The 144,179-nt window shown below is 42.4% G+C and overlaps 6 protein-coding genes across 12 annotated transcripts in view; 3 read left to right on the plus strand and 3 right to left on the minus strand.

Annotated features, from left to right (window-relative positions):
• Positions 1-2,122: 2,122 nt before the first annotated feature.
• LOC117830544 (trichohyalin-like) lies at positions 2,123-4,306 on the plus strand. 3 transcript variants are annotated; one of them, XM_034708701.1, is made up of 3 exons: positions 2,123-3,203; positions 3,408-3,537; positions 4,068-4,306. In XM_034708701.1, exons 1-3 carry the CDS (start codon positions 2,253-2,255, stop codon positions 4,091-4,093), a joined length of 1,107 nt encoding a protein of 368 aa, XP_034564592.1. In that variant the 5' UTR covers positions 2,123-2,252; the 3' UTR covers positions 4,094-4,306. The 3 variants fall into 3 exon arrangements, with proteins under 3 accessions (XP_034564592.1, XP_034564591.1, XP_034564593.1); XM_034708702.1 differs by having other exon boundaries at positions 2,126-2,432; positions 2,673-3,537; XM_034708700.1 differs by having other exon boundaries at positions 2,123-3,537.
• A 10,864-nt stretch (positions 4,307-15,170) lies between these two features.
• LOC117830545 (NHL repeat-containing protein 3-like) lies at positions 15,171-24,006 on the minus strand. Of its 2 annotated transcripts, XM_034708704.1 has the most exons (4): positions 23,869-24,003; positions 23,353-23,776; positions 16,150-16,352; positions 15,171-15,993 (listed from the first exon to the last, which is right to left on the minus strand). In XM_034708704.1, the coding sequence occupies exons 2-4, from the start codon at positions 23,609-23,611 to the stop codon at positions 15,394-15,396; spliced, it is 1,062 nt and encodes a 353-aa protein (XP_034564595.1). In that variant the 5' UTR covers positions 23,612-23,776; positions 23,869-24,003; the 3' UTR covers positions 15,171-15,393. The 2 variants fall into 2 exon arrangements, with proteins under 2 accessions (XP_034564595.1, XP_034564596.1); XM_034708705.1 differs by having other exon boundaries at positions 23,353-24,006.
• A 4,419-nt stretch (positions 24,007-28,425) lies between these two features.
• nrbf2b (nuclear receptor binding factor 2b) lies at positions 28,426-39,065 on the plus strand. The gene is made up of 4 exons (XM_034708706.1): positions 28,426-28,662; positions 32,471-32,555; positions 34,692-34,732; positions 37,435-39,065. Exons 1-4 carry the CDS (start codon positions 28,570-28,572, stop codon positions 38,146-38,148), a joined length of 933 nt encoding a protein of 310 aa, XP_034564597.1. The 5' UTR covers positions 28,426-28,569; the 3' UTR covers positions 38,149-39,065.
• A 7,041-nt stretch (positions 39,066-46,106) lies between these two features.
• anapc11 (APC11 anaphase promoting complex subunit 11 homolog (yeast)) lies at positions 46,107-47,900 on the minus strand. 2 transcript variants are annotated; one of them, XM_034708710.1, is made up of 3 exons: positions 47,725-47,900; positions 47,452-47,644; positions 46,107-46,416 (listed from the first exon to the last, which is right to left on the minus strand). In XM_034708710.1, the coding sequence occupies exons 2-3, from the start codon at positions 47,558-47,560 to the stop codon at positions 46,271-46,273; spliced, it is 255 nt and encodes an 84-aa protein (XP_034564601.1). In that variant the 5' UTR covers positions 47,561-47,644; positions 47,725-47,900; the 3' UTR covers positions 46,107-46,270. The 2 variants fall into 2 exon arrangements, with proteins under 2 accessions (XP_034564601.1, XP_034564600.1); XM_034708709.1 differs by having other exon boundaries at positions 47,452-47,628; positions 47,725-47,898.
• A 2,126-nt stretch (positions 47,901-50,026) lies between these two features.
• On the minus strand, positions 50,027-100,682 carry reep3b (receptor accessory protein 3b). The gene is made up of 8 exons (XM_034708708.1): positions 100,348-100,682; positions 78,069-78,141; positions 70,879-70,955; positions 70,380-70,500; positions 70,179-70,292; positions 60,092-60,257; positions 54,923-55,056; positions 50,027-53,339 (listed from the first exon to the last, which is right to left on the minus strand). Exons 1-8 carry the CDS (start codon positions 100,377-100,379, stop codon positions 53,268-53,270), a joined length of 789 nt encoding a protein of 262 aa, XP_034564599.1. The 5' UTR covers positions 100,380-100,682; the 3' UTR covers positions 50,027-53,267.
• Positions 100,683-109,143: 8,461 nt separating this feature from the next.
• The window catches only part of jmjd1cb (jumonji domain containing 1Cb), a 142,639-nt gene continuing 107,603 nt past the window's right edge, over positions 109,144-144,179 (plus strand). For 2 of the 3 annotated variants that reach the window (XM_034708692.1, XM_034708693.1), the window contains exon 1: positions 109,165-109,555. In XM_034708692.1, coding sequence (XP_034564583.1) covers positions 109,400-109,555 — 156 coding nt within the window. In that variant the 5' untranslated portion in view covers positions 109,165-109,399. Of the gene's footprint in view, positions 109,556-144,179 lie in introns of all 3 variants that reach the window. The other variant, XM_034708694.1, reaches the window with a different exon arrangement.

Here is a 144,179-nt window from a genome sequence, read left to right on the forward strand (position 1 = left end):
TCAAAGCCCTCTGCGGAAGGCATGGCGCATCACCCTCCACAATAACAAAAGTCTACCTCGCATACATCCGTCCACTGTTTGAATACTCTGTCCCAGCATGGATCACCCTCTCAGACCACCAACTTCACCGTTTACAGTTAATACAGAACAAAGCACTCAAACTGGCCTACAGAATCCCACCCTTCATCAGCAACCACTACATCCACTCCATATCAGGCATTCAGACCATCAAACAACGACACCAAGCAATAGCCCTGAGATTCCTATCATCTGCAACCAACAACCCTGCCCTCCAGAAAAACATCAAGGAAGCACACGCCACAATCAACACCCCCCTGTCATTCATCATTCAACTCAAAAAAAGACCTCCACCAACTGAACCCTCCATGACCCAGAAACATCTGCCCGTCCACTGCTGCCTGAGCCCATACCACTACCACACATCATGTACACACACACACATATACACAGTACACTTAAAACATGAAACACACATACATTAACAAACACACACACTCTTTAACTCTTTTATTCCACTACCTTAGTTTATTTTATTTTCCTTATTCTTTGTTTTTCTTTCTCTTTTTCATTACTTTACGCTATCTTTATTTATGTACCTCTTTAATTCTTTATTTCTCTACTTTTCTCTACTTTCTCTTCTTCCTTATTTTTTTATGTATTTATTTTGGTGCCTTGGTCCACAGTATCCTGTAACCTCTTGAGTCCTTTGCCTCCCTCCTCCTCCCGCCACCACAGATAACCATGGACAGAAAAGGGTTACAACACCCTGAGCTGTCCCACCAGGCTCAAGAATCACCTTAGCCTTGCACACGCAGATCTGTGTTGGGGGGCTAAGAGGAAATCAGCAGCTTCAATGTTTCAGCACTGGCAGACAGGTGACGGTTTTGAACTTGTCATAGTTTGACAGAAGACAGAAATGGCCTTTCAGACATGGAAAAATCATCATTAAAGTGGTACATAGTTTTTTGAAAAAGCACTCAAGCTAAAACTTTAAGAAGTCAAACTTAAGGTTTTGTCCCCGGATGCACAGAAGCCTGAAAGGGACATATGCATTTTGTTTTCTCCATCATCTTGAGAAAACAAAGCTTGTTATCTCAAGATCTCAACTTATTTTTCTGGTGCTAATGGGATAATTTATAATAAATATAACAACAACAAATGTTATTTATGTAGCACCTTTCAAAACACAGTTACAAAGTGCTTTACACCAAGGGTACAAATGCACAGGCAGATTAAAATAGCATTAAAAGCATGGAAAAACATGAGGTGTAGGACCTGAGCTGTTAAAAGTGTGCGAAAAATACAGTGAGGTTGTGCTGAAATTACAGTGAGTAAAACAATTGAGACAATAAAACTTTAAAACAGGATTCACAAAAAAAAACAAAAAAAAACAATGCAATTAAAATAGGCACTCAGCAAATGTACTCTAAAAATGCCTTTCTTTAAAAGTAAGTTTTGAGGAGTGATTTAAAGCAAGGTATTGATTGAGCCTCCTTTCAAACACCTGGGGCTCACAGTTTAAATCTAATGTACTGATGCAGCGGTAACAAGAGGGGGGTCAGGGGTTTTCTGTTGAGTGAGTAATGTGGGAGGACAACAGCTATGTCTCAATTCAGTCCAATTGTCCCTCTTGTTTTGTTTGAATTTAGCTCCCTGACTCTTTTTAAAAATGGAAAAAGTTTCTTTAAGATATTAGAAGACTAGTGGAAACACTCTGATGTTTAATGAAATACATGCATCTTTTTCCTGCTATAATTCACTTGTTTACAAAAACATTTTTATATAGGTTAATTTTATTAGTATTGAGTCCTCATGTCAGATAATGAATTTAATTTGGGGTAGCAGTAACTCAGTCCATAGGGACTTGGCTTGGGAACAGGAGGGTGGCCGGTTCAAGTCCTGGTATGGAACAAGTTTGGACTAGTGGCAGGAGAGGTGCTGATTCGTTGGATTGGGCACTGTCACGGTGCCCTTCAGCAAGGCACCAAACCAGCAACTGCTCGAGTGGTGCTGCTTGATGACAGCCTCACTCTGACATCTCTCAATCGGTGCGTGTCCATAGCAACGTGTGTGTGTGTGTTCCAAAAACATGGACTCTGACATCATAACATCAAAGGACTGATTCAAGCAGGGAGAGTATAAACCACAGCAGCTCTCTCCATCAGAAGGATCATTTTGAATCTGTTGTAGGCGAGTATCAGAGAGACATCCACACTCAACAATCATTCAAAATGCCCAAAAAAACGCAGAAAGTGGCCAAGGCTGACAAAAGCAGAAGCAAATGTCAGGAGGACCCGATCGATTTTTCCAAACTTCCTCAGGACTTAAAAACACTTGATGAAGTCTGGAAAAAAGAGAGGGGAAACACTCGTAAAAAGAATAAATCCAGCCGCTTGCAAGAGAAGAGAGAAATGGAGTTGGCTGAACAAAAGTCACAGGAGCAAGAAGATCAGAAGGAGCTGATTAATCCCACTGCTGAGAAAACTCCTGCCGAAGAAGCTGGGTTCATTGAGACCATCAAGAACCTGCCACAAGAGCAACTTCTAGACTCAAGTCCTGAGGACTTAAAAACACCTGATGAAGTCTGGAATAAAGAGAGGAGAAACACTCAGAAAAAGAATAGATTCAGATGCTTGCAAGAGGAGACAGAAATGGAGTTGGCTGAACAAAAGTCAGAGGACCAAGAAGATCAGGAGGAGCTGCAAAATCCCACTGCTGATAAAACTCCTGCCCTACTAGAAGCTGAGTACATGGAGACCATCAAGAAGCTGTCAAAAAAGGACCTTATAGAGGAGTGTCTGCAGCTGAGGAAGGACTATGTAACCACCGAACAGAAGCTGAAGAAAAAACTTCAGAAGGAGAAGACTCAGAGGAAACTTCTCCGAGAAGAGCTGGAGATGAAGAAAGCTTCAAACACTGACGTCCAGGAGAGTGAGTCCGAGGTCCCTGCTCAACAACAGCAAGCTGGTCTCCTAAACCCTGAAACTGAGGAGAAATTAAAGTCTCTGGAAGACAGGGTGCTGAACGACCAGCGAGATATCACCAACCTGACAGCTGAACGGGACACCCTGACGGCTGAACGCGACACCCTGACGGCTGAACGGGACACCCTCACACAAGAGATGGCAGAGATCAACATACTGAAGGAAGAGGCCATCAAGAAGCAGGAGGATCTCTTGGAGGAGAACGAGGAGCTGAAACATGAACTCAGCCTCAAGAAATGTCTTCACCAGGAGAATGAGGAGCTGAAACATGAACTCAGCCTCAAGACATGTCTTCACCAGGAGAACGAGGAGCTGAAACATGAACTCAGCCTCAAGAAATGTCTTGACCAGGAGAACGAGGAGCTGAAACATGAACTCAGCCTCAAGACATGTCTTCACCAGGAGAACGAGGAGCTGAAACATGAACTCAGCCTCAAGAAATGTCTTGAACAGGAGAATGAGGAGCTGAAAGAGAGGATCAAAACCAGCCAGGAAGAGTTCAACGCTGAGCTCCAGCTTGCAAAACAGAACAACATCCTCCTCCAACAGCACTATCAGGCTCTAGGAGTTGCATACCAGAAGCTCGGTGAGGCGTACCAAACACAGGTCGTCACTGTCAGAAATCAGGCTGTAAACCTTCAAAACCAGCTGAAGACGCAAGTCCAGTCAAATGCAAACAGGAAGAGGGAAGACCAGTGGCTTATCAGGAAGTTAAAAACTGACCTGAAAGCCCTCCGAGGAAAAACGTCAGCGACCATCATCTCCCAGAAAAAATACTTCTTGAAGATTATAGAGGGGCTGAGCAATCAGCTCAACTCTCTGAGAGACATTCGAGAAAAATACGACGACCTGAAAGAAGAATACGATATCAGACAGGAGGAGTTCAACGCTGAGCTTCAGCCGGAAAAACAAAAACATTTGCTTCTCCAAGAGGATCATGAGAGCCTCAGAGAGTCCTACATAGAGCTCAGTAAAAAATATGAAGCCGTGATCATTACTCTCCAACAGTGGGCTGAAGAGGCCACTCAGCAGGGACTAGCCATCCAAGTCCAGGAGGAGCCTGAGGACACAGAGATCAACAGTATTGAGACCGCAACGACCGTAACACCCCAGGAAGAGCCTGAAGCATTGACTCCAGTCAGTGAGACAGTGACTCCAGTCAGTGAGACAGCAACTCCAGTCAGTGAGACAGCGACTCCAGACACTGAGACAGAGACTCCAGCCGCTGAGACAGAGACTCCAGCTGCTGAGACAGAGACTCCAGCCACTGAGACAGAGACTCCAGACACTGAGACAGAGACTCCAGCCGCTGAGACAGAGACTCCAGCCGCTGAGACAGAGACTCCAGACACTGAGACAGAGACTCCAGACACTGAGACAGAGACTCCAGACACTGAGACAGAGACTCCAGACACTGAGACAGAGACTCCAGCCAAACCGTTCTGGAAAAGGGTCAGACATTTTCTGTGTTTGAGGAAGCCAAAGTCCTGGAAGAAGAAGAAGGAGGAGGGGACTACATCAACTCCTCACCCCCATCGCCCCCCATAACCCTTCCCTCCCTGTGTGGGTTTCCCCCGGGTAACTCCGGTTCCCACACATAAATGCAATTACTAAAACTAAAAAAATTAAAATAAAACCAAAAAAACAAATGAGGTTTTTCAAAGAGTCACTTTCATTACAGTGTTTTATCATTTAAAAGTAAAATAGAACAAAATGTCTGTTGTCTGCATATTAATGTCTGCTGCTCCAGACTTTTATCATCAGTCTTAAGAGTATTATTTGAGTTTGCACTTTAACATGTTGTCTTGTAAAGCAGAAATATCATCTTCACCAGTTTTTACCCGACAATTCTTGATTCTGATTGGTCGAGAGACCCCGGGGTCAACCTGATTATACTCATCAAACCAATCAGCAGAGAGGAGTCCAGCACATTTTACCTCTGCCTGTTGACACTGTGGTAAAAACAGTGGCATACTCAGGTTGTTTGAGGCACAGGGGTGAAAAATAAAAAGGGTATCTCCTTTTTCAGGGTCAGGGGTCGTCCCCCAGAACATTTTGAGCAGCTAACACTTGATTCCTGCATCATGGTGAATATTTATCTGACCAATTGTGGTGGAAATTGAATTATGAAAAAGGGAAAAAATTAACTATTTCTATATTTCTACATTATTGATTATAGTACATCATTTAAATACCATAACATAATGGACTACATGGGCATCCAGAGGGCACTTTTTCATGCATTTTCCTCTGAAAGGGCTCCAGAGAAGACCACATACATTCAGTGCATGGATAATCCACCAGGTGTGAGTAATTCATGCACCAGAAGGACGTCACTTGAGACATCCAAAATGTCAGCTGTGGATCAGAGACCCACTTATGGTTTTTCAGGGATATTTTTAACAAGTTTGAAAAAGTTTGGATGAAAAAAACTTTCAAATTGTTTCTGAAACTTCAAGAAGAATAGTTGCTGGATGATGCAATGTAAAACTATTAATATGTCATAACTTAATTTATAGTCAAACCATGTTGAAAATGTGTGTATCAAAATTGATACAGCAGGTACATAAGGTCATTTATTATCAGAATTTTATTACATTTCAAACATTATGAATTCCATAAAGCAACATACAGTCTTTGTATTATGGTGAATGTTGCCATGGCTCCCTAGTAAATAATTGTCTTTTGCTCATTGATTTCCACTAAAAACTGAACAATTCAGAGGAGAACTATACAATAAAGTCGTTTTTTTTGCTATAAAATATGTATGATGTTGTCGTGCAACATGGAAAAAATTATTTCTAGGTTTGACATTAGTTAGGGATGAAATTTGAAGGAAAATCAAAGTTTAACAGGCTAAAAATGTTGTTTTTATATGCTTTAGTTTGTTTAAAAAATAAGACACTTTGTGCAATAAATTTGCACCAAAATGCTTGATGTATCGAATATGATACAAGTTAAAACTCATATATGAACATTTCTATTTAATTGTTATTTTTTTAATTTGTCAGAAGGTCCAATAAACACCCCATTATCAAATAATTAGACTTTTCTGACAATGATTTGATGGTTCAGGCTTTACAGGGTGAACTAATCTCATTATCTTACCTAAAAGAACTAGTCCTATATTAAAGTGGTCTCATTGTACCCTTCGGGACATTATAGGGGGGTATTCTCGAGGCTGGAGTCAAAATGCACACAGAATATGATGACATCGGGGGAACTGGCGATTAAATGTACATACGTCAGGTCAGTCCTGCAGCTTCACGGTGACTGTGCAGGATTGACCTGGAACCAAAACAGCTTGTTCAAACTTTAGTGGAAGTTTAACCTTTGAGGCAGCCTCGTCAGTGTGTCCCTTACAACCATTTCCCCATTCTGCATTCTGCTGTAAGTTCCCTCAGTCACCATCTTCTCTAAATGAAGACGTTTTTCCATCCTTAATGACAGCACATCAAATCTGAAACTGGCTATTGTTTAATATAAATCTGTTCTGAGTTATTGAATAATGCAGTTTAATGTTGCTTCTAACATGAATATCAGTCATGTTTTGAACTCTGTAGCATAAGGTATTTTTCTAATCCATGAATTAAAGATCTAAAACATGCTGCTGGCTAAGATAACTGTGTATAAAAGATTTCAATGTGCGTGGAATAACAGATGTTGTTATTTGTTAGTTGTGTTTTATACAAATAAATGTCATGATCTCTGCATGATACACCAGCTCACTGATCATCCGCATCAGTCTCTGAAAAACTGATATCTGTCGTCCACTAACAATAGGCGGCGCCCCTGTAATAGTCACAGCACCCTCACAGCACCCTCACAGCACCCTCACAGCACCCCCAATAGATTTCTGAAGTTTCCTTCTTTAATATAGTTCTCTTTACATGGGAGTCCTATATTATATTTAAATTTAAGTCAAGTGAAATAAATACATATTGTTTCCTTCTGAAAAAATATAATGAAAAGCTGAGTCAGATGATTCCTTTCAGCCGATTACACAGCATGCCTTAACCTTTGACCTTACGTACACTTACTTTGTGTTTGAGTTTTATCTTGTTTAGTAACAGTTTGTATCACAATGGATTGTTTCATATTTCATAAATATCATAAAACAGCAAATGGTGTTGTTGTCTTTTTGATGGTGATCCAAGTAAAGCTTACTCAGGTACTCTTTTATGGGCTGAGGGAGATTTGGTAGCGTCAGTCATGAACCAGGACTAAGAAAAGTCTGAGGACAGGGATGAGGAAGGGGCATTGCCAAAATCACTACCGATAATCCCTGTGACATGAGTTCTTCACAGTTCTTCAAAAATACCCATGTACTCACGATCAACCAACAACAGACTGTTTTATCATGAAGACATGAATTGGTTAATGCGTATTCTCCTGGCTGTGGTGCTTAAATTCAATCTATTTGGTGGTTGAAGCGTATGTTTTGAATTCCTGAAGGCCGACTTACTCCTGTTTGTTCCTCATTGATCTCATGATGAAGAATGGGATACTGCTGATATTGTTTGATCTTTGTACCTCAGCAAAATGAGATGTATAACTTGTTGCGTGTGTGCAGGCCCTGTCTGTCACTGGATCAGCTGCACAGCGTGTTATTCTATATTCATAAGTTTGTTTGTCTGCAGGCTTGTTTTTTCATCTTCAGCTGAAACTTCAACTTTTGTTTTACAAGAAGACATCATGAATGTCACAGGACATGTGTTTATGCTCATAGGTGTGTTTGTGCATGTGAAGTGTTGGCAGCACATTGATTTAAATGTCTTGTGTTTAGGAGCACTATCGCTGTTAAGATGAGCACCAGCAAAAAATAAGTCCTGCGCTGCCACTGCCACTAACTGCATGTTACATCACTGTGACTGTGTTTGATATGATTACTAGTCTGCAGAAACTGAGCTGATTAAATAAATGTATATGACGTTCTGCGTTTCCATCTTGTTGTGTTTTTGAAAGAAGTCACACGCTGAGCTTCCTGCTGTAGAGGTGTTAACAGCTTTCCTCAGCTCTGCGGCTCAATGTCCGAAACTTTCACAGCTCAACTGGTGGGAACTTCTCAAACCTGTGAATCATGCTCAGAGTGTACTAACCATATGACTGAGAGGTGAGAAAGAGGATCAATAAATAGATAGACTATCAAAACACTTTTCAGAAGTGGTGTAAAAGTTTCCACACACCAGATTGAAAGATGGACAGATAATATAAGAACTATTTTAAGAGTATTTTAAGAGGACTGTTTATGGTTAGCTTTGTGTCTTCATATTTATAACTGTGTTACATTCAACTAAAGGACTCTGAGATTAGAGCCCCCAGTCTGTAAATCTCTCTGCCACACACAATAAGAAAGGGCATCTCAAACTTCTTTAAAGTCCTCTTTTAAAACCTCCTGTAATAGAAACTCTCTCTGCTGGAAGCTGAACTTTCTGAAAACTGATTGGCTGAAAAAATTTAGTTGTTAAACTTCAGTGGAGGAAACCTCGAGAAGAATTATCTTCTTAGAATTATATTCCTCAACCAGCAAGCCAGAGAGCCAAAGTGGAGGCTCCACTACTCTACTGGTAAGAAATCTTTTAATATGATGTGGTTTTTTTGTGTTAATCATGTATTGAGGTCATTAAAACATGGTCCATTACAAAACAAAGGCTGGCTTTCTGTCTAAGACTGAAAGTTCATTAAAACGTGATGACAATAAGGGATTTAACAGATGACCTTTGTGGTGATAAAAATATGAAATTTAACATTGTAATATTTACATATGAATATTAATCGATTGTCCCCCCTGCTGCTTAAAGTCTAAAGTAAAGAAACTGAGTGAGTCCACGGTGTCTTTGTTTGGGATCTTTGGATGAGTTCTGACGTCTGTTAATCAATCAATCAGACTTTATTTTTGAAGCACTTTTCATACAAGGATATTGTAACACAAAGTGCTGTACATAAAAACAATAATAGGAGTAATTAAATCAAATAAATACAAAATAATTATTAAAAAAAATATCCAGATCCAAGGTTAAGAATAAGATATTAAAAAATATGCTGACAAACTGAGGAAATGCTGACAAGACATTTTAATGAGGAAACACTGGAGGTAAAATAAGATGTTAAAACTAAAGATGGGAAATTAAATTCACCAAAACAAAATAAACTAATAATATGATGAAACATTCTGAGAAACATTTCCTTATTGCTGCTTCCTGATTGTCTTGCTCCATGTATTTTATGTCCATGGACACTTTGTTATGTCTTGATCTTTTTAGGGAGCCGTTTTAACATCTGGCAAGGGACTACTGATGTAAACTAGCCTTTCAGCTAATTCTGGCATATTTACAAAATTGTTACCTAATATGCATGGTCCTTTTAAATGAAAATGAATAAAATAAAATGAAATCAATCAAATTAATGTCATAAATAATGACATAAATTAATTAATAAATCCAAATTAAAAAATAAAATGAATTAGTAATAAATATGTGTCTATAATAATGTAACCCTCCTATTATCCTTGGGGTCAACTGGACCCCATTCAATGTTTAACGTCTCTAAATTATTTGTTGTTCTTTTGTATTTATAGCTAATGTTATTATTACATTTTTATTTAATTTTTTATTTGTAGGTCTTATTCTTATTCTTTTGCCTTGTACAAAGAGAGCACAGTTTACTAAAGTCAAATTCATTGTGTGTTCAAGCTTACTTGGCCAATAAAGCTGATTCTGATTAACATCATTTTTTTGGCTTCATATTTCATGACTTTACCTAATTTAATGGGGACAACTGGGAATGTAAATGTTGATATGTTCCAATTTCCTGCAACAAAAACATACGCATCAGTGTTCCTTGGGGTCAATTTGACCCCAGGCTGTTTTAGCTGTATATAACATAAGAAATATTTAAACATTAAACATTTTACACACATTTGTTTTGGTTGTTTTGGATGATATTGAGGTCACTGTAAAACACCATGTCTCTAAAGACATTCAATGATGAGTCCTGTGTTATACGTTTTGATAACATAGAAACAAGGCAGGGCTGACGAGAGCATGACAAACTCACAGCAGTTTGATGTTCTCTTTTACAAATAAAGTCCTTCTAAATGCTTTAAATTGTGTTTATGCTTGAAATATATTTTATTTAAAGGCTATTTAGGTAGTCAACATAAACATAAATGACCTGACACATACACACCTGGGTAACAATCAGTTTCTGGAGGTTTAAATTGCTGGGGTCAAATTACCCCAAGGACAAAAGATGTTAGTAAATTTGAGGGTAACAGGAGGGTTAAAATAAGACTTTTAAAATTGACTAGAATTTTAAGTAGATAATAAATAAATAAATAAAGTAAGTAAGATGGAATAAGACTCTGTTAAAAGCGAGAGTTCAAAAGGTCAGTCTTGAGTTTGCTTTTTAAAATAATTATGCATTATGCATGCACACAGTCACAAGCACAGAAGAAAAAGGTTTTCTTTCTTTTCTTTTGCTGCAAGAATAAATTGCATTAATATTTGACAGTTTGTGACAAACATGACACAAACCAGAAATATATATGCAGACAAGAGAAAAAAAAATAAAAAAATAAAAAATAAAAAATAAAAATAAAATAAAATTAAATTAAATAATTATGCTCCATGCAGCCCTCAGGTCTCCCTCAGCTGTGATGATGAAAAGCTGCTTCATTGAGTCTTTTGTTCTAGCTTTTGGTATAATTAGAAGACCCAAACACACATGCATACTTGTTAGAAGCACTATGTATTTATTTATTTTTGTTATATTTTTGGGCTTTTACACCTTTATTTATAGAGGAGAGGACAGTGGATAGAGTAGGAAGCTGGGGGAGAGTGAGGGAAAGACATGCAGGAAAGAGGCCAGATTTGAACCCGGGCTGCCTGCCATATGGGCACGCAACTTACCCATTAGGCCAAATCCACGCCTCACAATGTATTTTTAGCTAGCCTCTAATATGTTTAAGTATATTGAACTTTTCTTTAAGTTATTCATAAAGTCAGAAAGTACAGACAGCAGAAAAGAAAAGAAAAGAAAGCCATCAGTCTGATCCTTCATGGTGTGGGTGTTAAACTCATGAAGACGAGACACTGGTGTGATAAAACGATTTTATTTCCATTGATCCATCTTCAAGTTCAAAGCCAGCATGGACACAAAAAGAAGAACATTTGAAATGACTTCAAATTAAAATAAAAATGTATCCATCTACAAATCAACATCAAATCCCCAAAAACACACACACACACACACACACACACACACACACACACACACACACACACACACACACACACACACACACACACACACACACACACACACACACACACACACACACACACACATTTATTCAGGCTGTTACTTTAGTTCTAAAGAATAATGTGCAATAAAAAGCATGTATTCATGTCCACAGGGATAAATAAACCAAACTGGTAGACTCTTCAGATTCTTCAAACTCTTGTCCCACAGATACATTAAATGATTTCAGATACACTGGATGCAAAGCTACAAATCGGAAGCCTAGATTTCCCGGAATGCGAGCGCTTCAAATCCCTCGTGCTTGTTTGAGTTTGTCCACACCTGGCAGAGCTCCTGCAGGGTCCTTAATACATCATTTAACAGGGTTCTGTCCTCAGGATGAGGACCTTAGTGTGCCAAACTGGATCATGGAACAATCCAGATTTACACTGTAATCACGAACAAGCAGAGCTCTGAGAACACAAGTCTGAAGAATAACAAACAGAGTGATTGTTAGAGTTTAGTGCTGAGCCAACAATAGTGTGAGTCTAAACTTTGTGATTCTCCTTGTTTGCACTCATCATAGAGGCACAGCCAAAGGCATTTCGACCACAGGAACTTTACCCCAGACCTACGTGGGTTTCAACCGGTGGACCCAGGGTCTAAATTTAGTTCAGGGGTAGATGATCTCCCCCCTGAAAAGCCCCTGCTAGGGGGGTAGTACTTTTCAAAGGTCCCGGGACTTTCGGGGTGCAGGGCCTGCATTGCTGAACGTGTCTAATTGGTAGATTAACCTCAGTGTTTTTATTCTGCCTGCTGTCCACAATAACATCACACACATCTGTGATTCACTTGATTTCTCTTTCTTTCATTAGTTTTTATTTGTTCTATCTTTTTTGTATGTGTGTGTACTTTTCAAAGGAAGAAGCTGTGATTCTCTTGATTTAGCAGCTTGTAACAGTAGTCTTCTCTCAGCCCACCGTGAATGCATCTCTCCTGGTGTTATGGTTTTAAAAGTGACCCTGTAAACTGGAGACCTTCAGCTGAACGTGTCAGTGTTTGTGGAGTTTACACAGCTGTTGAAACACAGAGGGAGTTCCTGGGAATGCAAACTAGTTTAGTTTTTATTAAGATTTCAAAATATCCTCATCAGATATTTAATGATCGTCTAAAGACGTTTATGAGGGATGCATCCGGCTGAAGGTCTCCAGTTAACAGGGTCACTGTTTAAACCAAAACACCGGCCGATCTCTGCCACGGCTTTTTGAGTTCAAAAGGATTTTAAAGTCGTGTTGAAACGTCTTTGCTACTTGTGCTTATCTCCTCTCACGTGTTGATTCAGTGAATCCATCTGTGATGAAATATAGCACCATCTAAAACAGACCAGCTGAGTCTCTTCATGCTAACAGGCTAACTGTTGTGTTGCTCATAAAAATAAAACTGGATCATGAATGATATTAAACTCAAGATTACAGAGAAGAAACCAAAGATCTGCACTTTAGAAAGAATAAATCACACATCAGTTTTATCCACAGTCACAGAAAACAATGTGCAATGAAACTCCTCACTCAGAGATGTTCATGTGGATTCACATTTAGGATGTAATCTGTCAAAAAGAGAAACACTCTGAGTGCCCGGCCTCAGAGCTGCTGGCACATCTTAAGTGCAACGAGGTGTCCACAATTCTTTTCAAACAGTGCGGAGTAAAGAAATACAAACAGGTACTGATACACTACAGTGTATGAATCAAGCAGCAACCTGTGGTCTCAAAATATGAAGCCCATGCGGAAGTGTTATAAACTGCAGTTCATTGAGCGTCCACTTGAGGCTGGCTGCAGAAGCACCAGAAATCACATACACACCCATTCAAAGAAGACGATCTTTACAGCAGAAATAAACATGTTTACAGCCTGGTTCAAAAAACAGCTTGGCTCTACTTAGCTAATTTCTCTCTCTGAATTTTTTTCTACCGCGATGGTTCAGAAGATATTAAGATTACGAGGTTTTTCCCAAATAAGGACATGACTGATTTGACTGACAGGCGGGAACACATAGCTGTTGGCTAGGATGCTGAAACTCCGCCTCTTCACCTCACAATAAGTTAGGTTGAGTTCAACATTTTCAATATGGCTCCCGCCGACGATTGGCTTCAAAACAGCGCTCAGGAACAGAGGGGTGACGTCATGGATACTACGTCCATTATTTACAGTCTATGGTATGTATAAGAAAGAACCCCAACCTGCTGTAAAGAAACAAGGATTCAACCACAAAGTGTTTCAATGTGATGTCCAATAAATCCCTCAGACATACCACTCTGTCACACCACTCATCTTCCTTTGTTGAATTTTATTTTAGTATCAAAATCTTGTTTATTGTCATAACAGCGCATGCTCAGTCAGGAAGCACTATCGCAACTAAGTGCATTCTCATATTCATAACGGGGAATAGATAAGTATTGTTCTTCTACGACGACTAACAGGATGTCATTAACATCAATCTGAAGACGTACTTATATAAAACCAACTGATTGCTGCATGTGCGTTCAATAGATATGATGGTAATTGACGGCAACCGCTGAGAATTGTCCAAATCTGACCTACTCAAACCTTTGTCCTCTTCTTCCTCCCCTCAGTGTAGTTTAGTCTCGTCAGGAAACATGAAAACATGGATATAGCACAGCTCATTACGATCACCACTAAACTATTACTCATGTTCCTGCCTTGGCAAAGATTTTCAAGCAATTATTTGATACAATCAATATATATTACATTATGCTCAGCAGGCCAGTGTGTACTTACAAAAATCATTTCTTTAAAAAAAACACAATAGAGAGAGTATTTGCTTTGGGGATGGCAGGTGCTCAACAATGCACGTGTCGGGAACTGGGTTAGCTGCATGCCGTGCCAAACAGGGATTAGGACTGTGCAAAACTGTGGCTGGATGCAGGTTTTGGCCAAATTATTAAAAAAGGAAAGAAAAAGTGCTGCTACAGGCTCCAGTTTCTGTCGCCTTTCTGTGTACAAATACAATCAGCTTTCCTCTGACCTAAAACTAAATTAATCAATTGACCTCTTTCTCATATATGGTGGCAAATGTCTTGTGAAACAGTTAAACCTTGACACTTCCCAATAAGGGGAAACTTAGACTGCACTCTCAAACATCTGCTGTGTTATGGACCAGAATAGGCGTAAAGAAAGAAAGGGATAGAGAGAGAGAGAGAGAGAGAGAGAGAGAGAGAGAGAGAGAGAGAGCGCAGACACTCTGAGTGAAGATCTTTTCATATTCCTGTTTTGATCACACGGTTTATCTGACCTTTCTCCTTTGGAATGCACCTTGCTGTTATAGGCTCTGATTGCCGAACCTGGCACATCAAGCTCCGGTCTCGGTCTACGCCACATCACTGCATGTCACTGACTCTAAATCTGAATAGTCGTTTAATATCAAACACAACGTGTCTTCTTTGGAGTGTTTAAGCTCCTTTGTCTCGTAGTCTGCTGTCACTACCCTGCCTGACTTCAACAACTACAACTCTCACTTTTATCCCCATGATCATTCCTACTCTGAGTCTTATACCCCTTTTCCACCGAGGCAGTTTCAGGGTTGGTTCGGAGCCGGTGCTCAATTAAGAACCAGTTTTTTGTGTTTCGACTGCAAAAGAACCGGCATCCTGGCCAGGAAAACAGGTTCCAGAGCAGCACCAACTCTTTGCTGGTCTACGACTGGGAACCGCTTACGTCAGGGACCAGGTTTTCAGGGTAGACCTTTGAAATGATTAACTTTAATTACTTCTCATTATAATTTCATAGATACTCTTTTAAATAAGTTATCCTGATTAATCACTTCTCCTTCCCCGACGGCTAATTTATGAAATCAATATTATCTGACTGCCGGTCTTTAAACATGCTTCATATTTACAAGACGAGATAAGATTTATGGAGTATTAAACTTTAATTTCTGTGAGTTTCTTTGAAATAGTCCTTCATAAGCTGATACCTTGTTATACGTCACATTCATGACAAAAAAAGCACTACAACAAGATCTGATCTGCAGGAAACTTCTGATCAAACATTGCATGACAGACATGGACACTTTCGATCAATAGATAAAATGTTTGTGATCACTCATCTCATTCAGACAGAGTGTGGCTCTACAGGTAACTCCCACCCAGACTGAAGGGGGTGAACTTCTGGGCCTGCTGAGCTCCAATCTCAGCCACAAACAGGGCACCTGTCTTCAGGTCCAGGTCCACCAGGTGTGGCTTCACTTCATCGGCCAGCTGGATCACACTCACCACCTTGCACTGACCAATCAGACCCACCGGCGGGGCTTCTAGCAGCGAGATCTGGTTGGTGTTCAGCTGCACGACAATAAAGTACTTCTTGTCTGGGGTCAGGCGGACCGAGTAGGGAGCATCTTCTGTGAAACAGCTTCCCCACGTCCCCAGCCAGTCTCCAGTGATGGAGTTAAAGACCTGGATCCTCTTGTTCCCTCTGTCAGCCACCCACACCCTCTGGGCACTGTCCACCGTCACGCTGTGGGGGATGTAGAACTGAGCCGGGTTTTGTCCCTTCTCCCCGTGCAGCCACAGCACGTCCTGGTCTTTGGACAGCTTCATGAGGCGGTTGTTCAACCCACCATCACCATCCACAATATACATCTCCCCGGAGTCGTGCACAAAGATCTCAGCCGGCTGGTCGAACTGCAGAGGGTTCATCCCGGAGCCGGCCTTCCCTGGTGTACCAAGCACCTGACAAGAACAGGAACAGTCAACAACCAGGAAGTGTTTACTCTTTTTGACCTGTTTGTGTTTAATATCCAAAAATGTCACGTGTTGTTGTTTTCTTTGAAGTGTTTGCTGAATGAGTTTGAAATATCAGAAGCATTATTAAGTCTGGAAAATCACCTGCAGGAGGTTCCCTGACGGGGAGTACTGTTTGACGCAGTGACCGTATGGGCCGTCCCCCACATCTGTGATCCACACAGTCGGGTTTGAGGAGGCGGCGTCCGCGAGAAATATCCCATGAGGCATCTCCAGCGTGGTCGTGTTCCAGGCCATGAGGAACTCGCCATCTGTGGTGAACACGAGCACCTTGGGGATGTTGTCACCTGTTGGAGAAATTCAAAGAAAGAAGTCAGCGGCTTTGATTTTTCTGTTGAGTTCAGCAGTCAGCCCCCGTGGACTGAGCCGTGTGTTCATCTCTCTAAAGGAAACTCTTCCTGCCTCTTTTCTTTTTAATGTCTACCTGAACACTCAGAGTGACATCTGCTCTAAGAATCTGTCAGAAGAAACATGTCAGACAATAATAACAGCAGGTTAGATGACGCTCATCTGGTTTGACGGACACAAAGAGGAGTTTGGATTGAAACTGAGGCTGTGTCAGCAGTAAACACTCCACAGTGACGCTGAAGTGTGAGTAGGGCTGGGCGATAAAATGATAATTATCATGATACTATTTTTCTCAATATAAATATAAGTACAATAAAACGTTGATATATTTAAACCTGTAATTACATCCCCCAATCACTGGAAAGGGAGGGGGCGCTAGTGTGTCTTAAACGCTAGTTCCCACCCAACATTAAACAGGGGAAGAAGTCGGCATGGAACAGAATATAAACCGAGCATCAACCTCCGGTCTAAAAATATGAGTCCAATGCTGAAGTGCTAAAAGCTGCAGTTCATCGAGAATCCGCTTGAGGCTGGCACCGGAAGTACCGGAAGTCACATACACATGAATGGGAAAAAGCCGATCTTTACAGCAGAAATAAACATGTTTACAGCCTGGTACAGAAAACAAGAGTAGTCTGGATAGCTAATTCCTAGATCGGCACACACTGTACGGGGGTGAATTTTTTTTCTAACGCGGCAATTTCGAAGATATTGAGATTATGAGTCTTCCAATGAGAGGCACAGCTGACTGCAACACTGCAGCTGTTGGCTAGGAGGCTCAAACTCCACCTCTTTTTGTCACAGTCGCTCGACAGCAGCAGCAGCATCCGATTTGCCTGAAAACAGCGCTTCAGAAACAGATGGGTGACGTCACGGATACTAAGTCCATATTTTTACAGTCTATGATATAAACACAGAAAACTCAAAACCAACCAGCTCAAAGCAGAGTGAAAACATGCTCAACAAGAAAGGTCACTAAACTAAATTAGTTAAGATGTTTTGGTTATTTACTAGACGTCTAAATCCAGATACAAGCTAACAAACCGTCTGGTTTCTTCAACTTTCATTCAGAAGAAAATAATCTGCCTTTAAAATGATATGAAAGAATGATTTGATATTTATTGTGAAAATGAACAATATCGACTGATATGAAAAATGTTATCGTGATAACATCTTTGTCAATATTGCCCAGCTCTAGGTGTGAGCTCGTTTAGACTATTTAAAGAAAACTAAAGGGGGTCACCTCTTTCTCCTCATGATGTAAAGGGGGACGCACAGAACTCTGGAGGTTTAGGACGCATAGAGGCAGAGGAGGCATAGAGCTACGAGGAGGAGAGCTGGTATAAGGAGACAGAGGTTTATGGAGAGGAGATAGAAGCCTGTGTCTCCTCTCTCATCATGGGCAACGTGAGATCTCTGGATAATAATCTGGAAGAGCTAACAGGACTAGCCAGGAGTCAGACAGAGTTTCAGGAATGTAGCATGGTGTGCTTCACGGAAACGTGGCTGCATCAGGATATTCCCGACCACAACGTCTCCATGGACGGATTCCAGACTGTCTGGGCAGACCGGGATAGCACCGAGAGCGCTGTGGGCCTCCGACCATATTATCTGCACAGGGAGATCTCACATGTTATACTGGTAGCGGTTTACATCTCCCCTCTGCCAACCAGACTACGGCGTCCAACGTTCTCAACGCTGCCATAGCCAGACTCCAGACAGACCACCAGAGTGCCCTCTTCCTGATCTCCAGACAGACCACCAGAGTGCCCTCTTCCTGATCTCCAGACAGACCACCAGAGTGCCCTCTTCCTGATCTCTGGGGACTTCACCATGTATTTATTTCTACAGAGCTTATTAGTGTATTTGTATAACTTATCGTATAAAGCAACTGTAATGACTGAATTTCCCTACCTGGGATTAATTTAAGTATTTCTGATTCTGGAACCACGAGGTGCTTTTTTATACAATAACATCACCTTTAATGAACCCTGTCTGTACACCTTTAAAAGCAAAGCTCTCTTGTGAACACCTGAGCACGTCCTCTCTGCAGCCCTGCGTGGTGGAATGAGTAACTTAACTAAATGTCATCCACAGAGTTCTACCTTTGAGAGTGACAGACAGACCCACCTCTACACTTAATGATAGTGCTTATGTTGCTAAGGATGTTACTGACATTAAACAGGATCTTCATGACGATGTTGCATACAGGGTGTGGCACTCACTCATGTTGTTCCCTTCTGTCTACATCCTTGCTTGTGTTGTACTTCCTCTCAGGTGTACGTCTAAAGGATCTGCTACATGACATCACAACACTGTGACACTGTTTTGTAAATCTACAACAGCAGATTATTCAATTTTCATTTGGACCAAAATGTTGATATCACATCTTCCACTACTGCAAGATCAGCTGTTCCATCTGTGTTCCTCAAAGCAGCACAGGAAGGATCCACCTGATCCAGATTCAAAGATATCAAAGTAACCAAGACCAGATTAGCAGCGCTCTATAAGGGACAACAAATTACAATGCAGGTTCATAGATATGTTATAAGGACGATGTAGGAAGTGAGTGTTGAGGTGTGTGTGGGGTCACCTCAGTGTTTTAACTTGACAGGACAGAAAACATTTTTGTTCACTGTTTTCTTTGTTATACTTTACCGCCACCGTCCAGGAGGCAGACACCCTCTCCACTTTTAAGAGTAGGCTTCAAACTTTCCTTTTTGATTAAGCTTATAGTTAGAGCTGGATCAGGCTTGGACCAGCTCTTAGTCTGCTATATGCTTAAACTGGCACACTGGGATCCCGTCTTTCCCTCTCTCTCCTCTGTCTGTCTGTCTCTTACTTTAACTCTACCTGTCCCATTAAAGTTACTAACCATAGACCTTTCTGGAGTCCCTGAGCTCCCTTGTCTCGTAGGTTCCTCTGGATCTCTGCTGATGTGGACGTGCCAGACTCCAGCTGCTACAACTACTACTATCCGTCCCATCTCTATCATCTCTCTCTCTCTCTCTCTCTCTCTCTCTCTCTCTCTCTCTCTCTCTCTCTCTCTCTCTCTCTCTCTCTCTCTCTCTCTCTCTCTCTCTCTCTCTCTCTCTCTCTCTCTCTCTCTCTCTCTCTCTCTCCTCTCTCTCTCTCTCTCTCTCTCTCTCTCTCTCTCTCTCTCTCTCTCTCTCTCTCTCTCTCTCTCTCTCAGCAGATGTGTGTCTAACATGAGTCTGGTCCTGCTGGAGGTTTCTGCCTGTTAAAGGAAGTTTGTCCTTGCCACTGTAACTTGCTAAATGCTGCAAAGTGCTCTGCTCATGGTGGATTAAGATGAGATCAGACTGAGTCCTGTCTGTAAGACGGGACTGGATCTTATCCTGTCTTGATGTTGGGTCTTTGTTAATAATAGAGCATACAGTACGGTCTAGACCTGCTCTGTTTGGAAAGAGTCTGAGGATTACATCTGTTGTGATTTGGAGATATATAAATAAAGATTGATTGATTGAAATGTGTAGTCCATTATGAAAACAGAGCCATGTTTAAAATAACATTTGCATCTCTTCTTCATGTGTTTTTCAAATGACTCGTGAGATTTGATGGTCCTGGTCCTTCCTTTAAAATCCCTCAAAACTGTCACCAGAACAAGTCTGACAAACTGCATGAAGCTGGTCTTTCCAAAAGACATTGCAACTCTCCCACACCATGAAAAAACATCAGTCTGTCCAGCATGTGACTTCTTCTACTCAATAAAAGCTCAGCAGTTAGGTGCCAGCATTAATAAGCTTCTACCACTGGTTCATGGCACATTGGTCCGATATCTGTCAACAGGATGAGTATTAGGTGACACTGATATTCATCCTTCATGGAAAACCTCCCTTACGATTCCCTGTGAACATTAAGCCTGTCTTTTACCAAATCAAAACACATGTACAAACATGTGATACACACAACCAGAAGAAAGGATCCAACCTGGACCTGATAGTTTGAAACACACTGACCCATGCAGGTCCCTGTGCAGGTTTCAGGTCCTTTGGTACAGGCAGATACATGATATATGATCACTGAAACAGTTCAGCTATGTAACAAATAGATGTATGCATTAACACTCTACATGATACATGTGTGGTATTGTTTGAGCCTGAAACCCAGCCCGAATCACCCATCTGCAGGGATCAGTCTAATCCTGATTATCTGAATCAAAGAAATTCCAATCCTCCTGTTTTGAACAACACATACTGAAGGTTTGATCCAGATAAACCTATTTCTAAGATTTGGGCCAAACAGATCAGATTACATGTCTACGAATGACCCAGGATTCAGAAACGTTCAGGAATTAATCGTGTTTTTAAACAAATGTAGCCTAAAGGTTTAAAGGTACAGTGTGTAGAAATGGGAATATTTAGCGATAGCGTTCAGATTGGAGATAAAACGCTCCCTTGCTCACCCCTCCTGTCGGTGAAGAGATGGTGGCCTTGGAGGACAAGACGCTACAGTGATGCAGGCAAAAAACACTCCTCCATTTATCAAGTTTTTCCTATCAAAAACTAGGAGGTAAATTTCAAGTATTTTCCATGATCGATCTTTGGAAATGTTACCGATCAATTATTGATTAATCATTAAAAAAAACGTTAAAGTTTTCAATGCCAAATGCGTTTTTTCCCCTGAATCAAATTTTCCTTTACGACACAATGTGTGTAACTGACAGTATTAAATATTTACAGATCGTATTGAGGTGTTCAAAATGTTAAACATGCTGAATATCAACATGTGGAGCAGGCTCATAATCTCTGCAGACATACAGTCATAAAAGTGAAGGCTCAGACTTCAACAAGGGAACTGAAGAGAAAAATATTTCAGACTCTCAGTGTCCAGTTTTCTGTCTACTAGTTCTTATTGAGAAAAATAATCAAGTGAACGTGGACAGGTGTCAGCTGAGAGCGTAACCGGGTCAGAATCAGTCCGGCGCTGGAGAAAAAAAGCGCTCGTGGAGACCTGTCACTCAGCCGCAGCCCCCAGCTGAGCGTCTCAGCTGTGAGCAACACCTTCAGTCAGCTGATTCACATCTAAACATGCTTTAAACTTAAAAACACCTCCCTGATAGCTGAGCGAAATATGAGACCACATGATGTTTGTTCCACGTGATAGAAAATCAAATAAAAGATAGGCCAGAGTTCTAAGAGGGATGGTGATGGTTGCATGCACACAGTCACAAGCACAGAAGAAAAAGGTTTTCTTTCTTTTCTTTTGCTGCAAGAATAAATTGCATTAATATTTGACAGTTTGTGACAAACATGACACAAACCAGAAATATATATGCAGACAAGAGAGAAAAAAGAAAGAGAAAAAAAGAAAGGGAAAAAAAAAAAAAGGAAAAAAAAAAAAAAAAAAAAGTTTCTGAATAAGTTCTAAACAATCAATTAATCCATACCAGATTAATTGTTGAGATCCCTCTCAAAAACACATGTCAACACAAATTATTTTTGCACAGCAATAACCACTCTCTTCGTCTTTGTGCTGTCTTTACTAAATACAAAAATACGCATGTGAGCAGTTTGTCCGTTCTATGATACTGTAGAAACATGGTAGTGCAAGATGGTGGCCTGCAAGGGAGCTGACCAGCTCCTGTCTAGATATAAAGCCTCATTCTAAGTTGATATAAAACAATGATAACTGTATATTCAGGTGGTTATACCAAGCGGCCATCTCCGGTCTGAAAATATGAAGCCAATGCAGAAGGGTTATAAACTGCAGTTCATCAAGCGTCCACTAGAGCCTGGCTGCTGAAACACCAGAAACCACATACACCATCCAAAGAAGACGATCTTTACAGCAAAAATAAACATGTTTACAGCCTGGTTCAAAAAACGGTTTAGGTCTCAGTAGCTTATTTCTCTATCAGCACACACTGTACGGGGGTGAATTTTTTCTAGCAAGACGGTTCAGAAGATATTAAGATTATGAGCTTTTGCCCAAATAAGGACATGACTGACTTGACCAGGTGGGAAGACATAGCTGTTGGCTAGGATGCTCAAATCCCGCCTCTTTACCTCTGTTGCCAAATTAGCGACTTTGACGCTATATCTAGCGAGTTTTCAGACCCCTCGTGCGACTCTTTTTCAAAAAAGCGACTAGTGACAAATGTCTAGTGACTTCTTCTGGTGTTAATGGAGACTTTTAGAGACTGACATTAAAGCATGTATCGTTCTTACTCTACTCAACGAGCAGTGGATGCTGCTGTGAGTCCCTCCTAGCTGCATTCAGAGCAGGAGGTGTTCACCCCTCAGCATCCAGACTGTTAATGTATCACGCATGTATGAAGACACCGCTGGCTGATCCCGTCTACTGTCTCTTTTTGGTCCTTTAGATAGTTAATGTAGATTGTATACAATAAACATGTAGAAAATGTTATGGCTGAAAATTGATTTGTTGTAGACTCCTAAGTGTATTTATAAACATATTTAGGGTGTTTTTGAACCTCTTTTTGTCTCTCCCTGAATGTTACACGTCTCTCCTGCAGCGTCCATTATAATTAATATTATGCAAATTAAACGATGATGTCATTTAGCGACTTTTAGAACAGCCAATAGCTACTTTCCTCACTGAGAAGTTGGCAACCCTGCTCTTCACCTCACACTAGCTCAACAGAAGTTAGGTTGAGTTCAACATTTCCAATATGGCACCCGCTGATGATGGGCCTCAAAACAGCACTTCAGAAACAGATGGGTGACGTCACGGATACTACATCCATTATTTAAACAGTCTATAGTTTATACACAAATTTCAACATACTCATGATTATCACATTCCATTCCTACCAAGTCTGTTCTTTTAAATGCTACTAAATATTACACACTGCACCTTTAATACAAAAGAATAAAAGGAGAAAGAGACTTTTTTGGGAGGACAGAAACCCAGAAAAGAAACATGCAGACTTGAGATTGAGAGAATCGTGTGTACCTCTCTGTGCCACATACACCACATCAGCATACTGGTTCACAGCCACTCCAAACACCTCTCCCGTGAACAGCTCCGGGTTCCTGGGCCAGCTCAGGTCCAGCTTGTAGAGGGGTCTGTCCAGCTGGTAGTCCGCCCTGAGGCCGAGGATACCTGGATGCTCCTGGGTGCCGATTGTGCTGTACAGCACCATCATGAGCAGGACTAAAGAAACCATACTGGACGCAATCAGACACGTTTGGCTTTTCTTCTTCATAAACATCAGGGTTCAGCTGCTGGTTTGATGTCCCGGGTCAGGTGACGGATCAGACCTCAATTAGACAGGAACAAAGTCTGGTCTCAGGTGGTGTCTTGGTAAAAACACGGTGGAATATGTGAAAGTAAAGCCCAGACCATCAACGTAGATTCACTTCCTGATCTGAGGAGCCTTAAACGTCAACACAAGAGAGCGGCATGTGAGATAAACCAGCATGACGCATTTCTGTTCGCAATACTGCATTAAAACCAGCACGGAGTTACCAAGACACATAATATAAGTCCAGGCCAAGGCTGTGCTGGTCAGGGTTTGTTATAGATGTGTTCATCAGAATCAGCTGGCTCTTCCGTCAGTGCGTCCTGTCCTCCCAGCTCCTCCCCTTCTCTTCTTCTTCTTCGTGGGTTTTTAATGGCGGTTCGTAAACAACGTCTAGGTGCATTACTGCCACCTACTGGTATTGAGTGTGACGCTGGAACTATAATCTACCTTTTCTAAGAATAAATAAATACATTTATTAAAACAAAAAACAACAATATGTATAATAAAAATCTAATAATAATAATAATAATAATAATAATAATATAATAATGATAATACAATTAGATACATAAAATTAAATAAAAAAATAAAGCGATAATATCCAAACTAAATCCTCTTTAACAAATGTGTTCTATTCAAAACCTTTAATAAAAATATTAAGCAGCCATCCATTGAATTTCTTCGTAAAATGTCACATACGCCCAGTCCATAGCCCGTATAAATAATGGACGTGGTAACCGTGACGTCACTCATCTGTTTCTGCGCCAATCGTGGGGAGCCATATTGCTCCTGTCGAGCGATTGTGACGTAAAGAGACGGGCTTTGAGCCTTCTAGCCAACAGCTACAGTGTTCCCGCCTGTCAATCAAGTCAGCTGTGCCTCTCATTGGAAGACTTGTGAACTGAATATCTTCAAAACTGCTGCGATAGAAAAAAATTCACCACCGTACAGTGTGCGTCGATACAGAAATGAGCTATCCAGACTACCCTGGTCTGTTGTACCAGGCTGTAAACATGTTTATTTCTGCTGTAAAGATCGTCTTATTTGAATGGGTGTGTATGTGATTTCCGGTACTTCCAGAGCCAGCCTCAAGTGGGTCCTCGATGAACTTCAGTTTTTAGCACTTCCACATTGGACTCATATTTTTAGACCGGAGGTTGCCGCTTGGTCCAGTTTCATCTTGTTTTCTCTCAGCCTCATTATCATTTCTCTTCTTTCCCTATCATTCCATTGACAGTAAATGATTATGTGTTCAACTGTTTCTTCATCTGCACAAATCTCCCTACTCTGACTGCAATACTGTTTAATCTTTCATGCCCACAATGTCGTCTAGACATTGTATTTTCTTCTCTTTGGGATCTGAAATTACTCCTCATTTTACCAGTTTTTCTTTGAATTCTGTAAAACCACCTTCCTGCTCTCCTCTTCCCACCTCTTTTGCCATTTTCCCCTGATCTCATTTTTAATAATGGCCTTAATTTCAGCGTTACTGTATGGCACAGTTATTTGTACATTATTTCCTTTTGTTGCATCCTTTGCATATTTGCCTGCAGCTTCATTTCCTTTAATTCCTGTATGAGATGGTACCCACATAAATATTGCTATCAGTCTGATCATTTGAATTATGTAAATTAATTGTTGGATTTCTTCTAAAATCCTCCTCTTTCTTCTTCTTCTTTGTGGGTTTTTAATGGCGGTTGGCAAACAAAGTCAAAGCACATTACTGCAACCTACTGGTATGGAGCGTGGATTGGGGACTATAATCTACCTTCTCCAAGAAAAAAAAAATAAACAAATTAAAATACAATTTAAAAAAAACCAAAAAGATGTTTATAATTATAATAACTTTAAATAAAAGAAAAAGCTAAATTAACTAATAATATCAAAACTAAATCTTCTTACACAAATTTGTTCTGTTCAAAAATGTAAACAAAAATCTTTAGCAGCCATCCATTTAATATCTTTGTAAAATATCACATTTGTCCAGTTTCATCTTGTTTCTTCTCAGTCTCATCATCATTTCTCTTCTCCCTGTGTCAGACCTTCGACAGTAAATGATTGTGTGTTCTACTGTTTCTTCATCTGCACAACATTCACACATTCCTGTTGGTCGTTTCCATATTCTGACTGCAATACTGTTCAATCTTGCATGCCCAAAATGTAGTCCAGATATCATTACTTCTTCTCTCCGGGGTCTGAAAGTCTCCTCATTTTACCAGTTTTCCCTTGAATTCTGTAAAACCACCTTCCTACTCTCCTCTTCCCACCTCTTTTGCCATTTGCCCCTGACCTTATCCCTCCTCCTTCTTCTTCTTCTTCTTCTTCTTCTTCTTCTTCTTCCTCTTCTTCTTGGTGGTTTTTACCTGCAGTTGTGGTGCGTCCCCAAAATGTTGCACTACCGCCCACCACTGGTAAGAAGCAAATCTACAATCTCATCTCTTAAAATTCTAACATAATGCTTCTCAACACCTCATCTAACGCTACAATAATGTGTATATACTCATCGAGGCTCTGAGAAGGCCTGAAGGCACTTCTCCTCAGTATCTAACTAGTATGCAGCTTCAACAACAATTTCAGCACAGTGTAACACAATTGCCAAAGAGGCTAAGAACTTAATCTGATGCAAAAACAGTTTCCTCATGCTTTCTGTCTGCCAGGGTTCACTCTTATTTTGGTCCCTCTCTTTCCTTACAGCCTGCCTGGGTTATGATGACCTTATCTTTCCATTTTTTTCCCTCTCCCTGCACACCTCATGACAATATGTATTTTTTACACATATTGCAGGATGTTGATGCACCGTTATGACTGATTGTCGGGATATTTTTTTCCCTTTCCCATGTTTTCCTTTCTCTTCCAATCAAACTTACCTTTTAAAAACACTTCCTGTTCTTTCGTATGTCCTCTACTGTTACCATCCGTCTTCAAACTTTCACCTAATCATAGTCCTCATTTCCAAATTAATATAGGGAACTGCGATATGAGTGTTACTTCTTTTTGTGGATTATTTTGTGGTTTATTGGCAACTGGCAGACCAGCTGAAGGATGCATTACTACCACCAGCTGGACTGGTGTGTGGAGCAGGAGATAAGGATGTGAATAAAAGGTGCCTTGAGAGGCCTTATATTCTCTTGACTAAACCAGAAGGACTGTCTTTTAAAAGCTTAAAATTTTCATTGTATATCTTTCCAGCTGTGTCCCCTGACAATATGTTCGTATATACCCTTCAGTAGAGCAGTTCATGTTCCTGTTTGCATTTTCTGGTTTGGTGGCTGCCTGTTCTATATGTAGTGTGCAGCCAATGCTTGTCTGACCTGTTGTCATAGACGGACTCCCCTTATTTCAATCCCACCGCTCACCTGGCACCAACATGACTTTGCATGTTATACATGTCTCCCAGTGTCAGTATTATCCCAGTACTCCTGCCATACCATTCGTGTTGTGATTCATGTTTTGGCTTCAGCTTTAAGTCACAGAACTTGGAGATGTGTTTGTATAATCAGAATGTGCTCATGACCCCCCAGCCCAGCGTGAGCACGAAGCCAAAGTCGACTCCAAACGATGCCAAATTCAGCAACATGACTTTAAGCACAATCTAAGAAAATAGAGCATTTGGGCTATTTTATTATGTCTCAGAGTTTCGTTCTTATAAAATTGCATACAATATTTTTGGGCTTTTGTACTTTGTAATGCAGCCAATATATTTTGTTTAGTGCATTAAGATATTCTAGACTTGTAATGTTGCATTTATAATATCTCTCCTGCATAATGAGGGCCATCCATATGCTTGTTAGTGCCGAGAGGCTGTCAGATGCATTAAAGCTGTTGAGTACTTTTTTTCTCCTCAGGGTTAGCAATATTGCATTAAGGTCTCTGTGGTAAGTTTTTAACTCGTTGTGAAACAAATTGAAAGTAAATCTGAGGCATCTTTAGGCATTCTCTCAACTTCTTTATTCAAATTTTTCATGCCTGCATTGACCTGCTGCAGGGGGGCAGGTTTCAGTAGATGATTGACACTGACAGCCTTTCTGTTCACTCTCAACCGCACATATCAAAGCTGGGGTTGGTAGTCAGATTTAGATACACTTTTTGTTATACTAGTTAAAATGATCTTTCTGTCCCGATGGCAATCAATACATAATGTGTTCTTAAAAAAGAGTGAAAAAAAAGCCTCTATCTACAGCTGGAGTAAACCTGGGAAAACACCAACCAATCCCTGCCATCAGGAGCCAAATGATGAAACCAATCAAATCCTGCCCTGCCGTTCTGCCCGCCACTTAGACCTGCCCTGAGGAAATGCTACATTCAAATTCATGCTAGTTTTCCGTGACTACCAACCCTAGCTTTAAGCTGGGCGGGTCAAATGACTGTGAGATTTTTCATCAGAAAATAAAACCTTGGCTTGTATGACAATGGTCATGGGTGGTAAAAATGTGTATCTCTGCCAATAGTTGAATTCTGATCAATTGTCTGATAACTGTTTTAAATGTACATCTCACTGTATAATATAAATACAGCTACACAACACTGCAATATAAATATCTTGTTCTTCTTCTTTGTAGTTTATTGGCGGTTGGCAATGCCACCAACTGGACTGGTGTGTGGAACAGAAGATTTTAGGAAGTAGAAATATTTAAATAATTAAATCAAATCAAATCAAACAGACAACCAAAAAAACAAAATAAACAAACTAAATAAATACATAGTAATATGCCGTAATATATTTTTTTTCCTGCAATAGATATATTGCAAAAGGCACATCTTTATTTCCGGGTTTCCTGACGCAGCAGGTCATGTGATCAGAACGTAGCGTCAGCCGCTCCGACGTCATGACGCGCTGTTGACGCCGCTGTGGCAGTGGACTGTGCTTCCCTGACTGTAATTTCCTCCAGATTGTTTTTGCCAGGAGAGTTTTTCTCTTAGTGCGGATGACAGTCCGTGAAGGACAAAGGCCCCTTACATGTAGTGTTAGCCGTCGAAGAATCGACTCCATGGAGGTCGTGGACAGCCCGCTGAATCTGGTGAGTTCCGCTCTGGATGTTGCAATAACAGGCTAACGTTACCGCAGCTACAGGAGCTAGCCTCAGATAGCCGCTCTGTTGTCTGTGTTCCAGTATCTGTGGACCTGCTACACATGATCCATACATGCGGGTTCTGTTCTCCACAGGACGGGCAAGAGGTCTAACGTACTGTCACATTGTTATATGTTAGTACTGCTTCATATTATATCAATAAGCAGGCCAATGTGTTACATTAAAGGCCATTTGAGCAGAACTAGCATGTGCAGGTTCATGTGAAATGTCACACACAAGGAAACAGTGAGAGAAAACGCCACCTCAGTGTTATTCAAGAGCCTCGAGGTGTCCATGTTGTGGCTGCAGGTCAGTGTCAGAAGACAAGCTGCTGGATTTGATCTGGAGTATTTTTAACAGCTCATATTAAAGAGGAGGACAGCAGGGGGTCAAGCTGTATGCAGGAGTGTGAGTTAAACCTGGACATACAACAACCCAGAACAAAGGAGACAGGCCTGAGTGTGTCCCCAGGGTGTGCACATGTATTGTTACGACATACTACCTGCTCTGTTCTGAAGGTGTGTGTGGACACCAGGACTCAGTGTGTAGTGGTTGGTTGATCAGGCTCCATACTAATAACATTAATTAATTGATTGACTCAACCAGGGTAAGTATCTCCCCCTCTAATGTAATGTTCCATCTGAACTGATACTTCAACTCTCCAGATCTGTGAGCTGACAGTGTGACAGACTATTTTAAGCCTTTGCCAGCACAAAGATCTTAGTCCCTCGAGTCAGCGTGGATGTTCAAATACTCCTGCAGCTCTCAGAGCAGGTGTTGGAGACTTAAAGAGGCAGTGAGCGCTGTGTCTTCTTGTTCCTGATTCTTCTGGTCCACATGAGTATTTGCATTTCCTTTTACAGTTTCATTGATTTAAATGTGACAGAGATAGAGCGGTGTAAGCTGTACATCACATCTGAGCAGACTGTGGTTTGCACTTAGACTTCATGACAGTGCAGAATAATGCTTAATGCCTTTTTCACTCCGGCTCATAAGGTGCATTTCAACCAAGAGTTCCGGGGTCTTTTAGCACCCAGAACTACTTTACCCTGAACTAAAAGATTCCTGTGCCTTCATTGTTGTCTGTGTTTGACTGTGGGCTGAAGTCCTGGGTAGATTGTGCAAATCAGGCCAGTGACGTATGGAGAAAAAAAAGTAAATGCACTACACCACCAGACCAGTAGAGGGCAGTAAAACAAAGAGGAATGCCATTCATCACAGATGACACCATAGAAGCAGACGGACAGGCAGGTATCAGACTCAGCTGGCGCTGTTTTACATGGTGCTATATTTCATTACAGATGGGTCACTTTTAAAACCGAAACACCCGGAGAGACGCATTCATGGTGGGCTGAGAGAAGACTACTGTACTCTACATGTATCCACATTAGTCATCCATTATTATTTATAAAACCTCTGACTCAGGCTCTGTCTGTGGTTTTAATGTCATGTCACACCAATCAATAAATCAATTCACCTTTTTTTTTTTACTATAACCGTGATGTCACTTATATCATAAACACTACCAGTCAAAAGTTTGGAAACACCTTCTCATTCAAGGGTTTGTATTTATTGTAATTATTGTAAACACTGTAGATTAATACTGAAGACATCAAAACTATGAAAGAACATATATGGAATTATTGAATGAACAACAAAGTGTTAAACAAAGCAGAATATGTTTTATATTTTAGATTCTGTAAAGTAGCCCCCTTTTTCCTTCATGACAGCTTTGCACACTCTTGGTATTCTCTCAGTCTGCTTCATGAAGTGGTCTCCTGGAATGGTTTCTAATGAACATGAGCCTTGTCAAGAGTTCATTTGTAGAATGACTTTCCTTCTTAATGTGTTTGAGACCATCAGTTGTGTTGTTCAGAGGTAGGGTTAGTACACAATGGACAGCCCTATTTGACTACTGTTGTAATCCAGATTATTGTGAAACCAGATTATTTCATAGTTTTGATGTCTTCAGTATTAATCTACAATGTTTACAATAATTAAAATAAATAAAAAACATTGAATGAGAAGGTGTGTCCAAACTTTTGACTGGTAGTGTACATTTAATCATTGAATAAAAAACATGCAGACATCCTCTGTTAATATTTCTCTCCTCTTAGTTACTCATTTTTTATTTTGATGAGTCAGCTGTAAGGGACTTTCTGAGCCCTCTGTGGATGAAGCAGCCTCTGCTGATTTTGTCCTTTACACCAGTTGTTCCCAAAGCTGGGGTCGTGAGATTCTTTCTAAAAATAACCCAATAATTTATCTAGAATTGCATATTTTAATCTATTAGTGTAAAAAAAGATTCAAAAAATGTGGCCACATTTGAGATAAAACCATGTTAAAACATCAAATTATCTTCTTTACTTTGTTCCCACACGACCCCTGAGGACATCATGCTGCTTGTAGCCTTTTTTAAATGACATTAAAATATGCAGGTGTTTTGATTGGCCTGTTAGTTCTTGCATGCAGCTGGGGTCTCCAGTCCCTCGTGCTTTCAATCAATCTTTATTTATAAAGCACCAAATCCCAACAGATGTTCTCCTCAGACTCTTTCCAAACAGAGCAGGTCTAGACCGTACTCTATGTTCTATTATTAACAAAGACCCAACATCAAGACAGGATCAGATCCAGTCCCATCTTACAGACAGGACTCAGTCTGATCTCATCTTAATCCACCATGAGCAGAGCACTTTGCAGCATTTAACAAGTTACAGTGGCAAGGACAAACTTCCTTTAACAGGCAGAAACCTCCTGCAGGACCAGACTCATGTTAGACACACATCTGCTGAGACTGTGTTGGAGAGAGGGATAGAGGGAGAAGAAGAGAGAGAAAGATGATAGTGGTGAGACGGATAGTAGTAGTTGTAGCAGCTGGAGTCTGGCACATCCACAGCAGCAGAGATCCAGAGGAACCTACGAGACAAGGGAGCTCAGGGACTCCAGAAAGGTCTCTGGTTAGTAACTTTAATGGGACAGGAAGAGTTAAAGTAAGAGACAGACAGACAGAGGAGAGAGAGGGAAAGACATGATCCCAGTGTGTCAGTCTAAGCCTATAGCAGCATAACTAAGAGCTGGTCCAAGTCTGATCCAGCTCTAACTATAAGCTTTATCAAAAAGGAAAGTTTGAAGCCTACTCTTAAAAGTAGAGAGGGTGTCTGCCTCCTGGTTGTTGTTGGGAAAGTTTAACAAATAAAACAGAATGAACTGTTAAGAAGCGGGATGGAGAAAGCTTAGGACAAGGCTTTCAAAAGAGCTACAGTGTAAAGCTAGAATTAAAAATGGCTGCCACTCCACCACCTCAGCCAGTGTCTGGAGGGATATGAGCATTAAGGTGACTGGGAGGAGGAGCTTCATTTAAGCTATAATTAATTCTCATACGTGTGTTTCTTGACAGAGTCTCATCCTGATCGCTCTAAACAGTCAAGTCTGACACCTACCCCCCCACCTGCCTGTGGTTTCAGACATTATAAATAACTTCAGAGAGTTAGTCTCTCTTCCTCCTGATGGTCTTGTTTGTTTTTTACACCATGAGAGACTTCAGTTTTAATTGAAGTTATCAGCTTTGGCTGTCTCTGTGTGTAAACAACAAACACAGGTTCCTTGTGTTTTTATATCTGAACTCCTGATATAGATGTTGTTGGTACACTTTACCGCCTCTCACAGCACTCTGCCGCTCACTGACTGTTGTGATTTTGTTCCTCATGTTCTTGCCTCTCTGTATCTGACCCTCTCTGTGCTCTACGTGTGTTCTCAGGCTCATCAGCAGTGTAGGAAGGCAGACCGTTTGCTGGCGGCTGGAAAGTATGAAGAGGCCATCTCGTGCCACGGAAAAGCAGCTGGTGAGTTCATTGATACAGACATCTGCCCTCGTTTGTCCATCTGGTGCAGAAATCGCTGTACAACAGGGTTCACATGTGATCTACAAACCTTCATCTTTGAGCCAATCACAGCGTACACATGATCAGGTGTTGATAAATGTGGCCAATCGTCATTTAGATATCACGTCCCTGAATATTCACAGTTAATCCGGGATCACAGACAGACTTGACAACATGGAGGGACACTTTAAGACAAAAAGAGGAACTCCTCCAAGCTGGAGATCGACACTAAAGCAACAAAGTTACAGAGACATGATCTGTGTTGTTTAGCAGCCTGAAAAGAGGCATTAAAGGGAGTCAGATATAACCCGTCTAGACACCTCAAAACAGCTCTTCAGAAACAGATGGGTGATGTCACGGATACTACGTCCATATTTTATACAGTCTATGGTCTAGAAGGAAATCAATGCAGGGGACAACAGCAAGGGTTTGGAAAACCTTAATTTAATCATCCTTTCTATGTAACTTATAGAGGCCTTAATATATTAAATTCTGATGCTGGTTAAAAAAATAAAAAGTGGTCAGACCTTAAGATCATTACTGGCTCTCAAAAGAAGCTTGACTCAGCCTGAGACTGTCACAAACTGAGACGTGACAGCAGCACTTACCAGGTCTGCATCAGTTTAGAGCAGGGGTTCCCAAAGTTTGGTTCAGGACCCCCTGGGTGGCCGTGAGACACAAATGGGGGGTCGTGAGGTGTATTCCAGAACGTTTTTTTTTTAACTTATCTAAAAAAAAAAAAGTATTTTATTATTCATATTTTTTTATTTACCTTGTTTTCTTATGTTTATCTTCCTTTTTGTTTGAAATTCTAATAAATATTATTATTATTCTTATATTTTTTTGTATTTATTATTTTTTTCTTCTCTTTGTTGGTTTTGTATTACTTATATATAATTTGTTAACTTGTGGTGAACAAAGAAATAAAAAAAATGCAATAAAAAAAGTTTAATGACAACAGTTATCTAAAATTAGTTCATTTTACACATTATAGTAAAAAATATCGACAAACATAGAAGCTAAACTTAAAATAAAACCTTGAAAATATCAAATGTAATGAGTTTTCTGTCTTTCTTTGTTGTCAGATGACTCCTAAGTTTAGGGTTAGTGAACAGTGAATTATCAAAAGCATCAGTAGCAGTAGGTTAATTCATAAAGGCACAGGAAACACAGACACATGCTCATATAGGTAGGGTCATTTTCTGCAGACGAGCTAAATGAAGACACATTAAATCACTCTGAGGGACAGTGGGGGTCCCAAAAATAAAGATAAAAATAAAATAAAATTTGAACTAGATAATAAAATAAATGAATAAAGTAAGGTGAAGTAAAACTGTTCTAAGAATAAAACCCAGTGAAAAGAGAGACTAAAAAGGTTGGTCTTGAGTTTCCTTTTCAAAGTGTTTATGCTCTGTGCTTCCATTAGATCTTCAGGTAGGCTGTTCCACATGTGGGGGCACAAAGACGATCCTTCCCCATGTCCGATACAGATGATTGTTAATATTCAGTATCCTAAGCTGCAGACTGGTTAACCTAACTGTGGGTCATTTTGTCACATGTAGCCTGGAAGAGCTTCCCTTCCACGCAATTCTGCACATGGTGAGTGTTTATAATGACTGAAAGCAGCCTCTATAATCTTTAAAGTCAATCCAGAGAGAAAACATTTCAGAAATCATCTGACCGCTCACGCTACTCAACACATTTCAAATGTGATGTATTTTACAGGGAGGTACAGCGAAATGTACAATTCCTTTTTTGGTGTCTTATGTAATTGAACTCTCTAAATATTAACCTGTGGGCCTGATTGTCTGTCTGAAAGGACGCTGCTCTAACATGATCTAACACTCTGACACAGACACATTAACTTTGCTTGGCCAAAGTGCTTTGCAAGGTAAAAAGTAAAGTACATGAAGACAACAATCAATAACACAACATATTTATATAAATACATCTGTCGGGTTATTAAAGTTCTCATCAAGAGGAGAAGGCCAGAAAGAAGGGATGGGAGTATCATTTCTTACTGTGTTGTGTTAAAGTCTGATATTTTTAATTCTCTAATATTCATACGTATGTTTTGATTCTCTGTTTCTCTCTCAGATCATTTGACAGAGGCTATGAAGAAAACTGAGTGTGAGCAGGTGAGACAGACACACTTTTTAACCTCCATTATCACTGCAGCTTTCAGCCAATCACATTCAGCCTGAAGGAGGAAGTTAATCAAAAGTATCAACTAATATCCAAACCAGAAAGTATTCATGTTGTCTCACGTTGTCTCACGTTGTCTCACGCTGTCTCACGTTGTCTCACGTTGTCTCATGTTGTCTCATGTTGTCTCATGTTGTCTCACGTTGTCTCACGGTGTCTCACGGTGTCTCACGTTGTCTCACGTTGTCTCACGTTGTCTCACGTTGTCTCATGTTGTCTCACGCTATCTCACGGTGTCTCACGTTGTCTCACGTTGTCTCACGTTGTCTCACGTTGTCTCACGCTATCTCACGGTGTCTCACGTTGTCTAATGCTGTCTCACGTTGTCTCACGTTGTCTCACGTTGTCTCACGTTGTCTCACGGTGTCTCACGGTGTCTCACGGTGTCTCACGTTGTCCCACGGTGTCTCACGGTGTCTCACGGTGTCTCACGGTGTCTCACGTTGTCTCACGCTATCTCACGGTGTCTCACGCTGTCTCACGGTGTCTCACGTTGTCTCATGGTGTCTCACGGTGTCTCACGGTGTCTCACGGTGTCTCACGTTGTCTCACGCTATCTCACGGTGTCTCACGGTGTCTCACGTAGTCTAATGCTGTCTCACGTTGTCTCACGTTGTCTCACGCTGTCTCACGTTGTCTCACGGTGTCTCACGGTGTCTCACGTTGTCTCACGGTGTCTCAAGGTGTCTAACGGTGTCTCACAGTGTCTCAAGGTGTCTAACGTTGTCTCACGGTGTCTCACGGTGTCTCACGGTGTCTCACGTTGTCTCACGTTATCTCACAGTGTCTCAAGTTGTCTCACGTTGTCTCACGGTGTCTCACGTTGTCTCATGGTGTCTCACGTTGTCTACAGGTGTCTACAGGTGTCTCACGTTGTCTAACTGTGTCTCACGGTGTCTTACGGTGTCTCACGGTGTCTCATGGTGCTCAGGGTGTCTCAGGGTGTCTCAGGGTGTCTCACTGTGTCTCACTGTGTCTCAGTGTGCTCAGGGTGTCTCAGGGTGTCTCAGGGTGTCTCAGGGTGCTCAGGGTGCTCAGGGTGCTCAGGGTGCTCAGGGTGCTCACGGTGCTCACGGTGCTCAGGGTGCTCACGGTGCTCAGGGTGCTCAGGGTGCTCAGGGTGCTCACGGTGCTCACGGTGCTCACGGTGCTCAGGGTGCTCACGGTGCTCAGGGTGCTCAGGGTGCTCAGGGTGCTCACGGTGCTCAGGGTGCAGAGTATCACAGCTGTTCATGTAGCTCTCAGTAAAGACCTGAAGATGAGAACAGCTCTGTTCTTGTATGTTAACATGTGTTCAGAAAAGCAGCAGCTCTTTATTTGATGGAGAGGAAAGCCCAAAAATCCAGTGGAAGAATTATTTTTAAAAATTAGTACTTAAAGGTGCAGTGCGTGGAAATCTAGCAGTCAGATTCTACATTGAGGGTGCATCTCAAAGCTCTTAACTTCAGTCTCCTCTCTCCTCGCTCCGCCGTCGAACCGGACGTAGTTACTGACCCGCCATATTAAGTGGCGTCCCAAAGCTCTTAACCCTGCTGGAGGACAGAGGAGACTGATCGAAGGAGCGATGAGAGAGGAAACACGAGAACAGCCTTCGCGGAAGGGAGTTCCATAGTTCCATGTTCTAAAACACAAATCCACTCAAATTCAAGCCAAAGTACTTTCTATTAAAGCAACACTAACAAGAAAGAGAACGTGAACCTTGACACATCAGGGGGTGAACCTTTTCAGGTTTTTGAAAAGCAAGAGGAGTCAGAGTTCAATTTTCTGACCCTGAGCTTTTTGCTGCTTCACTTTTTAACAATTCAGCTTCATGTGAGGAGAGAGTTCCTCAACAACCGGACTCCTTAACAGGCTGATACTAAGCATCAGATTCAACTTTAAGTTTACAACACTGTTCATTATGATGATAATAATAACATTCATAACAGTAATCATCCCCCCACTGTGCTGATGTGGTTCACGTCTCACTGATGACAGCCTCTCAGTCAGCTCTTCTTTGAGGTTAGTCATAACAGTGAGTGTTAGCCTGAAGACTAGCTGTGACTTTTGAAGACCTTGAACAGGAACACCTTCACTGTTTTGGTGACACTGTGGTTTGACACGTCCGTCTCATGAAGGTTTTACCACGCTCACCAGAGTTCAGTCAATTCACAAACACTGCCTCTGTGTTGTGTGTGGTCAGCTCTGTGGTAGTTAACCAACGAGCCCACAGTTCACAGCCCAGGAGGAGTATTGTTGAAGTAATGATAGAAATAGAGAGAGGAGGTCTCCGTGATTGAACTGTAAAGGCCTCTCTGATCTCTTTATGTCTCTGTAACAGGCCTACCATCCACTCTAAACTCACTCTCTGATAACTTTATTAAACACACAAGTAGAGTCTGGGCACTTCACATTCTACAGTTGAGTTTTGGCGAGCCTTCCCACCTTAGTCCTGCTGCTTCAGACTCAGAGCTGCTCCCTGACCGCCTGTATGAGTGTTAGTGATGTCAGAGCTGCTCCCTGACCGCCTGTATGAGTGTTAGTGATGTCAGAGCTGCTCCCTGACCGCCTGTATGAGTGTTAGTGATGTCAGAGCTGCTCCCTGACCGCCTGTATGAGTGTTAGTGATGTCAGAGCTGCTCCTGTGTGTCTGCAGGCCCGTCTCTCCATGGAGCTGCAGAGGGACAGCCACATCAAACAGCAGCGACTCATCCAGGAGCGCTGGAAGAGAGAGGCCCGTCGTGAGGCAACAAAGGCCCGACCCGGCCAGGTGCAGCCCTCCGGCGGCCCTCACCTCCACACCCAGGCCACTCCCGCAGGCCAGTCCCAGTCCCACGGCATCCCGGGGCTCTCAGCCGCAGAGCGCAGTGGAGTCAGGGAGAGAGAGTACGACACTTTACTCTACCAGCTCCAGACACGGCAGACTGGAGGCTGCCAGCCTGCCACTCCGCCGTGCCCGGGATCTAAGACCACCAAAGACGACAAAACTCGCCTGGAAGAACAACAGACCACCATAGAGGACCTGCGGCGCCTGGTCGATCACCTGATGGACGAAAACCAGCGACTGGTGGCTGACAACGAGCGACTTCAATCTGAAAACGCCCGGCTCCGCTCAGAGGCGGCTGACGCTGCAGACTTTGTGGAGCGGTCGGAGCTCTGGGTGCTCCCGCAGGCAGGGGGGGCGATGGGAACCGGGGGAGGGCAGGAGAGGAAAAGCACAGGGAAGGGGAAGGAGATCGCAATCCCTCAGCTTCCCCCGCTCGAGATGCCGGCTCAGGAGGATCTGTGTCTGGATGACCTGCCCCCGTTGGAGCTTCCTGAGGACATCCAGAATGAACTACAGGAGCTACTGGACAGGGATAAACTGTGATAAGAGACATGTCTCACACACACACACACACACACACACACACACACACACACACACACACACACACACACACACACACACACACACACACACACACACACACACACACACAGTTTGACATGAAACCCACAGGATCTGTCAGATTAGACTTCCACTCAGCTTCAGGTCTGACACAGTCGTGAGTAGAGGTCTTATCAGGCAGATAAAGGGTTAACATCTAGACCCCTAATAGGACCTGACATGAAGGTCCAGTTCAGCCACAGATCCTGAGAGGTGCAGCCTCAGTGCAGAGTTCCGTGTGTCAGCACGTAGTGAACAAAGCAGCTCTACACACGTTAAATAAAGTGGTGCAGGAGCTCCTGTAGTGTCCTCATCTCACCGCCTCTCTCTGTTTGACCAATGAGAGCCTGAGTCCAGGTCATTCAAGGACAGCTGAGCTATTTCCATGGCAACAGAGTGAAGGCCATGAGATGCAGCTGATGCAGGCGTCAGGAGGCGGACTTTAATCTATAGGAGCAGCTCAGGCAGCAGAGTGTCCGTGTGCTGAAGCTGAGCAGAGATTCTTTACATCATTTAGAGCTTTCTGGAAACAAACAGCTGAACTGGAGATGATCCAGGAGTGAACGGGGGATTTAAAGACATACTGGGGATTTGATCAAGTGAAAGTAGACTTTGTTTTTGGGTTGTGCATCAATTCTGCTCTGATCTGACTGTGAAAATGACCGTAGGAAGCTTCTGTGTTAGGAGAATAATCAGCACAAGCTTTGCTTTGTTAATTTTTTAACGTCTCGCCTTGTTTAATTTTTGATGGATTTTTATTCATGTTTGTAAACCTTCATTCATCTCTCCTTAAAGGGTTAAGTTAAACATCAATGTGAAGCATTAAATCCTCAATAAAAGAAAGCAAGTGAACTTCAGATGTTCTTTTTATAATTCCCTGACATGATTGGTGAAAACTCTTCATCCCTTCATCACTCAGGTTCAGAGCCTGTCTCTGCTCCCTGAGATCTTTGGTCCTCTATGACAGGGGTTCCCAAAGTGGGGGGGTTGACCCCCTGGGGGGTGGCAAGACACAAATGGGTGCTCAAAATGTAATGAGTTTTCTGACATTCTTTTTGCCAGATGACTCTATGACAGTCACCTGACAGGGGTTCCCAAAGTGTGGGTCGGAACCATAGACTGTATATATAATGGACAGCATCGCTCCGCCTTTTCCCATTGTACGGTTTTGAAGCCAAAAGATCCCGTTCCAGAACGCTGTCATCTTTTACATTTTCTGCAGCCAGAGTCTGCACAGTAGGGAATTTGTGTGTTTCCATGGTAACAAGCTCTGCCCTACAGCGTAAGGTCCCGAGGTCCTACAGAGTTTCTCTCTACAGCAGCTGTCAATCAAAGTGAACCAGGATGTAAAACCCTGTTTTTAAACCTCTAATAACGAAAAAGAAACTTTTCAGAAAAAAGAGGCCTTGAACACAAAACAGTCAAATACTAACTACATATCACCACAGCATATGGATGAGAGAAACATTCGTACCACGTGTATTTATCTTTTAAAGTTTGACCACAGCCCCATTCAAATGAAGGAGACAGAGTTTTTGACCTAAACTGCAGCCAGCCACCAGGGGGAGCAGTTTTTGTGGCAGACTCACTTCAAGCCCAGCGAGGTGATGTCCATTTTATATACAGTCTATGGTCGGGACCGCGAGACAGAAATGGGGGGTGGTGAGATGTCTTCCAGAATGTTGTTTTTTTTTAATTATCTAAAAATAGTACATTTAATTCATTATAGTACAAATATAGACAGAAATAGTAGCTAAACTTGAAATAAAACCTTGAAAATAGAAAATGTAAAGAGTTTTCTGCCTTTCTTTGTTGTCAGATGACTCCTAAGTTTAGGGTTAGTGAACAGTTCATTATCAAAAGCATCAGTAGCAGCAGGTTAATTCATAACAGCACAAGAAACACAGACACATGCTCATATAGGTAGGGTCATTTTCTGCTTTTCTAAATGAAGCCACATTAAGTCACTTTGAGGGACAGTGGGGGTCACGAGTCTTTGGCAACGCTGTCGCGGGCTGAAAAGTTTGGGAACCCCTGCTCTATGAGAACATGTTGATCAGCTGCTCCACAGGAAGACAAACTGAAGCTACACGACTTCTCTGTGATGTAAACACAGACTGTTTCATGTGACATGAGGAGGGCTGAGGTATCTGTGGGTGAACTGCTCCTTTATGGCCTCATTAGAGGTGCAAGGCACTAACTTGAACGCCTTTTATCTGTGTCAAACACACACACACACACACACACACACACACACACACACACACACACACACGTGCAGTGCGACTCAGTTACAGCTCAGATTGCTGTTGTTGAAGAAAAAACACATTGCTGCATTTTTTAATTTTCTTATTAAGCAAACTGAAATTAAAGGCTTCATCGATCATCTGTGTGTGCATCAATTCTTTCTGATCAGATGACAAACCAGGCTGCAGGAGGAGAAACCATCTCTGATGCTCCTGCAGGACAGTGTTTTTGTGCAACAACAGCAACAGCAACACACACACACACACACACACACACACACTGATATGAACTTGAAGCTGAGGGCTATGTGGATGAGAGATAAAGCACAAACAGGTAATGTAGCTGTGCCAACACATCAGCTGATCAGATGTTGTCCTCTCAGAGATGTCAGGCAAACCAGACCATCAGCACAAGTTCTATAGTGTGATCTTTAATGTCTGGACCTGATCAAGAGGTCAGAGCAGAGGACTGACAGGATGCTGAAGAAACAGCATATATTACCAGTGAGGGACTCACCAGTTTATGACAGAAAAGAACTTCCTTGGTATGTTTAGGACAAGATCAGCAGAGTGGGTGCATGTACACCTGTGTCCACAGGGGGCGCCAAAGTCAACTACACTGAAAAGATCCTCACAGCAGATATGACTGGTTACAGATGTGTTATCCTTTTAGGTATTTTAAAAACTAATATCAAGTTTAAATGTGGGCAGAGAGGGACAGAAGACTCAATCTTCCTAGAAAAGCGTAACAAATGTAAAAGAAATGTCCTGCTTCTTTGTTTGAGGGGATTTTCTTGTTTCTCTGCCAACCTTTCCAGACAGATTTGGGGTCAGAAACATGACACATGGCAACAGTGCAGAAGGCTTCTAGAGAGCTGGATCTGGGGTTCTAGGGGGTCTTAAAAACACAGTAGCTGAAATGAAGCGTTATAGACGGAATTAAAAGTTTGAGTTACAAAGCTATCAGAAGGACCATTTAAAGACGTGATGAGGACACGTGATTGGCTGTCAGAAGCACAGAGGGAAGAAAAGACTGACAGACTTGTTAACTGTGTTGCTAGCAGTCTGAATATGTGTGACATGCATACACACTTACACACTATGAGGCATTTTTACAGACCAATGGAGTCACTGTAAGGACAGGGTCTTACCTTATTCCTACGGTCTATGGGTCTTTGACAGTGCTGCACCCTGACTCTGACTCTTTAAATAAAGCTAGAAGAGTTAGGGTGTGTCCTTCATCTTATAGGATCAGCTGACGGAGGGCCATGCCTTGTGTTTGATTTATCTTGGTATGACAGGGTTTGATTTACTGTAGAATATTGAGCATGCTCATTGCATGCATGTGAAATGTTGAAATGTCACAGAGGAGCTAGATGAATCCATATTTATGCACTCTTTGATTTAGTACTCTGTGTAATTTGATTGTCCCTTCCATAGATTGTGAATGCAGCATCTCCCTGATCACATACAGCTCATACAGCTGAAGGGAGTCACTCCTCACGTGTCTTTGATGGAGGTATAACATTAAAGCTTAATCTAAGTGGCCAAGGAAGCATCAGCATCCTACCAGGTGCCTTTGACGGTCTTCTATTTGTATCATCATGGACAGACAAATTGATCAAACTGTCCAGCAAGTCACAGCGGTCTATTTCTTCTGCGACTTACAACATGTCAGAATACATATCTAATGCTGTTTCACCACCGCCCAGTCACAGGGCTGCTGAAACCACTCTGTGCCAAGTCAGGACCCTCTGCTCTCACCATAGACTGACCCAGAGACAGACTTCTGGTTTATGGGCTGCCATTTATGTAGTCTCCAGATTGTCATTTTGGGTTTCATCATCTTTGTTTGACAACTGTGATTTCAAGAAGCCATGAAGCGCATTAGTTGGAGAAGGTGATAAAGGTTTAAATTGTTGCATCTTACTGAAGTACGAACCAGAATAAAGAGAACACTGAATGGAAACACAGAGGCACTTCTCAGCAGATTTACTTTGACATTGTTTGTCAGTTTGCTGGAGGAAAAACACTGAGGTGAAAATGGGAATCATTGGATCCGTTGAATGTGTCTCAGGTTTGGCGTTCACTTTCTTTCAACTTTGAGGAGATCAAAAGTGACCGAGCAGATCTGAAAATACAGCTGTTTCTATTTCTACATTTTATTTATCCTCATCAACCTGGTGCCTACATTTCCCATGAATCAACCTGACAGCTGTTCAGAGACCAGGTGTGCCAAGCCTGTAGTTGTTCATGTAGCCTTTAGACTCTAGCTTGAGATTGAGATTCTTCAGATGAGACGAGTAGTAGTAGTTGTTGCCGCTGGAATCCAGCACGGCTGTATCAGCTGGAGTCTGGAACGTCCACAGAAGGAGGACGTCTACAGCAGCTCAGAGGAACCTACGAGACAAGGGAGCTCAGGGACTCCAGAAAGGTCTATGGTTAGTAACTTTAATGGGACAAGGAGAGTTAAAGTAAGTGATGAGGGGGCTTGGGGGGAAGGGGGTGAGATAGGATCCCAGTGTGTCAGTTCCCCCTGCAGTCTAAGCCTATGGCAGTATAACTAAACACTGAACCTCAGGAAAGTTCATCTGCAAATCTATTTCTTATCAATTCACTCAAGAGGTCACATCTGTCATGTGTTAAACTTGGTGTGAAAAGAAACTGTACATGATCTACCATCCAGTTAGTTTAATGCTGGGGTGTTCATGGATGCACAATGCTCCACATCAGCTGCAGCCGTCTTGGTTGAAGGCCAGAGAGCCTAAATGGTGCTTTTCTATCAGTGTCAAAGAAAAGGAATCCTCTTGGTTCCTGGTCTAGTTCTCGCAGGGGTCGCTCTATTTAAACAATGAATCAGGATTAGATTCCCCCTCTTGTGTAGCACATGTACAGCTCTGTGTGCTCACTAATGGGTCTATGTGACAAAGAGTATGAATCATTGTGAAATCTAAATTAAGGTCTGAGGATGTATGAGTAACATTTTGTTACTTATCAACTGACAATGCACATATACAAATATATCATCCTCAATCTGTCCTTCAAATGCAGGAAACACCACCAATACAGGCCAGATCTGCGTTCATAAACTGTGGACACTACAAGAATGAAATAAAGTGGAGGTAGCAGCATTTGCTTTGCTGGACGTGATGAAGAAGAACTGGTGTTTGATAGGTAATCATCTCAAAACAAACATAAACTCGTCAGGGATTGTGTTCAGGTGAAATAAAAGGAGAAAGGCAACAAGAAAAAGTCTTCACATTGAGACGTCATGCATCACTTTATAAAGCCCACGGAGAGTTAGAGATGTGGTCTGTATTGTCTCTGGTATCCTTGTGCACCGTGAAGAGTATTCCTTGACTTGGTCTGTTGCTCTAATATGACTAAACACAAACTTATCTGCATTACATATACACACTGTTAGATGAACTGATAAAGGACTTGAAATCAAACATGAATAAAGGACCCAAAAACCAAATGAAACAGGAGCTAAGCCCCATCAATGATGTCACACAGGTTGGGTTAATGATATAATGAAAATGTGTTTCATTAAAAATACAAACATTGTGCCAGTTCACATCTGAGTCCATCAAGGAGCCAGACCTGTCTTTGTTTTATATCGGATTTATTCAGTGTTCAAATGTATTGACTTCTTTGTTTGTTTGTTTGTTTGTTTGTTTGTTTGTTTGTTTGTCAGTGTGACGTTGATATTAAAATGTTGAATCTGAATTGAGAAAACAGTCTGTATTCTCTGATGATGAGGCATGGATGATCATAATAAGAAATGATAAAACATTAAACTTTCTGTGAGCAACATTTATGAACGTTCCCTCATCAAGCTTTCATTATATACTCATAAAACATTTTATCACACTTGTTTTATCATTCACATTGAATTTACAGCAGGCAGAATAATGCAGCTTTGAGTCTGAAGACGACCTTTTATTTGTAAGGTGAGAGGATTGGCTGCTGCTCACCAAGATCCATTCTGAGGCAGTTTTTTCTGACCAAACAGCTCATCTAGCTTTCTTCAAATGTGTCCCTCATTCTGAATATTTGTTGTTGAAAATGTCAAGACAGACTTTTTCTTTACAGTGATATTAATCATGTGGTCTGACACTCACCCCCTGCAGAGGTTTCAGCAAATACACTTACAATTTAAGAAATTGCCTTATCACTGATAGTCTAGTCTACTTTACTAGGACACAAGGAGGCATACACTACCAGTCAAAAGTTTGGACACACCTTCTCATTCAGTAGTTTTTATTTATTGTAATTATTTTCAACATTGTAGATTAATACTGAAGACATCAAAACTATGAAATAATCTGGTTTGGCCATAATCTGGATTACAACAGTAGTCAAATAGAGCTATCCATTGTGTACTAACCCTACCTCTGAACAACACAACTGATGGTCTCAAACACATTAAGAAGGCAAGTCATTCTACAAATGAACTCTTGACAAGGCTCATGTTCATTAGAAACCATTCCAGGAGACCACTTCATGAAGCAGACTGAGAGAATACCAAGAGTGTGCAAAGCTGTCATGAAGGAAAAAGGGGGCTACTTTACAGAATCTGAAATATAAAACATATTCTGATTTGTTTAACACTTTTTGGTTCATTCAATAATTCCATATATGTTCTTTCATAGTTTTGATGTCTTCAGTATTAATCTACAGTGTTTACAATAATTAAAATAAATACAAACTCTTGAATGAGAAGGTGTTTCCAAACTTTTGACTGTGTTTGTATCGGCTTCAATCTGTTTCAAAACCATTTTAAAACTCCTCACAGGGGCTTTAAAGAAGAGTGAAGTCTGGATTTCCATTCATTAAATCCTTGCAATGAATTTGGCTGTTTATCATATGGATATATGAATAACTAGAATTCTATCTTTTGTGTTATCTTGTCCCACTTTGCCTGGTGTGTCCAAAAAGTCTACAACTGCAACTTTAAAAGATACAATCTCTGAGTCAGTACAGAAGCCAAAATGATAAAGGACATAATCCTACACTCAATTTCAGTGAGTTTAAACTGCTGGTATTAAGGACATCTTGAGAAAACTGGTAACACTCATAGACTGTATAAATAATGGACGTAGTATCCGTGACAGCACCCATCTGTTTCTGAAGCACTGTTTTGAAGCCAATCGTCGGCAGGAGCAATATTGGAAATATTGAACTCCACCTAACTTCTGTTGGGCTAGTGTGAGGTAAAGAGGCGGGCTTTGAGCCTCCTCACCAACAGCTACAGTGTCCCCGCCTATCAATCAAGTCAGCTGTGCCTCTCATAACGGAAAACTCGTAATCTAAATATCTTTGAAATTGCTGTGTTATGAAAAAATTCACCCCCCGTACAGTGTGTGCCGATCTAGAAATGAGCTATCCAGACTACACTTGTCTTTTGAACCAGGCTGTAAACATGTTTATTTCTGCTGTAAAGATCGGCTTCTTTGAATTGGTGTGTATGTGGTTTCCGGTACTTCCAGAGCCAGCGAACTGCAGTTTTTAACACTTCTGCATTGGCTTCAACCCTCTCGGCCGGAGGTTGCCGCTTGATCCAAATTCACGTCAAATTCTGCCAAATCACTGCCTGCGGCCTCTGGAGAAATCAACCATACTGATGAAACAACATGTCACTCTGAGGCATACAGTGCATGTGATGTTTTTTATTTATCACCACATACTGAATCTGTCAACAGAAAACAACAGGGTCCAAACGTCCTTCAGAAGGAGAATACAAAAACAGGTTTATTTACAGCTGGTATAAAAATGGCCTCCATCAACATCCACAGGTCACTCAGCACTCGTCGTCATTCTTTAAACTTCCACTCTTGTCTGCACATGGGGCACTGCTGCTGGACCTGCTGTGAGTTCAGCCACTTTAAGATGCAGTGCATGTGGAAACAATGGGAGCACTGACCCCAGACCAGCGGGCAGTCGTCTCCAGGAACTTTACCTGCAAAATAGGATTCATAATGATTCATTATACATGCAGAAAGAGGAGGATTCATTTACAGTTTGTCTGCATTAGTTAAAAAAATACAGTTAGCTACAAAAACAGACGAGTTAATGACAGCTATGTGTTCCCGCCTGTCAGTCATGTCCTTATTTGGGCAAAACTCGTAATCTTAATATCTTCTGAACCATTCCGTTATAAAAAATCACCCCCATACAGTGTGTAACGATAAGGAAATTAGCTATATAAACCAAAGCTGTTTTTTGAACCAGGCTGTAAACATGTCTTTTTTATTATTATTTTATTATACAGTATTATAGATGAATGGATCATTAAATGTCCCATGTTCTGATGACATCTCAGACACAGTTTGAAGTTTCAGCTTGTTTTAAAAAATGAAAGTGAGTGCATTAGTTTGAGAACAGTGCAGCTCCTCTTTCTTTAATGTTTGAAGGTAAACCATACCTAACAACATTCATTTTGGCCTCTTCCTGGTTAAGTCACTTTATTAATGGTGGTGTGCTCTTCACATTGTTATTAGCTTTTTCAATACAATACAATTTTATATATGGTGCAATAACTAGTTGAGTAGTTTTTTCCTGAGGTTCTTATTTACTCTTACTCAAGTACTTATTTCTATCAGTGCCCAAACTCCTACTTGAGTCATCATCATTGTAAAGTAACAATACTTTTACTTGAGTACTGTTTCAGTTTACTCTACCCACCACTGGCAAGGAGTACATACAGCTCCAACAATGTAAGAGACCAATACAAACATGTTAATCACAGATTCTACTGGGTTTGAATAAAGATGCAGTCTTTTTCAGAACACATACAAGGAAAAGAAAATGTCCTTGATTCTGAACCATAAATATTAATCAGAAAAGCACAGAAATCAACATCTGGCATATCTAACTTCTTATTACAGCGGTAGTGCATCTTTTGAGTGTGGTGTTTAATCCTTCATTACACTGATCAGCCTGGAAAGTGTCCCAGTGGTCAGCTTAGTAAGTGTAGCCTCGTTATGTTACTCACAGTCCGGGCAGCAGCCATTGAAAGGCATCCTGCAGATCCCACAGTTCTCATCATTGGCGACCCACAGCCAGGAGGCCACCCCGTTCCACTGCCGGATCTTCACCTTCATCCCACCTGTCCTGGACCTGTCCTGTACCTGTCCTGATCTTGGACCTGGACCTGTCTGACCAGAACCACCTGAGAACCAGAGAAGCTAACGTTATCTGGTGAGGTAGTGTTGACAAGCTATCTGCTGTTAGAAACATGTTATAGAGGAGACATCAGGTAACTTACAGGGAAGCGTGTCCTGCAGCTGTGATTCACGAGTCCAGCTCAGGTTCTTTGAAACACAGAGACAGGCATGTTATTGACACTTTGACACTCTGAGCTAAATGTGGCTAATGTTGTTAGCAGCCCGGGGAAAATGTTCCGTCTTCTTCTACGGCTGTAATTCCGGCAGCATGTGAGCTCAGAGGGAGATGTGCTGCCCCCTGCAGGCAGTTTACTGAAAGAACACATTTACTGTTGTTTCCAGCTCCTTGTTTAACACGAGAGGAGAGGGTCTCTGTCTTTCAAGAGTCTATCAACTTATTAATATAAATGTAGTTTTTGGATTTACATATTTTAATTATTTGTCACATTTAAAGGTGCAGTTGGTAGGAATGGGGTAAAAAAACTGTCCTTTTTTTTGGGCTGGGTTTGGAAAAAAAGTCATATTACCAATCAGTATTCTTCAGCAAGTGAAGTAATTTGAGATTATAGCGAAATCTCTGTGTTTCCAATGCCTTTGTATCAAGCAATGTTATTATTCCCCTCGTTCCCGTTATCACAGACCAATCAGAGCTACTGTCCGACCCTTCGTCCTGATGGTTGAGGGGCGGTCCCTGCTACGCCGTCCTGATTGGTTGCGAAGCGGCACTACTTCTTCATAGAACGTGCACAAGAAGTAAACAACGGCTGTTTTCAAACCTCCTACTATACTAGCAGTACGTACTGATTTGACCAAATTCAGTATGTAGTATGTGAACAAGAGCAACATCTGCAGTATGCCAAAACTCCCCGGACGTCTACTGATTCAGGAACATTTCACAGCATGCATCGGACCAGTCTCCCTATTGGACTGTTTCCCACCATGCACAGCGCTAACGTTACGCTTTTTCTTTTCTCTTCTTTTTTTGACGGGGGAACTCAGTTTTTAGGTGCTGTGAAAGTTGTTACATTTTTAACCTTAAATTTGGAATCCCAATACAGCATTTCCTGTAGATTTTGTGTCTTGTGTATTCTTCTTCAGTTTTTGTCAAAGTTTATCCCTGTGTTAATATATTCCCCTTTCTCTTGAAAAATAAATATTCGTATTACAATGGACCAGCAGGGAAAGGTTGTCACCCATGCAGGCCAAAAAAAAAAGGGACAACCTAAAAAAAATACAAGGTATGCACATGTGATTTTAAATGATTATTCTTATTCTTATTCTTATTCTTGTTATTTTTCTTAACTATGCACTTGTGCTGGAAATGTGTTTGTGTTGTTCATGACCATGATTAACTATATCCTGGGATTTAGGAATGCAAGTGTCAAGGGACCGGTCAGGGTGTAAGTGGGAAGCCCACTATTTTCCGTCTCACCACTATCATCATAAATTCATCCTCTGTGGAGGATCTGAAGCCTCTCACCTTTTAAGCTAAATGTCCTTGAACTGATCTGAGTGGGCAGGGATGCGATGATAATGAGGCACTCTGCTGACAGGCTGCCTGAATGTTGCCCAAGGGGGGGGGAGTAGTGCTGACCAATGCAGAGGCTGAAAAACACCAAAAACACCACTGATCCAGAATGTGACCCTGAACAGGAGGAGGGAAATGTTGAAGCTTGTCTCAGAGTGATACGTTAAAATTTTAGGGTTTCAAGTCAACTAATTCAGCTACAAAACCAGAGACCTTTCTGGAGTCCCTGAGCTCCCTTGTCTCGTAGGTTCCTCTGGATATCTGCTGCTGTGGACGTGCCAGACTCCAGCTGCTACAACTACTACTATCCATCTCACCACTATCATCTCTATCTCTCTCTTCATCTCCCTCTATCCCTCTCTCCAACACAGTCTCAGCAGATGTGTGTCTAACATGAGTCTGGTCCTGCTGGAGGTTTCTGCCTGTTAAAGGAAGTTTGTCCTTGCCACTGTAACTTGCTAAATGCTGCAAAGTGCTCTGCTCATGGTGGATTAAGATGAGATCAGACTGAGTCCTGTCTGTAAGATGGGACTGGATCTGATCCTGTCTTGATGTTGGGTCTTTGTTAATAATAGAACATAGAGTACGGTCTAGACCTGCTCTGTTTGGAAAGAGTCTGAGGAGAACATTTGTTAGGATTTGGTGCTTTATAAATAAAGATTAAATGATATTGTTTCCAACCTAAACAGTATATTGTTTCGGAAATTGAACTTATTTTTTCTATATTAAAATGTCATAAGTTCAATAGTGTTGTGTTTAATATAAATGTTATTGAATCACTTAATGGGTGTGTGTAAACCTATTCAGTGTGCTCCAGGGATGTCAGATCCAGCAGCCTCTCCGCCGTGACAAAAGGAGAATCAGAAATGCATCAGTCCTCATACATACTATGTTTATTGTCCTTGCAACAAACAGCCTTCACTGTATTGCATCAACAAACCACACACAGTCCAGACATTTCCCAACATACATCAAAAAACCCAGCAGCCACACAGCCCCTCGTGAGTACATCAAGCTTTGGTATCATTAGTCAGTTATGAGCATTAAATGGACGTCATGACATGAGGAGGTTTGGCTTGTTACTGCGCCTCAGTGAAGGTCCAACAGGGTTAGACACCTGCAGTATCACCTGTGACACTGCTGTCCACCTGTATGTGTGGGGAAACTCTTTATTCTAACATTAGGCTCAAAATAAACATCACTAAAGACACTAAATGATTTTCAGTGACTGTTTTAGCTGCAAAACTTTCCATAACAGCATCTATAGAAGCATCTATCAAACGTGCAGTACCTTGTGTTTAGCACTGAGGACAGAAAACAAGCCAAAACTCTAAATGTCATGAGAGTCTGTTGGTATTAGCCGTGTGCTGCATCCTCCCAAAGCAAAAGTACATAAAAAAAATGAGATGACACGCAGCGTCAGCATCCATAAAAAGGTCTGGGAGGAGGTATATGTGCAAAAAAAGGTGGTTACAATATAAAAGACTCCTTTTGATCTAAAATACACACAAACACACCAAAGTACAACATCGTAAAATCTAATCTTCATAAAAATGTACAACCCGAGCTGTGATCTTATAAAAACACAGGAGGAGAAAGCAGGAAAAATGAAAAGAGCATGAACGGTGAGTGAGAGCTCGGCCTCTGGAAGGCTGGAGGAATCTTCATTGATTTCTCAACCCTTCTGTCTCTTTGCTGGTGTCTCCCTCCTCCTCCTCTTCCTCCTTCACTGTGACAGGCTGAGCTCCACACTTGAGACAAAAACTCCACTCTGTCCAAAAGTTCAGGTGTGATTGTGGGTCGTGGGTGTCCTGCTTGGCTCTCATACTGTCACCTGTGACAGGGAATGTTGCGCAGCATAAAAATAACCTCCATTAGTTCAGTGAGCTGTATGGAAGTGAAATGGACTCCTACCATAGTGTTGGAGGTTCTACTGAGAATGAGCCTCTCTTTAAGAAATACCTGAAGGCAGCACAAACCAAACGTGGACTAGGTTTAATGAGCTTCTCTTCATACGTGTTTTTAAGATGGTACAAAGCTCAGCTTTAAGAAGGCTGCCACTTAGAAGCATTAATAAAAAGTCTGTGATGCAAAGTGATTCAACTTCTCAGAAATAATCCTAAACTTCATCAGCTTTCACGTATGAGGTGCCGTTTGTAAAGTTGTGCACACTGAAAATAACAGCTACATTTCTCCACATTGAGCTCTAAAATGCCATAAAAATGTGGAATGAATTTTTAAAAGTCACTTTTTTATCACATTTAGAGGAATTTTTGTGATCTTCTTCACATTTAATTTTGTTGTGAAAAATATATTAAGTTAAATCACTGTTAAATCCAAATGTTAAATAGAAATCTAAATGTTGATTGTTAGATCTAAATGTTGAATCTAAATATTAAATCCTAATGTTAAATCCATAGACTGTATAAAATATGGGCGTAGTATCTGTGACGTCACCCATCTGTTCCTGAGAGCTGTTTTGAAGCAAATCGACGGCAGCAGCCATATTGGTAATGCAGAACTCAACTAGGCAGAGTGTGACGTAGTGTGAGCCCCTTAGCCAATGGCTGTGTGTTCCCGACCGGCAGTCACGTCAGTCATGTCCTTATTTGGGCAAAACTTGTAATCTTAATATCTTCTTAACCGTCATGTTAGAAAAAAATTCACCCCCCGTACAGTGTGTGCCATTAGAGAGATTAGCGTTGTAGGGCCAAGCCGTTTTTTGAACCAGGCTGTAAACATGTTTATTAATGCTGCAAAGATCGTCTTTTTCCCATTCATGTCTATGTGGTTTCTGGTGTTTCTGCAGCCAGCCTCAAGCAGATTTTCTATGTATTGCAGTTTATAGCACTTCCGCATGGGCTTCATCATTTGAGACCGGAGTTTGCCGCTTGGTTAAATCTTAATGTTAAATCTAAATGTTAAATCTAAATGTTTAATGTTGCTCTGTGATCCTAAATATTTAGCTGATATGTAAATTCATACTCAGCGGAAATACCAAAATAAAAGCTTCATAAAGAGATACAGACTTAGCAATAGCAACTTAGCTTGTCCGTACCATAGACCGGGTCAGTTCTGACTCTGAGTGTTGTGAAATCTCTAAACGACCTCCAAAACTGTCTTTAAAACATTTTAGGGCGGTCAGTCCGGCTTTAACCTGTAGGAGTCAGTACTGACAGACTATGGCTGGGATGTCTGAATCGCTTTATGAGGCTTTTATTTTGGTACTTCCGTTCTGCTGCAGTGTGAATTTCTATTGGGTGTCATTAGTACCAAAAAGTGACTTTAAAGAATTCAGCTAAATGTGGAGAATTGTAGATGTTATTTTCAGTTATTTTCATCTTTACAAACGGAGCCCCATTTACAGGTGCTCAGCAGGCGTGGAGCAAAAAGCCTCGCACTATGAGGACGTTGAAGCTTTCAATCAACTCTGAGCTGAAGCGAAATGCAAAGCTGGTGATAAGCCCTGAGTTTGTTTAACCAAGCTCAGGTGTGTTTCATCATTGACGGCTTAGAACAGTCTCATAAAAAGGACTCCATGATTTCACTACAAGTGAAGCCTTTGGTTTTTAGTTCATGAATTCTTTATAAAGAATTCTTCTTTAAAAAGTGGTACAAAAAAAAAGTCTATATGAAATAAAGCAAGAGGACTCAAACAGACGGACCCAACAACTAAAAGACTACATGAGACACACATCACGCCTGAAAACTACAATTAAACTACAATGAAAGAACATCAGAAACTTAGTTTCATCCACAAAACATTATTTATGCCTCAAACCCAGAGTCACGTGTTATCTGCTCTCCTAAAGTGACTCCTCTCTGAGAGGTCCAGGTCCCTCAGAGGTCAGCAGGTCTCTCAGACTTTCTGCCTCTCTTCTCTTTGTTTGTAATAAATATGTGACGAGGAGAACGCTCGTCAGGAAAAGGATAAAAGAGTTCAGGAGATTTAAAGTCAGACCGAGAACAGCTGGAATACAGGCTGACAAACCCATGCACCAATCAGAAGACTGCTCTGCTGTTTGTCTGTGTGTGTGTAACTGTGTGTGTACGTGTGTGTAACTGTGTGTGTGTGTGGGTGTGTGTGAACGTGTGAGTGTGTCAGCAGTAGTCTCTTCACTGTCCATAGTTGATGGAGCTCAGGGTTGGTCTCTTCTTGGATTTAATCTTCAGAGATCCATAACGAGCCTGAGGAACAAAACACAGTCAGTGATGAGTTCATACTCAGCTGCACGATGTGAGACATGACATCAACAACATGCAACAAAATTATTCAATATGACAACAGTTTGATAATCAACATGAGAGAGAGCATGTTGACACAGTTTCTTTGTTTGTCTGCTGTTCCTCATGTTTCGTATGTGTCCCTCATAAATCCAAAAAGCTTTTTTTTCCAACACTAAGGCGTTTATCGATCGGAGGAACTTACCCCTGAACTACGTGCATTTCAACCGGTGGACCCAGGGTCTAAATTTAGTTCAGGGGTAGGTAATCTCCCCCCTAAAAAGCCCCTGCTAGGGGGGTAGTACTTTTCAAAAGTCCCGGGACTTTCAGGGGGCAGGGTCTGCAATGCTGAACGTGTCTGATTGGTAGATTAACCACAGTGTTTTTATTCTGCCCTCCGTCCACAATAACATCACACACATCTGTGATTCACTTGATTTCTCTTTCTTTCATTAGTTTTTATTTGTTCTATCTTTTTTGTATGTGTGTGTACTTTTCAAAAGAAGAAGCTGTGATTCTCTTGATTTAGCAGCTTGTAACAGTAGTCTTCTCTCAGCCCACCGTGAATGCGTCTCTCCTCCCGGTGTTACAGTTTTAAAAGTGACCCTGTAAACTGGAGACCTTCAGCTGAACGTGTCAGTGTTTGTGGAGTTTACACAGCTGTTGAAACACAGAGGGAGTTCCTGGGAATGCAAACTAGTTTAGTTTTTATTAAGATTTCTAAATATCCTCATCAGATATTTAATGATCGTCTAAAGATGTTTATGAGGGATGCATCCGGCTGAAAGTCTCCAGTTAACAGGGTGGCTGTTTAAACCAAAACACCGGTCGATCTCTGCCACGGCTTTTTGAGTTATAAAGGATTTTAAAGCCGTGTTGAAACGTCTTTGCTACTCGCGCTTATCTCCTCTCACGTGTTGATTCAGTGAATCCATCTGTGATGAAATATAGCACCATCTAAAACAGCGCCAGCTGAGTCTCTTCATGCTAACAGGCTAACTGTTGTGTTGCTCATAATGATACCTGCCTGTCCGTCTGCTTCTATGGTGTCATCTGTGATGAATGGCATTCCTCTTTGTTTTACTGCCCTCTACTGGTCTGGTGGTGTAGTGCATTTACTTTTTTTCTCTCCATACGTCACTGGCCTGATTTGCACAATCTACCCGGGACTTCAGCCCGTGGTCGAAAACGCAGACAACAATGGGGGAACAGGAACCTTTTAGTTCAGGGTAAAGTAGTAAAAGACCCCGGAACTCTTGGTCCAAATGCACCAGTTACTTGAAGTAATCTGAGGGCAGCTGACAGCCTGTGAGAGCTTTTTCTGATAGCATGGCCATCACATCCGTCCAACGGGTCAAATATATGTATGTATGCTGAGTCTGAAAGCGTGGCTTGACTTTGACGATGACTTCACTATGAATGCTTGTGTCAGTCCTCACTTTGACTTCCTCTATCCCAGATTTCATATGTAAATGTTGATAAATGATTATTTTCTGTAGCCAATAAAAATAAGACTGATGAGTAGCAGCCTCCACATCTGTACTCACATCTTTGCGGACTCTGGATCGTGTGATTTTGACGCTCTGTGATCGTCTCAGTCCTTTCTGGGTGACGGCCTCGTCTTCAGAGAAGGTTGGCTCCGCCTCTTCATCCGTCCTCTCCTCCTGGTCATAAAAGTACTCTGCAGACAGACACAGACATCATGAAACACTGAAGCATGAAGCAGACAGTAGATAATACACTATTCACTATGCTCCCATGTTTACACTGCTCTCTACAGGAGTTAAAAACAGTGATCACAACATTTAGACACCTCTGAGCCGACTCTGTCTTAAAGATTGTGTTGAGATTTCATTGGCAGCTTCCTTATAAATAATTTAGCTCCAAAATCTCACATCAGGGCCTAAACTGAAGGTCACTTTTAGGGAAAAGACTATATTGATTTCCTTCTTCACACATCTTCAGAAGCAGAAGCAGCTTCTTTTACCTGTATTCTCTCTAATGTCCAGCAGAGGGGGCTCTACTGAAGTCTAATCGTTTTAAAGCAGCTGAGAAAATGATGCTCCTTCTTTCATGGCATGTATTGTTTGCACCCTTATCTTTGGACAGAGCATCATACTGTAGTTAACTGAAGGCTTCAAACTGTGAGTGCAGGGCACTCTGTCCAGCAGAGGTCAGCAGACACACTGCAAACCCACATCGATCCCTCTGCTGGTCTCTCCTTATAGAAACACGAGTTAGAGGATTCATCAGTGGTCAAGCTCACACCACAGCTCAGAGACTTTACCACATCAGCAAGAGACTTCTCCCAGTGAGGCCAAAACCATCAGCTGCACCCAGAAAGCAGTGAAACCAGCTTCTTGCAGCACTGACCATGTCACAGGCCTCCATTATATACGTCTATATATATATACGTCTTATAAAGACAAAGCGATGTGTTTTCTATTTGTTCTGATTCTAGCTCCTCCTCTTCCTCCTCCTCCTCCTCCTCCTCCTGCTGCTGCTGCTATTGTTGTCACATCTGGAGTCTATAAGAGAAAACCTCCCACCCTCCAGAGTTGGACGCAACCTTTCCCCTCCCAAAGGAAGCAGGGTGGGATGAGATCGAGGCCAGCTTCACATGAGATTTCACATTCCAGCTCCACATCAGAAATACCATCTGAGTTCTGCACGTGTTGGATTCAAACAGAGAGAGAGAAGAAGAAGGAGAAGGAGAAGGAGAAGAAGAAGAGCTGTAGTTTTCATGTCAGAAGTGAGAGGAAAATTCAGTCCTGCTACTGAAACCGTCTCTGGTCTGGATGCAGGCGGTTCAGAGTCCCAGCCTGCTGGCACTCAGTCTGTGCTGGTCAAAGTAAAAGGAAAGAACATGCTGCAGAGACGTTCCAGGGAGGGATCTCATTCTTTCAGTGAGCCAAATTCTCTGTCTGGACTGTGGAGAACTTATTCAAGTCATTCCAGTCATTCCAGCTCTCACCGGCCGATTCTGCGGTGTAACTCTCCAATTTCCTGTCATGTAGGGAGCTGAGGGCCCGGCCAAGAGCACAGACCCGAGGCAGCTTGTCCAACCAGGCTTTTTACACTCCTGGAATGTTCCTCCAGAGAGGACGCTCACTTTGGAGCAGTCATGTCCTGAATCGTCTGAACCTGCTGCTGGGCTCGACTCTCAGTCTGACTGTGTGTGTGACTGCATGAAATCACACAGACTGATGCTGATTATTTTACCAAAAAGTCTAACAGAGAAAATGTTATATCATGGGATGCTTTGATGTTTATTTACAGGCTGATGACACCTTCAGACTGGTAGGCCAACAGGTGGTCATAATTTAGGATTTTAAGCCTTTGGTGCTTCTTCAGTAGAAGTTTAGCACATTCATGGACTGTGTGTGTGATGTCCAGGTGAACAGCTGTGTTCATCTCTAAAGCTCAGAGAGAAAGACAGACTTCTAGTGGAGAGTTTGATTTCTACTTGTTGTTTGAATTATTTCATTGCCTTGTGAGGCACTTTGAGATATCATTCTGTTAAAGATAAAATACAAAATAAACTACCTTCTAACCTACATACCAGACAAAGTTATACAGTATCTATCATTTATCAAGCAGTAGAACTTTCAGCATTGTGCATTCCCAAACAATATTTGTCTCCTTTGTTGTGCAAACAGAACTCAGATTCACGTGTCAGAACCAAGCGGCAACCTCCGTCCTCAAAATATGAAGCCCATGCGGATAAACTGCAGTGCATGGAGCGTCCACTAAAGGCTGGCTGCAGAAACACCAGAAACCCCATACACACCCATTCAAAGAAGACGATCTTTACAGCAGAAATAAACATGTTTACAGCCTGGTTCAAAAAACAGCTTCGGTCTACGTAGCTCATTTCTCTATCGGCACACACTGTACGGGGAGGGGAATTTTTTTTTCTGACTTGATTGACAGGTGGGAACACATAGCTGTTGGCTAGGAGGCTCAAACCCCGCCTCTTCACCTCACACTAAGTTTGGATGAGTTCAACGTTTCCAATATGGCACCCACTGACGATTGGCTTCAAAACAGCACTCAGGAACAGACGGGTGACGTCACAGATACTACGTCCATATTTTATACAGACTATGGTCAGAACCAAGCGGCAACCTTCGGTCTTAAAATATGAAGCTAAAAACTGCAGTTCATTGAGTGTCCACTCGAGACCGCAACAGGCAGATAAGAATCCATCACCATGGAACGATCACTCACAAGGAATCACTGGGACTATCTTGAACTGAATATAAAACATCTCTGACATTGTTTGATCAGATTAAAGCAGCATGTTTACAGACGGCTGCAGACTCACAGAGAGCGAGAGATGTCATGAGAATCACATGTTCTCCTCCTCACCAGTCTGTCTCTCTGCTGGCTGTCTGAGCTGAATACATAACAGTCTCTACTCTCTCAGTATGCTAATGTGGTCCACCAGCTCTCCGTCAACCATCCATTATTCCATCCGTCCATCCGTCCATCCGTCCGTCCATCCATCCATCCATCCATCTCTTACATCTCTGCTCTGCTACCGTAAATTCATTGCTGTCCTCTCCTCCACTCCACCCCCTACTATATTGCTCTCCATGCCTCACTGACTGGCTGTGTGTGTGTGTGTGTGTGTGTGTGTGTGTGTGTGTGTGTGTGTGTGTGTGTGTGTGTGTGTGTGTGTGTGTGTGTGTGTTTGACATTCTAGTAGCATCCCATCCAACCTCATCTCATCCCCTTTGTCTGCTGGAAAGTCATCTCCTTCTCACACACTCTCCTGCTCTCTCAATCCCCCCTTCACACTCACACACACACACACACACACACACACACACACACACACACACACACACACACACACACACACACACACACACACACACACACACACACACACACACACACACACACACACACACACACACACACACACACACACACACACACACACAGAGCCTTCATTGACAGGTCAGACAGCCTGCGGTTCTCATCAGGCAGACGAGGAAACAAAGAAAAGAAACATGAAGCAGAAGTGGAGGATGTTGTGGTTGATGTTGTGATCTGACACGAGCATCATGATGTCCAGGTGACTGACGGCCTGTTTTTCTGCTCGTGGTGAAGACTCTGAGGTTTTTCTATTTTCACAGAGACAGCTAGTGCAAAAACAAAAAAAGTGTTCGTCTATTCTTTAGTAATCTCCCCATTTCTGCATTTTACTAAACTTAAACCGGATCATCATAAACCTGAACGAGGGATCATGTGTGATGTGGTGTTTGTGGTGAGTGTGGTGATGTAGAGTCATGATCCTGTGCTTCCTGTGTGACTGTGTTTTGTTCTGATAGTGTGTCTCTTGTGTGGTTTGGTCTTATTGTGGAGCTGGTTTTGAACCATCTCTTGTGCACTTATGGTTCATGTATCAAAAAAGCATCACTTTATTTGCTTCATAGAATACAAATAAACATTCAACGGATTCATCTGTTTAATGCAGGGTCGCTTTCATCAGTTTTACCCAAGCAGCAACCTCCGGCCGTGAGGTGAAGCCAATGCGGAGGTGTTATAAACTGCAGTTCCTTAAGTGTCCACTTGAAGCGGACGGCAGAAACACCGGAAACCACATACACACCCATTCAAAGAAGATGATCTTTACAGCAGAAATAAACATGTTTACAGTCTGGTACAAAAGACGAGTGTAGTCTGGATAGCTCATTTCTCTATTGGCACACACTGTACAGGCTGAATTATTTCATAATGAGGCAGTTTCGAAGATACTAAGATTATGAGTTTTGCAAAATTAGAGGCACAGCTAACAGTGTTCCCGCCTGTCAGTCAAGTCAGCTGTGCCTCTCATAATGGAAAACTCGTAATCTAAATATCTTCTGAACCGTCGCATTAGAAAAAAAAAATCACAACCCCGTACAGTGTGTGCTGATCGAGTAATGAGCTATCAAGACTACACTCATTTTTTTAACCAGGCTGTAAACATGTTTATTTCTACTGTAAAGATTGTCTTCTTTGAATGGGTGTGTATGTGGTTTCTGGTGTTTCTGCAGTCAGCCTCAAGTGGACACTCCATGAACTGCAGTTTTTAACACTTCAGCATTGGCTTCAATTCTCACAGCCGGAGGTTGCCGCTTGGTTTTATCGAGGGATTTGCAGTCCTTTGTGGCTGCACAGTCTGGTTCTGGACATTGGTAAGCTGTGTCTAATATACCCTATTCAATGTTCTCTGAGTGCTGCATCACCTTCAGACGAGTCAGCTGGTTGGAATTTAAATTTCTGACTGAAGAAACTAAAGTCCAGCTGAAGAAGCTGGTTACTGATTGTGTGTATGATGCTTGTGAAGTAGGAGGCGAGTTCTCAACACAACCTCCTGCAGTCCGCTCTAAAGGCTTCAATGCTTCTGGCTCTGCTGCTCATGGCTGCAAGTTCATCGCTGATCTTGCACTGGTTAGAGTTTAAACTGGACCCACACACAGAACTAATATTCCCTCTAAAAGTTAAGATAACTGTTTTCAGGCGTTTGCCATCATCAGGTTTTCTTGTCGTGTGTGTAACATGTTTTATTCCCTAGAAGAAAGCAGACTTTTCCTCAAGTGTCTTAAAATTAATGTGATAACTTCATAGACAACATCAAATGAGGAAGTCCAAGGTCTGAGACTGAGTTCAAAGCTGTCTAATATTTCTGTGTGTGTGTGTGTGTGTTTGTTTTTCCGTACCAGCTTCGTCTGCGGCGTCGCTGCTCTGAGATCTCCTGATGGCCGGGTTGGCCTGGCGGGAGCTGTACTGGTAGAGCTGGTTTCCTCCTCGGTCGTCCTGCTGGCCGATCTGTGTGAGGTCGTGCATGCTCAGGCTGCGCAGCTTCTCTGTGATGGCGCCCTGACCCTGTGACACACACACACACACACACACACGTTAATATCACCAGAAAACAGCACTTGAGAGAGTGAATCCATCACACAGATGAAGTGAGTGAGTGTCGACAGACTGTTGGAAACAAATAACTCCCTCCAGGCTCTAACACTAATGTCTGTGTGGGCTTCAGCGCTGTCTGAAGGCATTATTGATCTTTTCAAATCTTCCCTCTCATAACGTCGGTCTTCAAAGACCGGCTTCAACATGCTCCAATCACACTCAGTGTCCAGGTTATTAAAGGAGCTTCTGCTGTCCTGCCATGGTTTTAATATCAAATAGAAAACTCTGTGGTCAGATGTCATGAAATCAAGCATCCAGCCTTCATTACATAACTGGAGAGCGATTATTATGTAACCACTTCAACTAGTTGTGTTAGCTTACTTAAGCTGCAGCTTTGCAGACTCTAGCCTGAGGGAAACTTTCCAAAGCCAGCACTTTGGATGGTGCCCCTCAGATCTGTGTTAGTGGTCTTTAAAGTGCTGAGACACACTAATGTTCCTCAAACACTCTATGCGCTTCAATGAGAAGAAGAAAGCTGGATAACAGAGGATGAAGGTTTCTATTCTTTATAGTTCTGAGCTGTTTGAAGCACTCGCTCCTGCCTCTCTAATTTGTTCCATGACCGCTAACACACATGTCCCGTTACAGACAGGAAGTGCTGCTTTATCACAGAGCGACTGTGGAGAAGCAGACGGATTTGTAGTGACAAGGGCAACTGTTCATCTCCGAGCTGGCTGTTGATCAGATGTGTCAGTTTTGTAAAACTGTGGAGATGCTCTGTCATCACTCAGACACAGGGGGAGGAGACGAAGGCCTGTCAGACACTAGACAACATTATTACATGAAGAAAAAGACTTCTGTTAAATAACACCCAGGACTACTCAAACATGAGCCAAGACTTAAGCTCTTACAATAAATCATCTAATCTGAAAATCTGTAGTAAGTATCATAATCATGTTTCACCTCAAAGGCTGACAGGACTGCTGCCTTAATGTTCCAGACATGAAGGTTAGACTAAAACATAATGTGTAATATTATAAACACCAGGGCGCATAAAATGACACTTACAAGGAGCAAAAATCCACATTGATGAAGACACCATCATGGAAACAAAATGAGCATCAGGGTGAAAGGAGAAGGTAAAAAAGAAAGTAAAGAAATGAGAAAGAAAGAGATCAAAAGTGTTACAGTGGAAGGAAAGTTTGATAAACCTCATTCAAACAGAAGGATGTGAATGTTGAGTTAAATGTCTGTGTAAATACTGCTGATTTATTTTACTCTAAAAACAGAATGAATGAAAGAATAGAATTAAAAAGATGAACACGTTCTGGTTAAAGATCCTTGGGTGTCGTGTCCACTGCTGCCAATTTTGTTGCGGTGGCAGCTCCTATTTTCTACTCAAACTTGATAGTTGTTTACTACATACTACATACTACCTGCTGCATTTGAATTTAGTCTGTAGTCTGACTGTTCTGTTGGATCTGTTCTGCAGGATGCTGGGTCAGGCTTCACTGTTTTTTTGGTTTCAGAAAGAGGACTGCGGCTGTTTTTCAAACCGCCTGCTATACTAGCAGTACGTACTGATTTGGCGAAAATTCAGTAAGTAGTATGTGAACAAGAGAAAGATCTGCAGTATGCCAAAACTACCTGGATGTTGTACTGATTAAAGGGGACATATCACGCTTTTTTCATCAATATATATTGGTCTAAGAGGTCCCCAAAACATGTCTTTAAAGTTTATGCTCAAAAAAACACTTTGAAATCAGATTTTGGCATGCCTGAAAAGTCCTCTTCTTCAGTCCTCCTCAGAACACTCTGTTTTCTCTCTGACCACGCCCCCTCAGGAAGTGGATGTGCCTCGGCTCTCCAGCACGTTGATCTAATGTTTACATGTTGGCTGAATATACACGGCTGCTCAGAGATCGCGTTACTTCAACCCTCTGAATCTGATCCAGAATCTGATCCTGACGGAGAGGCGCCTGTAGCAGGACCTTTCTGAAGGATTGGTCACAGATTTAGTGTTTCTTGTTGTTTTATTTATCAGTATGTAGACGTGTGTCTTGGTACACAGCTACGAACATGTAGCTATGTGGCTATGCTAACTAGCGCTAGCACTTATCCATGATAAATAAAAATCATCCACTAGATCTTCAAATCTGCAGACGTGGGGAGTAAAACCGACCTCTGCCAGAAAGGCAGCAGGACCTTTTATGAAGGATTGGTCACAGATTTAGTGTTTCTTGTTGTTTTATTTGTCAGTGTGTAGACGTGTGTCTTGGTACACAGCTACAGCTACGACATGTAGCTATGTGGCTATGCTAACTAGCGCTAGCACTTATCCATGGTAAATAAAAATCATCCACTAGATCTTCAAATCTACAGACGTGGGGAGTAAAACCAACCTTTGTGTTTATTAAGACAGCCTACAACTAGCATGCCTCCCTCCTAAGCTCCTTGTTACCACACATTTGTGCAGGTAATGAAAAACGGAGAGGGGATTCAGTATTATTTTATACAGTCTATGGGCTGAACAAGCTCCGAGCTCTGACTCCATGACAGACCGGATATTGTTGTTACGTAACAAAAACACGGAAGTCTGAAACGGCTCGTTTCACACACATTTACAGAAAGGTGGAGAAATCAAAACAGGGGCAGAATGGATTTTTTTCATTCTCGGGGGGTTTGTAGACATGCCAGGGACACATATTTCAGGTAGAGAACCATTAAAAAGTCAATTTTGCATGATATGTCACCTTTAAGGAACATGTCTCAGTATGCAGTCTGCCTCACGTACTTTTTTCCCACAATGCACAGCGCTAACGTTACCCTTCTACTTCTCTGTATATGATGGGGCACTCAGTTTTTAGGTGCTGTGAAAATATTAAATTCCATATAAACCACTTCTTAACTTTTTAAATCCTCCGTGATGCTAAAGAAGCAGTTTATCTATTAGCTTGGTCGTTGTTTACTTCCGCTTTCTGAAACCGGAAATCCAGTGACGCCTGACCCAGCATCTTACAGACCAGATCCAACAGACCAGTCAAACTACAGACCACCTTAAAACACATTCGTAGGTAGTATGTAGCAGGATCAGAATCAAGAAGGGGCGCGATTTCCTGTGTCAGCTTTGTCAATAACAATGGCGGAGGTTCGTACGAAGGAGAAAAGTTATCACACTCGTTTTCTTCCGTGGAACAATTGAAAAGTTTAGTAATGCTCTGACAGCTTCTTGTTAAAATGTAATTGAATGAAAGCAAGTATTAAGCATTCAGAGCATTTTAAAACAGACACAACGTTCACTATTTAGGGAAGCAGAAGTGTCGCGGTACTCCTTTCGTAATCTATAACCAGTAAACGCTGATGAGAAGCGCTCTGACATTGAGGGTCACGGGCGCTCTCAGCACAAAAAAACAGCGTTAGTGGACACGACACCTAAATGTCTGAAAATGAAAGGATGTGGAGCACGGTGTGACTGGAGGATAAACACTGGTATGAAATGAAAAGGGAACGTTCCGTCCATGCTGCGTTCACTGACTGGTCTTTACCTCCCAGAGCAGCCTGCTGAAGCACAGAAACCCTGAAGACAGACGGATGTCAGTAAAGAGAGAGAGAAGCAGAAACAAAGTCACAAGAGGGTTAGCTAGAGAGCAACACATCATCATCACGCTGACCTAAATAAACACATGAATAATAGAGAGAGGCACTCACTGCTGGTGCACAGTTCATGAAAGCAAACATTTCGAGGAGAAACTTTAATCGTGTCAGAGTTAGGAGGAGAGCTGGGCGATATTGAAAAAGATATTTCACATAACATTTTATATCTTTCGATATTGATCATTTTCACGATAAATATCAAATCATTCTTTCACATCATTTTAAAGGCCGATTTTTTTTCTCCTGAGTGACAGTTGAAGACGGTTTGTTAGCTTGTATGTGGATTTACTAGTGTAGTAAGGAGCCCAAATATCTTAACTAATGAAATGTAGGGGCCTTTCTTGTTAAGCATGATTTCACTCTTCTTTGGGCTGGTAGGTTTTGAGTTTTCTTCAGTGTCGCTTGTGTTCAGCTGTGTTTATATTCTGTTCATAGACTGTATAAAATATGGACGTAGTATCTGTGACATCACCCATCTGTTTCTGAAGAGCTGTTTTGAGACCAAGCAGCGGCGGCAGCCATATTGCTGCTGCTGAGTGATTGTGACGTAAAGAGGCGGGGTTTGAGCCTCCTAGCCAACAGCTACAGTGTTCCCGCCTGTCAATCAAGTCAGCTGTGTCTCCCTTAATGGAAAACTCGTAATCTCAATATCTTCGAAATTGCTGCGGTCGAAAAAAATTCCCCCCCCCCTGTAAAGTGTGTGCTGATGGAGAAATGAGCTATCCAGGCTACACTCGTCTTTTGAACCAGGCTGTAAACATGTTTATTTCTGCTGTAAAGATCGTCTTCTTTGAATTGGTGTGTATGTGGTTTCCGGTATTTCTGGAGCCAACCTCAAGCGGATCCTCGATGAACTGCAGTTTTTAGCACTTCCACATTGGACTCAAAGGTTTAGACCGGAGGTTGCTGCTTGATTCTGTTCCATGCAAACTTCTTCTTCTGTTGAATGTTGGGTTGGAACTAGTGTTTAAGACACACTAGCACCCCCTCTCGTTCCAGTGGTTGGGGGGTGTTACTACAGGTTTAAATATATCAACGTTTCATCGTACATTTGTTCTATTTATATTGAGAAAAATAATATCACAATAACTATTGTTATCGTTTTATCGCCCAGCCCTAGTTAGGAGTGTAACGAACCAGTTTGGTTTACAGAGCGATGTAATGATTTGAACTGAGCATTAAACCAGAAAGCTTTATTCACTCTCTCTAATCTCCTATGTGTGTTTGTGTGTCAGAGCTCCAGCTGGGTGCACAGCCGGTCATGTGACGTGTTCCTGTACTCATGTCACGGGGTCGTTTTCTCTTTTGATGTCTCGCTAATCGAACACTGAAGCCCCTGACTGCCCTCACTCACACACACACACTCATACATGCATGGGCAGCGCTGACACAGACAGGCATCTCTCTCATGCTAGTGTTAGTTTGAAGCAGAAAGGAGGGCTGCAGGAAGAAGTAAAAGCTGGTCACAGTTTGTTTTCGTACACGTTCGTGATTCATTTTCCATCAATTTGTGGTAACAGAGGTCTGAACCGACCAACTGTGATCTGATGCACCACTAATCTGTAGCAAAGCAAGAGACTTTAGACCTCACAGTCAAGAGAGGTCGTAAATTGGAAGTCACTGTAGCATGCCCAGCTGGCGTATGAGAAATATAAACATGTAAAGACACATTTCTTTCACATCACTGAAGAAAGCAGTGAGTGAGATGCTTCTTCATACCTGTGGAGGCTTTACAGATACAATTTATATCAGCCTCAGGCTACATGCGCATCAATATGCATGTATGCTGCATGAATAATATAAGGAGGTGCATATTGTAGCGTTAAATGAGCGGCTCCCAGGAGTTTCCAGCTTCATAAAATCACGTGAATCAAAATGCAGAAGTGCATTTGTAAACCAAACCACGGTTCCGGTGTCCGCTCCGTGAGCTGTGCGCCTCAGTCTTTAAGAAAGGTTCACACTGATGGGTTTCATGCACGGTGCAGCTTTACATTGTTCCAGCTGAGTCAATCCAATTCAGACTGAGACACACGAAGCTTGAGACAGCACAGTGACCTGAAACACGGTCGATATACTGAGAGAGGAGAAACACTGAGAGATGGAGGAAGAGAACAGAGGAGACACGAAGGTAGAGAGAGAGAGGTAAAGCAAACTTCTCTCCAGCTCACATAGTCACACCCTTGGCGTCGATCCCTCTGATCCACATTCCCCCTGTTCGTGTATATTTAGAGCTCCAGTCAGTCATGTTTTTCTGTTTCCACCAAAAGGGACTGAATGTTCTTTGTTTCAAACACAGAGCAGCGGATATATTTGAAGTCCAACACATATTTATTGAAGAGAGAGAGTTATTTTGAAAGTGTAGCAGAGCACACTAGTAATCAGGGTAAATTTAATTTCCTGTCCTGTGGCATTTCACCAAAGTTTTCCTAATACTTCCTGTTGGCTCTGCACTGCTCCAGAGCTGGGTTTTCATTCACACTGGTTCTCTGCTGTGGTTTGGTTTTAGAGTATCTCACTCATGACTATAATAGTAATAATAACATTCCTAATAACACATAACACCCCCCATCATTTATCTGACCACCAGACGGTTGATTTCATATTGGTGGGGGTATTTATATGTTTTACTTCACAGAGGAATCACCATCTGCTTTTCTCACTAAGTACTTACAATGCTATCATCTCTCTCTCTCTTCATCTCCCTCTATCTCTCTCTCCAACACGGTCTCAGCAGATGTGTGTCTAACATGAGTCTGGTCCTGCTGGAGGTTTCTGCCTGTTAAAGGAAGTTAGTCCTTGCCACTGTAACTTGCTAAATGCTGCAAAGTGCTCTGCTCATGGTGGATTAAGATGAGATCAGACTGAGTCCTGTCTGTAAGATGGGACTTGATTTGATCTGGTCTTGATGTTGGGTCTTTGTTAATAATAGAACATAGAGTACGGTCTAAACCTGATCTGTTTGGAAAGAGTCTGAGGATGACGTTTGTTGTGATTCGGCTCTGTATAAATAAAGGTTGATTGATTGATTAAGAACACAGAAAAACAACGGTTGATATCTTGATGGTTTTGTCAACCTCTAATAATCTATTGCTGTGATCAACCATTGCATTGTTTCTGTCGCCCACCTACAGGAAAAACAAACAATGTAACTACGGGAGTGAATGATTCTGCATCCTCTCATTCCGTTGTGGTTTTGCTTTGGTGTTGCAGAGCCAAGACGTCAAAGGTTAGAGTCTGCCATGCCAACTGCTCTGTTGTTGGTTACAAAAAACAACACCAACGTCTTTATTTTGTCCCAGCACCGGAGGACCAAAACACCAGTGGTGGCTTTTTATTTTTAGAAACCACCAACTGGCTACAGTTGATGCTAATTTGTTTGTTTGTGTCAACCACTTCACCTCAGACTGTTCAACAACCAGGGTCAGTACAAAGCTGGGTTTGCTTCCAAACTGACCCGTAAGGATCTCTACCAACAGCTGGTGACTCAGCAACAGCAGACAGGCTACAAAGAAAGTGACACCACTTTGTGATAATATTCACAGATTTTGTACAAGAAATATCAAAGGTGCAGTCAGCTCATCTTACAGACAGAACTCAGTCTGATCTCATCTTAATCCACCATGAGCAGAGCACTTTGCAGCATTTAGCAAGTTACAGTGGCAAGGACAAACTTCCTTTAACAGGCAGAAACCTCCAGCAGGACCAGACTCATGTTAGACACACATCTGCTGAGACCGTGTTGGAGAGAGGGATAGAGGGAGATGAAGAGAGAGAGAGATGATAGTGGTGAGACGGATAGTAGTAGTTGTAGCAGTTGGAGTCTGGCACGTCTACAGAAGCAGAGATCCAGAGGAACCTACGAGACAAGGGAGCTCAGGGACTCCAGAAAGGTCTATGGTTTTGTAGCTAAATTAACTGACTTGAAACCCTCAAAGGTTAACGTATCACTCAGAGACAACACTTTTCAGTTTCCTCCACCTGTTCAGGGTCACATTCTGGATCAGTGGTGTTTTTGCGCCTCTGCATTAGTCCACGCCATTCCCCCTTCGGCAAGATTCAGGCAGCCAATCAGTGAAGCGCCTCATTATCATTGCATCCCTGCCTACTCAGATCAGTACAAGGACATTTAGCTTAGAAGGTGAGAGGCTTCAGATCCACCACAGGGCCTGAATTTCTGATGCTTCTGCAAGTGAAGACTAGTTTATGTACAGTGCAATGTCTTCTTGATTCTCAATATTAATAACAGTTACTCTTGTCAACACTTCTTTCTCTACTGGAATCTAAATGATTCTGATGTCCACAGTGACACATATGCATGCTGCTGGTGATTTTATATTTGAGGAATTACACACTGAAGCTGATCCAATCATCATGAGGTGCAGAGAGGTAAAAGATAACTCACTTACACAATGTCTGTTGTGAAATCTGGATTTATTTTAATCCAAGTTCCAAACATTGGACTTCAACTTTCAAAAGGCTGCAGTTTGTTTCTTCAAAGTGGAAATGTCTTTTGCATCTTGATTGTCTCTAAAAGTAGTATGGGAGGTAGAACCTTCAGTTATCAGGCCCCTCTCCTTTGGAATCATCTACCAGTCAGGGTCCAGGAGGCAGACCCCCTCTCTACTTTTAAGAGTAGGCTTCAAACTTTCCTTTTTGCTAAAGATTACAGTTAGAGCTGGATCAGGCTTGGACCAGCTCTTAGTTATGCTGCTATAGGCTTAGAATGCCAGGGAAACGGACACAGTAGGATCATATCTCACCCCCTTCCCCCCAACCCCCTCATCACCTTTAACTCTTCCTGTCCCATTAAAGTTACTAACCATAGACCTTTCTGGAGTCCCTGAGCTCCCTTGTCTCGTAGGCTTCTCCAGCTGTGGACGTTCCAGACTCCAGCGTCAACAGCTTCTACTACTCGTCTCATCACTGTCACCGCTCCCTTTCTCTCTTATTCTCCTCCATCCCTCTTTCCAGACCAAACACGGTCTCAGTAGATGTGTGTCTAACATGAGTCTGGTTCTGCTCAAGGTTTCTGCCTGTTAAAGGAAGTTATTCCTCGCCGCTGTAACTAGCTAAATACTGCGAGGTGCAATGCTCATGGTGGATTAAGATGAGATCAGACTGAGTCCTGTCTGTAAGATGGGACTGGATCTGATCCTGTCTTGATGTTGGGTCTTTGTTAATAATAGAACATAGAGTACGGTCTAAACCTGATCTGTTTGGAAAGAGTCTGAGGATAACGTTTGTTGTGATTCGGCTCTGTATAAATAAAGGTTGATTGATTGATTAAGAACACAAGGTTGGTCTTGGTGTTGGGTCTCTGTTCATAATTTGACATAGAGTACAGTCTAGACCTGCTTTGTTTGTAAAAGCGTCTTGAGATAACGTTTGTTGTGATTTGGCGCTGTACAAATAAAGATTGATTGATTGTCTTTGTGAAGATTCTGCTCAGCCTCGTATAAAAATGACTTCAGAATCACGTGTCAAGCTAAAATATCTGCATGTTAGAAGGCGTCTGCTGTGAACGTGGCCCTCATAACTCTGACTCTCTGTTTGGTGGTAGATTCCCACTGCCTGGGATTACCTCAGTGCAGTGGAGCCTTAGGCAGCAGGTCAGGGGGGATTATCTGATACACTCAGGTATTCACGCAATGCTGATGAAACCAGTTCACACACACTTCAGTTTCACTGACTCAGGGGCACACTCACAGAGGATATATTAACATGAAGGCAGTGTTTTAAAATGTTAGCACCCCTACTTAAGTCTGAGTTTGTTTATTCAGAACTAACTGCAGCATTTTATTCAACTTTGCTGGGTTTATTCACACACCAGAACCACCTTTAATGTCAGTGTCTGGTCTCTGATAGAGCTGGCTGAGTGTAAGAACATTTCACAAACATGAGGGCTTGAGAAAAACAATCTGCTGGATGTCTTTGTTGTATACAAAAGGTAGAGGGCACTGTTGCATCTCCTGGAGAGCTTTCACTGTTTCTGATAGAAAATAGAAACATGACTGAGAATGTTTACCCGCCTCAGCACAGCACAGCAAACAATGGAGGCAGGAGAGGTTTATGATACATTGTGTGAAAACACCACAACGGTGATGTGTAGTGTGTAGCTGAACCTCTGGAGTAAAACAACACTTGAAGGAGATAAATTAAATGCAACTTTACACCAGAATGAAGCAGATTAAGAGCCATGTAATTCACATTTTTAAACCAACACACATATAGTCTTACCTTGACAGCTGCAGTGACGGCAGCAGTGGCTGCAATGCTCAGTCCCTGTTTGCCAAAGTTGACCATGGTCTCGTAGCTCCTCTCTCTGGCCTGCACGATGTACTCATCTATTTCCTGCAGAGAGACATCAACACAACTTTCATCAACTACTCTGAAAGAATCATCATTAACACGAGAGGCCGGACAGGCGGATGATCTTACCCTCTCTCTGGAGGACAGGAGCGGGTGCAGACACTTCCTGTAAATGAGACTTGCTCCTCTGGTGTAGGGGGACAGCAGCCAGATCACAATGGCTATCTTTAGCTCATAGTACAGAGGGAACCTGAAATAGCACACACAAGCAGACACATCGTCATCAATCTGCCTTTTTTTGTGGTTTGATATCAAGTTCTGAGTCATCAGTCTTAAACTGGCATCTCTCTCACACCCTGGTTGATACGATGAGAGGCTTTGAGTTTGAGGATTAAAAAGAGATCGCTCTGTGCTTTACGTTTGTTGAGGTGTTGGCTAAGACGTGACCTGAGGTTAGGGCTGGGCGATAAATCAATAACGAAAATCTGCCTTTAAATGTTGATTTAAATAATGATTTGATATTCATCGTGATAATTATTGATATCGACTGATATGAAACAGCTTATCGTGATAACATCTTTTTCAATATCGCCCAGCTCTACCTGAGGTGTGTTTGTTTGCAACTCACCATGCCAGTGTCAGGTCAGTGATGGTCTCCAGCACAGTGTACAGTGCAAACACAATCCAGTACATCATCCATCGCACCTGCACAGAAACACACAAACAGACGGACATTGAATAAAAAGAAGACTAACTGCGTTAGCTCACTGCAGATTTATTTACAGCAGCTGACGAAGGCGAGCACGCTTTAATGATCCAAAACATGAATGCGTGGGCGAAAGGGCTGAAAGTTTAGAATCACACATTCATGTCCAGAACAAATAAAAACAAATGTTCATCAAAAATAAAAACAGCACCCACACAAAATAAATAAACAGAGTCTGAACATTTAGTCATCACTACAGACACAACAAATATCATTTACAGCTCTGGGCCGCTGGGAGAACAAGGTTATTTTGGCCCCTTGAGGATGGGAGACATGTCAGGGCCCCGGTAGAAACCAGCAGAGGTCAGTTTGACCACAGGGGACAACAGCACTGAAGTGGATTTCTTGCGGTTTGGCTCTCGGCCGTCATGTGGGGCTGACCCTGCTGCTCGGTCCTTTGGAGGCGGGAGCTGCCAGATGCTTGGTCGGTCACACTTTTGCCCATCTCCCAGAGTCTCTGTAGACTGCCTGGTTACTGTAACACTATCTCACTCCCTGTCCTGCAGACCAAGTCTTCAAAAAGACAGCCACCCGCCTGCTCCTTCATCCCCTCATAACTCGCAGCCCATTTTCACTTAGGTGGAGTTTTTGGGGCACTGTCACAAGTTCTTGTTGACCGTTCTACATATTGATATGTCAGTGTATAGATCTAGAAGTGACAGGAAACAGCGGGGCAGAAACACAAGAGGAGACTAACATGTTAAAGGACAGGGCATACAAGACTCTCAGCTCCTAAAGCTGGAGGTCAAAGTAAGTCTTCATAGCTGAGTCGTTCTGTCAAAGTCAGAGAAGAGACTTAAACCTGATTAATACTTCTGCGTCGAATCGACGGCGTAGCCTATGCTGGAGGTCTGTGTAGCTCCCGTACCTACGCAGAGGTCTACGCACATAGCTGACGTGCACCTCCTCCAAAATGTAACTATGCGTCGAATCAACACGGACCGTAAGCCCTGTGATTGGTCTGCTCTGCGGCATTGTAGTTCACGCATTTACAGCACTTCTGGGATCCCCGCTCATTGGCCGTGTATTTCATCTCCTCCTCTCTATTCTTCATGTAATCATGTCTGTATGATAAACAGCAACATGTATCAGCTTTAGATTAACAGAACACGCTCTGAATCTCTGTGGAAAAGGAAACAGAGATCGTAGCGGCGACAGAAACAGGCGAACTGCTATCAGAGAGACCACACTGCCCTCAAGTGTTTCAGCGGAGAATTGCTGCCTGACACGGACACATCGACGCACAAGTATGTGGATCTGATGTCCACGTCAGCTCTGCTGCGTAGGGTCAATGCAGAAGTATCAATCAGCCTTAAGTAACCTGGTCTGCACGGTATTGAACATGCATGATGTTTGGTGTAAACACAGATCAGACTTTAAAAGTTGAAATTAAAATGGTTTCTTGGTGAAGAATCTGAAGTCCTCACTCCATTCTTCCCTTCTCTTTAATCCTGCTCCTCTCTCCATCTCCGCTCAGGATTATTGAAGGGCAAAAAGAAGGTTTGTGATTGTTTCTCTCTCTGCCTTTTTGCAGTCTGCTGTCCTTTCCTGCTCCCTTGCTCTCTCTCCGTCCCCTCTTAAGGGCTTTCCAGGCTCCTCTGGCTGGATTTCCATATCAAAGCCAGCGGTAGACAGTGGCAGGCGGGCAGACAGTCACATGGCAGGCTGAGGTATTAGTGAGACCCGGCCGCTGCCGCATGACTGAACACACACTGACACTAGCTAATGAAATGTCAGTGTGTTTCTGTGAGTGAGTGTGAGTGTGTGTGTGTGAGTGTGGATTGGTGGGTGGAGGAGAGAGAGAGAGAGAGAGAGAGAGAGAGAGAGAGAGAGAGAGAGAGAGAGGGAGAGAGAGAGAGAGAGAGAGAGAGATAGAGAGAGAGTGGAGAGAGAGAGAGAGAGCGAGAGTGAGTGAGAGAGAGAGAGAGAGAGAGCGAGAGAGAGAGAGAGAGAGCGAGAGAGATGGAGAGAGAGAGAGAGAGTGTAGTCTGTGTTTGAAAGAGGGAGAACAAGAGAGAGGGATACAAACACACATCCACCTGTCTCACAAGCACAATCTCTGGATGAGAAAACACACACGCCTGCAGTGTTCAGACACACACACACACACACACACACACACACACACACAAACACGCACACATACTCACACAATCTCTGCTGGACTGGTTAATTGGTGACCTCATAGTGAACTCCCTCCACACACACACACACTCACACACACACAGAGGCTCATGGGAATGATAGATGTGAGCAGAGAGAGTGAAACACAGAGGCAGTGAGATGGAGATCTCATCTCAATACACCTCTCCCTTTTATCTTCCACTTCTTTCTCCCTCCGTCTCTAACAGCTTCTTCCTCTCTTTCCCTCCCTCCTTCATCTCATCAGTGGGGAGGACATTAAGACGTGACCTCGGTAAAATATACAGCAGCCATTTTGCCTTCCGGAGGCAATAGCAGACATTTACCGGACACATCTGTGAGTAACTGCTTTCCATTAAAGAGAAGACAAAAACACCTGACATCAGCTCTTTACGGCCACTGGGCCTGATGGGAATGTTAAACCTGGTAGACAGAGCATGAAGACCGGGGCGGCAGGACTGGAGACAGACCAGCAGTTCACACGACTACACCCGGTCAACCAACAGGTTTCAGCCAAAGGACTCAGACCATCCTGAATAAATACTCTTTACTCTGCTTAATGACATTAACAAATAAATGCTGCTATAGTGTCAACATAAACACATTTTTAAGAACAAACTGTTAGTAATTTAGTTTAATCTAGGGCTGGGCGATAATTCTATAACGATAATTATCGTGATATAATATTTCTCTATATAAATATATCAAATGTTGATATATTTAAACGTGTAATTACACCTCTCAACAACTGGAAATGGAGGGGGCGCTAATGTGCCTGACAAATTAGAATCTAAAAACAAAACCTTCACTAAAATATCATCTTACTTAAAAGACCGGCTTCTTGTTAGCACAATAGACTGTATATAAAATGGACGTCATCTCGCTCAGCTTGAAGTGAGGCTGCCACAAAAACTGCTCCCCCTAGTGGCTGGCTGCAGTATAGGTCAAAAACTCTGTCTCCTCCTTTCATTTGAATGTGGCTGTGGTCAAACTTTAAAAAATAAATACACGCCGTACAAATGTTTCTCACATCTGTATGCTGTGTTGATATGTAGTTATTATTTGACTGTTTTGTGTTCAAGGCCTCTTTTTTCTGAAAAGTTTCTTTTTCGTTATCAGAGGTTAAAAAACCTTACTTTGATTGACCTCGGGACCGTACGCTGTAGGGCGGAGCTTGGTACCATGGAAACACAAATTCCCTACTCACAGACTCTGGCTGCAGAATATTTACTAGATGGCAGCGTTCTGTAACGGGATATTTTGGCTTCAAAACCGTACAATGGGAAAAGGCGAAGCGACGCTGTCCATTATATATACAGTCTATGGTTAGCACATTCAAAAATGAGGGATTCAAGAAGCCTATCAGAGAACTTCATCCAAGACACAAGCCAAAAATCTGCCTTTAAATTTAAATGAAACAGTGATTTGATATTTATCATGATAATTATCGATATTTACTCATATGAAAAATGTCATCGTGATAATTTCTTTTTCAATATTGCCAGCTCTAGTTTCATCTCAAAGTTATAAGTTTATGTTTTGTTATTAGGGAACATCTCCACTCATAACACCTTTTTTTTTATCCCAACCACACACAAACAGTGTGACTCAGAATCAAGAAGGGGCGGGATCAACTTTGTCAACAATGTTTTTTCCAGGTACAATATCCAGGTCTGGAGCTGCTGCTGATGCCTCCACTCCATTTCCATCATCTGTATTCATGTTGTTTTTGTAAAATGCAGTCGAATGAAAGCAAATACCAAACATACATAGTCGTGACCATTTAGTCTGTTTTAAAACGCTAAGGGAAGTGGATAACTCTGGTAAGCACCAGTGAGAAATGCTCATGGGTGCAGCCATCGCAGAAAAAAGCTGTTAATGGAAACAGGCCCTTACTGAAACTACCGTACTTACTGTTTTCAGCACTTGACTCTGATTGGTCGTTACAACAATTCATAAAACGGCCTGCTATTTCTGAAAAGCAGATCCTTTCTATGAGGAACTGTAGCACGATTCCTCCACTCATAATGAAAAGATTTCTACATCACTCCCGTGTTTGCATGTCTTTACTCCTGGAGGCGTAACTCCACTTTATGACGGTGCAGCTGTTTGTGTAATGGATGACCTGCAGCCGGACTAAAGCCTGAACACACGGGGTCAGCAGACACAGATAAGGACTTGTTTATACTACAGGTGGATGTGTTTGTACGAACATGTTCAGACATGTTTATTTGTGTGGACTTAGGGATGGGCATTTCAAGCCAAAATACTGTTTGTTTATTCAGCGATTATTATTATTACAAATATCTGAAAGCATGCAACCTAAAAATCAAAACGAGGCATAAGTTCACAGAGGAGATGTAACACCAGAGAACATCTCCCCCTCCTCCATGTTGCTCTGCAGAGCATGTGATTGTCAGTGGACCCGTCTCTTGACAGCAGAATAAACAGGTGCATGAGTGGTGGAGCGAGAGGGAACATCCACTAAACAATCATTGTTCTCTCTGATGGACAGAAAAATAAACCTGAAGTAACAAAGATGTGTTTGTGCGGCGCTGAGATTTCACTCAAACTATTTAGGGATACAGAAGGGTAAGTGTGACCGCTGACCTTAAAACCTCCTCAGTCCTTTTTTTAAATGTAATTTCTCAGTTTGTTTTTGGTATTATAATAATAATCAGTAGTTATTTATGTATTTTTATATATATATATATATATATATATTTATTTTTTTTAATTCATAAAAAAATGTTTAATTGTTATTCTTATTGTTTTTTTTGTTTTTTTTTACTTTCCCACGTATTTATTTTCTTAATATTAACCTACTTATCTTATTGTAGTTTGTAACAGGTTTACTTAATCTCTGGGGTGCCAGTCAGTGTCAAGTCTGACAATTTTAAGAATTAATCACAATAAATATTTGATGAAACCCTTACAAAAATAACCACATGCAAATCTGTGTATTCAGAGATTGAAATCTCCCAGAGGCAGAAACATACAAAATGTAATAATTTGATTCACTCCACAGTTTTGCATTATACAAAAAATTGTCACTATTATTTATTTTCCTTTTTATTTATTTATTTTTTATTTCAAATTATTATCATTTGTTATTATTGGTTGTTGTGGTTATTGTGTTTATTATACAAAAAATATCACTTGCTTTAATTGTTTACATTGATCTTTTGTATTTAATGTGAAAAATTCATATAATATTATTTTTTTATAATTTTGTTTTTTTTAATAATTATTTTCCTAGTTATTCGTATTGCTTCTTTTTTTTTTAACCTTTTCCACAAGTAAACAGATCTTTAAAAAAAATGAATGAATAAATAAAAAAACCTCCTCAGTCCATCCTCGCATCCAGCGGAATGTTTGTGCTACAGCTGAAGACTTTCCCTTCGGGCATTCCTGAGCTATTGTGTTAAAATAATAGGATCGGACTAATGGCATGGAGAGTGTTTTTCCATCTGCATTCAGCATTGTTAGAATGATTTACCTTAACCTCGCCAAATACTCCTTCAACAAAGAAACGGACCTGAGGATCAGTATAAGCAGATATCAGGCTGCAGACAGCCAGAGAGACAAAGAGAGACAAAGTGAGAGAGGCTCAGAGCAGAGTCACAGCTTACTGAATCTCAACCTGTGCGTGTGTGCGTGTGTGCGTGTGTGCGTGTGCGTGTGCATGCATGCATGTGTGTTCCTAACTCAGTGGGCTGGGATTTCACTCTCACTCACATTAGTTACATCACCCAGCTTCAGCAAGGAAACTCATCCGAGCCCTCACATCTATATGCATATACAGAACTCCATCACCGTGAAGTCAGATTGAAGAGCCCCACTTCAGCAGAGGTCACATGCTGCTGATCCAACTGCTCCAAAAAGTGCACCCTGTCTTCAAAGCTGACTGACACTGGACTTCCACATGATCCGTGTTCGTTCCGGCTCCATTCTGCTGCGGTCCGGCTCCTTGCTCTCTCATCCGTCAACACCCACCGGCTGTTATCAGAACGCAGCACGGAGCAGGACTGCCGGACAGCTGGAGTCCTCTCCTCAGCCATGTTGTCTTTCTGGTCCTCTGAAAACCTCTGACCTGTTGACTCCAGGCCTGGCTCCACTCATCATGACGGTTTGTTGTTGTAGTTAAGTGAAATACGATCTGGTGATAACACACAGTGTTTCATTCTGAAAATTAACCGGATGTTTTCATTTTGTTTTGGTGCCTGACTTCCTGTCCCGCTCCATCTGCTCTGTTGAGATTGATGCGTCGTGCTCCGGCATCCGGCAGAAATAGAAGTCTTGCGTCTCTGATCCGACTCCGACCTGCCGGATCAGAGACGCAGCTGGAACGCAACGGAGGGGATCCAGTGGAAGTTAACACATTGACTAGAATAGAGAACTATCAGATCTGGTGCTGTGACGGATTGAAGACGGACTGGACACAGATCTGGTGGGATTTGGCCGTGACACTTTTGAAACAACCAGAGAACAGCATGAAAAGAAAGAAAGTGGGGGGGGGGAGCTTTCCCTGACAGAAAACTGATCTGTTAGTTTGATAAAGCGTGCCGCAAAATATGACGAGAGCAGCAACATGTGGTGATTCTCAAGTTGATGCAGCCTTTAGAGTGGACACAGACACTGTGTTAAAAAGTTTTAACTATTGTGAGTGATATGTTGCATTGTTTTCAAAATGACCCATCAACACAGAGATGATGGGATACATGAAGGGGTTACAACAGTTCATAGTCTCTCCTTCAGACGCTTCACATAGTCATGTGAGTTCATTAAAGTGCAGGTGTGAATTGGTGCGTGTGTGGGTGTGCGTGTGTGCGTGTGGGTGTGCGTGTGTGCGTGTGTGTGTGTGCATGTGTGTGTGTGTGTGAAATGCCGAGTGATTCTCATGAACTTACATATTCCTTGACGTTCTTGGTCTTGACAGCTTTGTAGGAGTAGTATGCAGGATACAGAGTCCCGAACACCAGCCTGCAGGGAGGACACACACACGTTAGATAAACACGTTTAACATTCTGTTAGTATTTCATGCAAACATGTAAACACAGAAACACAAACACACAGCTGAGAGGCTCAACACTTCTTCTTCTCTTGTGTGGAGGTGTTTCAGATATATAGTTAAACTCACAGAGGGCTGTGTGTGTGTGAGAGAGTCAGTGTGTGTTTAAGTTTAGAACAAAGCACATGAGGAGTGTTATTCTGAGAGAAAAGGTGAAGTCATGAGAAACCTGATCCCGCTCTGCAGTACATTGTTTTCATTTGGACACACAGATTTGTCTCCTCCTTCACTGTCTGGTTTTTGCAGCCACAGCACTTGTGAAAGGGTTTCACCCGCAAACCAAATTGCAAGCAGAGTATAATCCCTGAGTGCAAACTGAGGCTTACACAGGGAATTGTGATGTTTCAGTTAAAAGCCATCATCTGTTCCTGCAGAATGATCTGGGGACTTATTTATATCCTGCTGTGACCGGGTGTTGGGTCCTGACCCCCCTGAGTCTGAAAACCACGAGAACCCAAGGCAGTGACTCAATGTTTCCCTCTAATCTTCTGCAGCAGCGCTTTGGCTCCACGACCTGTCCACTGCAGCAACACAGCTCTACTTCAGCCATGAGTTGTTCTTTTCAACATAGACACAGTTAATTTAATACATGTAGAACACACACTACCAGTCAAAAGTTTGGACACACCTTCTCATTCAATGGTTTTTATTTATTTTAATTATTTTCAACATTGTAGATTAATACTGAAGACATCAAAACTATGAAATAATCTGGTTTTGCCATAATCTGGATTACAACAGTAGTCAAATAGGGCTATCCATTGTGTACTAACCCTACCTCTGAACAACACAACTGATGGTCTCAAACACATTAAGAAGGCAAGTCATTCTACAAATGAACTCTTGACAAGGCTCATGTTAATTAGAAACCATTCCAGGAGACCACTTCATGAAGCAGACTGAGAGAATACCAAGAGTGTGCAAAGCTGTCATGGACGAAAAAGGGGGCTACTTTACAGAATCTAAAATATAAAACAGATTCTGATTTGTTTAACACTTTTTTGTTCATTCAATAATTCCATATATGTTCTTTCATAGTTCTGATGTCTTCAGTATTAATCTACAGTGTTTCAAATAATTAAAATAAATACAAACCCTTGAATGGGAAGGTGTTTCCAAACTTTTGACTGGTAGTGTATCTGTGGAGTGGATGATGGTGTGAGAGTTTAGAACTTTAAGAATGAGCAGATCACACTAAAAAAGAGCTGAGCAGTAGAACGTGAAGCTCAGAACCTGTACTCAGGATCTGGATGTGAGCACAGGAAGGGGTTCCTGTTTGTAGTGTGAGCAGCCACAGTTCAGCAGGATTTAGTGTACGCAGGAAAAACAGTCCACATGGAGACTAATGCATGCCTCTCTCTCTTCATACAAGTTCAGCTAACAATCTGTTCAACAACAAAATTCAAACTTGAGCAACATCTGCCTGACGTCATTAGTAAAAGCTAATCAGTGGTTAGATTTCCCAGCTCCCTTGAATCAGACATGATCGATCCAACTTCCAGTCAACAAACACTAGTGTTGTAGTACTCCAGACCGGTCTTGGTCTCGAGACCGCTTATTTAAGGTCTCGGTCTCGTCTCGGAATCGAAAGCATTTTTACTCAGTCTTGTCTCGGTCCCGGACTAGGCGGACTTCATATTTTATATCAAGACCAGTCGAGACAACCACTAATGCACTCTGTGTCCCTGTCATTACTGTGATAAGAGAGGAACAGAAAACACAATTTGAACTTTATTCAAAAGCGAAAGTTAAACTAAGGATGACAAAAAACGAAACTTAAGGCGTCAAAAGACTCTCAAAGCAAGTCAAAAGAAATACACCAAAGACCAAACCAACCCTTGTTTGTTGTTGTCAGTTGTATTTAAAGCAAACTTAAATAAAATAAACAGAAGTGTTTTATTTTGTTAACTCTCATGATGATTTTTCATTGATACGGTCTTGGTCTTGTCTCAGTCTCACCCTGCCTTCGTCTTGGTCTTGACTCGGTCTCGATCCCTAAATGCCTTGGTCTTGTCCGAAACCAGAGTGCACTGAGACCAAGACATGTCAAGACATGACATGTCTTGGTCTCGGTTAATGTGGTCTTGACGACAACACTAACAAACACCTTCTGTTTCCTTCAGGACAGACCTGATCAAGTCTGCAGTTTGACTTTTTACACATCTCTTCATTCAGCAAACTAAAAACCTGTAAATGTAAATACATGAGGAGGGGATTGCTTTCTTCTCGTGCTCACATCACTGAGGTAAACCTCTGAGCAGCATACTTTCTACTGGGGACTCCTTATAGCAGATGAAGGGGCGTTACTCCAGGGGTTGTAATGGGCCAAAAATAGCAGCGTTTGTGTTGCAGACACAAACAGTGCACAGAAAAGGAAGTGTTGGCTGAGAGTCGTTGAACACTGCCCCGGATAAATAGTGATTACTGAAACTTACTGGTCTGCTTTCAGTCCCTAGAGTCAGAACGAAACATGGTGAAGCAGCGTTTAGTCATTATGCACCACATATCTGGAACACACTCCCTGAAAGCTGCAGGTCTGCTCCAACTCTCACCTCTTTTAAATCAAAGATTAAGACCTTTATTATTCGACACTGCCTTCCTATCTTAGCTCATTTTAACTCACTTTAAATGCAAATTTAAATTTACTTTTAATATATTTCTAATTATCATTTTCTTTTCCATGTTTTATTATATTTGTCATTTTAATTGTGTTCTTTTATGGTTGTCTGAATGTTTCCAATGCTTTTAATGTTTTAATGTAAAGCACATTGAGGGTTTTTTTTAGCGCTTTATAAATAAAATGTATTATTATTAACAAAGTGACAGTGAACATGATCTCTCTATCGCTCTACAGAGATATATATCAGAGAGCGTAAAGATGTCCTCTTCACCTCGACGCTGACATGAATGTCAAGTCTATGAATAAAGCACCAAGCAGCTTCAGCATGGTGAAACTATAGGTTACTGTTCACCATCCACTGAAATCATCGGAGCGCCGTTTTTACGCCGTTTTTATCCTGATTCACACACACAGCCGACGCACAAACAAAAGAACCAATATCCACACCCACGCTCACAGACACACAGAAACAAGGGCAGTTTGTCCAACCGCTCTGCTCTCAGCTGCACACCATATATTCTTCCTGACAGAGCTCTGTGTGTGTGTGTGTGTGTGTGTGTGTGTGTGTGTGTGTGTGTGTGTGTGTGTGTGTGTGTGTGTGTGTGTGTGTGTGTGTGTGTGTGTGTGTGTGTGTGTGTGTGTGTGTGTGTGTGTCTGTGTGTATGTAAGAGAGCAAGAAAAACGACTAGATGAATTTATAGCCTGGCACTCCTTCCCTCCAATTCCTCTCCTAGATTCTCCTTCTTCTTCCTCCTCCTCCTCCTCCTCCTCCTCCTCCTCCTCCTCCTCCTCCTCCTCCCCCCACTCGTCTCCAGCACAGTTTGTTCTCTGCAGGTCTGCCTCGTGTGCATGCTGGATCTGGATCTGTTCAGCTGGACTACACTGGGACTCTGGAGTCAGCCCTCACTGCTGCATTTCAAGAGCTCTCCCTACGCTTCCACACTGACCATCAAACAACTCAAAGCAATCAAGATTCTGAGGAAGAGCTGGATAAAAACTGGAAGTAGTGACGACTTATGCATCCTCCATCCTTGGAGACTTGTGATTACTCTCTGGATGAAAACACAATGAGAGAACGTCAACACGCTTTTAAATGTTTGAAAATTAGCACGAGAGACATTCAAACTATTACAATAATGCAGAAAAGGATGGTAGTGGACAATATGACAAATACAGTCCAACATTTAATTCACTGAGTCTCTTCATTAAACTAAAATAGGACACTTAGTTTGATGACTTTGTGAAGCAGTGATGCATCATGGGAATCATCAGTTTGTGCTTTAAGGAGTCAACAACAAACGCCAATTTACAACCGAGCTCCACCAGAAGAGAGCAACGCCGTAAATCTCCCACAGCCCTGAGGAGGCTTCTCATCAAAGATGTGTAAGTTAGGATCTAAATACTCCAGCAGGCTGAAGGGGATCAAATCACTCCACAACGGCCAGCTGGTACCAGATAATTAAATTTGATGGTTAAAGAACACAAAGTCAGAACCAAAGTGACAATCATTTCTGTCAACCTGTGATGTGTTCTGTGCATGAAGGTAAAAACAGACGGACCATTTCTTTAGATCTGGTGCGCTGTTTTGGAGCCAATTGTCAGCGGGTCCCATATTGGAAATGCAGAAGTCAACCTAACTTCTGTTGAGTGAGTGTGAGGTAGAGAGGCGGGCCTTTAGCCTTTAGGCTAACAGCTACAGTGTTCCCGTCTGTCAATCAAGTCCACCATGTCCTTATTTGGGCAAAACTCGCAACTTTAATATCTTCGAAAATTCAGCATTATAGATAAATTCATTATGTACGGTGTGTGCCTCTTCAGAACTAAACTGTTTTTGAACCAGGCTGTAAACATGTTTATTTCTGCTGTAAAGATCGTCTTCTTTAAATGGGTGTAGTTAAGTGAAATACGATCTGGTTATAACACAGAGTGTTTTATTCTGAAAATTAACCGGAATGTTCATTTTGTTTTAGTGCCTGACTAGGGATGAGTACCTTTCACATTTGAACCCATACCCGGGTACCGATACCCGGTACCTGGGAATCGGTGCCGGTACTCAACAGTACCAATTTCCGGTACTTTTGTGTTTTTATGTAGTAATAAATGTTATTTAAAAAAAAAAAAAAAAAAAAATATTCAAATTTCTTTCATTTAAAATATTTATCTAATGGAACATGAAATGAACATAAACAGGATTATATAGGTGATTAGATATATTAGCTGACACGTGCTCGTGGCGTTTAATTGCTCTTTCGGGAGTTTATCAATGAACACACGTGAATGCCTGCGGACGGGGAAAAGTCAGTTCTCCGTCTCTTTATAATAACAGGACACACAACTTACATGTTGGGCATTCACGCACACAGGAACGGTTATAAACAGGGCAGGTAGTCGGCGGAATTCAGTCAGTACCTATAAAAGTACAGAATTCGGTACCCATCCCTATGCCTGACTTCCTGTCCCGCTCCATCTGCTCTGTTGAGATTGATGTGTCGTGCTCCGGCATCCGGCAAAAATAGAAGACTTGAGTAACTGATCCGGAGGACTGTGACCTGCCGGACGGATTGAAGACGGATCAGGGGGAATTTGGCAGTAACATTACATAACTACTCAACCTGAGCAATGAGAACAAGCAGAGGAATGGACATGAACCTGCAAGGACTACAGCAGGCCAGGGGTGCTAGCACGGCTAATTCTGAACTTGTTAGAGAGTTTTCTTATCTTTAGATTAGTTGGCTGCTCAGAATTAAAATTTTAAAAACAACTAGGAGATTAGTCACTTCCAAACGTTGCCTTCAACACGGCTACAAATGGGATCACGCGCCTGCTGATGTGGGCAAACAAATGTGACATCCATTACCTGCAGAGCTAGCTCCTCTTTGCAGGCTGAAGTCCACGTGCCTGTGCTGGTTTTGCACTGCTGCAGTCAGTGGATTTTATGCTTTCACCAGGCAGCCCGCATACAACATTATCTCCATTTTACAGATCCAAACACTGCTTAACCACGCCACCCTACGAGATGCCACCTATGCTGGTTTACGTCCAGTTAGGAGAGCATTATAGCATCAGTGTAGCAGTTTTTAAGCAGAGCTACAGGCCTAACTGACGTAAACTTCAATAACTCATTTAACCAACTAGTCATTCTTTTGGTGACTCGTGAGGTGATAAAGTTTAATATTTCAGTTGACTAAACACACACATCCAAGGTTGTTGGTTTAATCATGTAACAACTTTCATCTGGTTACTGAACAAGACCAGAGGGACTGAGAGAAAGAGACAAACTGTCATGCAGGCCACATGGACAGGCAGAATTTAAACTGACCCAGTATTAAAAATGGCATTAGACAGGAGGGAAAGGGGGATACAGGATCCCCCTGGTTGTTTCTATATAGAGCCCTGACCCTCTTAAGTGACTGCATGCTAAAAGCAGTAGATCCTGTGCAGCCCTGCAGTGTCACTGTCAGCTCCAGGTCATTTGATTATGGAAAGAGAGAAGAAAACAAAGCAGACTGCAGCTCAGGGAAACCGCAGTATGCAGGTGAAATCCTGGGTTTGCTCGGCTGAACAGCTTTCAGTATTCAACATGATCAGACAGCCACAGACGTGCCAAGAGGAGCACAGTGCAGTAACAGAACAAAGACTGTTACTGAAGGGTACCTTCAGCAGGAAGTCTATTCTTCTTCAGTCAGTAACAGTAACCATTGTGTTGAACCACATTAGATTTTATCACTGCTCGCTTTTCATCAGTTTAAGTCTTGAACTGAGAAAAAGGAGATTACAAATACTTTTTAAAGCTTTGTTTATACGACAAAATACAGAAAAGTCTAAAAAAAACACGTGTTTACATGACATTGCAAAACAACTGAAAGTGCAGGAGTATAAATGCCAGACCAGCACGCCTTCACAGATTCTTTAACTGAGCAGTGAGTCCAACCAAACGAGAAGACTATTACGAACACGGACTTGAAAACTGTTACCGTTTTCTGAAGAAGTGTTGATGAACTCAGCAGAGTCAGCAGAACTAACGCAGCTCAGTAGACCGACTCTGTAAGTGTCCTTCTACTCACACATGGATATTTAACTGGGAACGTAATACACATGAGGGAATAGGGCTGTGACATCTCCAGGTTATATGATGTACAAAAGCTTGTATTTTCAGTCGCCCAAAACATCATTTCAGTGTAGTTTACTGCTTTCCATTGAGAACAGCCCTTGTTTTGTTTTTGACACTTAAGCCTGGTTTCTTCTTCTGCCTTGAATCGACAATGTAGCGCATCTCCTCCAAAATGTAACTACAGTAGGGATGGACATTTCAAGCCAAACCACTATTCTATAATCATTGGCTTCTATTTGACGATTACTCAAATAGTCTGTCGCTAATGTTTTTGTCTTATTTTGCTATTTAATGCAGTTAGCATTCTTCTTCTTCTGTTACTTAAGGCAGTTAGCATTCTTCTTCTTCTGTTACTTAATGCAGTTAGCGTTCTTCTTCTTCTGTTACTTAATGCAGTTAGCGTTCTTCTTCTTCTGTTACTTAATGCAGTTAGCGTTCTTCTTCTTCTGTTACTTAATGCAGTTAGCGTTCTTCTTCTTCTGTTACTTAATGCAGTTAGCGTTCTTCTTCTTCTGTTACTTAATGCAGTTAGCATTCTTCTTCTTCTGTTACTTAATGCAGTTAGCGTTCTTCTTCTTCTGTTACTTAATGCAGTAAGCGTTCTTCTTCTTCTGTTACTTAATGCAGTTAGCATTCTTCTGTTACTTAATGCAGTTAACGTTCTTCTTCTTCTGTTACTTAATGCAGTTAGCATTCTTCTTCTTCTGTTACTTAATGCAGTTAGCGTTCTTCTTCTTCTGTTACATAATGCAGTTAGCATTCTTCTTCTTCTGTTACTTAATGCAGTTAGCATTCTTCTTCTGTTACTTAATGCAGTTAGCGTTCTTCTTCTTCTGTTACTTAGTGCAGTAAGCGTTCTTCTTCTTCTGTTACTTAATGCAGTTAGCATTCTTCTTCTTCTGTTACTTAATGCGGTTAGCAAACCGCTTTAAGAAGCACTGCAGCCCACGTCTGGCGGGAATACCGTATTAAAACATGGCACCGGTGAAAACGATGAAAAATTGTACTTTTAAAATGAGAGAATATTCGCATTAACTGTTAAACGAGTGTTCAAATATTAAAATTCACTGCCCATCCTTTAACTACAGTACTGCAATGTAGCTGTAACAAAATCTGTCCTGAATCGCTGTGGAAAAGTAAACAGAGATTGTAGCGATGCTGGAAACAGGCGACCAGACTATCAGAGAGACCACACTGCCCTCAAGCGTTTTGTATTTGAGTATTGCAGCGGACACATCGATGCACAAGTATGTGGTGCTCATGTCCGCATCGACCACTGCTGAGTAGGGTCGACCCACAAGTATAAACCAGCCTATACACCTAAAAATAAATCTATGTGCGCACAAACACACCAGATTATTCCACAGCAAGTGGTCAAACATGTCTCCTTTGACACAGCATACAACCCACTGGAGTAAGGTTAAGAAAACACTCAGAAAACTGTACACAGCTAAAACACAGGCTCACAAAGTCTGCCTGGAAACAATGTCAAACTGGTTAACACTAGCAGAACTAGTAGGCAGATTGGGGGTGTGATGGATAAGAACGCTACCCTTGGGGCGCTGGTGGCCTAGCAGTCTAAGCGCACCACATACCAAGGCTATAGCCCTTGTTGCAGAGGTCGCCGGTTCGATTCCCGCCCACGACCATGTTCTGCATGTCTTTCCCCACTCTCTACTCCCCATGTTTCCTGTCTCTCTTCAGCTGTCCTGTCATAAAGGCAAAAATGCCCCCCAGAGCTAGCACCATCAGCTTTCGCTCCTCTTTGCAGCTTAACATCTTCATGCCTGTGCTGGTTCCTCATTGCTCTGGTGGAATGGTTATACATCAGTTTAATCAGAGACACAGCCTACATACAACTTCATCTCCATTTTTCAAATACTGTCAGACTGCACTGCATGACAAGACGCCATCTGTCATCTGTGCTTGTTAACATCTGGGTAGTAGAGCTTTATAGCGTTATGGAAAGAGCAGTTAACCAAGGATAGTGGGGGTTGTCTGCGCTACAGTTTAAACACAGCACATGACCTTGAATTCATCCCTACGACAGTGACAATATTAACAATCAGAGTCACAGATTAGTAATTACAGTGAGGGGGGCAGTGTTTAATGATGTCGTTGATTAAACGCCCACATCCTCAGTCTCATCTCACGTGTGTCCTACTCAGACTCTAGAAACCTGAATGAGGTTCAATCTGAGTTTATTTATCTGATACAGAAAGTCATTCAGCACGAGCCGAGAGATAAAAGCGAGGAAGATTTCACAACAACAGCTCCCTCCAAACACACACAGACACACTGTATATGTCCCCTCTGTGCAGACTGGAGTGCCTTCAGCGGCATGCAGGCTCATGGCCAACAAACACAGCAGTTTATTTTCCTGCTGTTGCTATGGAAACAGCTAGGCTGCCAAAGCTCCCTCCGCATAACTCTGTTTGAATAACTCCAAATCACCGAGCTGTACAGGTAGAAAACAATACTACTGAACACGCCAACCAGGAACATGAAAGTGAATGAAGCATGTTCTGTTACATGTTAGCATGGCATGAAGGGTGCATGTGTGTGTGTGTGTGTGTGTGTGTGTGTGTGTGTGTGTGTGTGTGTGTGTGTGTGTGTGTGTGTGTGTGTGTGTGTGTGTGTGTGTGTGTGTGTGTGTGTGTGTGTGTGTGTGTGTCAGTGTCAGTGTGTCAGTGTAGTGGAGGAACAGGTTGCACAACAGCCCAGACCAAGCAACCTGTGGGTGGTGGGGGGTTGAAGCATTGTTGTAAGAATGTAAATATCAGGCCTGCCTCACTTCATGTTTACATTTCTCTCTCTGTCTAGCGTAGATGTGCAGCTTAAGTAGAGCTCGGCGTTATTAAAAATGATGTTATGATAAAATATTTCATATCAGTCAATAACAATATTTTCATGATATGAAATCATTACTTAATTTACATTTAAAGTCAGATTTTTGTTCCTGAGTGAAAGTTGAAGACGGTTTGTTAGCTTGTATCTGGATTTCGTTTTCTGATAAGCATCTTGAATCCATCATTTCTGACTTAAAGGAAGATTGTCTTTTTAGTCTTCAGTGTCCCTGTCGCTCATTTCAGCTATGTTTACATTCCGCTCCCAACATTTTTAAGCCCCACCTACCTCTAACCCTGCGACTTGACTGGCTGTTCCATGCCGTCTTCTTCTTCTGTCTAATGTTGTGTGGCAATAAGCATTTAAGGCACATTAGCGCCTCCAATTTTCGAATATTCGTTCACTTTGTTAAAATCAAAGACTTACTTTGAATATTTTCTCATTTTGAAAGTACAAGTTTTCATCATTTTCAACAGTCCCTGGTTGTAATACGGTATTCCCGCCAGACGGTGACTATAGGGCGTCTTAAAGCTGTTTGCTAACTGCATTAGGTAACAGAAGAAGAAGAATGCTAACTGCATTAAATAGCAAAAGAAGAAGAAAACATTAGCGACAGTCGCTGCAATTTTCTCTGTTTCTGACAGTCACACCACTACACACATATTTCCAGAGACTGAGCATGTCTGTAAAATGTAAACACACACGCCACGCCGCGTCACAGACACACCGGCATAAAGATCGAGACTTACACTTGAATAATCGTCAAATAGATGCCAACGATTATCAAATAGTATTTTGGCTTGAAATGTTCATCCCTAGTCTAAATATATCACCTTTTATCACATGTTTGTTATATTTCTATTGAGAAAAAATATTTCCTGATAATTATCGTCATAGAATTATCGCCCAGCCCTAAGTGTAAGTCCTTCCTCTGCAGCACTATCATTTTAAGGCGGCGTGTTTGGCAAGCAGATCTTAGTCTTCTTAATGAAGGGCAATGCCGATGCTGTGATAATAGCAGGTATTTGTGTCTCAATTGCTTCTAATGAGCTTTGACTGCAGAGAGTACTCACAGGCCTCCTGCACGCACACATGGCTGGCCTCATGGTGCGACAGGAATAAAGACAGTAATAAACAAGGCCAACAACATCAACAACACTAACAAGTGCACATTGCTAATCAATTATGCAGTCGAGGACTTGAATTCCAATCATGTGATGGGCTGCGCTAATGACTGCTGTCACAGTGTTCCCCTCCTGTCACTGAACACGCTCCCCTGCTCGGATGGTTTGCTCTGCGGAACAATAGGGGAGGGGCTCGGGAAGGTTCTTTAGGGACAGCAGGACAATCAGGGACAGGAAAAACACGCCTCAGGAGAGGATGGAAGTCAGCAGGAATCACCTTACTGTAGAGCTGGGCAAAAAAAATAACAGACTGACTTTTTTAGTACAATTTCACTGATTTCATTTAACAAGACTGATAATCTCATGTAAACAATCAATGTCTTATCACTCAGCCTGAGTTCACTGTACCTGTCAGACAGAGCAGTGGGTGTAATAGCTTTCACAATATGTAGATATAGCTCGATGAGGCTCAAGCTAGCTATCAGATACTATTTAATTCAGTGGTGCTCATTTAGAGCTGAAAATAAAAAGCCTTTTGGATTTATGTTGGATTAATACTCTTCAATATTTGTGAACTTACTGCATTTCTTTTTTGAAATTTTCTTTTTATTTGGAATGGCACAGTATACAATACAATTTCTTCGGCATTTGACATCTCAATATCACAGTCTTTCATTTGTCCACTTCAAATAAACTTACTGCATTTCTAATCTTGCAACAATACTGAACAATGTAAACACTTGTTGTATTTACCTCCTGTATCACATAGACCTGTCTTACAGTGAGTTCATGTGCTGAATATATTTATATTAGGTTGCATACTTTATATTATTATGATTCTCCTAAATCCTGTGTAACTATTATATTGATAATAAATCACATTACATTTGATCCAATACGCCTAAATTGAACCCTTTAAAAGGATTGATTGGTTCCCTGTAATGTTTGACCCACAGATGTTGCCGGTCAGCTCGACCTCTGTGTAGAGAAACTGGCTGAACGAGAGGTTCAAACATCCACCGTCTGAAATCAGTGAACTGTTTTTCTGTTAAAGTAATCTGTGCCAAGTGTGATCCCTGATACACCTTATCTATTAACTGTGAACTTTGTGTCCTTTGAAGTGACTACTGATGAGATAACACTGCTTCTAACATGTCAGTGCCTTATCGTTCTTTATTACAGACTCTTAATAAGAACTGCTGCTGCTGTAGCAGTTTGAGATGTTTCAAAGAGACTCATTTCTTAGATGTTTAAAAGGTTCAACTCAGACTATCTGACCGGTCTATAGGTGACGAAAAAACTATAAAGCAGTCAAAGATGAGCAGAATTTAACACAGCTAGATACATGATCATAGAGTCTGTGAGTCAATGATTTTTATTTTATTTATTTATTTTTATTTATTTATAACCTTTATTCAACCAGGAAATGCTCATTGAGATTAAAAATCTATTTTCCAAGAGAGTCCTGGCCAAGATAGGCAGCAGCACCGTTAAAAAGTTACAATAGACTTGGGGCGCTGGTGGCCTAGCGGTCTAAGCGCCCTGCATACAGAGGCTACAGTCCTCGTCGCAGGGGTCGCCAGTTCGATTCCCGGCCGTGACCATTTCCTGCATGTCTTCCCTCACTCTCTACTCCCCACATTTCCTGTCTCTCTTCAGCTGTTCTATCAAATAAAGGCAAAAAAGCCCAAAAAATATAACTTAAAAAAAAAAAAAGTTACAATAGACATAAATACAAATAGCAGACGCATACAACAGCTACACAAAAAATACCTCCAGAAAAACAGCATTACATTTAAAAAAAAAACTCTGCAGACAGATGCATCAGCCTCCAAGACACTGAAGGGCCACTTACAAGCATTCAAAGTTATCAGACCACAGAGTTTCAATGATGTCAGATTGGTTTACAAAGTGTGCCTAAAGCCTGGTTTATGATTCTGCATTGAATCATCTGTGTAGCCCATTTCCGATACAGAAGCTAACACATGTAGCCTGATATGCACCTCCTACAAAACGAGGCACACCACAAGCCCTGTGATTGGTCCTTTTAACAGCATTGTATTTCCTGCATTTACAGCACTTCCTGAATTGCTATACATATCATCTACTCCGATGACTCTTCTATATTCTTCATGTAATCATGTCTGTATGATAAACAGCAACATGTATCAGCTGTAGATTAACATAACACACTCTGAATCTCTGTGGAAAAGTAAACAGAGATTGTGGCGACCCCGGGAACAGGCGACCGGTGATCAAAGAGACCACACTGCTGCGTAGGGTCAATGCAGAGGTATAGACCAGGTCTAACACCAGCAGAGCTAGCACCACCAGGCTTCACTCCTCCGTGCAGAGTCCACATACCTGAGTTATGAGCCAGATTAACCAGACACTTCTATGTACAACTTTGTCTCTATTTTCTAAATAACAATACTGAGAAAACACTTCACACTACAAGATGCCGTCTGTCATCTGTTCACATTTAAATCCGAATAGCAGAGCATAACAGCATCATGGCAGAAGCTCCTGCTATTGGTGGGTGGCTGCGTTACAACTTAAGCCTGATTTATACTTCTGCGTCAAATCGACATGGAAAAGTAAACAGAGAGCAGGCGACCGGACTATCAGAGAGACCACACTGCCCTCAAGCATTCCGTCGGAGAATTGCTGCACGACACGGACACATCGACTAACAACAAGTATGTGGTGCTCATGTCTGTGTCGATCACTGCTGCATAGGGTTGACATAGAAGTATAGACCAGGCCTAACACAAGCAGAGCCAGCACCACCAGGCTTTACTCCTCCATGCAGGTTAAAGTCCACATACCTGAGTTGGTTACACATTGCTCCCAGTGGTTATATGCCAGATTAACCAGACAGCTACGTATGGATGCCGTCTGTCATCTGTGCTTGTTTATATCCAAAGAGCAGAGCATAACAGGATAACAGGTGGGTGGCTGTGTTACAACTTAGACACAATATTTCACCTATATTTCGAACCCAGACACTAAAAACACTAATAACTTGTTTATGTGACTAGCTCCGGTGCTGACAAGCTAGAGTGACGACATTAAGTTTTTTAGTCGACCAAACGCTCATCCCCTAAAATGATTCCTGGAAAGTCTCCCATTCCACCTGGTAAGTGCTACGAGGTTCTTCTGGTGACATCAGTAGCCACCCTGACTTTTCCAGAGTCTTATGTGTACATTTACCTCATGCAGAGTAACACAAGACCAGCAGAGAGCTCAAACCACGCACACACAGAATGAGCTGAGCGTCCACTGAAATAATCTTGAAACAATTTAGAGAGAAACAGGGCCCCTTTCTCATACCCAAACTACCATCCCTCCATTTCCCCTCTCTCCCTTCTCTTTCCCCTTCTTGCCGTTCAACACCTTCCCCCCTCTCCCTGCATGCAGCTGAGAAAATAGCCCTGGTGCTTTTAGATGGGCCGTGGCTCTGGGCTCCAGGTCAATTTCTCTGGTTTCCTGACACCGTACACCACCAACAACCAGATGGAGGGAGGGGGATGACAGGATGACAAGAGAGAAAGAGAGAACAAGAGCAATTTAAAACAGAGACTCAGGGAGAAGGAGAGGGGGAGGGAGGAACAGAGGAGGGAGAGAAAAAATATTTGAGCTTCCAACATCTGGTTTGAGCTTCAGGAATAAGAATTTGATTACATGACTTTTCCCCTAAAAACACAGAGGGGGGATTGTTGAGAGTACTGCTGCTACAGCAAATGAGACTGGTTCAGGTCCAGGTCTGTTCATCCCCACAGTATTTCCTCACAGGGAAACAAAGGACATACATCATTTACACCGGGCTCACTGCTCGCTGAATGTTCCCACGTTACAAACCTTACTTCACAAACTCCAGCTTCAGCTCCGTGTTTTTCTACGACTCCAGGAGGAATCACTCTTATCACACAAGCTACAGCACAGAAAACTTTTTAATGACAACAACACGGAGACGCTGAATTCATGAGCTCACAACTGATGCAACAAAGTCCAACAGAAAGACAGACGCTGAAACTAGAAGTGCTGCCTCGTGCACAATATGGCAAACTCCTCAAAGTGTAAACACATCTGTCCTCACGAACACAACAAGCCTTACGTCCTAGAGCTTTTTAAAGTCAAACATTTGTTCACAAACATGTAGAATGTTAGCTTTAGTTGTCCCTTTCTTTAATGTTACCATTTATGACCCGGATTTCTATTTAATCACACGCATGTGTTAAATACTTGATCCTGATTGGTTAAAACCCTGCAGCAACAGTCATTAATCCTGAATAGTACAAGCAACTCTGAATGGCACGTTAAATCAAATCAATCTGCAGAAAGGAGTCCAGCACATTTATAATCTATCTGATGTCACCTCTTCATGTTGACCATGTGGCAAAAACCTGCTATTAGCAGTGGTAAAAAACATGGAGGATATTTAGGGCCCGAGCACCGACAATGCCGGCGAGGCCCTCTTGAAACCTGAGTGATTATTATTATTCTTTCTTTCTTTCTTCCGCCATTTGTATCCCCAATTTGCTTGCCTTAACTCGGCTTAAAAGTCCCCAACTGTTGCACATGCACCAGGCCTGGTTTGATTCTTACTCTCCATTTATTTGTAAAGCACAAAACTTCCAATTGGAGGTTAATGGTTGACGAACCGCCAGCAGAATAAAAGAAGACGAGGCGAGGAAAACATGCAGAAACTAGCGAGACAAGTGAAAACCAAGCAGCAACCTCCGGTCTTAAAATATGAAGCCCATGCGGAAGTGTTAAAGTTGCAGTTCATCAAGTGTCCACTTGAGACTGGCTGCAGAAACACCAGAAACCACATACACACCCATTCAAAGAAGACGATCTTTACAGCAGAAATAAACATGTTTACAGCCTGGTTCAAAAAACAGCTTGTTTCTACGTAGCTAATTTCTCTATCGGCACACACTGTACGAGGGTTAAATTAAAAAAAAATTCTAACGCGCAATTCAAAATATATTAAGATTACGAGTTTTTGCCCAAATAAGGACATGACTGACTAAATTGACAGGAGGGAACACTGTAGCTGTTGGCTAGGAGGCTCAAACCCCACCTCTTTAACTCTAACTAAGTTAGGTTGAGTTCAACATTTCCAATATGGCTCCTGCCGACGATTGGCTTCAAAACAGCGCTCAGGAACAGATGGGTGATGCCACGGATACTACGTCCATTACTTATACAGTCTATGGTTAACACTTGCTAACCCTAATGTACAGTCAGTGCATGACACAATATATTTCCCAGCAAAAGGAGCCTGACAGGTTGCTTGATTTGTATTACAGAATCCTCTTACTGCCTGCAACATTTGGTTGATTAAAAATAGATTAAGGGTAAGGGTCTGAATAGCTCATTTCTCTATCAGCACACACTGTACGGGGGGGTGAATTAATTATAACGCAGTATTTTCAAATATATTCAACTTCTGAGTTTTACCCAAATAAGGGCATGGCTGACTTGATTGACAGGCGGGCACACTGTTAGCGAAAAGGCTAAAGGCCCGCCTCTTTACCTCACACTAGCTCGACAGAAGATAGCTTGAGTTCAGCATTTCCAATATGGCACCCGCCAACGATCGGCTTCAAAACAGTGCTTCTGGACTAGATGGGCGACGTCACGGAGACAACGTCCATTATTCATACAGTCTATGGTTAAAACACACGAGGAGCTGCACAGTGAAAGAGACCTCTAACAAATTGAAGAAACCAACCATAACATGGTATGAGCTTCAACAGAGTTACAGACAGAAACAGAAAAGACCCACTAACTTTACATTTCACTTCCTTGAATAGGGTATCAAGATTCCATGTGAGTATGTGTGTTCTAATCATTCTTATTTGTAAGTCCAGCTGGTACAAAAAACACTAATGTGATGGTTTTGAAAAGTGTGATGTATTTAACAGTGTCATAAATGTGTGTATTCTTTTGGTCAAATGGAGACAGTCCATGTTTTACAAGGTCCCAGTGGAATCCCTTCATCCTTAAGTCCAAGCAGACTTTGATGCTCATCCTAAGAAACCCTCTTAAAGGTCCCTGTGATATCACACTCGTAAATGACTGACTGGGTCAACAGGTACAAACCACATTCTTTTAAAAGCTCCTCCCACATGTCAGCCTGGTTGTGTGGAAGTTTCTCCTGCACTCAGCAGAAGGTCAAACGCTCCACAGCTCATTATTAAGATCCCATGACTGTTCTGGTCTCTCCGTTAGAGACAGAGAACCAGCTGACTGCTGAGAGGCCGGAGCTGTTCTGTGGGTGACGGTCTTGTTCGTCACTGTCCATTGGATGGAGAGTGGTGTTGAGAAATTAAGTGGAGGTCTTAGTACTTATTAAGCCTCCTTTTTACCCTGCATGAATCTCACACTGCAGCAGCACCACAGGCCCCTCAGACCATCCCATCACATGTCCACCAAGCACTTCTCCAGCTTCTCCTCTTTCATGTTTCACAGATGTTCCTTCTCTCATCTTAACTCTTTTATTCTGACCCGCCTCAGATCCAGCCCAGTCTTTGCTGCTCTACCTGAGTCCCCTCTCTGCTGGTCACATGACAGCTGTTCTCAGGTAACTTTTAATGAAAGTGCCATTTAGGGAATCTAAGACTAGAGACTTTAGTGAACCTGTCTTCATGTTTTGTTGTCCTGCAGAGCTCCACTTGGTATTTCACACGGAGGTGCTTTCATTTCTATTTTAATAAAGGACAGACTGAAGAAATGCAGAAAATAACTTCTGCACAGTTTGACACTCAGACTAGATCCACAAATGCTGATAATATAGAAACGTAATCAGCCTTAAAAAGTAAAATATAACTGCGTCTTCCCTCAGCGATGCAGTTACCAGCTGGACTGAGAGGCAGCAGGAAACCTCGCGTGTACTTCACTTACACATCAGTATGAGCTGATATCAGCCCTGTTAACAGACACCATGCATTGATAACAGTATCCAACATTCTTCTGTATCTTATTGCATCTTTACCACATCAGTTTAATGCTGACAAGCTAGTTCACCTGACTGCTGATTGAGAGATGAAGCAAAATAAATCATCTGTTAGACGAACTCTGATTTGTTGAAAGAAAATGTCAGCAGTGTAGAAGTTTAGCATTGTCTCTGAGAAAGATCAGCAGCGTGCAGCTTGTAGGACATGATCCAGTGATGTTTTATGAGGAGGGACTATGAACAACAATTTAAAAACATCTAACCTCACAGCTCATTTAAAAAACAGAAGAAGTAATGCAAAGAGTGTTGGTGTTAGAGTCTGACCTGATTTTGAACAGGTGCACCTCCAGATATTCCATTCATCCATCCATTATCTTGACCGCTTATCCCGTGCAGGGTCCTGGGGGGGAGCTACGCTAGCTTAGCTTGTTGTGATGTGTGAACCCTATGGTTGTTTTCAAACCTCCTCCTTTACTAGCAGTACGTACTACGTACTGATTCGGCGAAAATGTTCTCAGTATGCAGCGGAGCAGTCTCCCTCGCGTCCTCTTTCCCACAATGCACAGCGCTAACATTCTTCTTCTTTTCTCCATATTTGACGGGGGGCACTCAGTTTTTAGGTGCTGTGAAAATGATCAAATTCCATATAAACCACTTCTTAACTTTTTAAATCCTCAGTGATGTTAAAGAAGCAGTTTATGTATCAGCTTGGACGTTGTTTACTTCTGCTTTCTGAAACCGGAAATCCAGCAACGCCTGACCCAGCATCCTGCAGACCAGATCCAACAGAACAGTCAGACTACAGACTACCTACGACAGACTCGGTCATGTTTGCCCTCGGTCACATGTTGCTGCCTCGGCCCCATCCCTGTGGTAATCTCTAAGTGACTCTGGTTTCGTTTATCATGTTGATAACCAGGTTCGTGAGAGCATCAGAGTCCCTCCCAACAACGAGTGAGAGGAGGAGCACAAACAGAACTTCAGCTTTCTATTAAATGAGTGATTAATAAACACTTCTGTAAGCCTCGGGCGGTGACAGCACACCGTGCTGATCCTGAAAGGCTTGTTCTTCACTCTACAATGCAGAACAAGCAGTCAGTGACTCCATGCTAAACAACCAGGAGTTTAAAAAGTGAGCTTTGTTGAACCAAACAACAAATACATCCTTCAAACTTCATCTTCAGCTTCATACGGGGTGGAGAAACTCACAAAGTCTGAACCTCCTCTGCTTCTTAGCGTGCTTCCACATGTTTAAACCAAGAGTTATCATCATGTGCTTCGTGATTATGACCACCACAGACATCCACATTCTTTGGGAGCTCTTTCCATGGCTGTTCAGCTTCAACAGAGACCTCATCCTTCTTTGTCAACAGTAACAGGGAGGCTCCAGAGAGAGAGCTGGATAAATATCTTGGGAGCATTCCTCGCAGGCTGACGCCTAAAATTAGCTGGTTGTGAAGTGCTGAGTCGAAAAAACAGCATCTGGCTATTTCTACTGTTGCTCTTTAAAGGGCTGATGGAAAGAATATCTGCAGAGGTAAAAGAGGGACTGAAAGAACTCGTCTGGTTTTCCTTCTTCAGAGTGTAGAAACAGAAACTTCTGGAAACAAAGAGGGAAACACATTCACGGCTGATTAGCTCTTATGAGCCGTGATGTGTCTCTGATTTGTCTCTCTGATTACATCCTGTCAGCAAGTCAACAAACAACATCAACAGCTGATGACAGGAGAGGAGGCTGACTCTTCTGTCCCTGAAGTTGGATGTTATGAAAGTGAATTCAGTATTTTATGATGTGCCTCCACACACAGGAGGAAAGCTGGAGCAGTGTCCATGTTCAGAGGTGTCATCAGCCTTACACTGAGGAGGGGAGAACCAGTGCATATTTACTGTGGTATGTTTAAACACACTGAGGATATGATGGCAACAGAAGCCCTAACAGAAACACAGGGACACTCTTTAGTTTACATGTATGGCATTTCATGTCAAGTAAAACTGCTTTAACAAAGACCCAACATCAAGACAGGATAAGATCCAGTCCCATCTTACAGACAGGACTCAGTCTGATCTCATTTTAATCCACCATGAGCAGAGCACTTTGCAGCATTTAGCAAGTTACAGTGGCAAGGACAAACTTCCTTTAACAGGCAGAAACCTCCAGCAGGACCAGACTCATGTTAGACACACATCTGCTGAGACCGTGTTGGAGAGAGGGATAGAGGGAGATGAAGAGAGAGAGAGATGATAGTGGTGAGATGGATAGACCATCAAATTGTCAACAATTCGACATCACATAAAAAAAATGGCAGCACTCAGGACTCCAACCAACATGTGGCACGTACACATGCTGAGTGAGAAGCACTGATTGTTTGCATAACATCATTTTTTCATATCCATTGAAATAAAAAACAGACTTGTGTTGCGTGTTTAGTGCAGATGCTCACACTTGAAATATAAGTGTATTTTAAACTTCAAACATAAAGCTGAAGAGATCCTGGTTGGCTGTTGGACTGCAAACTGGAAACTGGTGTAAATCTGAATCCATATTAACGTGCTTCCTCTCCCGTCTTGCAGGTTTCATCTGAGTTTGTTCTGAAGCTCAATGTGCAATGTGATCTTCAGCTATAATCTGAAAGAGCAAATATGCTTTGCATGATAGACTTGTGCTCTTTAACAGTCAATACTGAAAAATTACTGAGGCAGATGTGTGTCTAACATGAGTCTGGTCCTGCTGGAGGTTTCTGCCTGTTAAAGGAAGTTTGTCCTTGCCACTGTAACTTGCTAAATGCTGCAAAGTGCTCTGCTCATGGTGGATTAAAATGAGATCTGTAAGATGGGACTGGATCTTATCCCGGTTTGATGTTGGGTCTTTGTTCATAATTTAACATAGAGTACGGTCTAGACTATAGACTGTATGAATAATGGACGTAGTATCCGTGACGTCACCCATCTGTTTCTGAAGCGATGTTTGGAGAGCCACATTGCTGCTGTCGAGCGATTGTGATGTAAAGAGGCGGGCTTTGAGTCTCCAAGCCAACAGCTACAGTGTTCCCGCCTGTCAGCCAAGTCAGCTGTGCCTCTCATTGGAAGACTCTTAATCTCAATATCTTCCAAATTGCTGTGTTATGAAAAAATTGACCCCCCCATACAGTGTGTGCCGATCAAGAAATGAGCCACGTAGACCTAAACCGTTTTTTGAACCAGAGTGTAAACATGTTTATTTCTGCTGTAAAGATCGTCTTTTTGTGGTGTGTGTGTGGTTTCCTGTACTTCCTAAATCCAGCCTCAAGCGCATTTTCGATGAACTGCAATTTTTAGCACTTCTGCATTGGACTCATATTTTTAGACCGGAGGTTGCCGCTTGGTCTAGACCTGCTCTGTTTGACAAAGCATCTTGAGATAACGTTGGTTGTGATTTGGCTCTGTATAAATAAACAAACGCAAAACTTATCCCACACAACTCTATATCATCGTTCTGCAAACATCACTTAGAGGCAGACGGAGGAGTTTCAGGACAGATATGAGATGAAGGACGACTCGTTCCTACAAAACGAGTCGTCCGTTGAGGTTATGAAATACAGTGAATCACCTACTGATGCCGGTCAGATCTGCTACCAAAGAATGTGTTTATTATCCAACATCAGAGAACAGGGAGAGGTGTGTGATGTGTTTCCACCACTCCCTTTCTGTACTTTTCACTACATTCCTGTCCTCCATTAGCACCTTGTTATGTAACTGCGTCTCTTGTCTGTACAAAGACAGAGAGAGAGGTTTACAAAGAATGAAAGAGAAAACAGGAGAATAAATTAGAGGCATGCTGTTGAGTGTTAAGTGGGCCTCTTCTTACTAAAAAAAAAACACAGTATAGAAGCTGACTTCTGCTCCTTCAGAAGAGATTTCAGAGGCATCTCAATAAAAGCCTTGGTACCCACGGAGCAGACAAATCCATGCAAATCCACTTAGATTGATTTGAGTGCGCTTTTCTTCCTGTGTCCTTACATTGTTATGGCTGCCAGGTTAAATTGGGCAGAGCTGGCCGGCTAATAATATCTTCAAGATGACAGCTGTACCTGACACTCCTTCACACATGCACACATGTCGAGGCTTGAACAAATCCACCTGACTGATACTTCACAAAGAGACACATATCGAGAGGTTGACTCATGATGAGCATGATTCATAATCAGCATGTTAGCATTAGCTTAGGAGCAACAACAAATCAGCAGCAGCAAGGCCCAACAACGTATTAACACTAAGAAGTGAACTTTTAAATGTGTTTGAGTGGAGTTGTAACGCTGTGTTTGTGTGAATGAATGAGTATGAAGCAGATTAAGATGACAACGTTAAAGGATAAGGGTCGGAACTTAGCTGTTACAGGTTAGCAAAGAAAGCTAACAAAGCTCATCCTCATCAGCTGATAAAACAAACTTTATCTCTTCTTAAAGTACTCACACCACAGTCCTCGAGATCATCCAGGACACCATGTTGTCTGTCTTTAGAGTGCAGGTCTGTGTCAGTAGTGGACCACAGCCCCGTAGACAACGTTATTGGTTAGCCGAGCCGTGGTCAACTTCTTCAGCACAAACTTCGATGATCAGATCGAGGACTAGCTTACTTATCTCGCTTTACATCAACCAAACAGCCTCCCTCAAAACACCTCCCACTCTTATATCCGTCCACTATTAATCCTGATGTGTTCCAAGCAGCCTCTTCTGTTCCCTTCAGGTTGTTTCCTCCTTCCTCCTCTACTTCTTCACCCAGCAGTTCCTCCTAGCACCAAGCTGCTCACACAGCCTCTGACGTCAACAGGAAAAGAACAACCCTCCAAAGCCTGTGATTGGTCGGTTAAGTCTGTTTACAACAAACACGCTCTCTCATTGGTTGGCTAACATTAACCATGTGACTTTTTGGCTCGATGGAAGCGGTGACATTTCAAACTCAGCAAACTACACTCTGATTGGTCAGTCTTTGACTCGTGGCGGGATTCAACCAATGGGAGGATAAAGCAGTGAGATGAGGGGTTTAACTGCGTTGTTGTCGGGGGGGAAAGGCATCTGCTCAGTGTAGAGAGATTTAAACAGCATGGGAATGTGTTTTTATTGTCTTTTGTTTATGTTTTTGGGATGTCTACCCCATTTTACCAAAACAATGTCATGTTTGGTGTGGAAATAGAAGATAATGCACACAAATGAATGTTCCTACTACGCATGAGTACGAATACAATACCTAATTTTAGTATTTTCCTTAAGGAGCTTTGCAACTTTTTCCTAACTCTAAAATTTACTGTGAAGAAGAAGAAAGCCATAAAACATTAAAACTTGTTGATGACTGTAATCTTTTGAAAAACTCCCCTTTCTTTGTATTTTCTTTCTTATGGTGCCTATGCTTTAATCCTGCCCATTGTTTTTATTTTATTTGTATTTATATCTTATTTCATTGCTTCTTTCTATTAATATTTTGACTTTCTTACATACTGTTTATAAGAGCTCTGTAATAACTGAATTTCCCTCCCTGAGAAATAACGTATAAATAATGTATTTCTGATTCTGAGTCTTATTTGGATCATTTACAAAAAACTTGCACCAAGTTAATACATGTCTTTTACAGAAGGAAACCATGGAGACCTACAAAACGATGTCATGTTTGGTGTGGAAATAGAAGATAATGTAAACAAATTAAAGTTCTTACCATGCGTAGTGAATGCATTATTCATAAGAATAAATACCATACCCAATTTCAGTGTTTGCCCTAAGTAGCTTTGCAACTTTTTCCTAACTCTAAAATTCACATAGAAGAAGATTCCCATTAAAAGTTTAACACTGGTTGAAGACTGTAAACTTCTGAAAACCTCTATATATTTTCTTTTTTATGGTGTCTACTTTATTCCTACCCATTATTTTTATTTTATTCATATTTATATCTAATTTTATTGCTTCTTTCTATTAATATTTGGCTTCTTCCATGTTCCACTGTTTCTAAGAGCTCTGTAATTGAATTCCCTCCCCGGGATGAATTAAGTATTTTTGATTCTGATTCTGTTATTTTGTACAAACATTATTTACAAAAAACTTGCACCAAGTTAATACCTGTCTTTTACTGAAGGAGGCCTACTTTTGATATTCTGTCTTTGTAATGTTTATGTTAATATTATGTCTGATGTGTCACTTCAAGGTTAAATAAAGTTTAGGAAAACAACAGATGGAAATGGAAACAACACCGATTTGGGAAACACAAAATGATCAATGCACATGGAATAATTGACATTAAGAATATACAGGTTTTTGCTTTTTAAATATTTAGAACAAACTGAAGACTTTTAACCCTTACCCTTAATCTATTTTTAATCAACCAAATGTTGCAGGCAGTAAGAGGATTCTGTAATACAAATCAAGCAACCTGTCAGGCTCCTTTTGCTGGGAAATATATTGTGTCATGCACTGACTGTACATTAGGGTTAGCAAGTGTTAACCATAGACTGTATAAGTAATGGACGTAGTATCCTGTGGCATCACCCATCTGTTCCTGAGCACTGTTTTGAAGCCAATCGTCGGCAGGAGCCATATTGGAAATGTTGAACTCAACCTAACTTAGTTAGAGTTAAAGAGGTGGGGTTTGAGCCTCCTAGCCAACAGCTACAGTGTTCCCTCCTGTCAATTTAGTCAGTCATGGCCTTATTTGGGCAAAAACTCATAATCTTAATATATTTTGAATTGCGCGTTAGAAAAAAAATTTAATTTAACCCTCGTACAGTGTGTGCCGATAGAGAAATTAGCTACGTAGAAACAAGCTGTTTTTTGAACCAGGCTGTAAACATGTTTATTTCTGCTGTAAAGATCGTCTTCTTTGAATGGGTGTGTATGTGGTTTCTGGTGTTTCTGCAGCCAGCCTCAAGTGGACACTCGATGAACTGCAGTTTATAACACTTCCGCATGGGCTTCATAGTTTGAGACCGGAGGTTGCTGCTTGGTATGAACCCAAGACAGTCTGCTCCATGATAATTAATTTGAAGTATAATGGACCTTTAGACAGTCTGCTTCTAAACAGAAAACACAAACCACCTCTGAAGAATACAAGATTTTTATTGATGAAACCAAAAAGAAACAAATTAGTAAGATAGAAAAAATATACTTTATTCATCTCTGAGGGGAAATGTTATTTTTCACTCTGGTGTTCAACATTCTTCACACACATGGGCTGAAACAAACACACACACAAACACACACACTCACGCACATGCACACGCACACACACACACACACACACGTGCACAAACAAGATCCTATGGACAGGCATAATTGCAGAGATGTTAGAGTGGCGGGGCTAGCACGTGGATGAGCTCCCTGAGCAGTTCTGGGTTCAGCAGCTTGCTCAGTGGCACCTCAGTAGTGTCCAGGAAAGTGAACCTCATTCATATGTAGTGTAACTTAAAGTTTGGAGTTCTACATACTAAGAAGTGAAAGTTGTGCCAACTTATTATTGTTTGTTCAGAAAATGTCCCTTTGTTACTGCACGTTACTTCACTGTTTTCACACTTACATGGTAGCTAGCTTATGTTCAAGGCGGCTAACTATTAGTAATGAACATGCCTTATTAGACTAAACAAATTAAAGTTACATTAACCGGTAATCCACTCACCATCAACTGACCAACTGCAAAGCTAGAGTTCAATACAATACTCAAACAAAACACTCACCTTTAGGGCGATCAAATCCACACAGGACAGGAGAGATGGCGCCACATGTGGTGAATTGAAAGTGTGGATGAAGACCCCTGTAGATTTGAGTTGGAGGCCTGAAGCAGACTAAAATAATTTAGCCGAGCCTCAAACCCATAATTTCAAGTTCTGCTAACCTAACTTGTGAAATGAGACCAACTTTACACAACAAACTTAATACAGGTAGGTGAGATAACTACTTTGATGTAGTTTGAAACAAAATTAAACTTTTTTTGTTTACTTAACTAAAAAAACATTTTCAGGCCAACAAGTTTAAGTTTTCATTTTTACAGTGTACCTACCTATTAGCCCATTAAGACATCTTCATTCCTCTCTATTTGTGATTAACATCTCAGTTGTACTAACACCTACAGTAACTATGTGGGTTGTGTTATCTGCTTAAAGACATTGCTGTATTCCACATGCAACACAAGATTTATATATTCTAGAATAGCTGCTGAAACAACCTCTAAACAGAGAAGATGCCTGAGCAATAAATAATTGTATTAATTTATTAAGGACAGCTCAATAACTGGGGAACAAATGGTGGATGTCTTTGTGTTTCTCATTACGTAAACCACACCAGTCTTTAGGTCGTAATCATATTCATTACAGTTTTCCATACATAACATTTGGCAGACACAAACCCCATCTGTGAGCTTCAGCATGCCTGTCTCTTTGTGTGTGCATGTCCATCTGTGTGTGCAGATAATGATATCAGAGCATACCAACGTGTGCGCTCGTGTATGCGCACATAAAGCTTGCATCTTTACATATTTGCAGATGTGTATGTTTTTGACCACATGCAGGACAGTGCGTGTGTGTACATATGATGGTAGAATGTGTGTACTGGGTAGAGGGGGTTGGATTCAGAGCTACTTGGTATTCATGAAGGCGGCTGCTGCAGTGTGCGGCAGAGTGCAGCAGTGTGAGGGAGATTCCCAGTGGAGCCTCTCTGGTCACACTGCCTGTCTGGGACTCCATCAGAGGATCACAGCTGAACTGGAAGCACCTCAACACCAAACAATACAGTTTAATGTAACAGTCAGTCGCAAAAAAAAATGCTTAGAAAATACATCAAACAGGTCATAGGTATACTGAAACAAAAACCTGACATGAGGTATGCCACACTTACAGCAAAAGAGCATTAACAACCTTTCCAACGATGTCATTTCCATCACAACATTTGAAAAGAGGACATACACAATCAAACACATTCAAATTCTCATACTTGTGCGGTGAAGACAGAGACAACAAAGCTCGCTGAGCCGTGCCAGCAGTGCCTACATGTTCCAGGTTGCGTTGCATGTGTGCAGTCTCAGTCTTGGCCGTGCTCCTCTGCTTCTCTATCGCTGGATTGTTCACATACCGAGGCTGAATATGAGTCAGTCCTTGATTTGGTATTTTCCGAACCATACACACTACCAGTCAAAGGTTTGGACACACCTTCTCATTCAATGTTTTTTATTTATTTGAATTATTTTCAACATTGTAGATTAATACTGAAGACATCAAAACTATGAAATAATCTGGTTTTGCCATAATCTGGATTACAACAGTAGTCAAATAGGGCTATCCATTGTGTACTAACCCTACCTCTGAACAACACAACTGATGGTCTCAAACACATTAAGAAGGCAAGTCATTCTACAAATGAACTCTTGACAAGGCTCATGTTAATTAGAAACCATTCCAGGAGACCACTTCATGAAGCAGACTGAGAGAATACCAAGAGTGTGCAAAGCTGTCATGAAGGAAAAAGGGGGCTACTTTACAGAATCTAAAATATAAAACAGATTCTGCTTTGTTTAACACTTTGTTGTTCATTCAATAATTCCATATATGTTCTTTCATAGTTTTGATGTCTTCAGTATTAATCTACAGTGTTTACAATCATTACAATAAATACAAACCCTTGAATGAGAAGGTGTTTACAAACTTTTGACTGGTAGTGTAGATCATTCAGGATGTGAGTATAATTTCTGTGAGCTAGTTTCAGCTCTATGTGTAAAACAAATCATGATAGAGACTAAGAATCACTGACATCACTGACAACTTCATTCACTTTTTTAAAGCTGTAAGGCTAACCTGAATAAATAGAGCTAAGGTTGAAAGGTTGCCAGTGTAATGACTGAACAGACGTCAGCTGGCAAAGCACCAAGTATTCACTTAAGTTGATTTGTGCAGATGTGATTTATTGCCACAGCATGCACTCACAGGGTGAGTTTACCAGTGTTTGTGTGATCTCATTGTTCTTATATTTAACTCAGTTGCCAAAAACTCTCTTTGCATTCAGACTGAACACACCTGTAAGAGGACGAGCCTTTGAAGTGACCTGAGGATGATCTGAAACACAGCTCTGCCCTAGATTATTTGATAGCGAGAGCCGAATTCTCTCCATATGAATGCACCTTTTTTCTGATGCAAACTTAAACCAGAATGAGAATGAGAATATCACTACACCTGTTCAATAAACATGACACTCTCTGTTAAAAGGATAACAACTTGTCATCGTGCTTCATGTGTTTTCTTTCTATTGTTTCATTTCCTTATTCCATCCCTGAGACCCTCCTGTGCCTCAACTTCTTCCTCTTTCTTCTTCTTGTTTCCTCTCTCCTGCTTTTTTCTTATTTGTCCTTAAATGTGTATCTTTAGCATCTTTACTCTTCCCCCCACTGTTCCTCTCTTCCCCTGCTACTCCTTCTCCCTCCTTCCATCTCTCTCTTTCTTTTGCTCCCTCTCCTTTATTCCGCCCTGGAGGTCGCTCCAGGCGAATTACTCTCTACACGGTTCACACACAAACCTCTATACTGTCCTTAAGATCCCTACATTCTGCATTCACACACACATGCATGCACACACACACCTAAGCACAGCCGAGCAAAAAGCACACAAGCATGCAATCCTCCATGGAGCCACATGAGCACAAACACACACAAACACACACATAAACCTTCCCTCTCTTGTGCTCCTTCAGTTCCTCTGCCTCATTCTCTCCTCCGCTGCCTCTCTCTCTCTCTCTCTCTCTCTCTCTCTCTCTCTCTCTCTCTCTCTCTCTGCTCCTTTACAGCTCAGCAGGCCTCAGTGGAACACAGAGCCCACTATAAATCCAACCTGAAAGAAAGAGACCAGACATGTCAGCTGCATTCTGAATGATATGTCCGCTCACAAAAGAGACAGATTAAGCGGTGTGAGATACAAAGAGACTAAAGAGAATGAAATCATACATGAAGAGTTTACATCACTCACTTGGATCTGCAAATCTGCATGACCTCAGCATTGTGTTTGTTAGTTGGAGCTACGCAACTATAAATAGAGTCTTACCTTTCAAAGACCGTGGTTTCATGTACGCTACTTTCATTTTTCCACAGGTCGTTACAGTCACTGGTGTCATCCTCATATTATGAGTATCAAACAGCAGACTGCACACTCTGGCTTAAGTTGTCTTACCAATGCGGTCTGATTTGCAATATGTTCCCTTATTTGCATGAAGCAGTGGTGTAACTCTTGGCTTAGTTGTTTAACCAATGAATGCATGCAGTTATGCAAATGAAGCACTGATGTGTGTGCACTACTTTCTGTCAGACAGTTAAATGACATAAACAGTGTTTATATGTTTTCTATGATGTTTTTATATAATTATGTACTGCATTTATATATATATATATATTTATATTACATTATTATTGTTAACTATAATTTACAGTCATATTATATAACCATATTTATCTATTATATTGCTCAGTCTGTCATAACCAAACCATAATCACCCCATGTCAACCTGTCACTACTGAAACATTTTTAATACTGCCTGTAATTACCACTATTCAAACCATTTGTAACACTTGTATCTTAAATGTATACATTTGTATTCTGTCTTTATTTATCTATTTTTATTTTTACTTATTTTATTTTACTTATTGAAACTTATTCTCGATTGTAATTATGTCTGGGTTGCTGCAACACCAATAAAGTAATATCTTATCTTATCTTATGCTTCCTCCTCTCATATAAATCAATTGTCTCATAGAATCTGGTTTATTTTTTAACTATATGGAAAGTCATTGAATTCAATATTTGCCAATGATGATTCTTAATAATTGTGACATACTAAATCATCAGTGCTGTCTGTGCTTTACAAATCTTTATTTTCTTTTCGCTGTATGCACTCCCTCTCTTCCTCGATGTAAGTGATTCAGCCAGTTCAATCATGTTATTTGCACAAGGTGGTCCTACTAGGATTGTTAACTCTATTTTGCATAGGTGCTCTCCTGTGTACACAGGACACTTGTGAAGAGATAATGAATGTGTTGAGTTGTTGCAGCTATGAGAAAATCCTGAAGCTGGTAAAAACAAAGATTATTTTTCATTATATAGATTTAAATATATTATATAGATTATATAGGTACATTTAAGACTTACCTTTTTAATCTAGCTTTTAATTTGGAGTAATTCATTTGTAGCCCAGGACTGCATTATTATTTTAACCATTGCTTTAACATTTATTTATCTTATTTAATTATGTATTTATCTATTTATATCTTGTATTCATCTGATCTTGTCAAAGCTACCTTATTTGTATCTTTTCTTTCCACTCTTAAGTATTTTGTTAATTTTACTGTGTTGATTTATTTTATTTTTATGTATTTTATTTAGAATCATGCCTTTTATAATTGTACCATTGCTGTTGTTTTCTGTCTCTCTGATTATTTTGTGAAGCACTTTGGGCTGCATGTTTTTATGTATGAAATTTTAATGTAATTTTTAATATATTTCTAATTTTCCTTTTCTTTTCTGTTTTATGTGTTATTGTATGCCTGTCTGAATGTCTCCAATGCTTTTAATGTTTTAATGTAAAGCACATTGAGTTGCCCTCGTGTATGAAATACGCTATACAAATAAAGCTGCCTGCCTGCCTGCCTGCCTATGAAAGGTGCTATATAAATACATTTGGTTTGAGTTGAGTTGAGATTGTAAGTAATGTAGAAACTGTGTGTCAAGCTGTGAAAAATCAAAATAAACAGTTCCAAACCCCCCCCCCCCCCCCCCCCCCCCCCCCCCCCCCCCCCCGAGATAATACAGTGATTTACCTGGAGTTTATTATTGAGTTGCATTTCACGTTCAAGCTCCAAACTATTTATATGTTTTAGAAAATTAAGCTTTTAAACTATATTATCCTCACAGGCCTGTAGCAACTGTAAATTCTAAACCATACTGCCATAGCTGAAACTTCTCATCATTTGAACCTGACCTGCTTTATTATATTATATCCCATATAAATGCTGCTGTTGTTTAAAACAATAGAAATGGCACGCACTATATTTAACCCCTACAATAATAACTCAGCATTACGACTGGGAAGAGCAATCCAGACACAGAGCTGTATCAACTGTATCAATAGAAAGAGCAAGCTGTAGTACTATTTTCCAGAAAGTAGTCCCCACTGTAATGTTGAATTGAGCGGATGGACACGGCTGTGCTGAGGCCTGTGAATGCCTGAGGATCCATTCCGCGGAGGAACCCCCTCATGGATGTGGGCTGTGCTGCGGCTCAGTGTTCCACTGTTCCTTCACGCTGAGAGAAAAGAGACTGACGCTCGCGCGGGTGGAGACTGCCACACATTTAAATCCCCCGGTCGGTTTCCAGATCAACCTCCTCTAACTTCTCCTTTTTGATTTTCTCTGTAGTGTCGGATTCTCCACAGCTGTATTAATGTCGTAGATGGCGGGTCTGTAAGGGCGTCGTTGTTGGGAAGTTTTTGCTCGGGGGGGTTTGACCAGCAGCAGGGCCATGGCAGTCGAGGCTCGGCCGGAGCTGGTCGGGAAGCGGTTCCTCTGCGTCAGCGGGGACAAGCCGCCTGAAAGCGGCGACACCGGTCGGTGGCCGTGGAGGTCCGGGGTCATACGAGCTGTGAACCATCAGAACAACGACAGTCTGGACTTGACGGTAAGAAACCCGCTGATTGTGTCTCCTCTTCGGTCTGTTACATGCAAAGCAAACGGTGGAGCTGTGGTCGGTCGGTCGGTCTGTTGGTCGCTCACCATCGAGGCAGAGCAGCTCGGATAGAGGGAGCATTACGCACGGCGGGCTTTACTCTGAGGCTGTCCCTGGTCTGTGTGGATCTGTAGTCCAGTCCAGAGAAAACCCGCTCTGATTTAATGTGGTTTCACTGTAATGTGTGTTGAGAATGAGAGAATCCACTTACTGGAGCTCCGAGCAGGGAAGTTAATTGGAGGCAGACTGCCAGCAGGGGGTTTGGAAAGCAAACAGCTCACATTGTGGACCAGACGGGACCAGGACTCAAACACTGAATCCAACACACCTCCATGTCTTCTCCATGTCTTCTCCATGTCTTCTTCATGTTCAGTGCTTGCTCACACTGGTTGAACCATAGTGGTCTCCATGTTCCCTTTGTATGCTCTGTCTTTAAGCAATAAGAGATCAAAGTGTGGACCCTTAATGTCACAGTAATCAATGAGTCCCTGAGGATCACCTGGAGTCTGTTATCGTGTTGTCCTCTGAGGGGGCTAAATGCATGTGTAGGAATGTGAGTCTCGAGCAGCTAAATGCTTTAATCTGCTGTATACTGCACATCAGCTGATAGAGGTTAGGTTAGTTTGCTAGATTTACTCCGCGTTACAGTCTTTAGGTTGAGATAATCCCCATCACCCTGTGCGTAAAGCTCACTAGATCCACGTTATTTGAGCGCGATGGATGGTGGAGCTGAAAGATCCATCTGCCTGTGTGTCTGTGTGTGTGTCTGTGTGTGTGTGTGGAGGACGACAACAAGCTCTCAGACTTGGACAGGGACGCAGGAATGCTGGGACTTGTAAAAACATAAAACTGGCTTGGCTTAACAATGGGGAGGTTGTCATCCAGGTCACTATTGTCTATGTTTCAATACAAACCCATGTTGCATGTTTCAGTAGCAGACTAATCCTGTTGAGGTGTAATTATTGCATTAATACATCCAGGAGGTTAGCTCGCAGGCAGGCAGGGTGGATCAACATCTTGGCATTACATCGGTCTGTGTTTTCCCCTCCTTTAAAAAAGAGCTATTTTCATAAAGGAGCAACACGCCAAAGGCAGCAAACAATGAAATATTTGCCCTGACAAGCCCTCGGCTGGCACACACACAGCACGGTCTGACTGTACAGTGAGCCTGCTCCCCTTATTCTTTTGTTCACACAATCCGTCTATGTGCCTATGCAGATCACTGGACTAGCCCAGGTCTGATGGGACCACTGCTGGGACTATAATATGAGCGATTTCACGATGGCAGCAAGTCATCAGATGTTACATCTCTATGCAGTAATCACGGTGTCAGGGTCATCAGTCTCTACGAGGGCGGCACATTCATGATGTCAGTGATTCTGCATGTGATCATTTTTTACAAACATGCTCCCAGCTTCCTAGCTCCCCTGGTAGACCTGGTCCCTGTGTGTGATGTGATTTCGGCGGTGAGTAGTGTTCTGGTTTAATGCCACACAATAGGGCACAGTGTCATTAGCGAGGAGCTTAACTAGCTGAGTGAATACAGTGGAGGAGGATTGGAGATTAGATTAGAAGAAGTGTGTCAAGCCAAGCTGTCAGGCCTTTGTCAAGTGTCTGTGGTCAGAGAGGCCAGTAGAGTACGAGGACTGAGGCTTAGAGGGACTGGAGGTGATACAGTTTGATCAAGTATGGCCCTGAGTGAAGATACAGATCATGTTTAACTGGGCTGAATCAACAATCACTCATTATAAGAGCTGATATGGTGATTATTTTTGTTTACAGATTTACAAATTAAAGGATTAACTGTCGCTCTTCTTAATTCAAAGTGAGCTGATTCCTTTTTAGGATGTTTGTCGAACAAAACAAGCTTTTAGTGAGCGATGGAAGTGTCATCGTCTGAGCGCTGATCAACCAAACAAAGCTATTAATGAGCGAGGGACTCTGGGCTATTAGTCTCTTTATAAACCACATTAATGAATCTGTTTATTGAGATTATCTGAGTACATTTGACCCCAAAGTCGAACACTATAGTTCTGGACTCATTTATCCTGAGCGTGGTGGTGAATTGGGCTGCTGTGTGACGTCATGACTATTCAACTCTGTCGGCGGATGCGAAAAGATCCTTCTGGAGTAACCATGAAATAAAATGCTTGCTCTAAATTTGGTTAGAGTGAAGCATACAAAGACGGTCAGTGGGAAGCTACACAAAGTAATAAACACATCCACAGCAGCAGGATGGAGTCCATTGTCTGAGAGTGATTGCCGTGCTATTCTTCGTCTGTTGCTGGATTTTGCAAACCGACTCCATTCATACATAGAATGACGTATCATAACCATACTGCTAATTGTTCTTGAGGTGTGTACGTCTGCTAAGGCTGTAGATGCACACCTTTCTATGCAATTAGCTTGTTAATAATTTATACATACATGTGGTATCTTGTATCTGATTGGACGAATGATGAGCGTCATGATGTAGTATCCGTGACGTCACCCATCTGTTTCTGAAGCGCTGTTTTGAAGCCGATCGTCGGTGGGAGCCACGTTGAACTCAACCTAACTTCTGTTGAGCTAGTGTGAGGTAAAGAGGCGGGCTTTGAGCCTTTTCTCTAACAGCTACAGGGTGTCATGCCCTTATTTGGGCGAAACTCGTAAGTTTAATACCCCGTACAGTGTGTGCTAGTCGAGAAATGAGCTATCCAGGCTACATTCGTCTTTTGAACCAGGCTGTAAACATGTTCATTTCTGCTGTAAAGATCGTCTTCTTTGAATGGGTGTGTATGTGGTTTCTGGTGTTTCTGCAGCCAGCCTCTAGTGGACGCTCAAGGAACTGCAGTTTTTAGCTCTTCCGCATGGGCTTCATATTTGAAGCCCGGAGATGGCTGCTTGGTTTTGAGATATTAATGCAGCTGATTTCAGATTGTAGCTCTGTATATTGAAGCCAAATGTTACCTGACAGTGTTTGAGTCTGCTCGGATCTTAAAGACGGCTGATGCTTTTTTTTATTGAATCTTTGCATTTGGAGGAAAATGAAGAACTTACGATGAAAACTGTATAAAAAAAAGATAGCAGATACATGACTCCCTGTCTTCTTCAGTAGAGAGTGAACACAGAAGAAGCATTTTAATACCCTTGCAGCAGACACTCAGCGTACAGTGGTACTTGATACAAGTAGAAAGAAACAGCTCAGCAGCAGAAGCACATTAGGCATAAAACTGCCACACTCATCTGGATTCATAGTGAATGGAAAGAGCAGGGCAGCCAGGTCACTGCCTATAGGAGGCTTTGTTTTCCATTACAGTCCACTTAATGTGTGTGTGTGTGTGTGTGTGCTCGTACAGTAGCCGTGCCGCTAGTTTGTTTTTAGTCCTGTGGCCCGAGGTTCATCTGTGTGTGGCTAATCAGCAGAAAACGACAGGCCATGACCGAGGAAGAACCTTCCACATACAGAACTCATGCATGGTTGTTGCAGAGCTGCAGTTCAGCCGGCTTGCAAACATTTCTAAGCTGTGTTTGCTCGTGAATGGCCGCATTGTTCCGAGTCCAAACACTAACCAGAAGCAGAGAGAATACGCACGGCTGCAGAGAAGAAGCTGCATATGTTAACAGATAAATGTAGCGTCACGTAGACCGGGTCACACGGGTTCTGTGCGAGTGGATCGGTTAATTTAGGCGTGCATGTTTCACTAAAAATCATTCCTTAAAGTCGAGAGCTCTTGAGCAAATAAATGATCAAGTAGATGAGGGTATGTTGCTCTGTTTATCTCTTACAAGTCGTGCTGCATTTAAAGGGAGCTGTATCCTCACAGAGTAACCTTGCGGCGTGTTTTAAAGTGTATAAATACTCCCTTCTTCACAGTAAAGTAGTCCCTACCCCCGTCTACAGGTAGTACATGAACTCCTCTGCCTCTCGTGTTGTGGCATGCTCCCGTTTGGCATTCAACAGCGTCTGTTACTTCAGGACAATCGAGGGTTTAAAAGTAGAGCGCTGTCATAATGAGTCTCTATTTACTGAGCTGATATTTGCACAATAAGTTGCAGGACGGTCTGTGTGTCATCCAGGTTGTGTGTTGGTGTTTGGGCCGCAGCAGTAACTGGATACACAGAGTGTTAGCGGTTTGTTTTCTGGTGCCTAAGGAAACAAAAATGTAATCTGAAGCCTGGATGGGCTGGCTGGATTGCTAGTTGGATGTACCCTTCCCCCACCTCCTCTTAAAATACACACACAGAGTCACACACAGTGCACTAAAGCTCCTCTACATCACAGAGCTACACACGGCTGCCATAAAGACTCCTATAGGCTGAAGGCTGAGAGATAACCCCAGGAATACACCCGGCTCTACTACTCAACAGCTGCTGTGGTCTGTGGAGGACTGTTGCACTAACTCTGTCCTCACGGCCAGCCCTTATTGATCCTGACTTTACAGACATATGAGATAGAGAGGGGCGATATTGAAAAATATGTTATCATTTTTCAAATCAGGTGATATAGATAATTATCATGATAAATATGAAGTCATTATTTCAGCTAAATTTAATGGCAGATTTTCGAACCTGAGTGAACTTTGAAGAAACCAGACAGTTTGTTAGTTTGTATCTGGGTTTAGTTCTCTGATCAGCTTCTTGATTCCCTTGTTTTTGACGGTGCTAACAGGAAGCAGGTCTTGAATGTAAGATGAGATTTTTGTGAGGTTTTAGTTTGTAGTGGTACGGATCGGTTCGGTTGTTCTTGAGCCTGGTGAGACAGTTCAGGGTGTTTTGACCCTTTTCTGTCCATTGGAGATCTGTGGTGGAAGGAGGAGGAGGAGGAGGAGGGAGGCAAAGGACTCAAGAGCTTAGAGGATACAAGGCACCAAAACAAATGCATAAAGAAATAAGGAAGTAAAGAAATAAAGAGGTGAAGAAATAGATAAAGAGAGAAAGAAAAAGGAAAATAAAATAAACTTAAGTAGTGAAAAAAATTAAGTAAAAGAGTGTGTGGTTTGTAGGGCAGTGAATGCATCACGGTAATTCAGTGTTCAGTTGTACTACGGTTACGGTGGACATTAAATGTGTCTGAAATGCACAGCAGAAGTTGTCTCTGTGCTCTTCCTTTACCCACATCCTGAAAGTATATTTAATGAAGTGTGTTAAGTTAATAGTTAACTCAGAGTCGACTCAGTGTCAGACTAACGACTCTGCTTTGAACTGCTAGGTTTTGCGTTGTCTTTCTTCGTCTCAGCTGTGTTTACATTCCGCTCTAAACGTCTTCGAGACCCGCCTCCTATCACCCTGCGACATGATTGGCTGTTCAATGCCGTCTTCTTCCTCTGTCTAATGTTGGGTTGCAACTAGCGTTTAAGGCTCACTAGCGCCCCTTATGTTTTTAGTGGTTGGGGGGTGTAATTACATGTTTGTTTATATGTAATTTTTGTCAAACATTTGTTATATTTATATAGAGAAAAAAAATCTTGCATTATTGAAGTATCGCCAAGCCCTAATATGAGAGATAAAATACACCATGCCTACTGAAAAACTACATCAGACCAACCATGATCAGAGTCCATCTCAGCTCTAGAAAGGTCTTGGTCCCAGTGACACCAGATGTTTTGTACTCTCTGTACAAGACACAAACAAATTCACACATTCATGATCAATTGTTGATATTTTACTCGACTAGTCAATCATCTTTGGTTTCTGAACAGTCAGAGTATTGTCAGAAGATGCTGCCCGTTGATCATAACCCTTAGATTTTCAATGAAGTGTCATAAAGGAGAGGAAAGAGTAGTTTAATTCACATATTCCCCTACGTGATGATGTTATTTTACCTCTTATAGCCGTCACTGAGCAGATCAGACATTTTGTTCCCCTCCCTCTCTGAACTGTACTTGAGTCACACTCCGAAGTAAAGCAGAAGTCCTCCCGCTGGGTGAGAGACTCGGTGAGAGCAGCAGACAGACTGTGAGTGTGTCCTGAATATGGAATGAGTGAACCTCAGCCGGTCTGACTGCAGTTATCTCCATCACACCATCGCAGGCTGCGCGCAGACTACACAAGTGTACAGGAGATTTGTACCCGATTCATCCCCTCCCAACAAGCGGAGGAGAAATCTGGTGTGGGATTGATGTTCGACCCACATTATCTGCTGATATGAGGGGTTTACAGAGCCGCTCTTAAACCTCCCAAACAGCTTTCAGCCACACAAGCTCCTTCACGGTAAATCCAAACAAGTTTGATGATTAGGATTTAAAATCTGGACCACTTCATTAGTGCTGTCCAAGCAGAAGAGAGGACAGGAGTTTATGACGGCGTTGTCAAGCAGCATAAAGAAATGTAGCCTAAGAGAGGGCCTGGTTATCTGGCGTACTGCTGCTGACAGATATGAACACTGACAGACAAAATCTCACCTCTGGTTCCTGCTGAAAAGCTGGACTGCAGTGACAGCGTCCTGAGATGTAGAGAGGGACGCTACAGCAGGTTACAGTGGCTTTCCTTGGAGATCACGTAGCTCCTGGAGCTTCCAGAGACATCCTAACACATCATGTAGTGACTGATGTCTCTTTGTTTTCAAGTCTTGTGAGCAAAGATGAGATTCCTGTTTCCCTCCTCACACATGTGCTGATACCAGGGATGGGACAGGATTTTAAATGCTCAAAGTCAAAGAGTTAATGTGAATGTTATCTCATTTGAAAGGACTAATGTCATTGTTTTCACCGGTGCCTGGTTGTAATACATTATTCCCGCCAGACGGTGGCTATAGAGCGCCTTAAAGCTGTTTGCTAACGGCATTAAGTGACAGAAGAAGAAGAAAACATTTGTGAAAGTCTCTTGAAATACGTGTGTATATCATAGACTGTATAAATATGAACGTAGTATCCGTGACGTCACCCATCTGTTTCTGAAGAGCTGTTTGAGGCCAATTGTCTGTTGGAGCCATATTGCTGCTGTGGAGTGAGCGTGACTTTATTTATAAATGTATTCTTGGACTTCTCCCTACTTATTTGTGTGTACACATCAAGCAGCAAACTCCGGTCTCAAACGATGAAGCCAATGCGGAAGTGATATAAACTGCAATACATCGAAAATCCTCTTGAGGCTGGCTGCAGAAACGCCGGAAACCACATAGATATGAATGGGAAAAAGACGATCTTTGCAGCATTAATAAACATGTTTACAGCCTGGTTCAAAAAAGGTCTTGGCCCTATGAAGCTAATCTCTCTAATTGCACACACTGTACGGGGGGTGAATTTTTTTCTAACGTTACGGTTAAGAAGATATTAAGATTACGAGTTTTGCCCAAATAAGGACATGACTGACGTGACTCCCGGTCGGGAACACACAGCCATTGGCTAAGAGACTCACACTACGTCACACTCTGCCTAGTTGAGTTCCGCATTACCAATATGGCTGCTGCCGTCGATTTGCTTCAAAACAGCTCTCAGAAACAGATGGATGACGTCACGGATACTGAGTCCATATTTTATACAGTCTATGGTACACACGTGTAGAAACCTCAGCCGATATGGCCTGCGCTCTCAGGACATCATACAGTTGCAGGTCCCGAGAGTCAGAACTGAACTGGGCAAAAAGGCTTTTAAATTTTCAGCCCCGTTTACCTGGAATGATGTGCAGAAGGACTTGAAAGTGACACATCTTGTAACTCTGAGGTAATTCAAGTCACTCATAAAAGACAGAGAAACAAGCTCCATTGGATCCTGTGTAATCATGTAACCATGTGAAACTGTGACCGTATTCTATTTGTGTTGTTTTGTGTGCTTGTGTGTTGTAACCTATTTTGTGCTGCCGTCTTGGCCAGGTCACTCTCGAAAAAGAGGTTTTAAATCTCAATGAGTCTCTTAAATTAAATAAATAAAGAAGACGTAAAGAGGCGGGCTTTGAGCCTCCTCGCCAGCAGCTACAGTGTTCCCGCCTGTCAATCAAGTCAGCTGTGCCTCATAATGGAAAACTTGTAATCTTAATATCTTTGAAATGACTGCATTATGAATAATGTCACCCCCCGTACAGTGTGTGCCGATCAAGAAATGAGCTAGCCAGACTATACTAATTTTTTGTACCAGACTGTAAACATGTTTATTTCTGCTGTAAAGATCGTCTTCTATGAATGGGTGTGTATGTGGTTTCTGGTACTTCCGGAGCCAGCCTCAAGGTGACACTCGAGAAACTGCAGTTTTTAACACTTTCACATTGGCTGGAGGTTGGTGCTTGGTAGATACGTGTGAGATTCAGTAACAGAGATAATCATAGAGACTGATCTAAAAAGTAAACATACACGGCACGCTGCTGCGTCCCAGAAACACAGACATAAAGGTTGAGACAGACACTACTAGCAGCACCTCGCCCCTCTTTTTTACAACTAATCGCTGAATACATGCCACTGATTATGGAATAGTATTCTGACTTGAAATGTCCATCCCTACTCAACAGGAGAGGAAGACAGGAAGTAAACATCTTCCCCCGAAACATTTGATTGTGTTTTCTTCTCACTTAGCCAGTCCTGTGACTCTGCAAAACACCTCTCCAGCTTGATCAGGAAGAATCGCCGAATAGATGCCAATGTTCTTCAAATAGTACTCTGGCTTGAAGTCCTCCTCCCTAGCTGATGCATTGTTGTCGAATGTGAATCTCCCTTCTTGTTTAAAAGGCACAAATCTGTAACATTTCTTCCACATTTGGATGTTAAACCCTCTGGTAGAAGCTTAAGCCTACAAGAGCACACTAATAACTATCTCCTAAAACCCCAAGATGACTGTACAGAGTTCAACACACTGTGTGTTTCTATAAATGTCCATGGCTGAGCTGCACTGAAAAGAACCGTGTCACTCAAGCGGTGTCTCGGAGCCAGAAGTGTCCTGTGTATTTCTGAGCGTTGCTGTCAGGGAATACCGGCTGGGCCCTCTAACTAGACTGTTTCACCAAAGAATGCGAGGGAGGCTATTCTGGTGCTGCTGGTAATGAGGAGGTTGTGCTTTTTCACTTTGGAGCGTCTCCCAAAAGGATTGAGCAACCGCGAGTTTGAAGGATCTGAACTGCTGCTGTTTGTAATCAGGTCTGATCTGGGACTGAGACACATGCACCCCGTCCACACGCCTCCCACCCCTCAGGTGAACCTGTACGTGTCAGCGGCTCCCTCTGAAAGTCGGGGCCGGAGGAATGTTGCCTCACCTGTCGGTATGATTTGTCTGTCTGCTGTCCTCGCTGACACCAGTTGACCCCGTAATGTAATTCACTTAATCTTGTCATCAACTAATTCATTACATTAGCATGGTCGCTCTGTGTCAGTGGGACACTCGGAGGAGATGAATGACAATAGGCTGGCTTACAGGCTCCGGTTGAATTTCAAACAGGCTCCCTGTTGTCCTCAAGAACAGTTTGTTCTCTCTGAGCACCAAGAAGAGGGAGCTTCATCTGAACCCTGCTAGTGAGGCTCATGATTAGTGCTATACATTGCATGATGTGATCATAGACTGTATGAATAATGGACGTAGTATTTGTGACGTCACCTATCTGTTTCTAAGCGCTGTTTTGTAGCCAATTGTTGGCGGCAGCCATATTGGAAATACTGAGGCGGGCTTTGGCCCTCCTCACCAACAGTTAGTGTTCCTGCCTGTCAGTCAAGTCAGCTGTCTCTCTCACTATGGAAAACTCGTAATCTTAATATCTTCTAAATTGCTGCGTAATGAATAAATTCACCCTCCGTACAGTGTGTGCCGATCAAGACATGAGCTATCCAGACTACACTTGTTTCTTGTACCAGGCTGTAAACATGTTTATCTCTGCTGTAAAGATCGTCTTCTTTGAATTGGTGTGTTTGTGGTTTCCTGTGTTTCTACAGCCAGCCTCAAGTGGACACTAAAGGAACTGCAGTTTTTTAGCACTTCTGCATTGGCTTCAATCCTCGTGGCCAGAGGTTGCCGCTTGGTATTTCCAGAGACTGCCGCTTATGGTTTCTTCTTCTTCTTCTTCTATTAAATGCGGTTAGCAAACAGCTTTAAGACGCTCTAAAGCCACCGTCTGGCAGGAATACGGTATAACAACCAGCCCAAACAGAGAGAGCTTCATCTAAACCCTGCTACCTATCCCTACCACCCATCTGTTTCTGAAGCGCTGTTTTGAAGCCGGTCGTTGGCGGGGGCCATATTGGAAATGCTGAACTCAACCTAACTTAGTGTGAGGTAAAGAGGCGGGCTTTGAGCCTCCTAACCTACAGCTGTGTGTTCCCGCCTGTCAATCAAGTCAGCCATGTCCTTATTTGGGCAAAAACTCGTAATCTTAATATCTTCTGAACTGGCACGTTAGAAAATAATTCATAGACGCGACGTGGACCTAAGCCGTTTTTTGAACCAGGCTGTAAACATGTTTATTTCTGCTGTAAAAATCGTCTTCTTTGAATAGGTGTGTTTGTGGTTTCCTGTGTATTGATTCTCAATGAACTGCAGTTTAGTTTATAGCACTTCCACATGGGCTTCATCTCTGAGACTGGAGGTTGCTGCTTGGTTGTGATGAGTGCCAGAGTCCTCAGGCTGTGTGCATACTGAAACTTCCACTGCACACAGATACTTGGGCTACTGGTTTAGCAGCGTCATAACTGCTGGAACCCCCTCAGCACAAAACCCTGTCATCACATTGCTCCTCTCCTGGCTGCCCTGTCCAGTTTCTGTGATCCTGTTCTCCCAGTCCTGTCCTGTTCTCTTCCACCCTGACAGGTTCTCTCCTTTCCTGTCTGCTCCTGGTTTCTGTCTTCTTTCTGTGGTGGCTCAGCGTGTAAACAACAACAAAGTCTGCCTCATGCCTTGGTGCCCTACTCTTATTCTAAGGCCCTTTATCAGGGAAGAATAGAAATGAGTGTGTTTACTCAGTGTTGTCTGTGAGCAGGGTCCAGGTCTTGTTGCAGGATCACAGATCAATAGTTGGTCACATATATGTTTGCTCTTTGAATGTGTCTGAAGGACTGAAGCTCACACGGGCACATTCAGCCTCGTCTTGGGCTGCTGCTGCTGCATGACTCACTGGCTGGCTTTTTGATATTACAGACAGAGAGACAGAGAGAGAGAGCGGGAAGAAGAGAGGGAGAGAAAATGAAGGAGAGATGTTTCAGAGAGCCGAAGTGAAAGAGAGAGTGAATGTTATTTGAAAAATGAAGAGACGGAGGGAGAGAGAGAGAGCGAGTGTACTCTCATTAGTCGTTTTGGTTTTCCAGCCAGCTCGGCTCTCTGGCAGAGGGAGAGAACGAGGGAGAGAGCAGCGGAGGAGGAGGAGGGAAAGAGAACACGAGGGAGAGAGAGAGAGAGAGAGAGAAAATGGGAATGCGAGAGAGAAAGAGAGAGAGAGAGAGAGAGAGAGAGAGAGAGAGAGAGAGAGAGAGAGAGAGAGAGAGAGAGAGAGAGAGAGAGAGAGAGAGAGAGAGTGGGGTTTCTTTCTCCTCTGTCTGGCCTCTCTCCCATAGCAACAGCGGCTTAGCCACGTGAACGCCAGTTCCTTTGAGTTCACCCACTGCACAGGACTTAACTCCTTCAGTGCCGGATTAGAGCCAAGTACAGCCGGCACTGAGAAGAAGAGGAGGAGAGCTGCAGATAGAATAAAGAGAGAGAAGAAGCACCGATGGTCTGATGTCTTAACTGGAATACTTTGACATCGGTATCAGGACCACTAACCCACTGAGCACAGGCGCCACAGAAACAACATGTAGATACAGAAATATGAGGCTCCCTGTGTCAGCTGACTAGAATAATGTCAGTGCAACAGAGAGCAGCGTCGTATAGAGTGAGAGCGATATACTGTCAGATAGTGGTGCAACATACAGAGGAGTACAGAGTCCTCATCACGCTGCAGGCTCACGGTCAGAGTGTTTGATCCTTCTGTATGCTGCTGCTTCAGGAAACATTCATCTGCTGCTTCATGCTAATAAAAACTGTGATTATACGTTCATGTTGCAGGTGGTGACAGAGCAGAACAACATTTATATACAGGGAAAGAGAAGGAGGATTTAAATAATGAGCTAGACCTGAATATGATAAAGGAGGATTGTCTTGTATTCAGGGTTCAGGAGAATGAAAGATGGAGAGACATGGTGACCAGAGCAAAGGAGGACAAAGGAGGACAAGTTGGGGAGGGAAGTTATGATGCCTCTTTTGAGAAAAAAGGAACACAGCAGACGTGTCAAAAAACAAGACATGCAGTGCCTTGGACCATAATGTTTGAAGGTGGCGAATGCCATCAATATGGTCCTGGGGTCAAAAACATAGACTGTATAAATAATGGACGTAGTATAAGTGACGTCGTCCATCTGTTTCTGAAGCGCTGTTTTGAGGCCAATCGTCGGCGGGAGACATATTGGAAATGCTGAACTCAACCTAACTGCTGTTGAGGTAAAGAGGCGGGGTTTGATCTCCTCACCAACAGCTACAGTGTCCCGCCTGTCAATCAAGTCAGCTGTGCCTCTCATTGGAAGACTCGTAATCTTAATAGCTTTGAAATACTGCGTTATGAATAAATGTCACCCCCCGTACAGTGTGTGTCGATCGAGTAATGAGCTATCCAGAATACTGGTCTTTTGAACCAGGCTGTAAACATGTTTATTTCTGTTGTAAAGATCGGCTTCTTTGAATGGGTGTGTATGTGGTTTCTGGTACTTCCGGAGCCAGCCTCAAGTGGACACTTGAGGAACTGCAGTTTATAACACTTCTGCATTGGCTTCAATTCTCATGGCCGGAGGTTGCCGCTTGGTCAAAACAGGTTACTGATAACAGATTAAATATATGCCCATTACAAGAGCTGTAATCTGTCCTCTATACTGCAGGTTATTATGATTAGTATGGTGTTTAAATATCAATCCCTTGGTGTTTCATTCACCCATATTATTATATTTAAAAGGTGTTAAAAACATTGACCTACATGGTTTTTATAAAACCAAGTTCTGGTCTCCTAAAAGTCTTTTTCCAAAATGTGGGTGAGGTTGTCTTCTAATCATCAGGGTGCTCTTATACCGGTGTCGTTCAAAGTGTAGCTGAAACAACAGCATTAAGCTTCAGCTCTCTCTGCCTCTGTCAGTGATACAGCAGAGAAGCAAACTTTGAGAGGAGTACCGGAGCTCTATGTGTATTTATAGCTCGGAGAACAGTGAAATGAATCCTCTGTTTAGTTAAAGTGAAACACTGGAGTGATTGTTGACTGGAGCCAGTGTGGGGCAAAATTGGTTTCTGTGGGTTTCCTGACTCCAGTGCTCGACTCTGTCAAAGAAACGCAAACACACAAATCCAATTAAAAGTTAAACTCTTGCATCTCAGTCATGTCTTTCAATCCATAAAAGGACATACTCAATATCAGTTGTTTGTTTGCATATGTTGTTAAAACTGTTACTCCAAAAACAAACCAGTGTAATGAAAGAGGTTAAACTTATGCTGCATTTTGCTTTAAATCTGACCTCTGACCAGGAAGTATGCCTCAGTTCTGACCATAGTCTGTATAATAATGGAGGTTGTATCCGTGACATCACCCATCTGTTTCTGAAGTGCCTTTTTGAAGCCAATCGTCGGCGGGAGCCATATTGGAAATACTGAACTCAACCTAACTTCTGTCGAGGTAAAGAGGCGGGCTTTTAGCCTCCTAGCCAACAGCTACAGTGTTCCTGCCTGTCAATCAAGTCAGCTGTTCCACTCATTATGGAAAACTCGAAATCTTAATATCTTCGGAATTGCCACGTTATAAAAAAAAAATTCACCACACCATTTTTTGAACCAGGCTGTAAACATGTTTATTTCTGCTGTAAAGATCGTCTTTTTTTAATCTGTGTGTATGTGGTTTCCGATACTTCCGAAGCCAGCCTCAAGTGGACACTTGAGGAACTGCAATTCACTTACGCATGGGCCTCAATTCTTGCGTCCTTAAAGCCTGATTTATACTCCTGCGTCTCCCCTACGCAGCAGGGGCTGACGCGGACATGAGCCCCACATACTTGTGCGTCGGTGTGTCCGTGTCAGGCAGCAATTCTCCGCCGAAACACTTGAGGGCAGTGTGGTCTCTGATAGCCGGCCGCCTGCTTCCGGTCCCGCTACGATCTCTGTTTACTTTTCCACAGAGATTCAGAGCGTGTTCTGTTAATCTACAGCTGATACATGTTGCTGTTTATCATACAGACATGATTACATGAAGAATAGAGAGGAGGAGATGAAATACACGGACGATATGCGGCCGATGTTCGGGATCCCGGAAGTGCTGTAAATGCGGGAAAGACAAAGCCGCCGAGCGGTCCAATCTCAGAGCTTGCGGTCCGCGTCGGCTCTACGGGGAGTTACATTTTGGAGGAGGTGAACGTCAGCTACGTGCGTAGGCCTCGGCGTAGGTACGGGAGCTACGCGGACCCCCGGCGTAGGGTACGCCGTTGATTCAACGCAGAAGTATAAATCAGCCTTTAGTTGCCGCTTGGTTCCTACCAAACGACAACCTTCTTTATAATATGAAGCCCATGTGGAAGTGTTTTAAACTGCAGTTCATCAAGCGTCCACTAGAGGCTGGCTGCAGAAACACCAGAAACCACATACACACCCATTCAAATAAGACGGTCTATACAGCAGAAATAAACATGTTTACAGCCTGGTTCAAAAACAGTTATGGTCTGAGTAGCTTATTTCTCTATCAGTGCACACTGTACGGGGGTGAATGTTGTTATAACTCGATATTACACTTATGAGTTTTGCCCAAATAAGGGCATGACTCCCTGCAGTTGTTAGCGAAAAGGCTAAAGGCCCACCTCTTTTCTTCACACTAGCTCCACAGAAGTTAGGTTGCGTTAAGCATTCCCAATATGGCACCCGCTTCAAAACAGCGCTTCCACAACAGATGGGTGACATCACAGATACTACGTCCATTCATTTTACACTCTATGGTTCCTTCACGTGTGTTCCCGTGTCACACAGCTCCACAGTTCAGAGTGTCTCTGTCTTCACGTCACTGCAGTGAAGTGAAAGCCTCCCTGTGTTCACTCGTTCCCTTTGTTCAGCAGTGAGCTAACTCCTTCCAGATGGAGCTGAATTAACTCTCCTCTCTGCTCATCCCCTCTTCACTTCACACACCTTCACTGACTCTAAGCAATACCTGAGCAGCTGGGCTGATTGGTGTGGTGTTACTGTGCAGCAGGTGACATAACAGAGAAGGTTTTAGAGTGAACACACAGATTATCACAGTTATCTCATTGTTCTGGAGGCCTACCTCAGGTTCCCTTCCTTTATTACAGTGTTTAGTTGCACGTGTTGACTGATAACTAGATTAGCTGTGTATTCACTACAACAATACTTCATCACTAGTCCTCCTCCTCTAATTGTATCCTCTCTAAAGCACAGTGTGAATAATAAGCGTGAGGATTAAGAAGCCCACAGTGGCTGCACAGAGTGTATAGCTGTTGAAAGCTCACATTGCTTCAGACCGGGTGTGAGTGGACTCGGTATTTGACGTGTCTCAGCCGGAATGTGAACTGCAATTTAACAAGTTAACTCTTGTTACCTGAGAGAGGAAAAATTCCCTCGCAGAGCACTCATCCTCTCATTGTCAGTGATCCATCTCTCCGTCTTTGTCTTCCCTCTCTTTTTGTCTAACTAGTACTGCAACTAATGAGACATTCAGCCGACCATTCAAAGAGATAAAAAGAACAAAAACACGGTTTTTGTTTAATGATTGACTGTAATAGTTTTGTACTCAGAACAAAGGATGTGTTGACACATTTCTTAAGGTATTGTATTTTCTCTTGTTGCTCAAATCTCTCATTATTCAGCCCTGTGTATTACTGAGCACCTCATCCTAGAGTGTCCTTAATCGCCTGAATGTTATCGCATAGCTTTTGTGGTTTCACCTGGATACTAAACACCCTTTAAACACATCCGACTTCAGACAGCTTACCAAACTTTACATCTGTTTCCAAAAAGTCAGATTTGGAAGATGTTATGTTAAAGTTAAAGGTACAGTATGTAGTTTTAAGCATAGACTGTATAATAATGGACGTAGTCTCTTTGACATCACCAATCTGTTTCTGAAGCGCTGTTTTGAAGCTGATCGTCGGGGGAAGCCATATTGGAAATGCTGAACTCGACCTGACGTCTGTTGAGCTAGTGTGTTCGCTAACAGCTACAGGGAGCCATGCCCTTATTTGGGCAAAACTCTCAAGTTTAACATCGAGTTATAAAAAATTCACCCCGTACAGCCGATGGAGAAATAAGCTATCCAGAAAGTGTTTTTTGAACCAGGCTGTAAACATGTTAATTTCTGCTGTAAAGATCGTCTTCTTTGAATGGGTGTGTATGTGGTTTCTGGTGTATCTGGTGTATTGATAGATTTTTTTAGGATAATTCATCATGCATCACAGGAGCTTTTTATCCTCGCAGGCCACCGTCACTTCATCGATAGGAGGGGTGAGCAAGGGAGTGCTTCAATCTACAATCGGACAGCTAAATCAATCAATCAATCTTTATTTACAAAGTGCCAAATCACAACAAATGTTCTCCTCACACCCTTTCCAAACAGAGCAGGTCTAGACCGTACTCTATGTTCTATTATTAACAAACACCCAACATCAAGACAGGATCAGATCCAGTCCCATTTTACAGACAGGACTCAGTCTGATCTCATCTTAATCCACCATGAGCAGAGACCTTTGCAGCATTTAGCAAGTTACAGTGGCAAGGACAAACTTCCTTTAACAGGCAGAAACCTCCAGCAGAACCAGATAACCACGACATGCTGATAAGTCACTCTCATTGAACCAGAGCACCAGTTTGAACAGACACATGACTGGAATTTCTATGCTGGGGGATTTTTTTTTACAGCCTCTGGACTTTTTTAGTTAATAGACAGAGGTCTTGACTCTCATGAGAGTTTGTTGACACTGAACAAACATGTTTCATTAATAGAAAAAGTACCACAGAATTTGTTCTTTGTTTTATGTACGTACCCTCCTCAGGACTATGGATGGAATGTAGCTGTTTTGCTAATTCTGTCACATTTACATCTACCTCTAAGGACAAACTTCCTTTAAACAGGCAGAAACCTCCAGCAGGACCAGACTCATGTTAGACACACATCTGCCTGCCATGTTGCTACACGCTGTACCTTCAACATCTGATTTTATGGGGGGACATTTTTCCAAAAATGCAAATCCATGAATATCTGTAACACATTGGAAGCTGCTCTGGATGGTTATTGGCTCATGAATGAGCGTAAAATCTTCTGTGAAGAGTTGAGAACACACTTAGATAAAGACAGAAAGACACAAAGCATCTCCAGCATGAAAAGGATCTTCATCAGGGTCTGATTTAAAAACAATGACACTGTGACACTCTGTTGTAAAAACATTGAATTCAAGTAAATACTGAATCAGACTTTTTACAAGAGCATTAATGAGATTCCTGAATGAACCTGTCTGCTGTGTTGAAGTGTTTAATAGCTCCCACAGCTGAACGTGATAGTATACAATTAGAATTACTATTGTCACATGTGTCATCTCTCAGTAGTGGCAGCCACAAAGCTGCACAGCTTGTCAAACAAGCAGCCAGGCAGTCATTTGGCCGCGCTCTTCTCCCTCCTGTCAGCCTGCACGACTAAGTGCCTCTCCTCCGCTCTCCACTGCATCCTCTGATATCATTCATGCCGGAGAGAAAAGCCACATGTGGACTCACACACACACACTCACTCACACACAGACACACACAGGGGCCCACGCACAAGGCCCCGGTTTGTGTAGTGTTGGAGGGAGGCAGAGAAAATAAGAGTCTCCAACGTGACACACCTTGAAACTTAAGTGTGCTGGGAGTGTCTCTCACACTGGCACACACTCGCATTATGCACCTCTGTGTAGTGAAGCTGAAGTAGTGCAGCGCTGCGGTGTAATGAGGCTTGTGAATGGAGGGAGAAGCACAGTGGCGGCCTCATTTACATGCTGTGATTTCACATGAGGTGACTCCAACGTGTGCTGGAGAACTCCATTAAACAAGTTCAACTACAGGCTTACTTTTCAGATTGGATTAAAATGACCCTGAATTAAAGCATTCATAATCAAAGGAGGGGTTTAGCTCTATACCCCTCAACATGAGGTCGTCAGACTGACTCTAGAACTCCTGTTGGTTCCTTAAGCTCTTCAAACGCTGTCACTGAAAGGGTTAAAATGACATACTGCACTCTGAAAGGAGCATGTGCTCCCAGCGTGTGCGTGTGTGTTTGTGTGTGTGTCCTGTAGCTGCTCGTGGATGTAGGGATGTGTGAAGTCCAAAGTCTGTGTTGACATTAACGCACTGCATCGTCACACTTCACCTCCTGCTTAGCTTCCTATAAAATACTAACTATGCTAGTAAACAGAGTGCTGACACGTTAATGTGTCAGGTGGTGTTGTGTTTTTACGTCTGTTTTTTTGAAAACATTGAGGAGATAAAATCAAGAGAAGAGGCCTTACAATCGTGTGAGCCTCTTGGATGTAAACAGCACATCACAGTGTAACCTGAAGTGTTTCTAAACGCTGAAATACAGTAAAAAAAAAAAAAGGGGAAATGGCGTTTTCCTTGAGGTCACAGGAAATCGTTCTTTTCCCCTTTCGTTATTTTTTTGGATCTGTCACAACAACTCTGTGTTTGCAAAGCTGTTTCTAACACCTTCTGCAATACACACGTGTGAATTCATGCCAAACTCCCACAGTCAGCACAAAGTGAAGAGCCAGTCCACCTGAGTGTGACGTGTTGTCTCTGCAGGGCTGCACATGCCGGCCACTGAGACCCACTGAGACCGGCTCTGACAGAGGCCAGCGAGTCAGAGAGGAAACTTGAGATTGTTGGTTAGAGAATCTAGGGCAAGGTTCCTTCTGCACACATGTGTCAGTGTATGTGAGTGTGTGTGTGAGTGAGTGTGTGTGTATGTGTGCAAATATACATATATTATGAATGTGTGTGTGTGTGTGTGACTTTCTGGCTTGTGTTTGGAATTGAAAGCACACAGTAAAAGTACAGGCGTGTGTTTTTGGACCAGGATTGTGTATGCATGATATAACATTTGTGTCCGTGTGTGCACACTCTTACTTGGTTTGTGAATTGTGTGTGCGTGTTTGCATTCGTGTGTGTGTGTGTGTGTGTGTGTGTGTGCCAGACAGTGCAGCAGATGAAGGCAGGGAGGGGTGTTCTGCTGCTGGCTCCATTGATTGGTTCCATACAGACTGAAACTTGACCTTCACAGCAGATGTCTGTACGGCTGCCAAAGACATGCACGCACACACAGACATGCACACACACGCACATACGCACACGCACACGCACACGCACGCTCATGCACACACACAGAAGACAGAGTCTAACTCTAAACTATGTTGCTCTTGCTTTCCAGTGTCTCTCTGTCAATACATGTCTCCGTGCGTCCCTGAGTGCTCATCATAGACTCTCCTAATCTCCGACATGATCACTGAGGATTATCATGTGACATTTCAAACTTGATAAGCTTCCATCCAACACAGAACACACACTTTTCATAAATCACTTGCCATCAGCTGACAGGAAGACGAAGCATGTTGGGAAGTGTGCCGGTCTCTCTCCCGAGGGCCCCCCTGGCTCTGTTGCTGCTGGTCTTATCAGACAAAGGGTGCAGAGGCTTTGGAGACGGGGCTCCTGCTCCTGACGCTGCAGTCAGAGTTACATTAGGGCCAGTGGAGCACAGTGTGTCACCTTGCTGCAGTATTTCACAGCTCTCAGGCAGCTTTAGCATGATGGGGTCAGGGGGGGTTTCAGATTGTGTGCATATTTTTCTTTACTTCAAAAAGGAGAGAGAAGTCCTCTTTAGCGAAGAACTTACTTTAATCAGTTTGTCAGATTGTGTTGTTTCCAAGCACCAACCTCCAGTCTAAAAATATGAGCCCAATGTGGAAGTGCTTAAAACTGCAGTTCATCAAGGATCCGCTTGAGGCTGGCTCTGGAAGCATCAGAAACCACATACACACCAATTCAAAGAATACGATCTTTACAGCAGAAATAAACATGTTTACAGTCTGGTTCAAAAAACAAGTGTAGTCTGGGTAGATCATCTCTCCATCGGCACACACTGTACGGGTGGTGAATTTTTTCATCATGCGGCAATTTCAAAGTCTTCCAATGAGAGGCACAGCTGACTTGATTGACAGGTGGGAACACTGTAGCTGTTGGCTAGGAGACTCAAAGCCTGCCTCTTCACCTCACAACCGCTCGACAGAAGCAATATGGTTCCTGCCGCCAATTGACCTCAAAACAGCGCTTCAGACACCAATGGGTGACGTCACGGATACCATGTCCATTATTTATACAGTTTACGATTGGCATCTGATGATCTGAGGCTGCGAGATGGGGAGTGGCGTATGAGGAGGTGGGTCAGGTATGAGGGGGCGAGGTCATTGAGGGCTTGAGCAGGATCTTGAAGTGGATTCGGTGCTGTATGGGGAGCCAGTGGAGGTGCTGAAGGATGGGTGTGATGTGGGCTCTGGAGCGGGTGAGTTCTGGACATGTTGTAGTTTTTTGAGGTTGTGGAGGGAAGGCCATAAAGGATGCTGCTGCAGTAGTCCAGTCTGGAGGTCTTAAAGGCGTGGAGGAGGGTTTCAGCAGCAGAGGAGGAGAGAGAGGATCTGAGGTGGAAGGAGGATGTTTTAATGTGTGGTTTGAAGGAGAGAGTGGGGTCGAGAGTGATGCCGAGGTTACGGACTACCGGGATGGGTGTGACTGTGTGGTTGTCGATGCTCAGTGAGAAGGTCTGGGTGGAGAAAGATTTCCAATTGATTGCAGTTCAGTCTAAGGAAGTTGTTGCTCATCCAGTTTTTTAGGTCAGTGAGGGTGGAGAGGATGGCAGAAGGGATGGTTTTTGTGGAGATGTAGAGCTGGGTATCATCGGCGTAGCCGTGGACACTGAATATCTTTACATTTTGAAACTAATCAAGGCAGATGAGGGTGGGATCTTGGTCTTTGTGCCTGTTTCTGACTCCAAGTGGCCAGTCATGTGAGCAGGCTTGAGTTGTTTGCAGGGAACGTCTGGAGAGGAAAAGAGGCAGGATGCATGTACTCGGATATCTTATCAGTCTTCTGTGGCTGCACATGCATGCGTATCCAAATCTAAGTCATAGTAAAGCAGACTGCTCCCAAGATTTCCTCTGCTCTGGACGTAGCCAGCACTCCTGTTTTGTGACCTCCTGGTTGTGTTTCTAAAATATGATGGAGACACACTACCTGCTCCCACACACTCCTACTGTTCAGACTCAGCCAGCGTCTGAAGCACTTCTTCAGATCCTGAACACTGTCTCTGTTCAGGTTTGTTTATTTCTGTCCGTTGGCTGGAATTAAGCCCAGACCGCTCACATGGTCATTGACTGTCAGGAGCGAGTGAGAGGGATTTTAGTGAATGAGCAGATATGATCACACGTCCGCTCCCTCACACTGATATCAGTGATGATAAAGCTCGTAGTGAGGGCGGTGTTTCAGCTTCACATTAACATTAAACCCATTCACCTACTTTCTTATCAGCGGCTGCAGTTTGGCCACGATTCAATACTCTCATTGATAAACTTACAGAGGACTGTCAGTACGGGGATTTGATGTTACTCCTTATCACCTGGCTGTGTTAGATCCTTGATTCTGATTGGTCAAAGCCTCATAACAACTCTTATTAACTCTGATTAGGTGAGGCAACGCGAGGGAAAACCTGATGACATGTCACACACGTCATATCGATCTGCTGAAAGGAGGTACCACATGTAGCAGCTTTGGTAGACAACATGGAGGATGTTTTTAATGTTACATTATATTTAGAGAGCACAAAACTTTCGATTGGTGGTTAACGGCTGACCAGAAATCAGTCGAGGAAAAGAAGGCAGGAAGTGGTGAACAGCAGAAACGTGCAAGGGATGAAAGAAGTGAGAAGAAAAGACAAACAAATGTTACGTGGAAAGATGTTTACTTCCCTTCTTCCTCTCCTGCAAAGGTTTGGTTTACTACCCGGCTTTCTTCCACGCATTTGTGCCGTTCAACTTCTGGGTCAAAGACCAACTGCCACAGATTTAGTCTGACTTACACTGGACTTCCACCACTCCATCAACACCCACCGGTTGTGTTTTCAGAACGCAGCACGGACAGCTGGAGTCATGTGACCAAGGTTTTCCCGCGGTAATCCCTGAATCAAGGATTCTCCTCCTGGTCCTCTGAAAACCTCTGACCTGTTGACTCCAGGCATGGCTCCACTCCTCATGACGGTTTGTTGTTGTAGTTAAGTGAAATACGATCTGGTGATAACACAGAGTGTTTTATTCAGAAAATTAACCGGATGTTTTCATTTTGTTTTGGTGAAACCTGACTTCCTGTCCCGCTCCATCTGCTCTGTTGAGATTGATGCGTCGTGCTCCGGCATCCGGCAAAAATACAAGTCTTGTGTATCTGATCAGGAGGACTCAGACCTGCAGGATCAGAGACTAACATGTTTACTGAAGAGTCCAGTCTTAGTCGCTAATTTCTACCAATGTCAACTCTTCACATGAAAAAATGACGACTCTTTTTCTGCGATGCGTCTCCTGAAGGTATAAATATATCAAAGTAGTGTTTAATTTGTGGACTCAGGAGTGCTTCCACCTTTACGTTGAGCTGTGTTACTCATGTGGTAATGTTTACTTCAGTGTTGTTGTGTCCTCTGCACTAGGATGAAATTCAGGAACTTAACACTGCAGCTTTGTGGTGTTTTCTTTATTTGTTGCACATGTTAGTCATGCTTTTTGTCTCAGGCGCTCTATGGGTGTGATTTTTCTTGAAACTGTTGTCTGCACTGAATCTTAAAGCTCCTTTTCCCCCTCTGATAGAAGGTTTGAATTTGTGTTGTGTGCTCTTAAATCTACATACGCGGTCTGGACTGCAGCCGCCTCGTCAAAGAGTGGTGGCACAGGCTGCTGCATGGTCCTGGTTAGTTCAAGACATGTCTGACATGTGCTGCAGAGTTTTCTATGAATACAGCATCATGGTGCGACTGAGATGACTCTCTAACCACATAGTCTGAGGTTGGACTGAAACCTGTTGTAGAAAGGTGAGCGGTGGGGTTATTGATTTGTAATTTGACTTGGCTGCTCCGTCATAACCTGCTAAAGAGGAGAGCATGAATCAGTGTTGACTTTAACTTTTGTAATGTGAATGAGGATCCTGTACAGATGGATTTAGTGGGAGGAGAGAGCCAGAAGGAAAGTACACACAGACATGCACACACACACAGACACACAGGAGAGGAGGGATTTACCAGTGCAGTCTGTTATCTCCACATGATTCTGGGCAGAGTACACTGCCTGGCTGCTGCTGCTGCTGCTGCTGGGGAGGACCCAGTTCTATATTCTATCTTTAACGAGCGTGTGTGTTTAATGGATACATTAGAGGCTCATATATGTAACCCTTCAGGTTTAAAGTACAAAGTGCTTCTGTCCATGCTAGCAGCAGGTCAGGATGCAGACAGAGAGTTAGCTGTTTTGTGGTGTGACGATCCTGACGTCTTAAATACCAAGCAGAAAACAAGCTGCACGTTTTAGCCTGTTGGCTTTTTGTCACACTGAAGGGAGAGATACACTTCTCTTGAGGTGTCATCACTGCTGTCAGTCTGATTGAGCTTTTTTGAAAGGGGATTCTGTCGGGGATTGATTAACTCTTACATATTTACACCTCAATCGGACCCAAACAGGCTGGGGCGTTCAAACAGCATAAATGTGTAGAGGGAGGTTTGCATTGTTGTCTCCCTTCTGGAAGCCTGAGAGAGGCCTTGCGTCTCATTTATAGAAGTCACTAGAGTATTAATTTATGGAAGATACACAACCAGTTAGCCCCTTGCTAACTTGTTTGTCAATCGTCTTGGTGTGTGATGTAAAAGGTGAAAGGTTAACCAGAAGAACGTCCAGTGGTAACGAGCTGAATCCATAGCTAGCTGATATCACCAGCTTCTGGAGCAGAGGCGGACATACTTCTGCCAGTGCTGGGACAGTAGCCAAATTTAATTAGCTATCATCATTAGGGATGGGCATTTCAAGCCAAAATACTAATCAATAATCATTAGCATCTAATCAACTATTATTCAACTAATCGATGAATAGACACACACACACCTGTCCTGTTAACGTCCCGTTTGTGTGGCAGTCACGTTAACCAGCAGCAGGATGAGGTGCTGCTAGTAGCGGGCACTGACAGTGTCTGTCTCCATCTTTATGTCTGTGTTTCTGTGGCGTGGCGTGTGTGTTTACATGTTACAGCCATGCTCAGTCTCTGGAAACGTGTGTAGTAGTGTGAGATTCAGAAATGGAGAAAATCGCTGCGACTGTCACAAATGTTTTCTTCTTTTGGTCTTTAATGCAGTTAGCATTCTTCTTCTTCTGTTCCTTAATGCGGTTAACAAACAGCTTTAAGACGCTCTATAGCCACCGTCTGGTGGGAATACTGTATTACAACCAGGGACCGGTAAAAATTATGAAGAATTGTACTTTTATACGTCGATGTATAACACACACCACTCAGCTTTATTCACGCGTTAGCTACCAGTGTGCACGCCCTGCTTTACAGCTGTGATGACATCATAGGTTTTTAAGTAAGTGGATGCATTTTGTTCTGGAGGACTAACATTGACCTCCATCCTGTCCATAAATGAGGTCAGTCACCAAACACTTTGTAAGCATGAGGACATTTTTAACAGCAACACCACATCCATGCTTCTGTGAGACCGACCGATCACACACACAGACACCAACCCTGCTCTTACTGTCCCTGCCGCCTCTGGCTGACGTCACACTCCTTCTGTATGTTTCATTTAAAAAGTGGAAGCCCGACATTCCCACCTCAAACAGGTTATGTAAAAGAGGCTTATGTGATTGTGCTGGTCAAAGTTGAACAGAAGTGAACTCTGACCTGTGAGTCGGCTGAGTCGTCAGGAGACCTCACATGTTCGCCTGTCAGTCGTCCAGGCAAGCTGAAATAAAACTGAGACGTAATGTGAACAAAACCATGACTGATTACCTCAAACACGGCAGCCAGGAGTCATGAGTGGGTTTGAGTCAGGACTGTGGAGAAGACTCAAAGAGACATACATATACTCCATACAGCCGAGCCATCAGGAGATACATGTAGGTTAAAAACACACAAAGACACTTCAGGATGACTTTGATGAATCAGATTATTCATAATGCCTATCTGTTGTCTGTGTGCACATTAGAACAGGCTCATGTAAGTGAATAATATGCATGTAAGAATGTGCGTGAGCGCTCCATTTTGCAGTCAGCAGTCTGTGTGTATGTGTGCACCCGCTGCGTTCGAGCCAGGAAACATGCAATTTGAAACGGTGGGATGGTGGAATTTCTAGCCCACATGCTGTAGCAGGAGACGGAGACACGTGAGCCGGTTGACCTCAAACCATCTCTGAGAGAGAGAGAGAAAGAGAGAGTGAGTGAGAGGAGGGGGAGTATTAAACAGAGGAAGAGAGGGGGCAGGGGAAGGAGGAAAGGCGGTGAACAAATAGTGGAAGACACTTTTTGAAAGGACAGAGAGGAAGAAGTGACGGACACAGAGAGAGTGAAATCACTGCAGAGATAAATTGAGACCTAGTGATGTTATGTCTCCTGTAAAGACATGAACAGGGACCGGACTACGGGTCGTCTTCCTGAGGACACTGATACAACACAGAGAGAGAGACAGACTGAGGTTTACTGGGTCTGCTTTCAATTAACATGCTCAACAACCCTGCTGTGTTTGTCTCTTGGCTTTCACACATGAGCATGTGACGTGTGTGTGTGTGTGTATGTGTGTGTTTATGCATGTAAGAGAAAGCATGTCTGCACACAGTTTGAGCATTACTTCACGCTGCGGCGCCTCTCTTTGTTGATGATGATGTGGTCTCTTTGTCAGACTACAGGATAACATATATATATCATGATTAAAGAGCGTTATTCAGACGTGAGCAGCCTCTTCTAACCTCAGTGTGATGCTGCTCATGTTCAGTTTTTACAGAGTCAGTACAACAAGGACAACATCATTCATGTTTCACAACCCAGGCTGAAGTCCATGAAGGCGTTTAGAATAAGTAACCTGGCTCCAGACTGCTTCACATATTGTAACCCTTGGGTCTCTTTGGAACTCATGAAGAGGAATCAGACTAGAGCTGGGCGATATTGAAAATGATGTTATCATGCTAAAATATTTCACATCAGTCGATATCTATAATAATCATGATAAATATCAAATCATTATGTCATTCAAATGTAAAGTCAGACTTTTGCTCCTAATGTGATTTGTGGACATTAAAGGTGTTCACAGCAGAAGTTGTCTCTGTGCTCTTCCTTTACTCACATCCTGAAAGTAGATTTAATGAAGTGTATGAAGTTAATAGCTAACACAGAGTCGACTCAGTGTCAGACTAACGACTCTGCTTTGAGCTGCTAGGTTTTCAGTTTACTTCAGTGATGCTTGTTTCAGCTGTGTTTACATTCCGCTTCATGACGACTTCTTCTTCTGTTAAATGTTTGATGGGAACTAGCGTTTAAGACACACTAGCGCCCCCTCCCTTTCCAGTGGTTGTGGGGTGTAATTGCAGGTTTAGATATATCAACGGTTTATTGAACATTTGTTATATTTATATTGAGAAAAATAATATCAAGATAATTATCGTTATGGTTTTATCACCCAGCCCTCTTCATATTGCACATTTGATATGCTATATATGTTAAAGGTAAACTTAAGACTTAACTTTTATAATCAGGCTTTTGGCCTTGTTTTGGCATCCTTTTTATTCATTGTATTTTATTGTATCTTATTATATTATATTTTACTTTTTAAATTATTTTATTTTTATAATTTTTTTAATTTTTCTGACATTTTTTTGATTTTATTTTATTGATTATTTTCTTTATTATATTTATTATTTGATCATAAGGATTTAATTTGTATGTATTTTATATCCCTTTCCTTTCCTCTCTTACCTCTTGCTGTCTTTTCTGTCTCTGTTTTTTGTGAAGCACTTTGGCTGCATGCTTGAATGTATGAAAGGTGATATATAAATAAAGATGAGTTGAGTATCAAATTGGTATCACTGGATGCACCTCCTCTGCTACCAATCATCTTGCGTATAGCATGTTGCTTTAGCTGGCTAATGCTTGGTGACTCGTGCGTTTGCGTTCTGCTGCAGGCTGCTCCTTTTAAAACAGCTGACATCAACAATCAGTGTGAGATGATCGCCTTCTGATCACTGTAGAAAGGCCCAGATTGGCCCTGGTTGAACAGTTGAGATCTGGATCAGAACACATCTTCAGGGGAAAGTCTTATACGTTGTAGTTGTGCAATAATGTCTGAAATAAGTGCTTGTTTAGTTCCAACTGGGACTGAAGAGTTACAAAAGTTCACAGCAGAACAGATAGATGAGCATTCCCCCTGACACAGCAGAATATGTGTCCTGCTGCTCGGCTGGATCAATGTCAAACACACACACACACACACACTTCTGCACACACACACTCACACAGACTTTGTTGATGTTTTTTTTGTCAAATAGTTGTGTGTTGAGTCACAGCTCCTCTCTGTTTCTCCCCACTCTAAAACACTTTCAGATTCAGCAGATAGAGAAAGTACCTTCGTTGTCTTTTAATAACCGGAGCGCTCGTGTTGAAATGTGGACGCTCCTCTCTCTGGTTTTGGCTGCACAAAGGCAGCAGTAAACAGGCCCGGTAATAGCAGGAGCATTCTTATATTTTTGGGAGCTGTGAGGTTTGAGTCCGATACGCCGTGTAATTAAGCTGAAACTAAATTTAAACCAGACTGTGATTTAGATTTAACAAGCCAACAAACATAGACAGAGCTGCAGCTCGCACACGTCACTCAGACATGCTGTATTCGTACACACGTTTCTTGTACTGCAGTGAAAGGGAAGACAAAAGGGAGAAAACATGATGCAGATTCATGAGAAGCTAATATTCCTGATGTCGGTCTGTGTCCCTGACATGAACCTGAAGAAACGCCACGCTCAAACAGGAGCTGTCACTCCTTTTGTTCACAGCTCTCTCTCTTCGTCTATCACCACCATCATGCTTTGTAAAAACATTTCCACTGTGAAGAGTCAGACCAGCTCAAACCTGACAAGAAGAGAGAGGGAAGGTGCTGGAGGTGTGTGAGCAGTGACAGCAGAGCATCAAACTGGAGGTCAGCTGGACTGCTGTGTCCCGTAGAAATAAACACATGACATCAGCTTTGACTTTCTGCAGCTAACTCCACGTGAATATCTAATCACAGGCCTTGTTGTCTATTGGAGCTGCATTTAAGAAGATACTGTGCTGGATGCAAGCTTTAAATAATACACAGATATAAATAGGAGTGTTCTGAATCATATGTTGCAGATTGCATGCAGCCAGAAGGCAAAATGCTACTGGCATGGATAATGTGTCATGTCCTCCCCGCTGTGTTTGAGCCCATCCATTTCTTCAGCCTCCTTAGATCTGAGAGGATGAATGAAATCATGTTATCATAAACACTTCTGAGGACTTTGAAACCTTATATGTTACTCTTCTTCATCACTCTGACTCGCTCTGTTTCCTGTCCCTTCAAAGTCTTGTTCTTGTGCATGAATACATCACAAACAATGACTTCCCGGCATTAGATATTATATTTAAAGTCTGTGATGATCAGCTGATGTCTCTCCCGTGTGTCACACCCCTCCTCCTGACCTTGCTCTGAAAAGACATCCCTCATTTTGATCTTTGAGACTCCATGATAACCTGGATGTGCAACATAATGTTTCCATATTTAAAGAAGCTCAACAAAGGGCTGAGTCTGAGACAGCTCCACCTCGGTGATTGAACACATTTCTTAAATGTTCACATTCATGAGACACTAATCTTCCACAACCTCCTCATGTAATGCTTAGATAACAGTAAACAAATGAATCCTGATGCAGTGAAACCCTGCTTCTGATTCAGACTTTGCTGAATCAACCAAACAGAGTCCCTGAGCCCCCCTCCCCCGCCCAGCAGGCCTTCCCCTCCCCCCTCCCGGTCTGCTCTCAGGTTTTGGGATATGCTCTGTTGCTCGGGGATCACTTTTTCCAACCATTGTTACAAACACATTGTGAAGCTCAAAGAGCTGGTTCAGGTGTTTACAAATCTCACTTCTGCTTTGTTCAGTTCTTGCGACAGACTCCTCAGTATTTTGTTTACATCCCCCGTGTTTACTGCCGTGAAACCCACAGTGGAGGGAAAGCACTGATTCCAGACTACAGACACTGCAGAGCTGCTTAATCTGTCCCCTGTGGATGTGACTCTGCGAGTGTGTGTCTGTGTGCAGCCTGGTTAAACCACTCCACTATTTAGGTCTGCTATTGAACAGATGGTATCTAGTAACCTACAGCTGTGTGTGAGTGTGTGATTGTGCGTGTGTGATTGTGTGTGTGTGTGGGGCTGATAGTGAAGAGGAAGCCGTCATGCTAAAACAATGAACAGTCATGAAAATGTTTCCTCTGGGGTATCAGAGCAAAGAGGGACCGGAGAGACCAGTTCACAGTTTCATTCATACTCCTAAAAACACACACTCACACACACACACACACACACACACACTCACACACTCACACACTCACACACACTGTTAATGAGACTCACATATGTATACACTGCAAACTAAATATTGAAATACTACAATATACTTACGGCCCATCAGCACAGGAATGCTGACAAAAGGTCTCTAACAGGACTAACCTCAGACTTCAACCAGATCTGTGTCCGATCCGTCTCTGATCCGCAGCGGTCCGGCTCCGTGCTCTCACGTCTGTCAACACTCACCAGTTGCGTTTTCGGGACGCAGCATGGAGCAGGACCGCCGGACAGCTGGAGTCATGTGACTGAGGTTTCCCCCGCCTCCTCTCCTCATCCATGTTGTCTTTCTGGTCCTCTGAAAACCTCTGACCTGTTGACTCCAGGCCTGGCTCCGCTCATCATGACGGTTTGTTGTTGTAGTTAAGTGAAATACGATCTGGTGATAACACAGAGTGTTTTATTCTGAAAATTAACCAGATGTTTTCATTTTGTTTTGGTGAAACCTGACTTCCTGTCCCGCTCCATCTGCTCTGTTTGTGATGCGTCGTACTCCAGCTCCGGCAAAAATAGAAGTCTTGTGTACCTGATCCTGAGGGCTCCGACCTGCTGGATCAGAAGCAGGTGGAATGCAACAGAGCAGATCCAGTGGAAGTTAACACATTGACTAGAATAGAAACCTATCAGATCTGGTGGAAGTCTGATGTTACTCTCCTCAAAGTAATGTGCACTTAAACGAAACGGCCTCTGTGTTAACTTTGGTGGAGCTGTGGCCACATTCAATTAATGCGTGACACTATTTCCTGCACAGCTGTGATCCGTCTTGTCGGGTATTTATTTGGTTAAAACAGGAAAGTGTGTGTCAGGTAAACACCGCCACACGTCATCTGATCCCTCTTTGCAAGTAAGATAAGCCGGTGTAACCGTATATGCAGAGATAGGGAGACACAGCGAGTGTGACTGCTTACATAACTGTTGTTGAATACACAGTTACAAAGGACTGTGGTTAGCCTTTGTGTCTGAGGACAGCTGAACTCCCTGCATCCAGTGACTCATCTCATCAGGTCGAGTTCTTCATGTGAGGCCAGAGAGTTGATCTTAAATCCACGATGAACCTGTTCATGTGTGATCAGCTGAGACAATGTGCCCCACTTTGCTTTGAAACGCTCTGCAGTGTGTGTTTTTGTGAAGGTGTTAATCATGCCACTGTCATCACGTCTTAAAGATTGCTTTGGAGTGATGTTTCCAGCGAACCCCAACAGCCTGTCTTTGGTGCATTAAAGGGCTTGTCAATATCAGCAGGTGTGTGTTGTTGGAGTGAATTCAAAAACAACCCAGGGAGGATTCAGAGAGGAGATGTGTCAGATCAGAACAAGCTGCAGGATCACAAGTTAGCATCCATGTGGGATCATCACACAGAGCGGGATTTGGAGAATATATGATGTGCACGAATCAGGACGGGAGTGAGTGATGCGACATGATGCATCGGTGGACCCTGTGACCCGAACCTCTGGCTGCTGCTGACTGTCACAGATTGAATATGACCAGGGCCTGTATACACGTCCAGCCATTAGCGATGAAAATGGGCCGACTAATGGTGAAAAAAAAATGGATTAGCGGTCTGCATGATCCAGGTTAACGCCCCCAACAAAGCATTACATTTAATGGAGGTAGACCCCACCATTACAGGTGCTAACGGCAGGACTACCACACCTGTTGGATGTTTAAAGGATGGTGGATATCATGCTTCTACATAACGGTTTATGATGAAATATACGAAGACAACGGATATTTAGGGATCGAATGAATCCTTTGAAAAGTATAACAATGTTGAAATATACAGCATATTTAGATTTAGGAGACACAACATAATTCTTAGGTAACCTACCAGCAACACCGTGAAGTGAATCCTTCCCAAACCACTCCATTAACAAGTCCTCATCCTTCAATGGGGGGACAGGTGGTCCTCCACCTGGACTACGTTGGTGGCGGTGCTTGTTGCACAAAGCCTCTTTCATGTTGCTTATTTTATGTTTTAGGTCTTCTACTGTGCGCTCAGAAACACCACGCACATTTACCTGGTTCAAGCTCTTAATCCAAACTTTTGATCCCCTGGACATATGACGTTTTGCACCAGCCTCGCTTTCATGGCGCAATTAGTTAAGTGTCCAATTATTTGCAGTCGTGCATGCAGCTAACCCTACGGACAAATGGGCCGTTCCATAACTGTATGTTAAAGGTGACATATCACGCTTTTTTCATCAATATATATTGGTCTAAGAGGTCCCCATGTCTTTAAAGTTTATGCTCAAAAAAACACTTTGTAATCAGATTCTGGTCTGCCTGAAAAACCCTCTTCTTCAGTCCTCCTCAGAACACTCTGTTTTCTCTCTGACCACGCCCCCTCAGGAAGTGGATGTGGCCTCGGCTGTCCAGCACGTTGATCTAATGTTTACATGTTGGCTGAATATACACGGCTGCTCACAGACCCGCGTTACTTCAACCCTCTGAATCTGATCCAGAATCTGATCCTGACGAAGAGGCGCCTGCAGCAGGACCTTTCTGAAGGATTGGTCACAGATTTAGTGTTTCTTGTTGTTTTATTTATCAGTATGTCGGCGTGTGTCTTGGTACACATCTACTAACATGTAGCTATGTGGCTATGCTAACTAGCGCTAGCACTTATCCATGACAAATAAAAATCATCCACTAGATCTTCAAATCTGCAGACGTGGGGAGTAAAACCGACCTTTGTGTTTATTAAGACAGCCTACAACTAGCATGCCTCCCTCCTAAGCTCCTTGTTAGCACACATTTGTGCAGGTAATGAAAAACGGAGGAGGGATTCAGTATTATTTTATACAGTCTATGGGCTGAACAAGCTCCGAGCTCTGACTCCGTGACAGACCGGATATTGTTGTTACGTAACAAAAACACGGAAGTCTGAAACGGCTCGTTTCACACACATTTACAGAAAGGTGTAGAAATCAAAACAGGGGCAGAATGGATTTTTTTCATTCTCGGGGGGTTTGTAGACATGCCAGGGACACATATTTCAGGTAGAGAACCATTAAAAAGTCAATTTTGCATGATATGTCACCTTTAAGACTAAGGGTTCCGTTTGTGTAATGGCTGGACGTGCAGACGGGCCCTGAACTGTCACTTGTTGTACCTCACAGTCGTGTTTATTTCCCTGATAGAGGCTGTTGTGTATTTCATCACAGTGCTGATTAATACCAAGCATGGATTTTCATCGTTTGGGATGTGGAATAATTATTGTGGTACCTGTTATCGAGGATTTAGCTGCCAGGTTGGTGTAACGAGATCTACTACAGGTGTTCCTGCAGTCTCTCACACTGAATCATTTCATTATCAAAGCGGTGTACGAGCAGACTCAGACACCAGGCAGGCTGAATAGCTCAGAGTTAATTGACTCATTGGAACGCCACAAGTACTGTTTTCTGTCCTCGATGTGCAGGCACAGTGAGTCTAACAGATGCTCTAATAAATAGATTTCTGCATATGTAGGAGAGAGAGAGAGAGTGATGTCTTGTGTGCAGGATATAGTGATTGGCAGTCACAGAAACAGCTCACAGTTTGCTTTTTGGTGTTTGATGTAACATGTGAAGTGTGACGAGACGTGTGTGCAGCGTTACACGCCTCCACAGCGGGGTCACTGGGTTCATTGACTTCTTGCTGCAAGGGTCTGAACGGGCTGAGTGCCACCATTTTCAGACATGTTCACTCAAACCCACACTTACCACACACACACACACACACACGCCGAACACACACGCACACTTATATGGCACATATTGACTAATTCATCAGGCAGCTAAAGAGGAAAGAGCTTCTCCTCCCAGTGGGCTCCCAAAGATGTTATTCCTCATGTGCTCTGTTAAACATCCTGACCGGTGACTTGCCGTCATATAGAGTAGCTCACCAATACGTAATGATCGTCGTTGGCTTGTTTAGAGTGGTGGTTTAAGGCCTGGAGCAGACTCAACGTACTCAGTCTGTTTGCTTTGTTAATAATTCAGGAGTAAGGTTTGCTAATGCCTGTAGGTCACCTACATGTGTACTCTCCATGCTGGAGAAATCTGACATCATATCCCAGCAATCACTAAAGAAAGAAACTAATGTCTGGCTACTTTCCTCCTTAAACCCCCCTAAAGCTAGGGCTGGGTGATATTCGATAACGATAATCAATGTGATTGAATTTTTCCTCAATATTTAAATCTGTTATTACAACCCCAAACACTGGAGATTGAGGGGGTGTCAATGTGCCTCAAATGGTAGTTACCACCCAACATTTGACAGAAGAAGAACAGCCAATCATGTCGCAGGGTGAGAGGTAGGCGGGGCTTAAAGACGTTTGGAGCGGATTGTAAACACAGCTGAATCGAGCGACAGCAACACTGAAGTAAAGTCATATCCCGCCCAGCTCAAAGCAGAGTCGTTAGTCTGACACTGACCTTAACACACTTCATTAAATATACCTTCAGGATGTGGGTAAAGGAAGAGCACAGAGACAACTTCTGCTGTGCATTTCTAAAATGTTTAATGTCCACTGTGGCTGTAGGTGCACTGTGATGCATTCACTGCACTGTGGGAAACAACATCACTCTGCCTGTAACTCTTAGTAATCTAAAAGGGGAGAGCACAACTCAAAACAATACTCTATAAACTGACACACAGAATACAGTTTGATTTATCTTTGTTGTAAATTTAAATCAAATTATGCAAATAACCTCAACCTGAGAAAAATAGGAATCTACAAAAACCTCATCTTCCATTAAAGACCTGCTTCCTGTTAGCACCGTCAGAAAAGATGGATTCAAGAAGTTCATCAGAAACTAAATCCAGATACAAACTAACAAACTCTTCAACCTTTACTCAGGAGCAAAAATCTGACTTTACATTTAATGAAATAATGATTTGACATTTATATCAACTGATGACATCTTTTTCCAATATCACCCAGCTCTACCTAAGCTTCATCTTTAATTACAACCTGATCAAAAGGGTTTC

This window comes from Notolabrus celidotus, chromosome 18, assembly GCF_009762535.1.
Source record: "Notolabrus celidotus isolate fNotCel1 chromosome 18, fNotCel1.pri, whole genome shotgun sequence".
In the NCBI taxonomy this organism is placed as follows: domain Eukaryota; kingdom Metazoa; phylum Chordata; class Actinopteri; order Labriformes; family Labridae; genus Notolabrus; species Notolabrus celidotus.

Excerpts from the sequence above, each read along its gene's own strand:
- anapc11 (XM_034708710.1), bottom strand. The coding sequence starts at position 47,560 with ATGAAGGTGAAGATCCGGCAGTGGAACGGGGTGGCCTCCTGGCTGTGG. Across the intron at positions 46,417-47,451 it reads CAATGGCTGCTGCCCGGACT|GTAAAGTTCCTGGAGACGAC; the intron begins GTGAGTAACATA and ends CCTATTTTGCAG.
- LOC117830544 (XM_034708700.1), top strand. The coding sequence starts at position 2,253 with ATGCCCAAAAAAACGCAGAAAGTGGCCAAGGCTGACAAAAGCAGAAGC. Across the intron at positions 3,538-4,067 it reads CCAGCTTGCAAAACAGAACA|GAGGACACAGAGATCAACAG; the intron begins ACATCCTCCTCC and ends CAGGAGGAGCCT.
- nrbf2b (XM_034708706.1), top strand. The coding sequence starts at position 28,570 with ATGACAGTCCGTGAAGGACAAAGGCCCCTTACATGTAGTGTTAGCCGT. Across the intron at positions 32,556-34,691 it reads GTGCCACGGAAAAGCAGCTG|ATCATTTGACAGAGGCTATG; the intron begins GTGAGTTCATTG and ends TTTCTCTCTCAG. Across the intron at positions 34,733-37,434 it reads AGAAAACTGAGTGTGAGCAG|GCCCGTCTCTCCATGGAGCT; the intron begins GTGAGACAGACA and ends GTGTGTCTGCAG.
- LOC117830545 (XM_034708705.1), bottom strand. The coding sequence starts at position 23,611 with ATGTTTATGAAGAAGAAAAGCCAAACGTGTCTGATTGCGTCCAGTATG. Across the intron at positions 16,353-23,352 it reads GGTGTATGTGGCACAGAGAG|GTGACAACATCCCCAAGGTG; the intron begins GTACACACGATT and ends TTTCTCCAACAG. Across the intron at positions 15,994-16,149 it reads CGTCAGGGAACCTCCTGCAG|GTGCTTGGTACACCAGGGAA; the intron begins GTGATTTTCCAG and ends TGTTCTTGTCAG.
- reep3b (XM_034708708.1), bottom strand. The coding sequence starts at position 100,379 with ATGGTGTCCTGGATGATCTCGAGGACTGTGGT. Across the intron at positions 70,956-78,068 it reads CCAAGAACGTCAAGGAATAT|GTGCGATGGATGATGTACTG; the intron begins GTAAGTTCATGA and ends GTTTCTGTGCAG. Across the intron at positions 53,340-54,922 it reads GATCCAGAGTCCGCAAAGAT|GCTCGTTATGGATCTCTGAA; the intron begins GTGAGTACAGAT and ends TTTGTTCCTCAG.